Source organism: Lepidochelys olivacea (genome assembly GCF_965140295.1).
Source record: "Lepidochelys olivacea isolate rLepOli2 genome assembly, chromosome: 4".
Classification (NCBI taxonomy): domain Eukaryota; kingdom Metazoa; phylum Chordata; order Testudines; family Cheloniidae; genus Lepidochelys; species Lepidochelys olivacea.
Window position 1 is genome coordinate 126429343 of NC_140414.1, and position 144179 is coordinate 126573521.

The window sequence follows — 144179 nt, forward strand, 5'->3', positions numbered from 1 at the left end:
TGGCAAACAGAGGCTAAGGACACCATCCCTGCCCATCCTAGCTAATAGCCATTGATGGATCTATCCTCCATCAACTTATCTAGTTCTTTTTTGAACCCTGTTATAGTCTTGGCCTTCACAACATCCTCTAGCAGGGAGTTCCACAAGTTGACTGTGCATTATGGAAAAATACTTCCTTTTGTTTGTTTTAAATCTGCTGCCTATTATTTCATTTGGTGACCCCTAGTTCTTATGTTATGAGAAGGAATAAATAACACTTCTTTATTTACTTTCTCCACACCAGTCATGATTTTATAGCCATCTATCATAGCCCTTAGTCGTCCCTTTTCCAAGCTGAAAAGTCCCCGTCTTATTAATCTCTCTTCATATGGCAGCCGTTCCATACCCCTAATAATTTTTGTTCCCCTTTTCTGAACCTTTTCTAATTCCAATATATCTTTTTTGAGATAGGGCACCCACATCTGCACGCAGTATTCATAATGTGGGCATGCCATGGAATTATATTGAGGCAATAAAATATTTTCTGTCTCATTATCTATCCCTTTCTTAATGATGCCCAACATTCTGTTTGCTTTTTTGACTGCCGCTGCACACTGAGTGGATGTTTTCAGAGAACTCTCTTTTTTTGAGACGTAACAGCTAATTTAGATCCCATCGTTTTATATGTATAGTTGGGATTGTTTCCCAATGTGCATTACTTTGCATTTATCAACATTGAATTTCATTTGCCATTTTGTTGCCCTGTCACCCAGGATCCTTTTTTAGCTCTTTGCAGTCTGCTTGGGACTTACCTATCTTGAGTAGTTTTGTATCATCTGCAAATGTTGCCACTTCACTGTCTACCCCTTTTTCCAGATCATTTATGAATATGTTGAATAGGACTGGTCCCAGTACAGACCCCTGAGGGACACCACTATTTACCTCTCTCCATTCTGAAAACTGACCATTTATTCTTACCCCTTGTTTCCAATCTTTTAACCAGTTACCAATCCATGAGAGGAGCTTCCCTCTTATCCCATGACAGCTTACTTTGCTTAAGAGCCTTTGGTGAGGGACCTTGTCAAAGGCTTTCTGAAAATCCAAGTGCACTATATCCACTGGATCCCCCTTGTCCACATGCTTGTTGACCCCCTCAAAGAATTCTAGTAGATTGGGAAGTCATTATTTCTCTTTACAAAAAACATGTTGACTCTTCCCCAACAAATTATGTTAATCTATGTGTCTGACAATTTTGTTCTTAACTATAGTTTCAACCAGTTTGTCTAGTACTTAAGTCAGGCTTACCAACCTGCTATATATCACTCTACATAACATCTTCTGGAGATAACCCTACTTCATCAGCAGCCTGATCTCTGAGGACATATATTGATGAAGACAAAAATCAGTTTTTTGCACAGACTTTGAGGACTGAAGCCATCTGATGTGCCATCAGCAATTTACTTTTCATGGTTTACATGAAAGGTCTAGACCTGACAGATTAACCTTTGAGTTACTGGCAGCTCATTTACACACCCAAGAAAGTGAACAACCATGAAGCAAATCTGGATAAGCTTTTCACCTCCTGTCAATTTTATCCTTTCCATCCAGGCTCCCACAATAACCCTCCTTGTGACTCTAGGGTATGAAATCTGTGTCAGCACTGAAATGGATCTTGTTCTAATAAGTCAAAATGCCAACACCCTACAAAGAACTCTCACACTTGTTACATTGTTGAAACTGACTTAGATGACTGTCATTAATGCCCAGATCAAGATAAATCTGCAGACTCTACAAGACAGACAGTTATACCCTCATCTCTAAGTGTGGGGATTTACATGCCTAAATCCCTGTACATCACGTTAAAGTGTCTAAGAGGCACCAAAGGCAGATATTAGTGAGATTCAACATCAAATAATATTCATTTGAGAATTTACCATGGAAGTGATAAGAACAAGGAGAAACATTCAGAAGGGCTATGACTTGTTTTAGACAAGGGCAGCAGCAACTGCCAGCAAAACTCTGAGATATGACAGAGCAATGGCACCCTTTGTGGTAATCAGCAAAGGTGGAACAAATGACGAATGCATGTGATAATGCAAAACTCCTTGGAGCATGAAGACAGGTGTGAGTCTATGGCTCGTCTCTTTCTCTGTCTCGATAACATTTACCTGCACACACTCATGAATGTAATTGTGAAGATGAGGAAGAGCAGCTGCATTTTTTTGACAAAGAGAAAGAGACACTGTTGCAACAAGGCAGTCAATTCTCATCTAGTTCAACAAAAGTGAATCAGCAGCAAAGAAAACTTGCAGAAACAGCTAAACAAGAGCAAAAACAAAGTCCATGCTATGATCTCAATCTGATTAAGCAACTTTGGGCCAGAGATGGCCATTTACTGAACAATTGTAATGAGGTCTCTAGGCACTACCAGTACAATTGTCAAACAAATAAAAATAATTGATTAACCTAATTTTTTCCAATCTTTTTATAATAATATTCATGGAATAGGCTTATGTCACATGAGGATTATTATTTATTGCTATTGTGGGAGTATCTAGGAGCCCCAGTCATGGACCAGGACCTTGTTGTGCTAGGTGCTGTACAAACGCAGAATAAAAAGTTGGCCCCTTCCCCAAAGAGCTTACAATCCAAGTATAAGATAAGAGACAACGGATGGGTGGATACAGACAGATAAATGGGGGATAGGCTGACCAGATAGCAAGTGTCAAAAATCAGGACAGGAGGTGGGGGGTAATAGTTGTCTATGTGAGAAAAAGACCCCAAAATCTGGACTGTCCCTATAAAATAAGGACATCTGGTCACCCTAATAGGGGAGCACAAAGAAACAATGAAGCAATATTAGACCAGGAACTCTGTTTAGGCCTTGCTGTCACCCTGCAGGTTAACCATAGGGACACTCCAAGTCCCGAGCCCTCTGAGCATCTCCCTGGAGCGCCCAGCATCTGGATCATTGGACACTCAGATTTGCTGCTTCCAAAGAAACCGTGCACCCAGTGTACCAATTCCATCTCAGATCACAGCTCTGTTTTACACACAGCGCTTATACTTGATTTTACTATAAACATATCTAAGTTTACTGAACAAAGCACAGAAATTCAAGTAGTAGTAAGTAGTATTGGAAACAAATGGTTACATATAAAATAAAATCATAACATGCATTCTAGAGCCTAAATTTAATTAACAAGATACTCATGTCTTGTAGAGTATTGCTCACCCAAAATCCAGGCTGGCTGTGACCCCGCTCTCATGAGACAAACATGCTATGCTGTCAGTTTGCCTCCTTGGTGAAGGAATCGGTGTGTTGCTTTACACTCCACGATATACAAGAGCAATTCTTTGCCATTATTCATAAACAGGACACACCCCACCCCGCTGTTTGTTTATTCCTGTAGTCTAGATTTCCTCTTTTGTAGTTTTTTCAATCTCTGTCTGCACCTGACTCAGCATGCCAATAGCCATACACTGAGGCATACAACGCACAGTACACAAATGGCCAGACAGGGAGTTAGGTGCAATGTTCCCTCTAATTTTTGACAGGCCGTGTGAGCAAAAAATTTCTTCTGTGCAAATTGTTGTGCGTGTGGTGTTTTGCTGTGTGTGCGGGGTTTAGGATCTGTGTGCACACATGCACAGCTTAGCCGGAACAATGGTTAGATGTCTGTTACCTGCTGCCTGAAAGGAACATTTTCAAAGTACTGTATGTCACCTGCTCTAGACCTGCCCTAACTCCAAGTCCTTAAGACCATAATTTTTAGTATAGATGCATAACTCTTTAAATCTTATCTGTACACACAGTTTGTAATGATTATGTTGACCAGTGGCTACTGGATTTCGACACAGAACTCACATGCCATCCTTTGGTAAACTATTGTGCAGATATCTGACACAAGGAATCCCTGTAAAACCCTAGGCACTTCCTGTGCCTTCTGCCATTTGGCCTCTAGGGGTCCCTGGGTAACAAAGTGAGCGGCATTCTCTATAAAATCATGGAGGGGTTTGAGCTTCTATGGTTTATAAGAGAGGGAGCTGCTGGCAGGGCGTTTTCCATGAGATGCCAGAGAGTTTGGCGCTGACTGCCCCCCAGTCCAAATGAGTCTTTGTCTGGTGACCCTTCAAGTACTCAGCATAGCACATTTTTAAAAACAGGCATTTGGAGAGGGCTGAGGAGGGTGGGGTGGGTATTTTTGGAGGGCGGGACAGAAGGATGGGGATTTTTGTTTTGTTTACTGTGGAAGGGTTGGTGGGATCTGTTGCTGATCTTGGTTGTTTCAAGACTCTATTCATACTATTTTGTAAGCAGTAATCTTTGTAGCTATGTCAGTCCCAGCATATTCGAGAGACAAGGTGGGTGAGGTAATATCTCAGAGCATTAAAGCTAAATACAAGATCAAACAGTATTTAGCACATATTCTTAGGGACCATTCAAGGTGAAGTGGTCCATTAACACTCATGTAGTCATAGGACCAAATGGAGGGGTAGTGTAGTCACTACGACTACGGGGGGGGGGGTATTTACCTCTGACACTCTGAATACCTTTCCCAGATCTGAAGAAGAGCTCTGTGTTGCTTGAAAGCTTTTCTCTCTCACCAGCACAAGTTGGTCCAATAAAAGCTATTACCTCACCCACCTTTTCTCTTTGTACTATTTCGTCAGGCCCCTAGTGTAAAGGAATGCCAAACTGTATTATATAGCTCAGCCACTAGGTGGCACTGCGTGTAACATTCCTTTTTTAGGTTTCAGAGTAGCAGAGTAGTCTGTATCCGCAAAAAGAACAGGAGTACTTGTGGCACCTTAGAGATTAACAAATTTATTTGAGCATAAGTTTTCGTGAGCTACAGCTCACTTCATCGGATGCGAGCATAAGCTTTCGTGAGCTACAGCTCACGAAAACTTATGCTCAAATAAATTTGTTAGTCCTTTTTCAAATTCACAACAGCCATACCGGGGTAGAGCATTAAAGGATCTTATGGCGAACATATCTGGTGTGCATAAGCTAGCTTTATGACCAGTCCATATCTGGTATAGAAATACATGACACCCAGAGCCTCCTCTTTGTATACTTTCAATCTAAATATATTGGGCAATGTCAAAAAGTACAAAAGACAGGGTGACCCAAGCTATCACCATGAGAGAAAGAAGAAATCTTATCTATTATTTAGATTAAGTTAAAAAAATAGGCAGCTCAACTCAGGAAAATATGTCCAAATTAAATTGCAGCAGCCAGTTATGGAAACATCTTACAAACCTCAAACATTCAGAGACAATGGTGGTCTGGATAGAACATGGGCCTAAATGCTGGCTTGGTCCAGGCAAAGAAGGGGAGCAGACACACTACCCAGTTCATTGTCTGAGAGAATTGTACTGGCCATGGCACTGTACTGTGAGAAACACTTAACTGCATCTATCCAACAGAGCATAGAGATTACCCAGGCCAAGGAGTTAAAGGCTCATTAAGTCATTTTTTCCACAACCTCCACCTTGCACATCAGTGCAGAAGGAGACAGGATCAGGAACATAAATTTTAAGAGAGTAAAGGCTTGGACAGTACTTTGGCACATCAGCTCATATCCCTGTGCAACTCAAACTGAATACTGTGGGCTCAATCCTCCACCCCGTTACGCCAGTTTTAGACCATTTTAACTTCATTAAAAACAATGGTGTAATGGGGTAGAGGGTCAGTTTCTGTGTCTGTTGCTCAATTCAGGGTTCAGTCATCATCTAAAATGTTATATGTGGCTAGACAATCATCCAAATTCTAGGCAATTCCATCAGCAGCTTTACAACATCAGAAGAGGACCAGACTGTGTACTGGGCTGAGAAGGGGCAATTCTGAATAAGAGTGTATGAGACATATTGCAGAAAAACCTCCCAGTGAACACAGCTAAGAAACACAAAGGGAAGATACTTTTATGGTCACTAGAATAAATTGGACACAAAGTTTAGCCTCAAGAGTGCATTTAAAGAAAGGGAGACTAAGATTCCTCTGTATGATTGGACCACAAAGCAAGAATGAGCAATCTTCATGTTGTGAAAGGTAATTCTAGTGTTATGTTAGCATACCCTTAATTAAACAGCCCAGAAAATGCTACTATGGATTAAGATTTTCTTTCTCATTATAATCCTTCCAGTGTTTTTCTAAAATTAGAAAGAAGTTGTTGGTACAATCTTTGGATACAACAGGATAGGCCATACCTTGACGTAAGTTCTACACTATGTTAGATGCTCTAAATAGATCGGCTGAAATGTTCTCTCTGACCAACATGGAAAAAATTACACTCATGCATGGTGGAAAATACTGACAATAGCTATTCATTATTCCTCCAGGATTCATTAACACCTGAATGAAGGATACTTGCAGTACATCTGCTGCAATACCATAAACTGTGATCTTATCAGATCTCATATGAAAAATAGAATTGAACCAAGGCTCACACAAAAAACTCAAGTGCTGCGGGAAGTCGTGCTGACGATTTAGTTGGTGTCACTCTTCTGTCTGTGTCACTTAGTGAACCAATACCCAAACATAGTGCTGGGTGGACTGTGCTACTGGAGAGGATGCAAACAGGAGGTATTGACAATTTCTAGTTATTAAAGATTCTGATCATAAGAACAGGAGTGTAAACCATAGTATTGTGGCCAAATTTCAATGTCGGTAATTGCAGTCTTCCTACATAGAAACTCTCCCTTTAGTTTTAAATGGCTAAAGTACTATCTGCTTTCTGTGAAAAAGGGTTGGATAGCATTCCCATGCATTGGTTGGGTTGCATTCCCATGTGGAAAAACTGGAAAGTGTCCAGCGGAGGGCAACAAAAATGATTAGGGGACTGGGGCACATGACTTATGGGGAGAAGCTGAGGGAACTGGGATTGTTTAGCCTGCAGAAGAGAAGAATGAGGGGGGATTTGATAGCTGCTTTCAATTACCTGAAAGGGGGTTCCAAAGAGGATGGATCTAGACTGTTCTCAGTGGTACCAGATGATAGAACAAGGAGTAGTGGTCTCAAGTTGCAGTGGGGGAGGATTAGGTTGGATATTAGGAAAAACTTTTTCACTAGGAGGGTGATGAAGCACTGGAATGGGTTACCTACGGAGGTGGTGGAATCTCCTTCTGTTGAGGTTTTTAAGGTCAGGCTTGACAAAGCCCTGGCTGGGATGATTTAGTTGGGGATTGGTCCTGCTTTGAGCAGGAGGTTGGACTAGATGACCTTCTGAAGTCCTTTCCAACCCTGATATTCTATGATTCATTGTTCAACAGCTACTTTGCTCTTCCCCAGAGGTGATTGCAATGATGCATATGCACACATGTGCACAATCCTATCACTTATTTTGCCTCAGAGATTTCTCAACAAAAGCCAGTTGCCATAAAATTTAATTTTTTTAAAAAGGGGAAAGATGTCTTCTATGTTAAATGAATTTTAACCATGGTGGGGCTCAAGAACAGCCTTCCTTGGGGCTTGTCCAGACAGGATCTTTTTCTCTGTTCAACATCACTTCCATTCCTGTGGCACCTGGGGTCCTGGTAAGCACAGCCATGGTGATGCCAAAAGCCCTGTGGTGAAATCCTGGCCCTATTGAAGGCAGAATTCCCATTCTGACATTGACATCAATGGAGCCGGATTTCACCCCCAATGTTTCAAAGGCAGTACAGAGAGCCTAAGGAATCTTACAAAAGCCTGAAGCAGGTATGGTATGGACACCTAAGTCACAGAATAAATCACAAACCAGGGGAAGGCAGGTGTGGGGCCCAATCTGGTAGGCGACCTTGGAGCACCTGAGCCCATTCAAAATCCAGCCTGGGATGGAGGTGTCTACCTTATAAACTTTTATCCCAATGGTTAGAGCACACACCTAGCATGTGGGAGACCCAGGGTTAATCCCCCACAACTCTGCTAGAGGAGGAGAAAGGACAGGGATCTCTGACCTCTCAGAAGAGCACTCTAACCACAGAGCTATGGGATATTCTGAGATAGGGCTTATGATGTTATTGACATAATCTGGGACCGTATAGATCATTGTTGCAACCAAGGTCCTGTCGTGGCACCAAATCTTGTATAAATGGGGTCAAATAAGGTGTCTAAGACAAGGTTATGGTTTGCTGGTTATGATTATGCGATCTGTATGCATGTACCATATTTGTGTTTAAAGTTATGAATATTGGCTCTATACTGTCTGTATTTCAAACTTATGCTATGCTTCTGGGTGACACCCCAGACAAGTTGGTGTCAGCTCTGCCTAGCCTGCTTGATGGGCCATTAAGGACCATCAGCTATACAACTGACCCATTGAGAGAAGGCAGACACACCTTGTAACTCAGCAAGGTATGCAGGAACATACCTATGGACAGAACTCTGAGGTTTTTCCATGCCATGTGATGGACAGCTTGTCTTTGAAACAAAGAAAGAAAGACCACATGGCAAGAGAATATAAAAAGCTGCTGGAGCTCCTCCATCTTGTCTTCAGTCCTGCTTCTTACCTCTGGAGGAAGTTTGCTACACTGAAGCTTTGAACCAAGGACTGAAAGACCCATACCAGCTGTGGATGTACTCCAGAGACTTGATTTGAACCTGCAGTTTATTCTATCAGTGCTACAAGCCTGAACCAAGAACTTTGCCATTACTGTATGTAATTGATTCCATTTAACCAATTCCAGCTCTCATCTATATATTTTTCCTTTTATGAATAAACCTTTAGATTTTAGATTCTAAAGGATTGGCAATAGCGTGATTTGTGAGTAAGATCTGATTTGTATATTGACCTGGGTCTGGGGCTTGGTCCTTTGGGATCGAGAGAACCTCTTTTCTTTTACAGGGGTATTGGTTTTCATAACTATTCATCCCCATAACGAGTGGCACTGGTGGTGATACTGGGAAACTGGAGAGTCTAAGGGAATTGCTTGTGTGACTTATGGTTAGCCAGTGGGGTAAAAACAAAGTCTTCTCTGTTTGGTTTGCCTTGGTGTGCAAGAAACCCCAGCCTTGGGCTGTAACTGGGCTGCTTTAAGCAATTTGTCCTGAATTGACACTCTCAGTTGGGTCCCGCCAGAACTAGCATCGTTACAGGGCTCCCTCACTGTACTCTGCTGAAGCTGTTCCACTGTGAATAAATAATGACAGTGACTGAAGCAGGGGGACTGGATCCTGGGTCTCTCACCACCCAGTTGTGTGTCCTAACCATTGACCTACAGAGTGACTTTCACATGCTCTCTCTTTCTCTGGCCCAGTGACTATTTAAGTATTTATCCACAATGAAACAGTCAGCACCACTCACTGAAATTTGGCCCATTATTCCCCCCTACCCCCAATCATGATGGAAGGGCTGCTGGCCGGCCTAACCCTGAGAAGCACTGCAACCCTGCACGCCAGGCCACAACAGCCAGAATGGGGACAGGAGTTGCTGCTATGGGGTGAGTATGGTGCATGCTTAGTCTCCCACCCACCCTCAGACTCCACTCAGTGATAATTTTTTTGGGGAAGAGTATGGGGGAACCTTAGTTTCAGATTTTTCTCCAGGTCCCCAAAAGCCTCTATGTGGCCCTGCCACCACCACTTCCTCCTCCTTCTCCAGCCTTTTTGTGTGAAGCAAAGCAGGTGCCAGCCTTAAGTACCTAAGCTGCCTAGCTCCAGGCTGCTTGTTCCCATTTGTGCATTGCTAGAGGAAATAGGTACCCAACTCCAAGAGAGGGGAGAGGCCTGTCACCCATTCCCATTACCTAGCTTAGATCGTTCCCCACCTAGCATGCTGGCTTTTATGGATGGCATTCTAAGGCACCTATCTCTCCCCATTCATTGTATAGGGAGCCTAAGCACTTTAACTCAGGTTTTGAGAATCACAGTGTTGTTCCTGGGATTGTCTAAGCACTTAGAAGTTGGCGCATTGCCACTCGGAGTGACACACTGCTTAAGTCCCTTCATGGATCCCACCCACATTTTCTCATTTGAGGTCACAGCATGGGTCTCACTGTACTGTACATGTCAGAACCTCTTTGTGCCTACAAGGTTCAGACTGTTGGTAGCTACTGCTTCTGGGAGAAAACACATTAACAAGGAAAATACAATCTAGAATACAGTACATTTTGCCTAATACTGTCAATATGAAGGAAGAGTTAGACACAGAGCTAAGTGGCTGCTGCTTTTTATCAAGCAGCCATGAAATTCTAGAAAAGGTCACCCTGTGCTCAGAACCCAGCTCTTCTCTATTTCTATTTTCAGCCCTATCAATTCATCACTCAGGCACAGGTGGACACCGAGTCCCTACACTCTGGGGAGCTGAAGAAAATTGCCCAGATGAAAGGCCTTATTGAGGGAAGAGCCTTGGTTAACATCCCTTTTTAAAATGAGGATACAGGAATTAAATCATATTTCTCACAACAATAAATTTGATACTCGCATACCAAGCTTATTTGAGAAACACAACAAACCAAACAATCTTCAAACAAAATGGTATATACCCCCACTAGCTAGAAGTCTCCATTAGTACTCCCAAGCAGGTGCTTTCATTAAAATCCTTTCCTTATTGTCAAGCCTGCTGAGAAGCTGAGCTTTTAAATGGAGAGCTAAGTCACATGACTACCTCACCCCCATGGACTCTTACATTTCCTAAACCACATAAAACATAATGACAAACTATACAGTGATTCCTACTGGGGGAAAAGTATTTAAATTGTTCCACCAGTCATTATGGCAGCATTTAAACTTCTACCAAACTGTGTTTAGACATTTCATAGTATCTCCCCTCCCATACTGAATGGTTTGGCCCTCTCTTGAAAGGCCTTTGTTATTTCACCAAAGCCATTTATACGAGCTCTGTTATTCTAAACAGAGAAGTACTGGCCCAATGTTTTACTGTGCTTCATCCCTCTATGCTATAAATCCAAACTCCTGCTTCATTGGGTGGCTTTATAATCCCAGTTTCCAGAAGATACAAGGGGTTTAGCTTCCTCCCAGTGGTTTCCAGCTTTACAGGAGCTGGGGAAAACTGAATGTCTCAACTATTTTTTGTAGATTAAAACCCCCAAGTACACTGAGCCTCCCTCCTTTTCCACTAAAATCCAAAGATAAAAGATTTTTCTCTATTTGTACCACCCAAGAATTCATGTTTATTTAAAGAAGGAGGTTATCCCCCTTGGAAAGGAAAGGAGTATACCAGAAAGCAAGCAGACAACAATTTTGCTGAGCAGCAAAAGGGGGAAAAAAGACATTACATCTTCCAACGGGTAAGTCTCTACCATTCATTTTCATCCTGAGCTTTGTCAGTTGAGGCTACTTGAGCTGGCTTCACCCATTCTAATACAATAGAAACCCTGGGTAGGGTTGTAACCCTATTTTAATGTCAGCTGAATATTAGCACCTCTAACAATGCAGGCTTCTATTAGTACTGTGTTGCTTTGTTAGAATTGGACTCTGATCCTGAATCCTAGCATTCAACTTGAACTCATTGCCTTCTTGGGGCTGGAAGTGCTAAAAGTGAGCCATATGGGTCCATAATAGCTAGCAGGAAGCTTTGTGAGACATACAGCATGTTGCCTTTCCTGCTGAGAAATAACAAGCTGCCTAACAACATACATCAGCAACACTAGTAATCTCAAGTAAATGTAACTATTATTGATAAAGCTAGGTAAACATCTTCAGAGCAACAGCAATGTATTGTCACAGCTGGGTGCTTTGAGTCAGCGTTTCCCTGCAGACTACAGGGCGACTGCATTTCCTTAGAACTGGACCAGAGTATATTTTTCTCTTGGTGTTTTCTGTTTTTACATTCTGACCCAGATTGCAGAGCCAGTTTTTCATTTTGCAAGAGCTGGGGGAAGCTAGGCTATCTTGATTCCGACAAGGAAGAGGAAATGCTGACACAATTTGATGCCAAAAGATTTTAACCCCTGAGCTGATTTTACTGGGAGTTTCTGTTCAGGTGTAACATGCTTGTTAGAGTGAAGCACAGTCTGGAATCTAATCTTCTCAAAAAGTGGAATTTAAATTTAGAGTAATCCCAGTGTAAAAATGATAATCTAGGACCATGATCCTGCAGACCTTTCTGCGTGCCAGGAATCCTACTGAAATCAATGCAATTATTTAGGTGAGTCACTGAATAAAAGGCTGTAGGATCAGGTGCATGCTTAGGGTATGTCTACACAGTAAAGAGAGTTGTCACTTTGGATGGGCTATTACCAGCAGGAGAGTGAGTTTGTGTGTAGGGGGGTGGAGGGTGAGAAAACCTGGATTTGTGCTGGAAATGGCCCAACTTGATGATCACTTTAGATAAGCTATTACCAGCAGGACAGTGGGGTGGGAGGAGGTATTGTTTCATGATCTCTGTGTGTATATAATATCTGCTGCAGTTTCCACGGTATGCATCCGATGAAGTGAGCTGTAGCTCACGAAAGCTCATGCTCAAATAAATTGGTTAGTCTCTAAGGTGCCACAAGTCCTCCTTTTCTTTTTGCGAATACAGACTAACACGGCTGTTACTCTGAAACAGTAAAAGTTGTACACAGGCCAGCCTACCTGAGCTAGCTTGACTCTAGCTAGTGCACATAATGACAGTAGTAAAGACAAGTGCAATGAGGGCTTCAGTACAAGTAGTTTAAGCCTGGCACAGACCTTGGGTATGTACTCTGCTCACTAGCCTGTACTGAAGCCCCCGCTTCTGTTATTATCCGTGTTAGCTGGATTCAGGCTTGTTCAGAGGTTAGTCCATGCACAACTGTTGTTATATAGACATGTCTTTAGCAGTTGTGCAATATGTCACATCTTCAAAGCATTATACGCATATTAGCTAATGAATGTTTACAATCCAGATTACAGTATTTTGGGGGATTACGCATCTGAGGGACTAATCAGACCAAAACTGTGCAAGAATACAAAACCGTCTTAAGCCCATTTCAAAACCTACCGTGTCCAGCATATATATATATATAAAGAACTAGCATGACTGCCACGTTAAAATGACATTTCTCATTTAACTACACAGTGCATTGGGGGCAGACAAAGTTCAGTCTGGAGACTGCAGATACCGTGAGATTGGTGTTTAGAACCGCACACATTTCCCTGCAAATTAGAACATACACAAGGCAGGCAGGAGAAGCCCCCTTAGTCCCAGTTCCGAAGCTCCAGGATTGGCACTTGCGTTAAAGGTTCTCAGCTGTTATATATCCCACGGAGTCCTTAACTCAAAATATCCTTTCTTCTCACGGTTTAAATTGGGCTCTTAAGGCCAAAACCTGCCCTCCTATATATATATCTCACCAATTTCAGTGGGACTGCCTGGGTGTAATTTGGGGTAGAACTTGCTCTTTAAATATTAACACGTTATATAATATTTGAGAGGCACTGCTGAAGAAAACCCTAAAGCCTTCAGCCAAACGCGCAGCTGCATTGAAGCATGCAAACAGGATGCTGAATAGCAATGCCAGAGAAAGACAATGGAAATAAAAGGAAATATCTTGTTTTCATATGAGACGTCTTTCAACTTCCTGGCAGCTTCTTTCAATCATCCTGAAAAGATCCAGGACAGCTAGACAAAAACAGTGGTTTTTTCTCATCTCATTTGCGTCTAATTATTTTCATAGTTATGAGAGAGATCAAAGCACCAACAGAATCTATGCCCCAATGTGAAGGAATCTGAATAGTTTCTGCAAGTCATGCAGCACCAAATTCCTAGGACTTTCAAGCTGGAACATAAGGGAATATGGAATTCCTAATGTGGTATCCACAATGTACCCGAGTTGTGCTTTTTCCTGTTTGTTACAGTGCATTGGTCTCTGGGGTTATTTAATGAGGGCAGGTGTCCACAGTGTAGAGGTATTGAATTGTCTTTGTGTAGTGGTGTTTTAAAAAGGCTACAGAAGGTCAAGGGCCAGGGCCAGTTTGAGATGTGTTCATTCCCTAGGCACAAACCTTTCCATTTCCCCACGTCCCTCCAGATGCGCATCTTGAGTGAAAAGGCACTGGTTAAATTCCATTGAGAATACCACAATGTAGGGTGTCCACCCAAAGGAATCTAAGAACAATTACAGGCATGTACATGAACTATAACGGTACTATCTTCTAGGCTATAAACCACAAGAAAGGCTGAAGAAAATGGTGATTCTGATGCTGGACTGGGACTAAGGTGATTTGGGTTCAATTCCTGGTTCTGTCATAGACTTTCTGTGTGAAATCTGGCAAGTAATTTAATCCCTGCCTTAGTTTCCCTGTCTGTGAAATAGGGATAATAATAGTTGCCTACTTCACAATGGTGTTGTGAGGATAAATTTACGAGATGCTCAGATACTACAGTGATTGGAGCCATAAAAGAAACCTAGAAAGAGAGTGAGAGACTTTTCTGTTACTCACAGAACAGTCACAAATTTGAATTTGGATTAGATTTGCACAGTTACAAAAGAAAACGATACATTTAATCCAAATAAAGGAACCAATTATCTCTTCAGTCCTTTCCTAGAATCCCCAATAATGTGACTTGAAATTAGGGGAGAAACTGCTCCCAAATCTTCAAAGAAAACAAAAATGTGCCAACAAGCTTAAATATTTACAAAATTGAAGGGAAAATGGTTAGTTTAAAATATATTATTTCCTGCTAAAAAGCACAACAGTGCTACAAGTTAATTTAAAATGTAATGCCTTTAGCACAACGTGTGTTATGCAATCTCATATTATATTATTATGCAATATCATACAGTGACATTATTGATGGAAAAGACTATCAGGTGAATGGTAGTCTTGACTGTGCAAGGATTTAAGTCGCTTCCAGTTCCACTGATTTCACTGGGAATGGAGGATATTCAGCATATTGCAAGGTCAGAATATAGATGCCTATTGTTATCATATTATAACAATGTTTATAATGCACACTATCACAGTATATAACAATAAAATAACTCATTTATATGTTGCTGCTGTAGCTAGCTTACAAAGTTCTGAAGAAAATGTTAGCTTCTTAATAACAGATATTAGTAAGTATCATAACAAAGATGGTTTAGTATTTTGGGGTTTTTCCCCCCGTGTTTGTATACCACCTAGCACACTGGGGTATGCAATGGTCCATGTCTAGGGTGTGAACACTACAAATAAATAAATAAATAAATAATGGGTATTAAATGAACTTGAGTCTCTACTTTTACATTTTAAAACCACTGGAGCTAAAAGGAAAATGTGGAAAATATACAAGGTCTGATTTTGAGCCATTTTGTAACTGGAAGAATTTCAAGTAGGCTAATACTTAGGGCAGTCAAGCGATTAAAATAATTAATCATGATTAATTGTGCAATTAATGTGCTGTTAAACAATAATAGAATACTATTTATATAAATATTTTTGGATGTTTTCCACATTTTCAAATATATTGATTTCAATTACAACACAGAATACAAAGTGTACAGTGCTCACTTTATATTTTTTATTATAAATATTTGCACTGTAAAAATAAAAGAAATAGTATTTTTCAATTCACTTAATACAAGTACCGTAGTGCAATCTTTTTATCATGAAAGTTGAACTTCCAAATGTAGAATTATGTACAAAAAATAACTGCATTCAAAAATGTAAAAAATGTAAAACTTTAGCGCCTACAAGTCCATTCAGTCCTACTTCTTGTTCAGCCAATTGCTCAGACATACAAGTTTGTTTACATTTGCAGGAGATAACGCTGCCACTTCTTGTTTACAATGTCACCTGAAAGTGAGAACAGGTGTTCACATGGCACAGTTGTAGCCAGTGTTGTACGATATTTAAGTGCCAGATGAGCTAAAGATTCATATGTCCCTTCATGCTTCAACCATCATTCCAGAGGACGTGATGATGATGGGTTCTGCTCGATAACAATCCAAAGCAGTGCAGACCAACGCATCTTCATTTTCATCATGCCACCAGCAGAAGGTTTATTTTCTTTTTTGGTGGTTCCGGTTCTGTAGTTTCCGCATGGGAGTGTTGCTCTTTTAAGACTTCTGAAAGCATGCTCCACAACTCGTCCCTCTCAGATTTTGGAAGGCACTTCAGATTCTTAAACCTTGGGACGAGTGCTGTAGCTATCTTTAGAAATCTCACATTGGTACTTTATTGGCTTTTTGTCACATCTGCAGTGAAAGTGTTCTTAAAACAACATGTGCTGGGTCATCATCCGAGACTGCTATAATATGAAATATATGGCATCATGCAGGTAAAACACAGGTCAGGAGACATACAATTTTCCCCCAAGGGGTCGAGTCACAAATCTAATTAACGCATTATTTTTTAACAAGCATCATCAGCTTGGAAGCATGTCCTCTGGAATGGTGGTTGAAGCATGAAGAGGCATATGAATGTTTAGCATATCTGGCATGTAAATATCTTGCAATGCCGGCTACAAAAGTGCCATGCCAATGCCTGTTCTCACTTTCAGGTGACATTGTAAATAAGAAGTGGGCCACATTATCTCCCGTAAATGTAAACAAACTTGTTCCTCTTAGCGATTGGCTGAACAAGAAGTAGGACTGAGTGGACTTGGAGGCACTGAAGTTTTACATTGTTTTGTTTTTGACTGCAATTATGCAAAAAAAAAATCTACTTTTGTAAGTTGTACTTTCACCATAAAAAGATTGCGCTACGGTACTTGTATGAGGTGAATTGAAAAATACTATTTCTTTTGTTTGTCATTTTTACAGTGCAAATATTTGTAATAAAAATAATATGAGCACTCTGCACTTTGTATTCTGTGTTATAATTGAAATCAATATATATTAAAATGTAGAAAAACATCCAAAATATTTAATACATTTCAATTGGTATTCTATTGTTTAACAGTGCAACGAAAACTGTGATGAATTGTGATTAATTTTTTTATCACAATTAATTTTTGTGAGTTAATTGCATGAGTTAACTGTAATTAATCAACAGGCCTACTAATACTTTGACCAAAATCAAACAAATTAAACGAAGTCATGTATTCTCTGCCTTAAGGACTACTTATTACTCTGTTTGTGTAGTGCTTAGCACAATGCGTTGGGGCTTCCAGATATAGATGATAATAAATTTCAGCTCTTAAGAGCAAGTGTATCTGACTGAGGCTTTCAGTATATTTCTGACATATTTTCCTGCATGGCAAATTGTTAGTAGTCCAATGCACTGAGCTTGCAATTGTGAACGTTTTAGAAAAGGAGATTCTTGGATGGACGGTATCAGTTAATGGTCAACTATCAGTTAGTTCATATATCCAAGCTGGGCTGTTCAACCAACAGGAAAGTAAAAAGGTCAAACAGGAAGGGATGGATCAGGAGTCAGTTCCAACTAGAGCTGTGGAAGGCTGAGATCTGCCTGCAGTTCACCAGAATGTTAGAATAGAACAAATCAGATTCGGAAAAGGTAGGAGAAATATTATGCTTCATACCTGAGTATCTAACTGTATTTAGGCTGTTTGTGTTGTAATATTTGATTGTTGGACTCTACTATGTCTGAAAAAAATGTGAGCAACTGAGGGGAATGATTTTAGTAGCAGAGTAGCTTACTGCTTGGTTACAGGGATAGATTTAAAAATAAATGTAATGGTAATGGGTTGTAGTAATAAATTTCAGCAGTGACATTTATGGACATTTTTATGTGATGTTTTTGTTGCTTTTGTCAAGAACCAGGATGTTTCTGTTCTTTGCTTTTTGTTTTCTCTTCTCTTCTACAGTTTATTCAGAATAGGCCAAACTTTTTTAAACCTGAGCACCCAAAAGGAAGGATTTTGATCCATATTTAGACACTTTAAAAATCACCTGGTTTTCAGAAGACCTGCAGTGCACAAATGTTCACAAATGTTCACTTTAAGTTAGGTGCCTAAATGAGGATCTGAATCCATAATTTTTAGGTGCCAAAGTTTGAGAATTTTGAACATAGGATACATTTTTCAAAAACACCGAAGTCCCATTTTCAGAAAGGGGTGTAGGCAATTAGGTGCTTTTGAAAATGTTAACTATGCTGCAAACAGTAGTGTTGTCTCTGTTTAATCTGTCAATGAATAAAAGCCCTAATGAGCTTTTATGAAGGACCGCAAGTTTTCCATTTTACCTCCCCTTAACTTGAGCACTGAGTTTCACAAGGTGCTGTTTCTGTGTAATAGGGTAATACACTGAAATTATATGTTACATTTTTACTGTATCTAAGTGCTGAGAGTATAATACGTTGGATGGAATATTATTATTTTGATTTACAATTGCGGTAGCCCCTAGAGGACTCTAGCAGATCAGGACCCCATTGTGCTTGAGTACAAGCACCTAATTAATGTCCGTCTTTGCCATATGAGTCTCTGCTGTGAGAAGTTTGCAGTCTAAAAGACAAGATGAAACAGGTAGTGAAACAAACAAATTCGGAGAGAAGTGGGTGAGAAGGAAGGGTGAAGTAGCAGCTTTCACAACGTAAACCAATTTATGTTGCAGTGTTGCTGTAGCCATGTAGGTCCCAGGATATTAGAGAGACAAGGTGGGTGAGGTAATATCTTTTATTGGACTTCAGGACTGGAACCTGGACCTGAATATTGGACATGAAAAAGAGCTGTGTGTAGCTCAAAAGCTTGCCTCTTTCACCAACAGAAGTTGGTCCAATGAAAGATATCACCTCACTCACCTTGTCTAACCAAAATATAGGGTGTCTTGAAAATGATGCAACTTCTAAGGGAATTTAGCAGGGTTCAAAGGGGGATTGGACACTAATATGGATAACAAAACTAACAGTTAATGCCAACAAAAAGTATTTGAGGGGAGAGACGCTGTGTTTCATGTTTTAAACAAATCTCTCATTATTAGTAATTAGGATGAGGGCAGATTATACCTCATCATCTACTGTGGAGTTTCTTGCACTTTCTTCTGAAGCACCTTTTGCTGGCCACTGTTGGAAACAGGATACAGGACTAGATGGACCGCGGGTCTGATCCAGGAGAGCAGTTCCTATGTAGGACTATGTTACTATATTGTTCACTTAGCAGGACAGATAGCAGGAACCGAATGGCTCAGGGGCTTTAGAATGGGATAATGGGAAGGAAGCATAGCCCTGCTGTGTGTGGGTCAGAATCTGTAGTGTGGATTAGTTTTGCTGTCCCAATCCTGGCACCAGTTAGACCAGTCTAAAGACTTGTAATTTACAAGAGCTGTCCATGAGCCCCAAGAAGCTCCTCTGAGATAGCTGGGGCATAGAGAAACTCCAGCTACAATCCCTTTCCCGCAGACCATGCCCACTGTGTGGGGATGTGGCTGGAAAGAAGTGTGCCTAGGAGCTACAAAGGTGATTCTGCACCATCCAAGCATTCCCCTAGGTGTGAGGAATTCTTCAGGGGCAAGTTATGCCAGCCTTAGGGCTGCTTTGAACCACTGAGTGGCTGAGGAACTGGTTATTGGTGTCAGGTGGCTTGGGTTATGTTCTTGGCTCTGGTACCGATTTCCTGTGTGAGTCGGAGAAACTCACTTCTCTCTGCGTTGGTTTCCTCCTGTGTAAAACTGGGATAATAAATTATAATACTGATCACCACACAGGAATATTGAAGCAAAATTAATGAATGTTTGTAAAGTATGTTGGAATCCTCAAGTGGAAGGTGCTATATAAGTGCTAAGTACAATGGTCATCGATTGCATGTAGCTTTCTAGGCCACCAGTTCAAACCTGGCCCAGATTAGAAATGGCTTCCTGGTGTCCTATTCAAAATAAATGGGAGTCCCTCCCAATGCAGATCCTAGTTCTAGTTCCACATTGGAAGACACGCCACTGCAGTAGGCAATATGTTAGCCTCAGCGAAGGGTCCAGTAATGGCCACCTTTCTGACCTAAAAACATAGTCTTCTCAACTTTCTCACCTCCGAGGTGTACCTTACAAGTCACGTTTGATGCACAGGGCAATAGACAGCATCTTGCATTGCAATGTTCTATGCTGTACCTGATTTGTGGGTACAGTCAGAGGGTTTTAAATTTCTTGCTCCTCCATCCACCACTTTACCTAAGGAGTAAATTCACTAAATCAAAATGGTGGTGATGGAAAACAGTAAGTCTACGCTGTAACTCTTTACTATTTTCTTAAGCATTTTTAAAAAAACGTTGCAGACAGAGTTAGCCTGATATTTTCCATTCCCCTATCTGTTTTGTTCCACTCTGTGGCATTTTAAAGTTGCTTTCCAGATACTTTTAAAAGGAAGTGGCAAGGGGGACAAAAACTGTGGGAAAACAGTATTGTTCCGTTTATCTTCCTTCCAAAAGGAAAAATAATGCCTTCCTTTCCCTGCCTGTCCACGCTGAACAACTCTCAAATCAACATGGTTAAGAGCCATGTTAACAAGCTGTACTTAATGCGTCGGAAAATATCTATGGCCTTCTGAGCCACACATGCCAGAATAGGCTGTTGCTAGTGGCTCTCAGGCAGGCCAGCCTGTTCAGATGAGAGACTGATGTATCTTGCTGAGAAAGCTGATAACAAAACCCAACCTCTAGCTCTACATTAGGATGTGTCAAGCAGTCCAGCTGCTATCTCTGCTCTGTTAGTACTGATACTCATGATAGGCTCTGCAGCTAGGAAATGAGCATTGTTATTCTTATTTATTTATATTATTGTAGTGCTTAGGAGCCCCAGTCAGATCAGAACTCTGGTATGCTAGGCACTGTACAAACAGAACAGCAAGTCCCTGCCCCAAAGAGCATCCCCAGGCCAGGGTGCCACAGCTTTTAAGGAAGGATATCTCCTGTTCTCCCCACATGCACTCACTGAATGAGGAATAGGCTCCTATTCAGAGAGATACAGAAAGCCCATGCAGCTTCCGTGGGCCAGCATGCTGTGATACCTATTGGCTTCCAGATCAAGGTTCACAGAATATGGAATCCTGCTATAGTAACTGTTGGTTTATTTCAAAAAAATCTGTCTAATAACTTCATTTAAAAAAATTCAAATGCATTGACAATCACTGATTATAAAGAAACAAATTCATTCAGCATAGGAATTGCCATGTAGCACCAAACCCATGGTCCATCCAGTACAGCATCTCATGTTTGACAGAGGTCAGAACCAGCTGTTTCAGATGAAGGTGTAAGTAGTACCCCACAGTGAGCAGTTGTATCCCACATGCAAGCTTCATCCTAACCCCTAGCAGTGAGAGATTGATTAAGCCCTGAATTATGAGGTTTAATGTCCCTTCTAAAGTTGTCTTGGCATTAATTACTATAGCTCTGGATATTCTTGTTCTCCCTCATATAAGGCCATTCCCTCTTTGAGTTGTGCTGACTTCAGTATTAAAAAAACAACTCGTAAGCAAAAGATAACTGGCATTAGCACAATAGATAAGGTAATGTACCAAAGTATGGATTGTTTAGTATGGTTTTGCTCCTTGTTGGATTATTTAACTGGGCACCTGAACTTTCAGTGAGAAGAAGAGAAACATGGTGACTAAAACAATGTTTAATAAGTCCTGTGGAAACCCATCAGTTGCTTGGGACCAGCTTGTCAAACGTATTTAGGTGCATACAGATGCACTTAGCTACCTAGCAGGATTTTTAAAAGTACCTAAGAAGGTTAGGTGCCTAATGCCCATTGAAATAATTGAAAATCTGGTCCCTGGTGCTTATATGTAACCCAATGGATTAAAAAAAGGTAAAAATATAAATATTAGAATTGACAGCTACTGTATCTCACCCATAAACATTAAAGATGGGAAGGGATACTACAGAGAGGAGAATCAGGTTGTCAGGTGCTTGAATGAGACATTTGCTCTTGCTCTGTTACCCTCAGAAGAGCAAAGGGAGAAAACTATCATTGGTACAGACATAGCTTCTCCTGTTCTTTCCCGCTTTGATTTGTCCCTTGGCTTGTGCTCTGAGAAATTCTGTGTCTCATTCTCCTTAAAGTGCTGATATCTATCTTAACATTCTGAGAATTCAGACTTTGTTCTGATACCTTTCAGCATTCTTCTCAATGCATTCCTTCAGGCTAGTGCTCAACCCCATTATATGTGTAACTCTTAAAACACGCACGCGAGCGCACACACACGTGCACGAAGGAGATAGCAAAAGTTAATTAGTATCTTTTCCATCACTCATTATCCAAATTCCTGGAATTCTAGTCCTTTGTACAGGCTGCTCCCTTCATGTTATATGCATTTGCTAAATTTTAATGAGAATTTGTTTCCATTTACAGATATAAAGTGATGTATATACAGATATTCTGAGCATTGTTGAATGTGTATGATATATTTTGCTATACATTCAGCTCTGCTTTTAGACCAAGATTACCCCTAACATCTCCAAATGTAAAGGACTTTGGAGGTGCCTTGAATAATAGAATTTGAAATACTAGTTCTGGAGTTTAATTATGGAATAATGGTCCAACAATCACCAATCTGAATTGATGTGCATGGGTTCTATCATTCAGATTTTTATTTATACATCCTACTTCCAAAAGTTAGCTCTGAGCATGTAAACCTTTATTGCCTGTGTGATTCTTCACTCATGTGAGCAGTTGCATTGATTTAAATGGGTCAAAAAGGTAAAATATTATTCATTTATTTATTTATGTTTTGGTAGTACCCAGATGTCCCAGTCATGGACCAGAATCCCATTGTGTAAATGGTTCCAGATGTGCAATTACTTACGGAACTTTTTGTTTTGCACTTCCGGGCTTGGGATAGAGTCCGAGCTCTGGGATCTTCCAACCCTGCAAGGCCCTAAAGCCCAGGCTCCAGCCCAAGCCCAGAAGTCTACACAGCAATAAAACAGCAGAGTCGGCACTAGGCGTAAGCAGACTAAACAATAGCTCAAAGGGGCCCTCAATTTGCTTTTTTATTATGTGTTGTGTAGAAGGGGCCCCCAAATATTCCCATTTAGAGCCTGCAATGGGGTAGCACTGTGGAACAGCCCTGCAGTCCAAGCCCCGTGAGCCCAAGTCAGCTGGCACGGGCCAGCCACGGGTACTCTTAGAGATCATTCCTCCTTGACTCTTGCTTCCAGACTCAGCCCATAATTTCCTGCACCACATACCTCTCCTAGGGTGCTGCAGGGAGCTAATAACTAATTATCCACCTCTGACTTAGCCCTTCTACCCTGAAGATTCCAGCACTGAGGGTGGATCATTAACTGAATCCACAAAAATCAGCCCCCTTTCTTGCGTTCTTTAAGAATGAAGTACCTATACCACCAATCTTGTCCTCTTCAAAATGTTACTGACATTTTTCACTGCATTGCCACTGTGATGTAGATGAATGCTATTCCTGGGAGGCTGTGTGTTAAAGCTAGCAGGGAGTGAACAATCGGCAATGGGCATAAGTAAATTTCATTCTGTCTTTCATAGTTAGTCATACTTATCTCTCTCCCTGCTTATCCAGACATTAATGAATCCAGATTTGCCAAAGCCTTTTCCTGGGGTGTAATAGGCTCAAAGTGCCATGCAGGAAGGAAGCAATCAGAACTAACGTGTAACAGCAGTTACCGTTTTCAAAGCCTTTATAAACCATCAGTTATTAATCCTCACAACATACTAATAAGGTAGATACATTAATATTACTTTCCCCATTTTAAAGTTGGGAAAACTGAGCCAGAGAAGTTAAGTACCGGGGCTTTAGTAAAGGTGTGACATACAAGTGCTGAAAAGAGGCTGCTCTTCAATTTCTAGTCCCTATTACATGTTCTTCATCTGGATTACAGAAAGTTATTTCCTACTGTGCAGCATCCCCCCTGCCATGCGGGATTTGGGAAAGAAACTGCAGGGAGGCGCGAGCCAGAGACTGAAGCCCACACAGCATCAGCAGAATCAGCCTAAGCAGGGGCTGCTGAAGACTTTTAACTGGACTTTTTCTGCCCTCTGTTGATTGGCTGTTTGCTTCAACCTTCTCCTGCCCCCGTCCTCACAGTATCTTCACCTGAGCCTCACTCCACCCTGCTCTCATATCTTCAACCCCTTCCTCTTCTCAACTGCCTGTGTCCCCTTTCATCCCTCTCTCTTCCCTTCTCTTTCATTTTAATCTCTTCTTAATTAACCCCCCCAAAAACCCCTTCCAAACTCCTCCCCCCAAATTCCCCCAAACATGGAACTAACGTGATATTTGCTGCCATCACGTCAGTGGCTCTGCTTGTGTGTTATAACTCTTTCCCCTACCCTCTGTCTCTTTTCTGTTTATGAAATTGTTAGCTCTTTGGAGCAGGGATTATCTGTTATTCTCTGTGAACAATGCCTATCACAAAGGGGCCCTGATCTGGGTTGGTCCCTAGGCGCTGTAGTAATAAACATGATGATTATGATTAGAAAGGGACTACTCTAATAGCTCCCATTACAAAAACTGTACAGTGAATCAGTGGCAGAGCTCGGACTAGAATTCACATGTTCTTGATCCCCGGCCTCTTGCTTAGTCCATGTGACAACACTGCTTCTTTACACCTCCAGATCAGAGTATTGGGGGAGCTTGAGATCTTGTTGGAGAAAAAAATCTGATGATGGAAGGTTTTAAGGAAGAAGCACAGAATTCAACTTACTGTTGAACTGGTGAGCACAGTATAGTTTTTCTTGCTACAAAGAATCCTTAGTTGGTTGACATGTTTTATTTTTTCAGTATTCAATCAAGGAGAATTCAATTTGTATATGATTTCTCTACTGGGCTGAATGTGATGGAAATGTTTTGCTTGCACACACAGTGCTGAAAGTTGTTGAATACATATTAAAAGCAGAGTCCTAATAGTGAGTTTTTATATACTGTGTTGATTCTCTTTAGAATTCGGACGATGCAAATTCTATAGCACTGCTTGGCATTGCAAGTGATGGAGCTCCAGCAGCAGCAGTGGAATGCAATGTTTCTGTTTTTGGGCTCCACACCCTGATGGAGGAAGAAGGATTCTGCAGCTCTGCTCCCTATCTGGAAAGGAAACAACTTAGCTCTTGGGAAGGAAATAAACAGCAGCTGGGGAGGAGTGTGTCTGATTGTATGCATGTGGCAGCTAATACTGCCATTTCCACATCGATTAACATGGAAGAGGAGGTCTCTTTGCAAGGACAAATGGCCATGGGTAAGTCCTTCACTGTTATATCATCTGGTCATTTTTGCTCTTCACTTGTTTGTGCTGCACAAAGCTGAGAACTGTCGGGTGTGTTTTCAGTTGTGCACTTTTTTCCCTCCTAAAGAACTTCTACAACTGTTAAACTGAGCAATACAAACAACTATATCTTTCCTTTCCAAAGGGGCTAAATGACCATATTAATGGTTCCTTTTCAGGTTTTTTTCCAGAATATCTTAAATCAGAGGTAAAATAAGGTTTAGGATTACATTGTATCAATATTCCAGGGCCAAGGGAATAGTAGAATATAAGTACTTTGCGAAAGACTCGCTTTTTGCAAAGATCCATCAGACTTCACAAAGAGGGTTGATTGGTTTGGACTCCTATGAACACCTAGTTGCTTTAGGGTTGGTGTTGGAGATTCAGTAAGTGACATTCTTCTCTCTGACTCAGAATTGAACTAATATCCAACTATAGTCTTAGAAGGCACTGCGCATCTAGGGCCTCTGTCTTTAGAATTACTGATCATTTGTGTTCATTAAATATTCCATGGACCCCACATTTCTTAGGAGGAGGGTTGTTAATCCAAATGTTCTGAACCAAATACCAACTCTGATAATTATATTCTCCTTACTGAAATTCCCCTAGCAGTTTTAGCTGATTGAGTAAACTTTTTCAAATCCTCCCCTAAATTTATGAGTACTGTTTCTGTAGACTATTTCTCCCAATCATCAAGAACTGCTAGTTTTTACAAATTGTATCTCAAATGGCTTAGGGAGAAATTGTATCCTCTGATGCGCAAATGCAACTCCAATTGCAGTCCAGGAGCCAGGTGCAATCTCCAAGGGCAGAATTCAATCTCCAGTTTAGCTAGATAACTAAGCATGTGACTATCTTTAAACATGCAAAGAGTGCCATTGACTTCAGTGGGACTACTCACATGCTTAAAGTTAGGTATGCCTTAGCCTTACTGTTAGGTCCCTGGGCTTGTTTAAGATATCACTTAGATTGGTTTGATATGGGTGTAACTCCAGTAAATCTGAGTGGATTTACTCCTAGGCTACTCTAGTGAAAATGAGATCAGAATCAGAACTTGTATCTATATTTAATTCACACAAATGATTGCTCATGATCCCTGGTACTTGCATAAGGTTACAGAAAAACTTGTTGGTTTTTTCCCCCCTGAAACTGATATATGTGAAAATGGTTATTATCCATTGAAGCACTTAGTGAGTCATAAATAAACTTTTGAAAAAGTTAGTCCCTGGTGCTGTATCAATAGCAATAGTGACAAGTCCACATATCAAAAACAGTTCCTAATTAAGCGGCACTCTAGACTTCTATTCATGCTCAAAGCAGTAGCATGTCATTGTAGTTCTAAAAGTGGCTTGTTTTGGGCTTGTGACTAAGCAGAGAATCAGAGCTGACAGTCTGGATGCGAAATGATTATACTTATGATAATAATACTCATTAAATCCAGTTAGGCCTCTTCCGCAGCTGCCATATTGCCAGATTTAACTCAAGCTGAAAGGTATGTTAAATGTTTTGCATCTATTTTCTCTTCCCTCTTCCATCCAGGTCAGCAATATAGAGAGAAGGATGAAGCCTTTTAGTCCTTTTACATGGAGTCTTTGTTATTCAAAGACTGATAGAGATTAGATTGGAGGTTTTTTTAAAACTGTACATTTGAATTAGTTGACTAGATAAGAAGTAGATATTGAGGGGACAAACTTACTGAGTATTTGCTCAATGTCAAACCATCCCATAAGGATGCAGCCATAGGACCCCACACAAACACCGGCTGGTATGCCTGGAAGAAAGGAGATAAATGTAAATATATTGTTATCCCATCCCTCTGAAACTCATGGAAACCATCTCAATGGACTGAGAGAGGCCAGAAAAGATCTACTCACGGGTATCACCTATATAATCTATAATACTTACAATGGTGACAAGTGTCTTATATCGTCCCCTTCTCATCCTAATGAGGTTTCCTTGTGCTAGATCAGTGGTTTTCAGCCAGAGGCCTAAGGCCCTCTGGGGGGCCACAAGCAGGTTTCAGGGGGTTCGCCAAAATAAACCAGAGGGCAGGGCCAGCATTAGATTATCTGGTGCTCAGGGCAGAAAGCCGAAGCCTGAGCTGCACAGGGCTGAAGCCAAAGCCCGAGCAATGTAGCGTGGGGCCATAGGCAGTGCCCTGCTTGTTACCCCCTAATGCTGGCCCTGACTTTTAATCTATCGGATATGCAGAAAAACAGTTGTTTGGGGCACAGGTGGGCTGTGGAGGTTTTTATAGCGTGTTGGGGGGGCCTCAGAAAGAAAAAGGTTGAGAACCCCTGTGCTAGATAATACTCATGTGGTCAGTGTTACCTTGTGCAGAGTCACAATTCATAAATGAGCCCCTGGGGTGTGCTGGACTGCTGCAGGGGGTTCCCATGGCTACCTAGTTCCCGAGAATCCTGCTGCAGTGGGAGCTGTGGAGGCTTGTGAGGCAAACGTTCTCCTTTTCTCACCTCCACCCAACCTGCCGGGTACGTGAGTTTGTCTAGCTCCAGAGCGTGAGTTAAAACCGGTGGTTGGCACTGAGCGAGTGCTACACTGCTGCTGCCTCTGCAATGGGTCTGGGACCGCACCCCAGCCTACTCTGCAAGGAGGCAAACATTACTGGCTCCCCTCAACATGAGGTGTATTCACGCAATGCCGTGGGACTGGGTTGAAAACACTGAGTGGAAATAGAATCACAGAATATGCTGGTTTACACTGCTGAAGTCCTGCGGGGGAGAAGGAAGGGCTGGAACTCGCAGAGGCATGCATACCGGGAGGCAGGGGCGCCGTCTCTTCACACTGCAGCCTCCACAGTATTGCCAATTGAACAAGTTTGTCACTAGATCTGGTGATTATTATTATTATTTTTTTTTTAGGTCTGCTACAGATTTTTTCAAGCTTCGCTGTGACAAGTCACCGAACTAAACTTTTAATGGCATCTGGTGACATTCTGGTGACTTTTGCTAGATCTAGTGATAGAATCACTTAATTGGTGACACTGGACAGAAGACAGACCTGAGGAGCTGAGATCCATGGGGGGCAGGAATGGGGGTGACTGGGGTAGCACTGAGTATGTCAAGGGGCCTGGGGTTAAGCGGAGGGAGAGCAGGGGAGATATTGGGGGCTAGAGGCAGGACAGGGATGATATTGGGGCTGAGAGCAGAAGGCAGGAAAGGGGAGATATTGGGGCTCAGGGCATGGCGATATTGCGACTGAAGGAAGAAGGATATTGTTGATCAGGGGAGAGTAGGTGGCTCTGTGACTGGTAAGGAGAGGATTAAAAGAATCATGGTCAGCCAGAGAAGGGGGAGTGGAAGGGGCTTGGGCAGGGGCATGTGGGGCAGCTGGAGAGTCCCTGCTCCATTGCTGGGAAGACCACATTGGGCAATTCCTGTCCACCGGCCCTGGAGAGCTCAGTTGCAGGTTGCTCCTCTGGGTTGGGCTCTGTGGTACAACCCTTGCCATTTAGAGTTTCCTGTCCCTGGAGATGTAGATCCCAGCGTGGTGGGCTCAGCTCGGGTGGAAGGTGCCTGATGTGAGTGGAAGGAAAGATGGCAGTTGAGCTGGGTTTGGACTCTGGAGGGAGTGGTTCCCCATCCCTCATGGGGAACCACTAAAACTGGCTCCTCGCTCTGAAAAGAGAGATGGCAGAGGGTTACTGAGCCTCCATCTCTTCTTCCAGAGCAGGCCCAGAAGTGAAAGAGGCAGCGTGAGGAGATTTTTCCAGTGCCTTACAGCATGGCCACTCAGTTTACTGAGCTGCCATCTCTCCTTCTGGAGCGAGGTGACTTAAAAAACCCTTAAATTCCCTTAAGAAGTCTTTGGGACTTTCTTTGTGCATAAACAACCTTTTTCCTTTACTGTTCACTGCAAAGGATCAGAACTTTAAAATATGTTTATGCTGTTTTTACTCAGTCTGATTATGAAAATGCCTCTTACTAGACATTTTATTTGTTATAGACTTTTCTCAGAATAACTGCCTGAAGGCCAGTTCAAGGATACCACCCAGTCCAGCAGAAAGTTTTCCAACAGGTAGGAAGGACCTTTTTCTCTGTTACACATCATTTGAGTATTTGCTTTTTTCCACTAACCTTTGCTCTTCAGCTGAGCTACTAGATAAGTGATATTTCCAGGGTTGCCAACTCTTGCAATTTTATCACAAGTCTCACAATGTTTAATGTTTTTTTTTTAAAAACCTTAGCTCCTGGAGGCATGTGATATGATGAGAATCTCAGCTTTTATTTAAAAAAACAAAATTCAAAGTCTTCTTGGATAAAAGCCTGAAAATGTTTACAGATTGTACCTTCAATGGTCTCAAGCCAGAAGGCACCATAAGAAGAACTTAATATTTATGGTATATCATGATTTTCAAGTCAATCTCGTGATCTTTAGGGCCCTCTCTATGTTTTGTGAACCCTTAGGTTTGGCCATGCTGTATCTGTTAGCAAAGATGTAGGAATACTTTCCGGGTACGGAGGTGCAGCAGGGTTGCAGTCCTAGTATTTATGGGAGTTGAGCCCTAGTACTTATGGTTGTTGAGCAGCTCATGTTCTGCTCAGTGACTTGAAAATGTCATGTTTCTGTTCTGTTTGTTTAGATTTCCCCCGCCTCACCTGTGGGGAAAATAAATAGTCCATTGGATAAAACTTTCAGAGGCAACCACTGTAGTTCAAGCTGATTTTTCCTTGTTTTCAAGCAAATAGAGTAACTACATATATGCATAGGTAAATGACTTGCACGATACCTCAAGATGGTTTGGTGTCCTAAAGGCAGTGCTGTGCTCTGGTGAGTTAGACATTTGGTCCAGAACTTGAACCAACTTGAACATACTGTAAGCAAATGCAACTCCGTGAATTCCAATTGGTCCCAATTGATTAGAGTCTGATCCAAAGCCCATTGAAGTTAATGGAGAGATTCACATATGCTGAGCACTCTAGCTTGATCCAGCAAAATACATAAGTAATTAATTTTAAGGGAATAACCTTAATGAATAACAACTGCTTAAGTCTTTCACTGAATCAGACTGGAGTGCTCAGCGCCTTGCAGAATTGAGCCCTTACTTCTTAAAGATCTGACTCAGAGCCTAGTAACATAAATAGGTAGACTCCAATTGATATTAATGAGTCCTGAAGTGTGTTCTAAATTGGCCAAGGGGGCAGCATGCTCAACCTCTACAGAGAGAAGTGTTTCACATCAGTCAATATTAACTCTTTAGCTGATTAAGGGGGTGATTTATCAGGATTATTGGTTAATTTCTTGGAATAATTTGAAGAAAAAACATAAAAAATCTAGTATTTAAGTACAGAAATTGCTTATTTATTAGGGTCATGTATGTGTATTTGGTTGAAAATTTGATAATGGTTTTTAGGATTTATTGTGGTTGAAGTACTGTTTAATAGCTGCAAAGGAAGTGAATGAGTCAGTGGTACAAATTAATACTTATCTCAGCAATAGTATTCAGAGCATTTACAGTTTATCATGTTCATGACTGACTCTAAGTTTACTGATGCGCAGCTAAATAACAATTTCCTTCATAATGCTTTGCCCTTCCATAACACCCTTCAACCCAGCCTTAAAGAGATTTTACAAGTTGTTACATTAGCTTTAATATTAACTGAGCCTGTCAGAATGTTAATGGTCCTCGGAGAAGTGACTCCTAACAGTGCATAACAGTTTAGGACAATGTGTGAAGATACAGTTTTGGGGAAGGTATTACAATCACTTAGGTAAGGCTTAGCGAGAACACATTTTTCAATAGGTTGCTCTCTTCCCTCTGCACTAGGAATGAAACAGTTCCTCAGCCTGTTGTTAGAGGGCATTGTGTTTTATTGGTGCCCTACTTCTAAAGACATGTAAAATCAAGGTCTTGCTCATTTTGGCCTCAAAGATTCTATGAGTGGGAATAATAAGTAGGACTGGGTTTTTTGGGTTTTTTTTACTTTATATGGATAATTTTGAGATTTTGTTGAAAACTTTTCATCTGAAAACTGAAAATGTCTGTGTTTCAGCCAAAAATTTTTGGTTGTGGATTTTTCAACAAAAAGTCAAAGTCTTCCATGGGGGTGGAGTGGGGGGTCGGAGGAAACATGACCAGTTCTAGTAATAATTTGTATCCTGGCTCAATTCTAACTCAGGCAGGGTAACTACCTACATTCTATTTACCCTAATTTCCTTCTCCCACCCACAGCTTCTGCTGGAAAAAGTTATTTTTCATTTCTTTCAAACTTTTTTGTGATGTTGCCAGCTGCTATTAAATAGCAGCCACATCTCACCACAGATGTCAGCATGTGAGTGGTAGGTGAAGTGATCCCCGTGTATTGTTTCTATAGCATATTGGTTTGTAAAGTGCTTTGGGGCCCATTCAAGTGAAAGTTTATTGTCATTCCTATTAAAATTGCTGCTCCGAGCAACGGGAATAGGTTAAAGTGCACAATATTATTCATTGTATTCTGGTGAGTTTCACTATTTTTTTACAACCTTGTATTTTTGTAGATTCAGAATTAGCAAATGCCCATGGATGTCATGCTAGTGGTGGTATTCTATTCTATATTTCTCTTGATCAGCAGAGTAGCCTTTTCTTGATAAATGAAATGCGGCAGAACTGGCTCTTCCATTCCAAAGAACTTGTGTGACTATAAACCAATATTCTTCTCAGATATCTCCCTGAAGCTAATCATGGTAAAACGAAAGAGTGGACTTCCTGACCCCCAACTGCAGGGAGAACTGAGAGGACGACTCCGTCTTCTGGAGAATGACAGCAGGGAGGTCATGGCAGTTTTTAGTGTAAGTCAGCTCTGGTATATTTACAGAACAGTTTGGGGTGTTATCAATAACAGAGTCTACCAAAACATTTCAGCATCATCGAACTAACCTCTGAAACGTGCAAGGGTCTGTTCTCCCATTTGTATATGTGTGTGTATAAATTGAAGGTGGTCAAATGCAGTCCACAGACACGGTCATTTTTGACTTGGGGGTGACCAAAATTGCTCAGATCAAAATGGGATCTCTACATGTCTCTGGGCCATACTTGCTTACAGGAGATGACATTGGCTTCAATCTGCTCCATTTAATGTAAATTAAAGGACTGATTTTCCTTCACCTCATCTGGCACAGGGGAGCAAAAATGCATGCTCCTGAGTTTGGAAATGTGAAGGTGGGAGCAACATGTGTCTCTTCCCCCCCTTCAAGGGCCCACAGGCTCTCACAAGAGGACCCTCTATATTGGCTTATGCAGGACCAATGAGGAAACTATTCCTATTACACATATGGTTTGCATAGGCAACCTGGCCTGATACCTGTACAGGGCTTAAGTGATGTGTAGGGCTTTGCGCCGACACTAGAAACCCAGATGAATTTTGCCCATTCGTTAAATGGCATGAAGCTGTTACGTATTTAGGAACAGAAGGTATAATAATGGAGACAGTGGCACTCTGGGATAACTTGGTCTTATTTATATCAGAAATTTACTTCCAGTTCTCAAAGGATCAGACAGATCACACTATTACAACATCTGTTTGATGAAGTAAAATGAGAGAGAAAACATGCAGGTTTACCAAATATTCAGATACATACAAATCCAAAATATAGTAAAATGAATGAATATTAATATCGACAATAATGGCCAAATTTTCAAAAGGGCTCAGCTCCTGTTTAGGCACTCAGAGTGGCCAGGTATTAAAAAGAAGTCAGGACTCAGTAACTCCATTTAAGAAAAATGGGCTGTGTTGCATGGTAAGCACTTCTAAAAGTCTGGCTACTTCACTTCATTAATGGACCGGATTAGAGTAATGCACTGGAGACAGCGCCACAATAATAGAAAATACCAGTTAAACCAAGTACGGAGTTTAACATCCCAGTGAAAAGCAAATGGAATTCAAGATATAGAAATGGAAAATTGGTACAGCTCTTGAGTTTCCTCATACACACTTTTAATGCACATAATGGAGGTATAAAAGGATATGCCTAGAACACATCCTACCAGTGAAACTGTCCAACAAAAGTGGGAGAAAAACAGAAAGAGAGAGAGAGAAAAAAAAATTCTAACTATTGTGAGAGGTGCCAGACCAACTCATTTAATAAGATAACGTGTGTAAGTCCCAAATTGCAGGTACTGTACAATTTATACAAATGTAAAAGGGACCTGAAATGCTATCCATATCACAAAACTGTGTGTACTGAAAATATTCAATTAAGAATGTTTGGAAGTAAGATCCTTTGTATCTTTGTCTCTGACCTGGATGCAGAAAACAACTCTATAGGCATGAAGTAGTAGTTTCTTGACTTAATGAAAGCAGAATCTGTCTACAGAAAAAGAAGAAACATGAAAAGGGACAAACTATAAATGATCACAGAATTGATACACACAATCATGTGGACGCCTTTGTATCTTCTGACTCTCAGTGAAAATCAAGACTAGTCTTGTTATGCACTCCTTCCTTTCTTAGCTCAAATACCAACTGATAGAACAAATGAACCCAACTGGAGGAAGTGAAATAAGCCACAGTATTTGGGACATTGAAATGGACAAGAATAGGATCAATTATTTATTAGTGTGATTGTTACTATACGTTACATAAAGTGTATAGCAGATGTCTGTAAAGAAAGGAATAAGACATTATGTTCTAGATTTAGAAAAAAACCAAACAATAAAATTATTACCATAGCAATGGAACGAGAAATACTGGAGAACAAAGCAGAAGGCATTTTAAATAAAACTGCTGAATGCATTGCATGTAAAGCGTAACTAGCTAGTTTTAGCTGTTTGTGTTTTTGTAAAAAAGTGGAAGGAAAAAAATCACATTTTTCCAAGGAGTTTGGAAGAAGTAAGTAAAGAAGTAAAGTAAAGAAGAGAGGCATAAATATGGGATTTATCAGGGTTGACTATTTGTAGTTTTAAATTACATATCAGTGGCATGGGTTCATTTTTTTTTTTTTTATTCTCCCGTAATACGGGTTTGCATTACGGATGAGCTCCTCACCAGTGATAAGCTGCCAAAATCTTAACAGCCGGTCCCTCCTCACCCCCCAAGGGGGTTGTTGCCCACTCCCGCCCCCCGGGACTCCTGCCCCATCCAACCCCCCGCATTCCTTCACATCCCCCCCACCCCTCGGGACCCTTGCCCCATCCACCCACCACCCCGTCCCCTGACTGCCCCCAGAACCAGGCAGGACGGTCTCATGGGCCACCGTAGTGGGTGCCCACCCCTCCCCTAAGAGCCAGAGGGGCCTGCTGGGGGGCAAGGTGGGGAGTCCCGGCGGTGTTTACCTGGTGCGGCTCCCAGGAAGCATCTGGCAGGTCCCCCTGCCTCCTAGGGGCGGGGGAGCATAGCTGGGGGGCAGCAGGCGGAGCGGCTGCTCCTCCCACTGATCACATCCAAAGTGGCGCCTTAGGCACCGACTCTGTGGGTGCTCCGGGGCTGGAGCACCCATGGGGAAAGTTTGGTGGGTGCAGAGCACCCACCAGCAGCTCCCCAGCCCCAGCTCACTGCCGCTCCGCCTCGCCCTTGAATGCGCCACCCAGCTCTGCTTCTCTGCCCCCCGGCTTCCTGCGAATCAGCTGTTCGGTGGGAAGCCTGGGATGGCTGAGAAGCAGGCGGCGGCTTTGCGCTCAGGCCCAGGGAGGCGGAGGTGAACTGGGGCGGGGAGCGGTTCCCCGGCACACCCCCGCCCCCCGTGTTACTGGCTGTGGCACAGGAGGCTCTCCTCGCGGCCCCCCACCCCCGGCCCAGCTCACCTCCGCTCCGCCTCCCTGGGCCTGAGCGCAAAGCCGCTGCCTGCTTCTCAGCCCTCCTTGGCTTCCCGTGCGAACAGCTGATTTGTGGGAAGCCTGGGGTGTGGGGTGGAGAAGCAGAGCGGGGAGGCGCATTCAGGGGAGGAGGTGGAGGCGGAGCAGAGGTGAGCTGGGGCCCGAGGCGGGGCAGGGAGCTGCCGGTGGGTGCACCAAATTTTCCCCTTGGGTGCTCCAGCCCTGGAGCACCTATGGAGTCAGCGCCTAAGACACCACGTTTGGTCGGTTGTTAAATTTAGAAGCCCTTTTAGAATCGGTTGTCCCTCGTGGAACAACCGGTTCTAAAAGGGCTTCTAAATTTAACAACCGGTTCCAATGAACCGGTGCGAACCGGCTCCAGCTCACCACTGCTCCTCACCAAACCTGGATAGGATTGCCCCCAAGTATTGGGATGCTATAGATTTGGGTCCAAACATTTTTACTCAATAGCATCAGTTTCAAAAATGATTGGAATCATCATCATTTCATGTTGGTGGAATGATAACTATTTGATCTTCTGTGGTTGTCTTCTGCATGGTTCATGTTTGCATTATCCATTTTAATATGGATTCCCCGTCTCTCTCACTAACAAGTCAAACACTGAAATCTTCATTACTTAGCACTGAGTTAATAGTATCCATTTCTACATGTTGTTGTCTCTTTCCTGTGCAAGATCTTTTATTACACGTCTGCTATTGTTATTTCTACCGACTTTATAACCTGTTTTCTTGCTAGTCTGTTTTGATGCATGGTTCTTGGGGGCGGGGAAACGACTGTGCACAAATGACTGGATTTTAAGGCACTGCTAGTGTTTAAGAACAGATTTAGGAAAAGGATGGTAAGAAAAGCAAGATTTATAATGCCAAATTTACTTATAAAATGGTGAATTTGTTTTGATATTGAGTAATGCAGGATGCCTAGAGGTTGTGATATTTCAGCCTTTGGAGGCAATTTATTAATAGATTTTGGTCTCAGAAGACTGTAATTCTGTTCTTGTATTAATATTTAATCAGGTGTAGAGACTGGAATACATAGATCTATGTGCAGATGAGGGGGACCATCTGGGAATATGACGCTTCAGTTTTTTAAAGAGACAGCAGCATTTTTTTGTAATCCATTTATGTTATATAAATGAAAAATAACATAAATTGTGTGTAAATTGATGGAATATTTCCCAAGATATTGAAATGAGTAAAATATTACTAATAATACCTAGTTCTCATATTTCAGAGTAGCAGCCGTGTTAGTCTGTATTCGCAAAAAGAAAAGGAGGACTTGTGGCACCTTAGAGACTAACAAATTTATTTGAACATAAGCTTCCGTGAGCTACAGCTCACTTCATGGGATGCATGCAGTGGAAAATACAGTGGGGAGATTTACATACATAGAGAACATGAAACAATGGGTGTTACCATACACACTGTAATGAGAGCGATCACTTAAGGTGAGCTATTACCAGCAGGAGAGTGGGGGGAGGGGGGGAATCTTTTGTAGTGATAATCAAGGTGGGCCATTTCCAGCAGTTGACAAGAATGTCTGAGGAACAGTGGGGTGTGGGAGGGGGGTGGGAATAGACAAGGGGAAATAGTTTTACTTTGTGTAATGACCCATCCACTTCCAGTCTTTATTCAAACCTAAATTAATTGTATCCAGTTTGCAAATTAATTCCAATTCAGCAGTCTCTCGTTGGAGTCTGTTTTTGAAGTTTTTGTTGTTGTTGAAGAACTTCAACTTTTAGGTCTGTAATCTCTTTGGTCACTCGATTACAGACCTAAAAGTTGCAATTCCCTCCCGCCACTCTCTTGCTGGTAATAGCTCACCTTAAGTGATCACTGTCATTACAGTGTGTATGGTAACACCCATTGTTTCATGTTCTCTATGTATATAAATTTCCCCACTGTATTTTCCACTGCATGCATCCCATGAAGTGAGCTGTAGCTCACGAAAGCTTCTGCTCAGATAAATTTGTTAGTCTCTAAGGTGCCACAAGTACTCCTTTTCTTTTAGTTCTCATATAGCACTTTTCACTGGAAGACTTCAAAGCGCTTTTCAAAGGAGGTCAGTACTCTTTTATTAAGGAATAGTGGGTGAAATGTTATCTGGCATAGGTTGTGTTAAACATACCTTTGTGTGGCAGTTTCTTTACAGAATTAATAATCTTTGAATCACAGACATGTAGGACTGGAAGGGTCCTCAATAGGTCATCTAGTCCAGTCCCCTGCACTCAAGGCAGGACTAAGTAATAAGTAGACCATTCCTGACAGGTGTTTGTCTAACCTGTTCATAAAAATCTCCAGTGATGGAGATTCCACAACCTCCCTAGGTAATTTGTTTAAGTGCTTAAGCACCCTGACAGTCAGGCAATTTTTCCTAATGTCCAACCACCACTTTCATAATTAATTATATCATTTAAAAACTTTTTTTTCCCGTAAAACTTACTGCAAATTTGTGACCAGACAAAGCTACTTTGAAGAGTAGACGATTTATTGTGCTCTCCATATTCTGACACATGTTCCATTAAAATCCTGCCTTATTAGAACATTAAGGATGAGCGTGCCACAGTTGGGAAGCAACATAGTAAACTCAACCTTAATTCTCATTCTTGTGCATACACTGTGATAAAAGGTCACTTCCTCTGCTGAGGTTCTAGCCTACAGTTTTAAAACATCTCGTAGTTGAAAGGTAATCGTGCTCTATAATAAGACTGCTGGCTAGAAATTGCTGGAATACTGTATCTCCATTAGCTTATGAGGGGGTCTCCTGCCGGGCTGTGTAGCTCTTACCTTTATAACTGCAGACATGGTTTACATACTGCTCCAACACAGCTTATGAGAAAGAGACCCCAGCCTCGTTCATGCCTTGTCTTATTCATAGTGCACCTTTTATTGTGGGCTTTCACAGTAACTTTTACTCCCCTAAAAGGCACAGATGTAACATTATTAGTTAAGCTTTTAAATGTTCTGTCTCACACACACACACACTCTTTCTCTCTCTCTCTCTCTCATACGCACACAGGATCACATTCCGGTTTCAGTTACACTGGTGTAAATTGTAGTAACTGTTCATTTCTGTCGGCAAAGGGAGCTTAGCTAAATTTTCCGCGAGAAAACAGCAAACGAAAACACTCTTCTGAATTTTACTGTAATGGAATTTTATGGTGGCCAATGTAGCTTTAGAGTATAAATGAGATGAGAAATCTGTCCACAGTATACATTTAGGTGAATGTTTATGACCCAAACAGGTAGCTAAAGGTATTGGGTGAAATCCTGGCCCCAGTGAAGCCAATGGAAGTTTTGCCATTGATGTTAGTGGAGTGTGTATTTTTTCATCTATTCTGTATGTGCAATGTGGATGAATAACTGACACTATGAAGAACCTCAGCTTTTTAATTTTCAGATTTTGTGGATGTGTTTATAGAAACATTTTTCTTGAATTTAATTATTAATATAACTTAATGAATCTATTATTACCTGTAAGAGTATAATGAAATAATGTGTTTGTTTGCTTTGTTAGGAGCTGTCTGCCAGATTGTTGTCTATTCACAGTGACCAAGACCTTATAGTGGTGACATTTAAAACATTTGAAGAAATATGGAAGTTTTTAACCTACTATTCCCTTGGTAAAGCAATTTCATCTGCAGGACTGTTCAATATTTTTGTTGTATTTTTATTGTAGACATAACTTTTTGATTAGCTGGAAACAATTGTTGAAAGGGATTAGCAAGATAAAAGCACTGGTTCTTAATGTATAATTTTGATTGTTTTAAAGCAATACTATCTATCTGCCCCCTCATCTGAGCACCTCAGTCTTTTATATTTTCACAACACCCTTTGAGGTAGGGAAGTACGATTATCCTCATTTTGCAGATGAGGAACAGATAAATGAAATGACTTACCCAAGAGATCTGTGGCAGAACCAGGAATTAAACCCAGGTATCCCATGGCCCAAACTAGAACCCTAAACACTGGACCAAGCCTCCATCTTCCTAATACTGTCTTTCCCAAGGAGAATTAATTATCCTATTAACAGTGGCATCTTAAAGAAAAATTCATTCTTGTCACATAGATAGTATGATTCTAGGGATGATATTCTAGTTCACATGCATGCATAATTATTCAGCTATCTTCCAAAGCAGATATTCTAATATAGGCCTTGCATGTTCTAAACTCTGTAAAATGGTATCATCTCTATGTCCTATTGCACTGAGTGAGAGTTTTAAGATGTAAGGCATACAAGATTCAGAATACAGAAATGATTAGCTATTTGTGTCTGCCAGATTAATCTCTGAGAACACCATGGAGAGTTTTATATAGGAAATTAAGGGCAATTTTTCAAACATGTCCATGTTTTTTCATTGCCTACATTTTTGGGTGCTCAACTTCAGTGATTTAGAACCAAACTTTTAAGAGATGTTGACCACCGCCAAATCCGGCTTAAAGGTGTTAGGCACCGCTGGAATCAGGCTCTAGCTATCTCAAATTTTGACCCTTGAAAATATGGGCCTTAGGCCTGATTCTGAGAGTTGCTGAACACAGGTTGCTTCCATTGACTTTAACTGGAGTTTTGGGAGCTCAGCACCTCTTAGGTGTCTGAAGTTGAGCATCCAATATTGGAGGACAATTTTGACAGTTTGGGACTAAGTAAGTGGTGAGAGAATCCTGCAGGGAAGTATGTCAGAGATGGAAAATCCCATGATGTTTTCCATCTAGAGAACTTCATTTGTAGACATATAATTTTGCTCAGTTTATTCATGATCCTGATGCCAATGTTTTTGCTCTTGAGTCTTGAATTCCACGCAGTTAGGGATGAAAAATGTTAGGAAGAAGTAGGGAACTGATGACAGGACTTGTTGCAGTGGTAGTAAAAGTCTAGTAAGATGAAGAAAGACAAGAGGAGTAGGCACTGCTGGCTAATGGGCTGGCAAGACCTTTGTGAACAGCACGTATCATGAGGCACTGAGCAGCTGATTATGCAAAATACTCTTTGATTAGAACTCTGACATTTCCCCCATCAATATCTGGGCTTCATGGCCTTTTCTTAAATGCATCCCTTACATATTTGCTGCTATTTGCAAATTGCTATTTGTTGGCAGTAGAAATAAATGAAAATCTTAAAATTCACTGCTACTCCTACTGGGCCAGATACTCCGATGAATAAATCAGCATCGATCCATTCATGTCTCTTATGTGTATATCCTTGAGTCTGTCATAGATTCCTCTCGATGTCAATGAGAGTTGTGCATGTGCATTTTGCCAATACTGCAATCCAACAGCAGTTGGACATTGTATTTTAAGCAATAATTTGGATTGTCTGACTGGTAACCACCATTTATTGCCTTTTGGAGAAGTCTCTGTGTTAATTTAATTAAAGAGGCCACCTTAATTTTTTACTAGGTTTTATAAATCACTGCATGGAGAATTTGTTGCTAGATCAGTCTTTCTGGCTCTGTTCCCAAGAAGAGAATGAGGATAAACAAGAAGAAGCTGGAATTGAAGTCGATATAAATGAAGAGTCTCTAAATTTGATGTACAGAGGTCTCTTAATACAGGAAGGTAAGGAAGATTGTATTTGTAAAAGGATAACTATATAGAAACAAGTATAGTCCCCACTGCCCCTTAAAGATTTTGGTTTTGAAAATGTAAGAGTGAAAAGTTGGGGTTTAATCTATTTCCAGTTAAATCAATGGAAGCCTTTCCACTAATTTCACTGGGTTTGAATCAGACACTAACTGCGTCAGAATGTAGACAGAAAGAGAGTTGGAACAAAAACCATAGTATTGTACAAAGTTAGAAGAATCTTGAATCTTTTTAGAAGCATTGGCAGTAAATGGCATAAATAGCTGCAGATCATTTTTTAAAATGTTTTTCTTCTACAAGCCCAGTAAACAAACCTACCTAGGAACGTTAAAAACTTCCAGACTTTAAAAATATGCAGTGACCCAAATTCTGCAACCCTTATTCACACGAGTACTTTCATTGACACCAATGAGTTAGCAAGGACTGCAAAATCACTCCCTGGGGCACTATATCACCAAGTGTGTCTTAAGTCCTTTGATACCTTCTAATGTTACAATTTAAAAGACTTCTACAGTTACTAGTAGTTGTTGACTCTGCTCCACATTTTGCACTATAAATGTCATTTTAGTTTGCATTAAATTCACTCTAATAAAAGTTTAGAATTTAAAAATGTGTTAAAATTGTGATTAAAAATAGTCTTCTGAATTAATATCAATTAAAATGATCATTCTAGATGCTTGTGTTAAAAGCCACATGTGACATTAAAACAATTCAATCTCTGTAAAATATGAAATATATTTTATTTCTTTTTAAGGAACTTTCTTTGTATTATGTCCTGACAACCTCGTAAGAGAGACAACTGCTGCAGACATGGCAGTGAAAGTTTATCAAGAGAACAGAAGAGTTACTGAAGACATCTCTGGTGGATCACTGGGTGAAGACCTGACCACAGTGTCTAAAGCTGCTGCAGAGACTTTGATTCCTTTTCATCAGTAGGCACCTGACTTCAATTTCCTATTTCATATGTATAAGAATGTGTATTTATATACAGACAACTTTAAACTGACAGCATTTTGTAGCTGGCTTTGGAGGGCTCCCTCCTTTATTCAGGAGGTCTACAGATCTCTCACTCATTTCCTTCTTAAGTTCCATACCAAGTCAGATAAATAAGTGCTGATGCCATAGTGCAGTATTAAGGGAGATGGTTTACTATCTTTTGTATTAGATATTAAACCAATGTCCCTTCTTCCTGACTCTGGTGGCTATCCACTTGGATGTTTAAGGATGCAATGGAAATGACCTAGGTTTTGAAAAGCTCTATAGTGGTGTCAAAGATTTTCACTTTCAAAATCCAAAACATGGAAAAAATAGTTTTCACTTACGTCATCTTAGTGGGGAAGGATTGCTGGCCTCTTACATCACTCCAGCTTCTTTGGCAGGTGGCAGTCAAGCTCCTTTTTGCAGTCTCCTTTGGGATCAGCCCAGGGTCACTAATCCCTAAATCCAGGTGAGTGGGATCAGCCTTGGTGCCTAATTTGTGCCAGTGCTGAGCTGCAGCACCTCTAGATTTGGCAATTTATAGCCCTGGCACCTCTGGGCTTGCTGCATCAGTTATGAATGTAAAAAAATTGCTCGAGCCCCGGCACCTCTTTCATTACAAATTAAGCCCTGATCAGCAGAGAACCACTCTAGTGGTGCTGCTGGCCCATAGAAATCTGAGTCTGAAGCAGAGCCCATAAGTTAGTGTCTGTGGTTACTAAGAGATCCCAGGAAATATACCTGAGCCCTAGAAGAAAAGCAGAAATTCTGTGTTTTGTTTTTCCTACTGGCTGAAGGAGCACGCTTAAAATACAGCCGCTTAATCTAGAAAAACAAGTCCAATTAAATCAAAATGGCTTCTGCTGACCCTCCTGAGTGAATGGGTTAGCTGAACCAATCAGCAAAGCAAACCAAATACCATTTCACTTCATTCATATAACCCATCCCAGCTGATACTCACAATATGAAATGTATTAGTAAAAGATACTTGAAACTTTCACAGATAATCGAGCCTATCTTTTCCTTTGACAAAAAAGGGCTTATTATTATTACCATTACTAATTTGCCATGGACTAGGCTGCATTGTGCTAGGCTCTGTACAAACACAGAACAAAACAACAGTCCCTGCCCCTCAAGGCTAGAGAGTTTTACATGAACCACAGCATTTTTACTAGGAGTCCGGTGGCACCTTAAAGACTAACAGATTTATTTGGGCATAAGCTTTCGTGGGTAAAACACCCATGCATCTGAAGAAGTGGTGTTTTACCCACGGAAGCTTATACTCCTTGTTTTTGTGGATACAGACTAACACGGCTACCTCCTGATACTTGACAGCATTTTTACTAAAGCTCTGCAAACTTTAAATCAGGGAAATGCATAAAGTGTTAAATTTCATGTTGAATGTCTTATCACAGCTCTATTATATGACTAAATTAGTCAGTTATTGCTGCTTTGTTAACTTGCCATATTGAATAATTTAATTCTGTGGTCATCAATACCTTTTTGAGGTGGAGCTGGCAAGCAAATATGCATCAAAACAAAATTTCAACCAAGAATTAGGAAAAAATAGTGAAAAATGTTATGATTCCCCCCTGCCCCCTGTTCCCTTTCTTCTTCCAGCTAGCTGTACCTGTAAAGAGTGTTCAACAATTACATGGTTTGCATAATCAAGAAATGGACAGGATATCATTCCATTATATTTCCAGTCTCCTTCAGATTCTATGGTGCTCAGTTACCACACTGATAAATGTCATATATGTATTTAAAGTGGACAAGCAGAAGCACTGAAATCAATAAAAGTTTGAAGAAATAGGAGTTTAGAATATCCCTGCCTCTATTAAAACCTTCTGGAGGTGTTTCAGATACTTATTCCAGTGTCCTTTTTTCCTTCCTCTAGATGGTTTCTTAAAGTATACTCTGATCCTGTTCATTTTGCTAGCAAAATGGAGTCTAAATGCAGCAAGCAAATAGGTAAGAAACTCCATCTAAACTTTTGCATCTAATTTTATAGATATTTAAACGGCATTATATAAATTCCCAGAGCTAGATTTTACAGGGTTTGGTAATGTTTGCACCTTCTCATTTAGCTGTACTAGAATAGCAAAATTGCCATAGCAATTATGGTGCTGTAATATAGGATGGCTGGCATAAATTTCTGCCTACAACTAGATTTAAGCATAGCATATCTACTGAGTGTCTTTCATCCAGAGGTGCTTTACAGGCAATAGCCATGTGTCTAATTAATGTCTAGCAATATGATGTCTAGCATGTGTCTAAACTCTGAAGGTCTATTTTCTTGACTTTTCAATTTTATTTTATTGTTTTGCTCATAAATATTCATTCATACTTCAAGGCACATATATCAAGTAGATATGTAATATATTCCAGTCAAAAGAAATACATTAATAAACTATTCCATAGGTCTGACATTTAAAGTTCGTAAAGAAAAGAAGGAAAATTGGAAATTGAAAGCATTTACATATAATGAACACATGTTCACACACACGGTTCACATATATTTTTGTCTGAAACAGCCACAGCAGCCCATGTACCAGATGATCAGTTATTTTCTGACTATGGTTTATTTTGTTTTCCATTCTTTGACTTATTCCAATCATTATACTTCTAGACTAACATAAAGTCATAGATCTATTTAACAGGTACACCGTGCATGTATTCACATTTATTTACTATAGAACAAATCCTGCTACCCTTAGCTAAAGTATCAGTATCCCCAAAAGACCTGTTTCAGAGTGGTAGCTGTGTTAGTCTGTATCAGCAGAAAGAACGAGGAGGACTTGTGGCACCTTAGAGACTAACCTATTTATTTGAGCATAAGTTTTCGTAGGCTAAAGCCCACTTCATTAGATGCATGTAGTGGAAAATACAGTAGGAAGATACATATATATATATACAGAGAAGATGAAAAAATGGGGTTTGCCATACCAGCTCTAACGAGACCAATCGATTAAGGTGGGCTATTATCAGCAGGAGAAAAAAACTTGTGTGTTGATAATTAGGATGGCCCGTTTCAAACAGTTGACAAGAAGGTGTGAGTAACAGTAGGGGGGAACATTAGCATGGGGAAATAGTTTTTAGTTAGTGTAATGACTCATTCACTCCCAGTCCTTATTCAAGCCTAATTTAATAGTGTCCAGTTTGCAGTTTAATTCCAGTTCTGCCTTTTTTCATTGGAGTCGGTTTTTGAAGTTTTTTTGTTGAATAATTGCGATTTTTAGGTCTGTAATTGAGCGTCCAGGGAGGTTGAAGTGTTCTCCAACTGGTTTTTGAATGTTCTAATTCTTGACGTCTGATTTGTGTCCATTTATGCTTTTGTGTAGAGGCTGTCCGGTTTGGCCAATGTACATGGCAGAGGGACATAGCTGGCACATGTTGGTAGATGTGCAGGTGAACAAGCCTCTGATAGTGTGGCTGATGTGATTAGGCCCTATGATGGTGTCCCCTGAATAGATATGTGGATAGAGTTGGCAATGGTCTTTGCTACAAGGATAGGTTCCTGGGTTAGTGTGTTTGTTATGTGGTGTGTGGTTGCTGGTGAGTATTTGCTCAGTGATTTCAGCTCTTAGTCAGTTCAGTTCTTTGGTGACTTCAGCTTGTAGTAGGGGAGCCTCAGTGCTGGTGCACTATTAGCCCAAAGTGAGCTCAGCAGCCTGTAACTAAACTTCTAATGAAATCAAAATTAGCTCTGATATTCCACAGTGGAGAGAGGAGGAAGTGCAATTAGCATGTAAGGCCCTCACCAAGGGGCCATGCCACCAAGTATTAATACTTGTCCACAGCCTCTCTCCATTCACAGAGTTTTGGAACCCATGACCCTTGCCTAGAGAGTACTACTTAGTTGATGGTGAGTCCCTCCATTATAACAAAAGGCCAAGTACAGTTCCAAGCACAGTTCCCATAATCAGGGTAATAACAAGTTATTCTTCCTGCCCCAATAACAGAGACACTGGGGATCCCACAGCAGCCAAAGTGACCACTTGGGCAGCTATAGCCTCATTCTAGGCGGGGTAGGTGTGCCTATGCAAATGAGATCGGCCCCTGAAGTTCTTTTCCACAACTTGCCACACCTCACCACCAGATGTCAGGGTGGAGCTCATCCTGACACTGCTTACATAGGTAATATCTGAGAATAATAAGAGCACTCACTTGTAATTACTGGATTGATTGGAAGAAAGCAGAAAAGACTTAATTTTAATGTTTGTGTTTGAAATTTGAAATCTTAAAAAAATGTCAGTCAGCTCACGAGCTTTTCAAAAAATGGAGGAAAGAGGGGATTGAATTTTTTAACATCTTTCTAGCTTTTTTTTAAAAAAAAACAATTTTTTGATGTATTAGTTACCACCAGAGCCAATTAGCATCCCTCAGACATGTTTTGGTCAGGGCAGCGTCCAGAAGAACCAATCACTGTTCCAGCCGAAGCAGGAATAAAGGTGATGGGGTGCTTTAACCAAATTTTCCCTAAGAAAACAGCAATCCAAAACACCAAATGCAGCTGTGGTGCATTTAACTCTAAGTAACACACATTTATGATGTTAGATGCATCCCTTTAACAGTGGGCATTGCCGATGTGGGGATATTTAGATTGCAGTCCCATCTCCATTCTTGTTTGGACCATACCAGCTCCTGCTTCCACAGGGTTTACTTATGGGGATTTTCTTTCTATCAAACTCACAAGTGGGTATTGCAAAATCTATTCACCTCTTCTTTTTTTTTTCTAGTCTGTTACAAAAGTAGGTAAATGACCATTATGTTCATCTTTAAAGCAAGTGGAATTTTGAATACATTTTAAATACTGTTTTATATGGGTTGAAGGACTGTGAGATAGATTTGATGCCTTTATACAATACTGTAGTGCTCTAGAAAGCAATTGCTTGCTTCAAAGCATCAAAAAGTAATAAATCTCTCCTCACCATGAGTGCAATTCACAACAATGTCTTTGGCCATAATATTCTCCCTCGTTATGCTGAGTCACCATGATGTTAAATGCTTATGTAGTCATATTTTCAAATTAATGTATCTCCAAAACCTTATTATGCAGCTACGGGATCTTCTGAAGCAGTGATTAGTTATGCAAGTGCTGTGCCTGAAGAGATTAGCTTCCAGAGTGGAGACAAAATTGAAATCATTGGCTACTTCATAGAATGTCTGGAGTGGTTTGTTGGAAGACATATGTTGACGGGACAAATTGGTTTTGTAAAGACCAGCCACGTTAAACCTGACACCTCTGGAACTGAGTAAGTACTATGCATTATATTTTAACCAATGCATTTAAAGGGGCACAGTCAAAAATTTTTTTTAAAGTCTTTTAATATACCTTTTGTTTGTAAAACTCTTACATCTCTTTATGGAGAGAGTTTCCATTGTGTGACATGGAACAAAGAAAACTGTAGCATAAGCTGCTTCTCCTCCATTAGTAACCCAGATCCAAATGTGAGCAGTTCCTGTTGTCCCAGAAGGCACATCGTACCCACTTGATTCAGTCTATTTTTTTCTTGCCTTGGGTCTTTCATTTCAATAGTCTCCATACTCCGTGACCTCCAGTGATCCATATTAGACAGAGGCACCCAAGGCTCAACCAAGGATCACACTGGTACCCTCAGGCCACTGGCAGGTTAACTCCTAACTTTCCTAGGATAGATTGCAAACATTTCTATTCTGAGGTGTATGCAGTCTGTGGGCACTGCAGGCTGTATCATCTTGAACTGAGTGGAGCTCATTGATTCAAACATATGGAGGGTTTGCACATGGAAACAGTATGCTTATAAAACTTGCAGGTGCAATTTTTGAGGCCCATTTGAAAATTTGGCCCTAAAGATTATTGGAAAAGAAATATTGTGATACATGCAATCTTAGCACAGTGAATGACTGTTGTAATAAAATGCTACCATGATACACGAATATTGATAAAACTTCCTTTGATGTGCTTGAAAAAGGATTACCAGCATGCACAATTGGCATTATCAATATACATTTGTATGCACAGTTACCATTATCAATTTTGAACACACCACAATTGATTCTATGATAATGCAAAGATTTTCACCATTTCCTGTAACAAGCACAAAGTATAATAAACCCGTGCGTGGTTTGTTAGCAGGGTTTAAACCTTGGATCTTCAGCTCTGCAGCTGAGACCTATGACACTTGAACTAAAAGAGTTAGTCATTTAGCTGGAAGCAGTAGTAGGCTGATATCCTCTAGTGGGCAAGCTAATAAAGAGGGACAAAGTGCATATTATGTTCGTGTGCTGCATAATCCAAATATACTAATAACGCAAAGGAATAAGATATAAGAAATATGATAGCTGTTATTCAAACTTACTATTCCCTTTTGTAGACAACAAAATCTGGATTTTCTTGATAAGGAAGAGAAATCTTTTTTCGCAAAAGAAAGAAATGTTGTGGAAGAGGATGTGGTGCATTTATTGAAGCAGACATCAAATACAGAAGTTTGCACTGTGTATAGAGTAGGTAAGGATAGGTTCTATTCTTTGAGGGATGGATTCTCTCCTCCAGATGCATGCATAGTTCCCATTACTCCTCAGTTATTTTTGATTTCTTTCTGTATCTCAATGAGACGTTTTCCCCATTTATAGGCATTTTGAATGTTATTGGCAGGTGCATTTATATCACAGAAATTGCATCTGGAAAGTCCTTTTAGATCATCTACACGAATCTCCTGCTGACAAAAGACTGTCACTGCAGGGTATTCACCCAGACTTTTTTGTCCACTTTTGAATGACTCAAACAATGTGGCTCCAACATGCCTCCAAGAAACTTTTTCACAGTTGAATAGATCTTGCAGCTTTAAAATGTTACAGGTTGCTGCATTATAAAAGATGCAATGCATACAGCCAAATACTGTATTGTATTGTTCTCAGTTAAGGTTGAATACTAATGTAAACACACACCTTTATGCTTGAATGAGATTTCAAAGTGTAGAAAAATAGCTATAATATGTCAGTTCAAAGAAATAACATTCTCTTTCTCATAGCAGTGGCATTTTTGATGTAAAGTTATTATCATTATAAAAGCCCTCTCACTTTTCCATACACAGATAGAAACAATAGGGGGCCATTCTCCTCCCACTTTGCTATGAACAAAAATTGTAGGCCATACTGACAAGATGGGGGACTCTATCCTGGGAAGCAGCGACTTTGGAAAAGATTTGGAGGTGGTGGTGGATAATCGGCTGAACATGAGCTCCTGATGTGATGCGGTGGCCAAAAGGGCTAATGCAGTCCTTAGATACATAAACAGGGGAATCTCAAGTAGTAGTAGAGAGGTTATTTTACCTCTGCATTTGTCACTGGTGCAACCACTACTGGAATACTGTGTCCAGTCCTGAAAGGAAATTGGAGACGCTTCAGAGAAAAGCCATGAGAACACATCTTATAGTGTGTTTGGGAAGGGGAGGCTTGTTGCATCTGAGTCCAGTGGTATTATCAGGTGATGGGAGCCTGTGGAGCTGATGGTAGGGGAACCTGGGCCCTCCCTACTCCACTGGACCCTGTGACTGGCAGGTTGGATATACAGCCTGGGGGCGGACGCCACCAAGTCTGTTCCCTGGGTCACTTCGTACCTCAACCTCTGTCCTTCCAAAGTCAAAACAGGGCCTGTTTATGGACTCATAGGGTGCAGGGGAAGGAGAGGTTCTCCCTGACAATGATCCAGAGGCTTTTCTTAAATGGCGGCCTGCCGTTCCTGGTCTCCATGAAGCCTTCAGCAGTGGGGCCTGGTTTGGGTAGTGTGGTACCTCCTGCAGGAGCTAACAGCATAGGACTGTTTGCTTACTCTGTCCACCTTGACTGAGCTCTGCCTCCAATGTGAGCATGCCCAGCAGGTGTGGCTGGATGGGGCCTTCTAGGCCCAAAACTGCTCATTAACACTTGGTTCCACAGGGTGGGGCTTATACATCCCATCACATAGTGATAGATTCAAGGAGCTCAATATATTTAGCATAACAAAGAGACGTTTAAGGTGTGACTTGATTAGTCTATAAGTACCTAAGTGCATAGGTACCGACTCCATGGGTGCTCCAACCCCAGAGCATCCATGGGGAAAAAAATAGCCGGTGCTCAGTGCCCACCAGTCACAGCTGTTTTTCGGTGCTGCCAAACAGCTGTTTGGTGGCTGGGGAGGGGCTTGGGAAAGGGCGGAGAGAGTGAGTGGAGGCCTCAGGGAGGGGGGTGGAGGAAGGCAGGAAGAGTTGGAGCCAGGGTGGGGCCTTGAAGGAGGGGGCAGAGTGAGGGTCAGGCCTTGAGGGAGGGGGAAGAGTGGGGCTGGGAAGAGGCAGAGTGAGGGCGGAGCTTTGAAGGAGGAGGTGGGGCCTCTGGGTGGGTGGAGCACCCCCGGGAAGAAAAAATACTCAGCACCTAGGCCTAGATGGGGAACAAATATTTAATAAAGGGCTCTTCAATCTAGTAAAATAAGGTATAACACGAGGTTGAAGCTAGATAAATTCAGACTGGAAATACGGCATAAATCTTTAATGCTAAGAGTACATAACCACTGGAACAACTTACTAAGGGTGGTGCTGGATTTTCTATCCCGGGCAAATTTAAAATCAAGATTGGATGTTTTTCTAAACGATATGCGTTCGGAATTTTTCTTGGAAAAGTCCTATGGCTTGTGTTAAACACGAGGTCAGACTAGATGATCACAATGGTCCATTCTGGCCTTGGAATCAGTCTCTTAAACTCAATGCCGCAGCTCTCACTGACTTTCGTGGAAATAGGATTAGGCTCCCATTCCCTAAGAACAGCTTCTTATGGTGTTTTTGAAATTGTCCCTTGCTGTGTTTGTCAAACACAACATTTGTCTAAAGAAAAATATCTCTCCTTGACTTTTACTAGGAGTACCATTTACTGAACATGACAGGATTTGCATGACATAAGAATCTGAAAATAATATCCTATTTAATCTGTGGCTCAGGTCCTCAGCTAGTATAAATCAACATAACTTCACTGAAGTCAGTGGAGCTACGTCAATATACACCAGCTGAAGATCTGACACTGTTGTCATCACAGAGTCCATGACCATGGTATAGAATTACTTACACACCCACACAAAATATTATCGCATTTATGCACACACACACACGCAAAATATTATGGCATTTATGCACAAAAGAATCAGAAGGGATGTACAACAAAGCAAATACTGCAAGTACCAGCATAAAGCCATTAATTAACTCCACATGTCATTCTAAATGCCTTCTAAAACAAAAACGTTTCAAACCTGCTTTAACGTGACTTAGCTCCATGAGTCTATATTTTAGACTTTCTGCCATATCCTTCACACTCTTCGCAGCTTTAGCTGGCATTTAGCATGTGAAGGACAGTGAACTCATTCATTATAATGTGAGTAACTGAATTTTATCCGAAACATCAATAGAAGAATATGCAATCAAACAAATTATCCTACAGCAATTGACATAAGCCAGAACTTGTTAAGGAACGAGATACCATTACCAGTTATGGAGGTTGTCTGCAATTGATTGGAAATCCTTTGTGGAAGATTTGATGGTCTGTTCTACATAATATGACCATTCTTAGCTCTTCTTTAGATGTGCTTTGTTAAACACACACACAGCATTTAAATCTGGATTGTGAATATAGCGCTTAGAAAATCTGTGTTATAATGTGTCAACCCAAAAAAACAGTATGTTATACCATTATGCTGCATTCAAGGGGACAGCTTTATATTTTTATACAGTCCCATCATAGAAACCAAAAATATATTCTAATATTACCACTAGATTATATAGATATTGTGTAATGCAACAGCCACCTACTATAATTCCAGGTCAGTTTTACATGTATAGCTGTACATTGCCATATGCTCAGGAAGAGGTACCATTACTCTTAAATATTACGGTTGTTGTGCAGAGAATATGAACGACTGTAATAGTGTAGAAGAAGGGAGTCATAAGCATAGGAGTAGCTCACCAGTGAACTAAGCTTTTTGTTAATGTTTACAAGTTTATATAAATGATCCATTCTTTTTAACGTCCATAACGCACCTGAAATACTGTAGGTAGAAAGGCTTAAATAATCCTGCTGGAGAAAAGACAGAGTATAATTACTGGTACTATTTTCGTTTTCTTTCAGACAGATTAGAAGAATTAGAATTTCAGAACCCTCAAGAACAAGGTAAAATGTATAATATATTTTATATTATTTTTGATCATCTTAGGTCTTTGTTTCTGATCCTATTGTGGGAAAAATTAACAGGATTTCACATTTTAAAATTGTTTCTGTTTGGTATGATTCCCCCCCCCCCCACCTTCTGTGCCTGTTCACAGAAAGGTTGTGTGGATCCCTATTGTTGTTATATGCTCCTTTTCAGATCTCCGTTTTCCCTTGCCATGCATTCCTGCAGTGAATTTCTCTGGCTAGGAAGGCAGAATGTGTTATGTGACACCCATGAAGTGTTCAGAATCTGCTACAAACACTTTCATGCTCTTAGGGTGTGATCATCTAATGAGCATTTTTCCTGATGATGTTTTGTTGTGTCCTTTAATATTATTATTTGTATTCCTGTCACATCTGAGTCCTACATCTTGGATCAGGGTTCAGTTGTGCAAAGCACTGAACACACATAACAATGAGATGGTCTTTCAAGCTTATATTCTAAATATAAAATGGGAATCCTGCTGGATAGTTTTGGGGATGGAGTTCTGTGGGAGTTCACAGAACTTTCTATATGTGCAGCCCCAATGAACAATTGAGTATCAATAAGAGTTTTTTTTCTAATTGACAAAATCTATGGGCAATTCCTCTCCCCTGTGCTAACCCCAACTACTCTGACCAGGGGACTTCCATATCCCGAGTGGCCTACCAAATCCTCCACATAGGTCCCCTCTCTCCCCATCCCCCGAACCATGCTAGTTCCATTGCTGGAGGGTGGAAGGAAGCAGGATTTGGCTTCTTATTTGCGATTGCACCAAACACAGCACAAATCTGACTCATTCTAGACTCATTTTCCATTAATTGAAAAAGGCTCATCACAGAAGCTATAGGCCTGCTACATCTTTAATCTTCCCAGCATACTCCTATGCTCAGAGAAACAAAGAGAGAACACAATATCATTACAGTTGTTAGGATGGCTTTTGATGAATGGGGTTGGTTGGAAAATTTCTATTAATTTTTTTTAGTTGAAAAATTGGGTTTTCAACTAAATGAAAATTTTTGTAGAGTGTTTTCTTTTCTTGAACATTATATATTTTTGTCAGAAAACAAAAGGCCCAAACTGATTTCATTTTATTTTATTTTGAGAGAGAGTGTTTTTGGCAGTTTCCACCTGAAATTTATTTCAATTTGTGGCAGTTTTCAGCAACCAAAACTTGCGGGGAGGGGGGGGAGTTTTTTGGGTTTTTAAAAAAAAGTCAAAATTTTCAATGGGGGAAAACACCCACTTTCCCACTAGCTGTATTTATAACCCTCACACAATTATTCTGTTTCATTGAAGAGTATAAACATTAAACGTCTTCTCAAGGGAAAATGAAAGCTCTGTTTGTTTCAGAGTAACAGCCGTGTTAGTCTGTATTTGCAAAAAGAAAAGGAGTACTTGTGACAACTTAGAGACTAACCAATTTATTTGAGCATAAGCTTTCTAGCTCACGAAAGCTTATGCTCAAATAAATTGGTTAGTCTCTAAGGTGCCACAAGTACTCCAGCTCTATTTGTGTTTCTTTACACCATTGTCTGTCAATTAATTTTGCTTGAATTTCCTGCCCCATAAATCTGTCTATATTCTTGTATTTAGTTGGATCACATAACTTGCTTTTGAATTGCAGAAATGCCACATCCCTCATCTAATACAGACTCCAGTAGAATGAGGGAGATGGTAAAAGAATCCCTTATGAAATGTAAAGATTTCCAGCTCCACTTGAAAGGGACATCTAGTCAAGGAAATGATTTTCCTAGCTCTTCAAATCAGCAGACCTGTGCCTTGGCTGAAGAGCCACGTTTCTGCATACAACAAGATGAAGAAGATCACGGGTCTGGGGTCTTTCAGGCATTATTGTTGTTCTTAAACAGTAAAGAGTATGAGGTGCACTTCAAAAACCTGTACGACTTCTCCTTCCCGTTTCTTAACACCACATTTTATGGCTACACTGGTGAAGAAGAACTGGTTGACTATTTTGGACTGGCAAGGGAGGCAGCAAAGAAAGCAAATCTGCCTTGGGCCCTAACAAGGCTATGCTTTCTCTTGGGTAGACTGTGTGTGAGAAAGCTCAAATTTTCCCAAGCTCGCGTTTATTTTGAAGAAGCCTTAGGAGCTATAAGAGGAGGTTTTAGTGATCTGTATCTTGTAGTTGCTCTTTATACAAATCTAACAGTCATCTACTTGAAACAGAAGAACAAAGGAAAATGTGCTCAGATTTTTGACAAGGTTACTTCCCTGCTTATGGGAATTCCCAACTACATCTGTAGCACTGACATGGAGTCAGACATTCTAAGGTACGCTTTAAAGAGGACAGTACTGAGTCAGAGCAAGCATGCAGAAGCCAGAGCATGCTTCCTCTTGGCAAAACATTACACAAAACTTAAACAGTATGAAGATGCACTACCATTTCTAGAAAGGCTGCAGCTTTTGAATAATGACTTGGATTTACAGAAGAGCTCGCTCTCAGCCGACTGCTATTTTAAACTAGGTGAGTCCTACAATCAAAAATGCTTGCCACACATTGTGCTAAGTTGCATAAAGGTTGCTTCTTCCCAGGGATCCTATACTCTAATGGACTCTTTGAGAAGCATTGATTTAGTCACCAAAAATGCTCCCAAACTCCATAGGCTGAGGAAAGCTGGGCAAATGCTCCCATCCCAAATTGCACCTTATCTCAGACAGGCACTTTCCTCAGCATTTACCAATGAGCAGCAAAAACTATGCAGCACAATTTATCTTAGCTTATCCGAACTCTACAGTCATCACAGACGGTATGGAGAAGCCATTGTTTATATGGAGAAAGTACTGGACTTCAATACTTCTGCCCATGTGGGAGAAACTATTAACCATTTAGTTTCACTTGCTTGGTTATATATTCTTCACAGGCAAAATACTGTCGCTTTGGCCATCCTAAATACCATTGTAGACTCTTCATTGAGTAGTCCTCAGCAGTTAGGTGTTATTTATAATATGACTGCCATTGCTTTGAAGCGAACCAACAACATAAAGCAAGCTGCCGCGAGTTACTACAAGGCTCTGCACGTTTCAGAAGAGGCTGATATGGTACACAACCACGCTGTAGTTCTGGCTAATTTTGGAACTCTCTGCCTGCATTTAGCAGCCAATTGTTTGGCAGAGCACTACTATGTCAAAGCAGTCAAGCTATTCTCTGGACTTCCAAGCTTGGATGGTGGTCACAATTTTACTCAAGTCCTCCTCCAACTGGGACGCTATTATGCTAATGGAACTCATAAGAAAAGAGGACAATTTTATTATGAATGGGCATTATTGGTGGCAATGGAAACAAATCATTTGGAAAGTAAGTACATTTGTTTTTCAAATAAATTTTACTGTACCCTGGGAATTTGGGAATGTTTGCTATCTATATACATTTCAGCTCCTCCTTAAGCAATATTTTTTATTTTTAGTTGATGTGACAGTTATATGAGTGACTCAAAACCCAGAAATCTTGTGTTTACACTGAAAGCATGCATGTGAGAGAGGAGAGGGAGGATGGTCCAGTTGTTAGGCACTAGGCTGACTCAGAAGATATGATTTCAGTTCCCTGCCCTGTCACAGACTTCCTGTGTGACCTTGGAGAAGTCACTTAGCCTCTCTGTGTCTCAGTTTGCCATCTGTGAAATGGGGAGAAAATAGTGGGAAATAGTATTTCCCTATATGGCATATTGAAAACTGTGTTAAAATGCTAAGATATCACTTTAAATCTTAGGAGTTTTCCTAGTCTTGCTTGCAGGCTAGGGGTCTCTGTAGGAAAGCATGCAATCTGTGTCTTTCAGCTATCAGTCTGCAGAGAGCAGCCTCGAGCAAGGTTGGGTGAGTTGTGCCTGACTACCTTATGGAACAGTCTGCTTTCTCTCTCTCTCTCTCTCTCTCTCTCTCTCTGTTTTTTTAGTTCTTGCTTGTTAAAGTTTTGGAAATTAAGAAATAAAGCAATGTTATGTTGCAACCCTCCAGACAAAGTACTATGTGTTTTTATCTAACTTCTCTGTAGGCCATGATCATAATACCCTCCCTCGCAGGGCTGTTGTGAGGATAAAGACGTTAAAGATTGTGTAGAGCTCAGATGCTATGGTAATGAGGATTGTATAAGTACCTTCAATTGATAGGTTGCAAAGTTAGGCATTCAGAAGTTAGGAAATGCCAGAATTAAGGCCTCACAGGTTACTTCAATTCAGGTCCCTTTGTGCATATGCATTATGAGAGGGATAGCTCAGTGGTTTGAGCATTGGCCTGCTAAACCCAGGGTTGTGAGTTCAATCCTTGAGGGGGCCATTTAGGGATCTGGGGCAAAAATTGGGGATTGGTCCTGCTTTGAGCAGGGGGTTGGACTAGATGACCTCCTGAGGTCCCTTCCAACCCTGATATTCTATGATTCTATGAGACCATCTTTAATGATATGATCACATGCTATTTGGCAACGAGAAGTAACTGAGGCAGAGTCCTTGCTCTTTGAATAGTTTTTAGGGCTCTCGGAAATGGTGTAGAAAATGAAAATCTTGACAGAAAGAAACTAGTTCAATAATAAGAGTAAATGAAAAATGCCTGTGTGCCCTGCAGTATCTGGAGTGGAAATGAACTGTGTCGTAAACATGGAGCACATCCATTTTAATTTTAAATTTTTCACTTACTTGATCTACCCAGCTACACTGTTGGTCTTTCTGAATGACACTTCATTGATCGGCAGGCAGAAGATGCAGAAAGAACAATGCTTTTAGCACCTTTTATTCCAGACACTAAGCATGAGTCATCTCTAGTCTTCACTAGTTAAGGCAGAGGGGGATGTGGAGGGTACATCTGCCATGGTACAGGGCTATGTCTGAAAAAGATATTATGTATGACAATGTTCCAGCAATTCCGGGTTACAACAACCCGAGTGAGTTCACTTAAGCCTTGTTTCATTTTTGTTTAAACTAAAGATTCATGTTGAGTGTTCATTTCTATTTCCTAATCTGGTTTCCCAGGTCAGCTCCAAGCTGTTCAGTTGCTGTGTCAATTCTACACTACAGTTGTTCCAGATGAAGCTCAGTGTGTCATTTACAATGAATATCAACTATCCTTGGCTCGGAAAATGTCAGACAAAGTTTTGGAGGGGCAAATTTTGGAAACCATCAGTCAGCTGTATCTCTCTTTAGGCACAGAAAGGTGAGGTCCATTTAAACGACTGATTTTTTGTTTTGTTTTGTACTCATGAGAAGATTTAGCTCTGGAGGCTGAAGTCAGCAGGCTGGGTATTGGCAATGGCAGGACAATCTTCTCCCACACTGTTCTGCCTATATACCTTAGCCTGGAATTGCAGAGTCTGCCTTCGCAGACGAGAGTTTAATTGGTGCGGCTTTTCCAATGACCTCCAGGCCAGATTTTCCAATGCTCAGCACTCATCGTTGGGGCCATCCTCAGCAGCCCCCCACAAGCTGAACTCTTCTGAAAATTTGCCGCATTGGTGTCACTGCTGTGACAATGACCGATGTTAACAAAAGTCACCATCACAGTTAATATGTGGAAACCTTTTCCACTAGAAACTGAACTGAGACTCTCTTGAATGGCTGCATATCCCCACGGTTATCTATCCTTCTGTTATAATACTCTTCCTGTCTGTGGTTTTACATGTATACTGCGGACACCTGCAAAGTTCCGTATTGCCAGTCAGAAGTGATTCAAATATTTTTTGGATGCAGCTATGCTTGGTGCTTCTTTGTTCAGAGTACATCACCCTGAGTGTTGACCACAGGACATCAGGATCAAACTTCTCACTTTATTGTCTGCATTAGTGATTCTGGTGCTCCAGTTACCTGAAACTTGAAATCAGATGCCACTGATAGAGTGGGTTATTACACTTCCTGGGTTTGTATCAGGCTTGCATCCCCAGTGAAATGAGTGTAATGTCACAAGCCTAATTGTGAGAGGACATCTAGAAAAACTATTTTATTTAGGGGCAAATCCTGTCCCCTTCTCTGTGGCTGTTGATGGCCTTTGAGCAGCAGAACCAGCATAGTTCCACTGCGCAAGTGTGGGAGGCTGGATCCAAGTGAGTCATGCAGCCCTGGCAAAGGATAGTCCTCTTACACATATATCCCCTAGGTAGTAGCACAGAGGAGCCAGGAGAGAGGTGAGTGTGGGCAAGCCAGGGGCTGAGCTAAGGATCTGCCTATGTGAGGAGCCTTCCATTCCCTCACTGGGGGAGAAGCCATGTAAGTGCTCCACATCAGTCACTGGGAAAAAATAACCACTGCAGAGTGTCTACATGGCTGCGCTGTGGCCTGTGGAGACTAATTCCTTTCCCTACCTCCCTCTTTATCTCCACAGCACCTGGCCAGCTGTATTTGGTCCTGAGTTATATGTGAAGGGTCCACATAATAAAACCACAGCAAAACATAGTGCAATTAGCTGTCTGTACCAAGGAAAGCCTCAATTCCTAGAAGGCATGGCTGGTCAGAACTGACATGAATAGATAAAATATGTGGACACTTGTATAGTGCCAGGTTTTGGCCACTGCCATCTAGCTTTCATTTCCAGGAGCTTCACATTCTTCTCCTGGGGGCAATCTGTGCCAAAAAATTAAAAATTCTGTGCACAATATTTTAAAATTCTGCAAATTTTATTTATTAAAATAACACTACATAATCACACCAGTTTCAATTATTGTGGTAATTTATTTCAAAATATCAGCAAGTATGTCTGTAACAATATGGACATAAACAACAAATTTCCCCAGGAATAGAGAGTTAAAGAAACCCCTATGACATCCCAGTTCCTGTTTCTCTGCTGTTCCTCCCCCCCCCCACCCCGAGCCCAGGGATCCAGAGGGAGAAACAGCCTGATGCTCAGTCCCAGGCTTGCATGGAGTTTCCTAAGTACTGCCCTGTCCTTTCCTCAGGGCATGCTAGGGACTGCAGCTGCTAGGAATCCTCTAACTCAGTGGTTTTCAAACTTTTTTTCTGGTGACCCAGTTGAAGAAAATTGTTGATGCCTGTGACAAAACGGAGCTGGAGATGAGGGGTTTGGAGTGTGGGAGGGGCTCAGGGATGGGACAGAGGGTTGGGATGCAGGGGTGAGGGCTGTGGGGTGTGGCCGGGAATGAGGGGTTCATGGTGTGGGAGGGGGTTCTGGGCTGGGGCAGGGGGGTGGGGGGTGGGAGGGGGTCAGGGCTCTGGGCTGGGGATGAGGGGTTTGGGGTACAGGAGGGGCTCCGGGTTTGGGGGGGCTCAGGGCTGGGGCAGGGGATTGCGATACAGGTTTACCTCGGGCGGCTCCTAGTCAACGGCGCAGCAGGGGTGCTAAGGCAGGCTTCCTGCCTGTCCTGGCACCGTGGACCACACTGTGTCTGGAAGTGGCCAGCAGCAGGTCTGGCTCCTAGGCGGAGGTGTGCAAGCAGCTCCGTGTGGCTCTCGCCCACAGGCACCGCCCCCCGCTCCCATTGGCCGTTTCCCAGCCAATGGGAGTGTGGAGCCAGTGCTCGGGGTGGGGGCAGCATGTGGAGCCCTGTGGCCCCCCCGCCTAGGAGCTGGACCTGCTGCTGGCCGCTTCTGGGGTGCAGTGCGGTGTCAGAACAGGTGAGAACTAGCTTGCCTTAGCCAGGCAGCACCACCGACGGGACTTTCAACGGCCCAGTTGGTAGTCCTGACCAGAGCTGCTGCAACCCAGTGCCTTCCATTCCGCAACCCAGTACTGGGTCGCGACCCACAGTTTGAAAACCACTGATCTAGCTCCCTCTCCTTCCCCCCAGCCGAGTCCAGTGGCCCCTCATGGTGGCTAACAGCATTGCAGCCCATTTCTGTGGGAGGAAGGAAATTCTGTGCACACAATGTTAATTTCTGCAAAATTCTGCATTGTGTAGTGGCGCTGAATTCCCCCAGGAGTAATATTCATTTGGCTTAACTAAAGAAAAAACAAAGGAGCTGACTGCAAGAGTCTATCTACAGCTATAATAATTAAAAGTGTTTTACCCAGGGGCTCGGAGGAAGAGGTAGGCTGTGCACATGTCACTTGCTGAGCAATTGTTCAGTGATTTTGAGATCTGTGCTGGATGCATTGTCTGGATGTTTCTTCCCCTCCATTTTGATTCCTCTGATTAGGATTATTTCATCTCAGATTAAGTGGAGGTCATTTATTTGAGACTCTAGAATGCTTTAAACCAAGCTTGGTCAAGAAGGTTTTTCATAGGATTGGAGCCCTATGCAGTTTATGGCATGTCTTTATACTCCTTGAAAAGACATTTGATTAGCAGGGTATGTATTGTTAAAGCATTGCTAATATTTGGGATCCTCTTTGCGGTTTGAATAGTTTGTGTTAAGGATTCATTGTAATACCATGTAGTTCTTAATGTATTATTTGATATGCTTATGCTGTGTGTTCAGGGGAAAGGATATATTGGGAATGAATGTGGTCAGGATGACTGGATGACTGCTTCTGTAATTTGAGCATATTCTCATGTGACTTCCTGAGAAAGATCACTTACACATCTAGTGAAAAGTGTTACGTTGATATTTATGAGCACAAATGATCAGAATCTAGGTTATACTTCTCATCAGAAAGACATCTCTTTCAAGAGCAGTGTCCTAGCACTGACTCCAAGGGAAGAGTGCCGTCTACTGAGTTAGTAACATCAGCTTAAGAAGCACCTGGGTTTTCTTCAGAGGTCTTTCACACAGGTACTGATCAGGCCTAACCTTGCTTAGATTACAGCTCAAGGTGATATAGTGAGAACAGGTTTATTTTTTGTGACTTAATGCGCCATCTGGAAAGAAAATAACTTGTTTATGCACCATAATGCTCTATGACAAGGATTGTAGAAACTAACCATCATGACAGCAGATTCAGGGCCTGGGAGAGGTTATTTCAATCTGTCTCTGATACTGCTCATGAGAAAGGACATATCTGGAAGAAACTATCCTAAAATATTACTTTATTACACTGGGAATTTAACAAAGCAAAGAGATGAAGGAATCAAACAAAACCAAACTGGAAGAGGTGAAAAATGTGAGAAGCTGGTTATTTACCAGAAACATCTGGGAAATATTATCCAATTATACCATAAAAAGAAGACATTTTGAAATCTGACAGAAAATAGTTAACCTACTTTTTATTACACAAGGAAGATATGCATCACAAAGTTATACATATGCACTCAGTTATTAGGATTTACTTTCTTTCTACTTTTTCCTAGGGCTTACAGATCAGCTCTGGAATATACCAAAAGAAGCCTTGGAATATTTATAGATCTTCAGAAGAAAGAGAAAGAGGCATATGCTTGGCTTCAGGCAGGAAAGATCTATTACATTCTGAGGCAGAATGAGCTAGTGGATCTTTATATTCAGGTATGCTGAATTTTATCTAGGCTTTAAAATAACTGTACCTCTGTGAAAATATGATGAATGAGATACAGATGGGATTATTATGGGTGATGTAGCAAAAGAGAAACTGTCTGTAATATAATGAGTCAAAAGAGCTCTTGTTTTGAATTGATTATGTGGGCTGCTTTGTTAAAGGTCTATCACAGAGGTGGACAAACTATGGCCCGCGGGCCACATCGGCCCACGGGACCCTCCTGCCCGGCCCCTGAGCTCCTGGCCCGGGAGGCTAGCCCCCGGCCCCTCCCCGGCTGTTCCCCTTCCCCTGCAGCCTCAGCTCACTCTGCCGCTGGTGCAACGCTCTGGGCAGCAGGGCTGCGAGCTCCTGGGGCAGTGCAGCTGCACAGCCCAGCCTGACCCGGTGCTCTGTGCTGCGCGGTGGTGTGGCTGGCTCCAGCCGGGGGCGGGGCTGTAGCAACACCAGCCACCAGTGCTCCAGGCAGCGCGGTAAGGGGGCAGGGAGCGGAGGGGTTGGATAGAGGGCAGGGGAGTTCGGGGTAGTAGGTGTGGATAGGGTGCAGGGCAGTCAGAGGGTGGGGAACAGGGGGGTTGAATGGAGGCAGGGGTCCCTGGGGATCAGTCAGGAAGGAGGCGGGGGTTGGATGGGGCGGCAGGGGGCAGTCGGGGTAGGGGTTCTGGGGGCAGTCAGGGGACAGGGAGAAGGGGTGGTTGGAGGGGGCAGGGGTCAGTCAAGAATGAGATGGGGGGTTGGATGAGGCGGTGGGGGGCAGTCAGGGGTGGGGGTTGCAGGGAGGGTCAGGGGACAGGGAGCGGAGGGGGGTGGATGGGGCAGGGGTCCCGGGGGGCCATCAGGGAACAGGGGTGGTTGGATGGGCCAAGAGTCCGGGGGGGGGGGGCTGGGACATGCCCCCCTCCCCTAACTGGCCCTCCATACAATTTCTGAAACCCGTTGCGGCCCTCAGGCCAAAAAATTTGCCCGCCCCGGTCTATCAGCATGTCTATGCAAAATTCTGTTTTAGATTTGCTGTTTGGCTATGAAACATCATTTGGGGAATGACTTCTCTGCTCATAAGAACATAAGAATAATCACGCTGGGTCACACCATAGTCCATCTAGCCCAGTATCCTGTCTTCAGACACTGGACAATGCCTAGGGTGACCAGAAGTCCCGATTTTATAGGGACAGTCCCGATTTTGGGGGTCTTTTCTTATATAGGCTCCTATTATCCCCCATCCCCATCCCGATTTTTCACACTTGCGGTCTGGTCACCCTAACAATGCCAGATGCTTCAGAGGGAATGGACAGAACAGGGCAATTATTGAGTGATCCATCCCTGTCATCTAGTCCCAGCATCTGACAGTCAGAGGATTAGGAACACCCAAAGCATGGGATGCGTCCCTGACCATCTTGACTAATAACCTTTGATGAACCTATCCTCCATAAACTTATCTAATTCTGTTGTGAATCCAGTTATAGGTGTGTCCTTCACAACATCCCCTGGCAACGAGTTCCACGGGTTGATTGAGCATTATGTGAAGAAGTACTTCCTTTTAAATCTTTTAAATCTGCTGCTTATTCATTTCATTGGGTTCTTACATAATGTGAAGGGATTAAAAAACGTTTCCTTATTCACTTTCTCCACATCATTCATGATTTTATAGACCTCTATCATATCCAGCCTTCGTCATCTCTTTTCTAATCTGAACAGTCCCAGTGTTTTTAATCTCTTCTCATATGGAAGCTCTTCTATGGTCATTTTTGCAGCCCTTCTCTTATCTATTTAGATTATAAAATGTTTGGAGGCTGGGATTGTCTTTTACTATGGGTATGTAATAGGCCCTAACTACCATAATAAAACAGAAATTAAATAAAAGGGTTATAAAACCTTATTAAGAGAGTTTGCAGAAAGTGAACAACAAGGCGCATGAGCCTATTGGGAATGAATTAATTTTAAAATATGACTGAGATTTCTTTGAAACCCTAATTTGACTATGGACACGCTATGTGCAGAAAGTGAGACTGTGTTTATTGAATACTATTCTCTGTGAGTCATTCAGTCACCTCTCTGGAATGCCCCAAAGAGCTTTACAATCTGTTACCAAGAATACTGACACTTTTTAGAAAAGATACATTACAGTGTTATTAATTTTCGCTAAACGAATCCACACACTTTATACTGTATTTCATCTGAGCAGAGTATTGAAGTGAAAGTCTCATACTGCTTAGACTTACTGTACAGTTTTGTGATCATAATTAAAATGAAGCTACTCTTGTCAAACAAATTAATGAAGTGCAGTTGGTGTTGCATTCTCTTTTTAGTGTATGTGCTCTTTTTTTGCCTGTCCACACAATTTAATCATTGGCAAGAATCATTGCATTGCAATGGCCACTGAATGAATTAGCAAGGTTCTGCTGTACTATTGCGATATATATGGCTATAATATTGATAAAGTAGGAATACTTAATTTTCTTTATTCACATGCTTTTTCCCACTATGTCTTGTAAATTATATCCTTCGGGATCAATAACTGAGTATCCTGTACATGGCAGCATTCCTTCATTTTATTGAGTGTGTCCTGACATTGCACTGTGTCTGAAATGGCATAAGTTCATTTCCCAGCAGCAAGACAGAGGGACAAATTCTTTGTTCACTTTAAGGGAACCTCACTCAGCTACATAATTAGAGCATTTGGCCACAGACTTAAACCTGAGCTATAAACCCTCACTCTGTGAAATATCCAATTTTCAATTCCTGTTTCTATCTAGATTAGCTGTTAAAGTGTATATGGTGTAGCTATTGAGTATGTATGCTACAGTACTAAAGAATACTGTATATTGGACTGAACAGCCTTACAGTGAAAAGAGAGAGATAAGATGACGTAAGAAGACATTGCTGTCTCTAAGGTTTCTAATGTTGTACAGCAGGTACCAAAACCCATATACAATGCATTTCATTATGGGGTTTTAGTTCTGAATGAATAAAAATTACTTCGTAACAGAATGTGCATTTTTCTTCCTAGGTTGCTCAAGATGCTGCTCTTTGTAATGGGGATCCAAACTTAGGAATGGAATTGTTTGAAGCTGCAGGAGACATATTTTTCAATGGTACCTGGGAGAAGGAAAAAGCAGTGTCATTCTACAGGGTTAGTGATTGTTACTTATTATTTGTATTGTGGTGCTCATAGCAGCCCCAGTCATGGACGCCATTGTGCTCGGTGCAAACAGACTGTTCCTGCCCCAAAGAGCTTTACAATCTGTTCTATATTACTACTCTGAATTCTCTCAAATCCCTGGTTTCACTGAAGTAAATTGCAAAGCAACCTTTGACTTTGATAGGGCCAAATCCCATTTTTATATGCATAAAGCAAAGTACAGAATTTGCTAAATGTGAGACGAATATGGGCCATAGCAGTTATGAGTACACATGTTTTCTGGGCTTCAGCAATAACCAAACTGATCTTTTTATGCATGTGCTTATTTCAGGACAGGGCTCTTCCACTTGCCATTAAGACTGGAAACAAAAAGGCAGAACTCCGATTATGCAACAAACTAGTGCAATTGCTGGTAAATCTGCAGGATTCTGAGGACAGTCTGGAATATGCACAAGTATCCCTCACACTTAGTGTGAAGTTAGGTAAAGCTAATATTCACAGACTACTGACTGTCAGACTTCTATTATCATTGACAGAATTCTAGAGAAGAGTTGTCACTTCCTCCTTTGCATTTCGTGATGCTTTTTGCCAAGGTTCTGTGTGCTAGGAAGCCAATACCATTTTCCCTTCTGTTTTTGGATCCCCTCTAGCTGGAACAGGTGACAGTTCTTGAGTTCTATTAGTTTTTTGTTACATTTCTTAACTTAGCTGAGTCCGGTAATGTTCTGCCTAACATTTTCTTAATTAGTTCATAGAACTGTAAGTAGTGATCTGAGATTACATGTTTCAGGGGGCAATTTCCAGATGAGTCCATCTGAAATCTAGCAATTGTTAGCATTATCCCTCTCCAGGTCTCACTTACTGTACATGAGAAATGTGAGGAATGGAGACTTGATCTGACATGCTGCACCTTCCATGCTGACCAGAGAATATGGAGCAGTCTGTTAACATGAGACACAAGATATAGTTCTTAGTGTGTACCTGAATCTGCCAGATTCTTGTGTTTATGGGTAATTTCTCCTTGAGAATTTTCAAGTCCCTTGTTCCCCATTGTCTGAGTGCCTCACAATCTTTAATGTATTTATACTCAAAAGATACCTATGAGGTAGGGAAGTGCTATTACCCTATTTTACAAGTGGGGAAATGAGGCACAAAGAGATTAAATGACTTGCCCAAGGAAGCACAGGGAGTTTGTGGTAGAGCAGAGGTAGACCCTAGGTCTGCCAAATCCCAGGCTAATGCCACAACCACTGGATCATCCTTCCTCTCCTCCTTTCACATAAGACGGAGTGATTAATACTAATTAATTAGAAGTAGCCTTAAAGAGCTATCTGGGGCACTGTCTGTGACTTTGACTCCTTCCTTTCTTCAGTGATGAATAGAGCTGATAAAAAAATCAATAAAGAATTTGTGGATATTTTTCAAAATTTGTTACTTTCCCCCCAAATGTTGGTAATGTCAGACTTACTGAAACTTGTTAATATTTTTCTACTGTTAAACGTCGCTGATCAACTCTAGAGCTGGTTGAAAGAACAGAAAATTTTGACAAAATCTTTGATCAGAATTTTTGGGGGAAAGGGGGGGAATTGGTAAAAATTTTTGATGGAAAATGTTGTTGAAATTAAGGCTATGTCAGTCACATCAAGTGATAAGAATGTAGTCAAGACCTGAGATCCTACTAACAGAGATTATCTCCTTTGATATGGGGTAAAGTACCACCAACCATAAAATATTAGATTATCCAACCAGTACTAAGAAAATCATTGTTTGATGCTAGAGTCCTCACAAAGGCATATGACACACCTACTCTCACACCCAAATATTTAAGCATAAACTTAAAAACTAATCAATATATATCTTCCATAGGCTGGAAAAGAGGAAAGAGAGCAATTGCTATCATTTTTATTTTCAAATATTTTAAAGGCAATCATACTGCAGTGTTGTGGGGGGGAGAGATATCTAACTACTTAAATTCAGCAACTCTTACTTAGAAATCAGAACTGCAGTATTTGGCCTTGGGTTTAGTCAGGCAAAGTGATTTTATATTGAATAAAGTTTAATTACCAGAACTAAATAAAAGGAAAGGTAGAACAGAAATAATACTTAAAGCAAAACACCTCACATATCTCAATGTGAGAGAATGTATCTTCTCCTCATTGTCTCTTAAATCGTATCCTCATTCACATGTTATTTCATTAGGAAATCAGCTAAATGAACGAATAGCATATCACAGACTGGCTACTATCCATCATCGCCTGGGTCAGTGCGAACTTGCTGAACACTTTTACTTAAAAGCGTTGTCCCTTTGCTCCTCTCCTCTGGAATTTGATGAGGAATCAATGTATTATGTGAAAGTGTATCTAATCCTAGGAGACATTATATTCTATGACCTAAAGGTGAGAAATATTTTTATTGATTGATTTGATTGCTGTAGCACCTAGGAGCTGTAGTTGTGGACAAGGATCCCATTATGTTAGGTCCTATACAAACAGAGAACAAAAACAAAGTCCCTGCCCCAAAGATCTTACAAACTACATTTGAGAGAAAAGGCAACAAATGGATAGAGACAGACAGAGATGGGAGAATACAGGGACACAATGAGATAATATTGGTCAGCACGATAGACTGTGGTCTCGGCATGCCAGCAACTTATCTATTCTCAAGTTTTTTGTAGGCATCCTGGAAAAAGAGAGTTTTGAGGAAGGACTGAAGGAAGACAGTGAATTAGTTTTGTGGATGTTTACAGGGAGCATTTCCCAAGTGTGAGGGGCAGCATGAAATAAGGAATAGAATGAGATACTAAAATAACAACTGTGGAAAATATATTTGCATCAGCTTATGTGTCAGCCCAGACATTTCACCTGGATAATCCTGCTACCCATGTATTTTGGGTGGAATAGCTCAGAGCTGTGGGGATTAGAGAGCTCAGTGCATTTTTAATGGAATATAGAGCTTTCTAGTACTTGGTACAAGTTCATCCCAAGTTCCTCAAGGACAGATTTCTAGCATACTGTTTATGAACTCTCATACCTATTGGTGCTCTTAGTGGAGAGACCAGGGACCAAATAAGCATGGAACCTGAACTGCCATCTCCTCCCCAGAGGTGGTCCCTCTTGTTCTGGTCTGAAGCAGAGTCATGGTGCAGTATGGAGAAGGTGGTTCCACTGTCTGCTCTGTGGATAAACAAAGTTTGCAGTCTTCACAGCCGTCAATCCAGCACTTTTCACAAATAGTACAGTCACAGTCACAGTCACAAATAGTACAGTCACAGTCACAAATAGTACAGTCACAGTCACAAACCAGATTGTTTTTAAAAAAAAATTCTACATACATTAGACAGAGAAAAAAAGTAATACTGATATATTGAAATTGAATGATATTGTGTAGAATAACCTATAGATAGGGAAGGTAAAATATCTGCGAAAGCATTAGAAAAAAGGATGGACCATACAGCAATATCTCAATAAAGATATGGAGAGAGGAGAATGGTTAATAGCTATCTAAGGGATAGAGTGGGAGCTCAGGGCCTAACCTGCTTAGATGTTTTAAAAACCTCACTAGGCACCTATCTGCATCTTTAGGGGGTCTAAGTACCTTACAAAATCTGTCCGTAAGTGTCTAATCCTTAATTTTGCCTGAGTAGAGCATTTAGAATTGGGACCCAAATTATCTCTTGCTTTGATATCTAATAAACCAGGTTTGTATACTTCTTAATATAACATATATTCCTTTTTATTTCAGGATCCTTTTGATGCAGCAGGATATTATCATTTGGCACTTGCAGCTGCCATGGACTTGGGCAACAAAAAGGCTCAGCTGAAGATTTACACGAGGCTCGCAATAATCTACCACAATTTCCTTATGGATCGGGAGATGTCTCTTTTCTTCTATCAGAGAGCAAGAACCTTTGCAACAGAGCTTAACGTTCGGAGAATAAACCTGGCACCTGATCAGTATTATAAGAATGCAACATGGGTACCTGTGAAAAATGCCATGTGACAACCTACCAGGCAGCTAGAGAAATATCATTTTGGTTTTGTCAGACAACACCTAATGTTCCTTGATATTCTGTATTGTACATAATGTATATGGGACTTCAGTGCCACAGGCTAATGGCCCTGTCTAGACAACAGTGGGCAAAATTTCACTTTTGTTGACTCATGTGCAACCACATTTTCTTCAATGGAATTGGACATGGACATGTCAGGGCAGAATTTAGCCTAACTGAACTAACTAAAAAACCCACCCACAAACTTTTTTGTATTAGAAGACATTTTCTGTATTAAGTGCTTAAGTTCCTGGTTTTGAAAACTCATACAGGTCTTGGAATGTGATAAATATAAGTATGCAATGAAGTGTGGTAATAAAGCATTGTAGAGTGATAACATTCACTAGATAATCATGACCGCTTTTGTATTTAATGGGATCAACACCATTAAAATAGAGCCTAGGTGCTTTTGAAAATCTTATTGGGCACCTAGCTGCATCTTTATACACTTAATACCTTTAAAAATCTGGCTCTTAAGCACTTGAGCTCCTAAATCCCATTGACTTTCAATGAGACTTGGGTTCCGAAGTGCCTAAGTCCCATTTGAAAATGGAATTTAGGTTCTTAAGCCACTGGGGTGCTTTTGAAAATTTCACCCCAGATAAGATAGGTTTGATTCACTATTCATTTATGTTTCTAGGAACCTGAAAAATCTTCTGCTCAGAAGATATGATGCTGCTACATCCTTTAATATAGTCTGGGAACTGTGAATATCTGAACAGAGCAGTCAGCCTTGAAATCTTCCTAGATTATGAGAAGTTGAAGGTCTTGCCATAGGTCATTAGAAAGGTAATTTCCCCCAGATTTATAATAAGTTTCCAGATTCAAGTATTAACCTAGTGATGCAACAATCCGGGAGTTAATGCACCTCACTTCACAGCTGGGTATCGCAACCTGCAAACTTGAAGAACTTCAGCCCAAGTGTCTAATTATGATCTCTCCAGAATCGGGAAGATTGCAGGAGGCATTGCTTCTCCGCTCATTACTTTGCCTCTTGTCAATTTCTCACAGCCACAGCACAAGTCAGTTTTCTGTTCCAAGTTGTCATTCAGAATAAATATAATTATAGCAATTGGAAGTAGAGAGAGTCTATCATCACACTCATATTCCAGGAAGAGAAAATATACTTCTTCATCTGAAATTCAATTTTGCTGTAAAGGCCCATCTTCTTCTTTGCATCACTGCTTCCTGCTGCTGCCCTGGCACTGCAGACTCATACTCACATAGCATTTCAGTCCCCTACATTAATTCATTCTTATGAAGCGAGAATGTGCTTATGCGGTGCACAGCACACTCTGGATATCTTGTGCATTACCCTGAAGCCAATTGAAAAGCACACAAAATGTGATCAGTCATCGGCAGGTTTTTCGAAAGGCAGCACCTGAGTTCTGTAACAGCTTTGGTGGTACAGGCATGCTGTGTTTGTTTTTGTGCAGTGGCGGGTTAAAAATGAGTCAGAAGCATCTGATTTCAAAGAAAGATTCATGTTTAGGGTAGACATGAGTGAATGGCATTTAGGCATCAAAGCTACTTCTCACCCTGCTTGATATCAAATCATCTTCGTCAAGAATGGCAACAGTGAATATTTCCTAGGATGCCCAAGTGTGAATGTCAGAATTTAGGGTGAGAAAGTGGTGTGGTCTGAAGGATAAGAGTAGCATGTTTTATTGCTTTTAACAAGATGACAGCAGTGTTGAGGGATCTTGCTTGTGGAACTTGACTGCAATTAAAATTATTTAATTTGAATCATCTGCCTTACTATGGAACAGAATATAACTTCCTAAGCTTGTTAAGTGCTCAGTCTTGCAACCCTTAATCATGAGGTGCCTCACTGGAGCCAATGGGATGCCTCAACATGAGTAAATGGGCCTCAAATCTGTAAATTTCCTCTTAAAAAAAGTTTTCTATTGTATATTGTAGAGCCAGCTATTGTCACATAAATGGCCAATTGTAGGTAGCTAAGAGAGGAGTCTTTCTTCCATTTCAATGAAGCAAACGGGCAGAGCAGCATGGATTTCAGCACATCTAAGAATCTAGATGTCTTACATTATAATCCACATGATACCAGGAGAGGTCTCTGCAAGGAGTTTTTGAGGATCTAAGAATATGAAGATCTGGTGGTCCTAAAACCCAGCACAAGTTGTATAGAAAGGCAGGAGCCACTATTCTATTTTAGAAGGATACAGATAGAAGGAATATAGGCATCTCTTCACCTATTGCTTTTGCATCCGCTGCTGAAGCTCAAAGCGGACCACACAGTTTTCCGTGGATGTATTTCCCTGCCTAAATACAACCTGAGATCTCCTTGGGCTCCCTGGCAGAGATACAACTGAGCACATTTTTGAGAACCCTCTCACCCACCAGAGCTTGTCATTTGGGATTTGTCATTTAAAATATAGTGTAACAGGGTGGCCTGCCCCTTTAAGGGCCGGTCAACCCAGTTCAATTAGCCTCACCCTGCTACACCTGTGCAGGAGGTAGGACTTAAAGGCGGAAAATGTAGTGGTTGCGGGCATGCTGGGGATGACAATGGATAGGCTGCTCTGATGTGAGACAAGAAGCTGGACTCAAGCTAGGAACCAGCTGAGGGTTATGACCTGCCAGAGGCCCTGTAGGAGGGTAGCTCTGACCCAGATGGATGATTGGAACCCGGAGCTGGTGGTTAGTGAAACAGACTGTTGCCATTGGGAGCCTGCCGGTAAGGAAGGAGTCTGAAGGGTGAGCCCAGCAGGGCTGAAGACTCTCTCTTGTTTTAATGTTGATTTCGGACACAGACCAAGGCACTCTGTTTCTCTGGAAGGGATTGAATATCAAATCACCTCTATGGGAGGAGTAGGCAGAACCAGTTTGGGGGAAACTGATGAGGTGGAAGTACCACAAGGCTGGATCTCGCTGCAAAGGGACTGCTCTGGGCTGGTGAGTCTTGTTCACATAGGTTATAGCCATGTCAGGTATGGCTTTAGTAAAGGGTCACATCAGTAGTATTTGTGTTTTTTTTATTTTAACAAACAGAAACCTTTAGCATTTTCTGTTCATTATCAAATACTTAAGTAAAGAAGCTGTACGTTAAAAATGACACCTGACAGCAGTCCTTGTGCTTCAGAGAAGGAGCTAAATTCTAAGTGGAGATGGGAAATTATTTTCCTTCTTGTATAACAGCAGAATGTTCAATTGATCATCTGCTTTGTTTTTTCCCCTTCCTTACTGTAAGTGCATCAGCTATCAAAGCCCAGGGTGGGCTAATGACTAGTTATGGAATGTCCGTTCCTTTTTTTACTAGTACATGTAGAATGTTGATGCAGACTTTACAGATGTTTGGCCTCAGCTTTTCTTTATTTACACCAATTCTCATAGATTCTAAGGTCAGAAGAGATCATTATGATCGTCTAGTCTGACCTCCTGTGTAGCACAGGCCAGAGGAGTTCCTTGAATGCATTTCTGTTTGAACTGGAGCATATGTTTTAGAAAAACATCCAAATGTGAATTAAAAATTGCCAGTGATTGCCACCAGGACCCTTTTAAAAAAAACGGTGTCTTCTATTCAGTCTGAAATAGTCTAGTTTCAACTTCCAGCCATTGGATTCCATTATACATTTGTCTGCTACGCTGAAGAGGCCACTATTAAGTTTTTGTTCCCCATGTAGGTACTTACAAACTGTGATCAAGTCACCCCTTAACTGTTTGTTTTGTACCGGTGTAAACTTTATTCTCTTCAATGAAGTTATTCCTGATTTACCAGCGAATACATTCTTCTAATAAGTTCAGTCTTAGTAACTTTTTTCTCTGACTTTAGGAATGTACTATAGAATATATGGCATCACTACTTTTCATCCACAAGATGGCAGTTTCTAGCTTTAAAAAAAACAGACCTCCCAAAGGAAAGTTTGGATTCAAGATAGAAACAAAAATTGTTATAATTAAAAAATCTGCTGACATCAGGTTGAAGTCAACAGATATGATTGCTGAGGAATTTATTCAGTTAATAAATATACACCACTCATTTGAAATTAACTAAGTTTGAATAAAATATAAGGGCCCAATGAAGTACTAAAATGCATTCTGTGTGCTTGATTCTGTTCTCAGTTACACCATATAAATCGGGAGTAACTCCATTGAAGACATTACAGTTACACCAGTGGGATTGGGTTCAGAATCAAGCCAAATTTCTCCATTCAAAGGGAAAGCCAGCGGTATTGTATTTGCCTGGTTTGTTTTACAGTTACACAAATGGCCACGTGCACTGGGTTATTTTTGTCTTGCAGCACACAGATAAAACTACAGATTAGTATGGTTGTAGAATTTTAGGGCTAAATTCAGCAACCTTCACTAGAGCAAGACTCCCATCAAAGTTAATGGGAGGCTTGCTCAAATAAGGACCACAGAATATGCACCTTAGAAATTATGGGCCAAATACTATAGCTCAGTAATGCCCCTCTGGCAGGGCAAAGGGGCCATAGATCTGCCCCAAATGGGCATGGTACAAAAAATGGGCAAAGAGGGTTGTGTGACAAATGGGGCATCAATGTCAGCATCGTTGGCAGAGCAGAGGGGATACAACAAGAAGTGGATGAGTAGAAAGTGGCAGAGGTATGCAGGACTTGGAATTTAATGCTGAGGAGAAGGGGGAGTCAGCGGAGAGATTTGAAGAGTGAAGTGAGGTATTAGAATGACAGGCAAGAAAGAGGATCTTACCAGCTGCATATGTGTGGAGTAAAGCGGGGAGGGGGGACAGAAAAGGGAGTGATCAAGATGGAAGATGGTGAAGGCTGGGATGAGAGTTTTAGCAGTATGGACAGAGAGAAAGGAGATATGTGTATTTCATTTACTGTAAAGCAATGTGTGTGTATTTACAGTGCTATAGAAATTAGAATAAAAATCTGAGCCGTGATATACACTTTAACATTAATGAGGTGGCCTTAACCTTGTCTGGCATTTGTGATTTTATGTCCAACACTTAGTGTTAGTTTGATAGATTTTTTTTTTAAATTATATACATGTGTGCACTACACAGTGTGTATTTATAGAGGGACCTGTATATGCAGGGCTCCCATATATTAAAGGATGCTATATAACCTACTATGAAATCATACCCCAAATTAACTGTCAGCCTTTTAATCCAAGCTGTGTCTTCCAAAGTTTGTGATGCTAAATAGAGGACTTTTTGGGTTACCTGTCAAAACAAGGGTTTGTAATGGCCGCAAGAGAGGCATGAATCTACTGCTATAGCCTAACTCAGGTTTTTAATCAATTCACAAGCTTACACGACCACCAACTGCTTTTGAAAGCTTGATAATTGATAGAGGCAATTGAATTACAGGAATCTGCTAGCAGAGATTTTGGAACAAACACACCAGCCAAATTAAAAATGGCCCTACATCAAATGTCACCCTGAAAGCATTGACTGCGCACTCTATAAACACAGACCAGCCATCAACTAGGTAACATCATTTAATTGTCAGTCAGACACACTTAAGCAGTATCAGAGCACCGCACAAGACAGAGGAAATCCAAAAATGAGAAAGGCAAATACTGAAACTGAATAGATAACTTCAATGTGAATTTTAAAAAATGGCCAACTTTTGACACAGATGTCAACTGACAGCTCAACATTTTGTAAAGGAATCTGCCATAATGCTTGGTTATGTGAGTCAACAACTATTATAGACCTGGCAACGAGTCAATACATTTAAAGTACCTAATATATGGATAAAACTTGGGCTTTACTCCTTTTCTGCAAATGTCTCAAAGATGTTGGTGAGACTGAAAGTGTCTGCTTACTTATGTCAATTTATATTGATTGTCTGGTTATGTTATCTGTGCTGACATGGCATTTCATTCTTGATCCAGTATCTCTCAAAGGTCTTCACTGTTTTCACTATGCTCTTAGTGATAATCAAGGTGTCATAAATATAAAGGGAAGGGTAAACCCCTTTGAAATCCCTCCTGGCCAGGGGAAAGCTCCTCTCACCTGTAAAGGGTTAAGAAGCTAAAGGTAACCTCGCTGGCACCTGACCAAAATGACCAATGAGGAGACAAGATACTTTCAAAAGCTGGGAGGAGGGAGAGAAACAAAGGGTCTGTGTGTCTGTCTATATTCTGTCTTGGCCGGGGATAGACCAGGAATGGAGTCTTAGAACTTTTAGTAAGTAATCTAGCTAGGTATGTGTTAGATTATGATTTCTTTAAATGGCTGAGAAAAGGATTGTGCTGAATAGAATAACTATTTCTGTCTGTGTATCTTTTTTGTAACTTAAGGTTTTGCCTAGAGGGGTTCTCTATGTTTTTGAATCTAATTACCCTGTAAGATATCTACCATCCTGATTTTAGAGGGGGGATTTCTTCATTTCTGTTTACTTCTATTTTTATTAAAAGTCTTCTTGTAAGAAACTGAATGCTTTTTCATTGTTCTCAGATCCAAGCGTTTGGGTCTGTAGTCACCTAGGCAAATTGGTAAGGCTTTTTACCAAACCTTGTCCAGGAAGTGGGGTGCAAGGTTTTGGGAAGTATTTTGGGGGGAAGGACGCATCCAAACAGCTCTTCCCCAGTAACCAGTATTAGTTTGGTGGTGGTAGCGGCCAGTCCAAGGACAACGGGTGGAATATTGTGTACCTTGGGGAAGTTTTGACCTAAGCTGGTAAAGATAAGCTTAGGAGGTTTTTTCATGCAGGTCCCCACATCTGTACCCTAGAGTTCAGAGTGGGGGAGGAACCTTGACAATGTGGTAGACATGTGGGGTAAATGACATGTCTGGTTTCCACCTTAGGGCTCTGAACCTCCGACGAGACTGCTCGGGTGTTATCCCCATTCTGACTCTCGCCTTGGATTTAAACAGTTCATACTTGTTCATGTGTTCTTTAGGCATTTCAGCTGCCACCTCAGCTAAGGGTCCACTGAGCTGCGGCCTCAGCTCTACCATGTATTGGTCAGTAGAGATGTTGTACCCAAGGCAGGCCCTTTCGAAGTTTTCTAAGAAGGACTCAGTATCATCACCTGCCTTGTAGGTGGGGAACTTTCTGGGATGGGAAGTGGTACCTGGAGAAGGATTGCTAGGGTTTGTTGGTATATTCTGCTGGGCCTTTATCCTCTCCACCTCCTCCACATGCTTCCTCTCTTTTTCCTTCTCCTCCTCCACATGCTTCCTCTCTTCTTCCTTCTCCTCCTTCTTCAGCCGCATGAGTTCTATCTGTCTTTCATGTTCCCTTTGTTTTTCCTCAGCCTGAAATTTGGCTAATTCCAGCTGTAGTCGAGCTGCAGATTTGGTCATTCTAACCTCTCTGTTTTTAACTAACTTTACACCCGAGGTTTAGAAATAAACAAACAAAAGTTGGCTGTAAAATTTTGCTGTGCTGGAATAGAATACCTATTCTCTGATAGTGATTGTCAGCCTACAGAAAAAGACAATTCTCTTGTCTCTGCTCTGGGCCCAAATTAAAGCAAAAAACCTCCAACTACTTGGAAACCGGCTTACCCAGCCCAAAGAAAAAGCAAATGGGTAGAACACACACCCCCTATTTACTTTTAGGAAGAAAAGAAAAAAAAACTCTGGGTTGGAAGACTGTGAATTTCCCTGCAGGAGTTAAGTACCCTGCCTCCAGGCAAAGAAAACCTGCAATTCACAAAGATAATCCCCCTTTGTCTCTGCTTGGCCACAAAGCAGAGAAAAAACAAGCTGCTTTCAGTTTCAGCTGCTTTCTGGACTTCCTTTCCAAAGGGAGAAAAAAAATTTCCTTTTTAAAATCTGTATTTCTAGTTCAAAAAATCTCAACTGGATCTCAAAATGATTTCAGGTTAATCCCACCACTATGCCACCATGTCAAGGTTCCTCCCCCACTCTGAACTCTAGGGTACAGATGTGGGGACCTGCATGAAAAAACCTCCTAAGCTTATCTTTACCAGCTTAGGTCAAAACTTCCCCAAGGTACAAAATATTCCATCCGTTGTCCTTGGACTGGCCGCTACCACCACCAAACTAATACTGGTTACTGGGGAAGAGCTGTTTGGACACGTCCTTCCCCCCAAAATACTTCCCAAAACCTTGCACCCCACTTCCTGGACAAGGTTTGGTAAAAAGCCTCACCAATTTGCCTAGGTGACTACAGACCCAAACGCTTGGATCTGAGAACAATGAAAAAGCATTCAGTTTCTTACAAGAAGACTTTTAATAAAAATAGAAGTAAATAGAAATAAAGAAATCCCCCCTGTAAAATCAGGATGGTAGATATCTTACAGGGTAATTAGATTCAGAAACATAGAGAACCCCTCTAGGCAAAACCTTAAGTTACAAAAAAGATACACAGACAGAAATAGTTATTCTATTCAGCACAATCCTTTTCTCAGCCATTTAAAGAAATCATAATCTAACACATACCTAGCTAGATTACTTACTAAAAGTTCTAAGACTCCATTCCTGGTCTATCCCCGGCAAAAGCAGCATATAGACAGACAGAGACCCTTTGTTTCTCTCCCTCCTCCCAGCTTTTGAAAGTATCTTGTCTCCTCATTGGTCATTTTGGTCAGGTGCCAGCGAGGTTACCTTTAGCTTCTTAACCCTTTACAGGTGAGAGGAGCTCTCCCCTGGCCAGGAGGGATTTCAAAGAGGTTTACCCTTCCCTTTATATTTATGACACAAGGGATGAGAGAATATTTAATTCTCTAGCAGGTCCATCTGATATCTATCAACTCTGATCAGTAAATGGTCAGTCTAAGTTTTCTTTTTTAGCGTTTTGACATGTTAAATAGTTTGTCCACTTGCTTGAAAAAGCAGATTGAACAGCATTACCTTGATTTATATTCTCATAAAGTTTATATCCATTTTACATGGAGACTTGTGTCCCAGGAAACCCGGGATGTTTTTTAGCAACTGGTTTCTGATGCAACAGATATACAGACTCACTGAAATGGATGCTTCACAAACAGTTGAGCATTTTCAATAAAACAGAAAAATCCCCTTACTCTGATTTAGCAAAGGATTTTACTGTTTTATGGAAAATGCTCAACAGTTAATGAAAGATCCACTTCAGTGAGTCTGATAACTGAAGTATTTCTGTTTATATTAAAAAGTCAAGGAATCTTTTTACATGTTGGACAAAATGTAAGTGGTACTTAGTAGCCACGCCACCTTGGCTCTCAATTTGTTACATGTCAAAGTTTTTAATCGTATGGGTAAAACTTGTCTGTGTGGGAGACAGAAATGTCTCTGGGGCTGGTCCAATGAATTCCCCCAGGACCTATGGACCATCACAAACCTCGCCACCTTCCACACCAAGTGCAAGGTGCATTTTCTTTGACCTTGCCTTCTCTAACACAAATATGTAGCAGCTTGTGCATTTATAAATATAAACCCTACCAAAATAAGACACAGTGTACTCGCTTCTCACCAATGGAGAGGATGATGGAATAAACAACATGTGATGGCGGTTAGTCATGTTACTTAATGCACTACTGGAAGATGCTCAGATACTTTGGTGATCACCATAGCATAAGAACCTAAAGAAGAAAGCTAAGTAGGCTCAAGGCTGCTTGGAATTTGGATAGGACACTTCCAAGGGAAACTTCAATGGTGTTGGTGATTCAGTAGTTATCATTCTTCCTTCTTCTTCCATACTGAGCCAATACCTGATTTTTGTGGACACACTGTTTCTGGAGGCATCCAAGGTCCTGATCACTACTAATAATGAAAAATACTTTTTGCAAGAGTAAGACAGGACATGAGGATAATCTTCTAACTTCCAATGGAGTATCTACATTCTGCTTACCTACAATTTCCCTGTAGAATTCTACATCAATGTAACAATGCACTGGTACAGCAATGTATAGTTTGTTGTGGTGCTCCTCATGTAGGAAGGCAGGCTATATTAGATTAGTGCAACAAAATTCTGAGCAAATAGAGTTTACACAGTCTGATTATTTCTTGAAGTCATTCTAAAGAGACACTGCTGCTCCTTAAGAATCTATCCAATTAGTGTAATATTATCTTAAAACAGAGGTAGAACCAGGACCAGCCAGTGTCCACTGCAATCTTGCCAATAGATTCTTCTCCGAGGTTAGGATCTATCATCCCACTCCTTTCTGAAATTGATGTCAGTGCTACTCCAGGAACTAATGATTAGAGCGAGCTATAGCAGAGAAAATCAATACAGTCTCCTCTACTTCATTTAGACAACGAAAGCCTCAAAGAACCCATCTCAAACCAGATTTTCTGAAGGAAATAATGTGAACTAAAGATGGGTACACCAGTGCCATTGTCGTTAAGGTTGTGTCAAGTTATCTGTTTAAAATCCTTTCTAAGTCCTCTAAAGTTGATGCACACAGTTGGATTTCTGTTGACATTTGGTGTGCCTCAGGACAATACAGGGTAGGGCTCATGACACAAATTTGGAGTTTGTTGAGAGCTAGGTGTTCTGGAGATATAAGTCCTGAAAAAAATAGCCATTTTTTAAACAGTTTCTATGTGGTCCCCCTGCTCGCCCCCCATCCGAGAGCTAAAGATCAAACTATGGATGTGTTGTGGGTCAGCATAGTCTCAGTCTGTTGTTTTATCCAAGGTAGTGCATGGCACCTACTCAATCTTTGGGGGACCCAAATTGAGAACAGTATTTAAGAAAATGTACATTTTTACACTGCATATGCTACACTACAGAAAAACAGCTAGAGCGTTTACATTCCTGCCATTTTAGATGCTTTAAGCTTAACTCTTGTAAGTTCTCTAAAATATGAATGGTTAATTGGATTGCTTTGGAATGTGGTATTCCTCATAAGAGTGTGGGGTAGCATTAGTGATCCAAAAATCAGGGTCATTTGACCAGGGGTTCTCAAGTTACAGGACTCTCTCAGAAATTCAGTTTCCTTCTGCTGCCTTGTACTATTAAACTGAGAAGTACTAATGACTGGATGAATCACAGATCTTTTGATGGCTGTGAACTCAGCCTTTATTTAACACATCTATGGATAAGTTAATCACAACCCCCAGTAGGGTCGCCAACTTTGTGATTGCAGAAAATCGAACACCCTTGCACTGCCCCGCCCCTTCCCTGAGGCCACACCCCCCACTCACTCCATCCCCCCTCCTCCGTCGCTCACTCTCCCCCACCCTCACTCACTTGCTCATTTTTACTGGACTGGGGCAGGAGGTTGGGGTCGGGACGGGGTGAGGGCTCCAGCTGGGGGTGTGGGCTCCAGGATGGGGCCAGAAATGAGGGGTTCTGGGTGCAGGAGGGGGCTCTGGGTTGGGGGGTGTGGGTGTGGGTGAGGACTCCGGCTGGAGGTGCAGGCTCTGGTGTGGGGCTGGGGATGAGGGGTTTGGAGTGCAGGAGGAGGCTCCGGGCTGGGGCCAAGGCGTTCAAAGTATGGGGAGGGTGTGAGGTGTGGGCTCTGGGAGGGCATTAAGGTATGGGAGGACACTTGGCTGGGACAGGTGGTTGGAGTGCAGGAGGGGGTTCAGGCTGTGGGCAGTGCCTACCTCAAGCGGCTCCTGGAAGCTGGCCAGGAGCTCCGTGCACTGTCCTCGCCAGCAGGCACTACCCCTGCAGCTCCCATTGGCCTTGGTTCCTGGCCAATGGGAGCTGCAGAGCCAGTGCTGGGGGCAGGGGTAGCACATGGAGCCTCCCTGGCTGCCCCTCTGCCTAGGGGCCTCAGGAACATCCTGGTTGCTTCCAGGAGCTGCATGGATCCAGGGCAGGGAGCTTGCCAGCCCTGCAGCGCTGCCAACCTGACTTTTAATGGCCAGGTCAGCAGTGCTGATTGGAGCCTCCAGGATCCCTTTTTGACCAGGTGTTCAGATTGAAAGCTGGATGCCCGGAAACTCTAACCACCAACCTAAGAAAAAAGGATTTTTGACTGTCTGAGTGACTGGAAATTGTTGCCATTTGTGAGTCATGGATGACAATTTCATTTTGGGAGGAATGTAATCAAATTCTTTGGGGGAAAAAGTTACACATGTGAATTCTTCTTGGGAGGGAAGGGGTGTTAGGGGGTGGAGAGTGGGAGAATAGGGGGAGATTGGTTTATGGTTATAGTGATGGGAGGAGGTTATGGGGAGGCAGATAATTGTGATGGATGGTAGGGGAGGTGAGAGAGGTTAGGGACTCAAGAGAGGGAGACATGGCACCCCCAGATCTGACAGCGTGCTCTAACCCCCCTGGAACTCTAACTCCCAGCTACCAGTGCACCCCAATGCTCCTACACCTCAGTGACCCCACAGCTTTGGCTTTGCCGCTGCAGTCAACCCCTGTGCATGCCATAGCTTGGCAGGGGCATCACAAACCCCTGCACCTCAAGCCCCAGCTTTGCCTGTGTACCTGAACCTTCCTGCAAGCTAGCCACCCTGCAATTCCATCTCTGCCAGTGCATCCCAACCCCCCGCCCCCCATGCCCAGAGCTCTTCTAGTGAACTGTAATTCCCCTGCACCCCCAGCTCTGGAAGTGCATCCCAATCCCCTTGTTTCATGGACCAGGGCAAGGGCAGTCATGCCTTATGCTTGGAACCAAGAGTGAGGAACTAGAGGTCAGGAGTCGAGGATCAAAGCCACAGTCAGGAACCAGGAATCAGAAACTGAGCCGGGGAGCAGGGCAGGCAACAAGCAGGCATAGGAGTGATTGTAGCTGCGGGCATAAGCATTGAGCAGCTGCTGGCCAGGTGCTACTGCTGGGCTTGTAACTTGTGATCTGACCAAGAGCTGCTGAATATATGATATCATCTCATGTATAGTCTTGTAATTGCTTAACTCTTGGTTGGCAAGCCTCTGAAAAGTGGCTCCTTCATTAGTTAAACCATGATTAAGAAAAATGGGATGAACTTAAAGGATATTTTGGATGAATATCAGATCTATTAGACTGTCAAATAATTTTCAAAGTGGCAGAAACACAACTGCTTGAGTCACTTAAAACTTTAATGGCCAATGCACTGAATAATATTGAGAACTCTTGACGTCTCATATCAATAATAAAAGCAGATTTCTTCTGTGCATCATTGCCCAAAGAAATCTGTCAGTAACCTTTCACCAGGGTGATTGTGTTTAGATATTTTGGGCAATGCAAACTATCTTAACATGTCATCATTCTGGGCATGGGATAAGCATCAGGAGCTGTGATAGCATTAAGTTTTCTATAATTGACATAAAACTGTAAAATGTTAACTTTCTTAGGAACCTGCATTGCAGGAGGGGCCCAAGAACTGTCAGACTCTTTAATTATTCCTATATCCAGCATACTCTATATTTCTTCCTCCTGCACTTTGCCAGTGGTCGGGGTGCCCTATTAAGTGCAGGTTGGGGTTGCACAGTCTTAATTCTGTGGACCATTTTATGAGTCATCCCTGACATGCTAGAAAATACCCCCTTGTAGCTTTGCAGCACAGTCACCATCTCTGCCCTCTCGGTCTGCGGTAGCCCTCTGCATATCTCAGTGCTTTCAGGTGGTGAGTAATTCTGGCTTTCAGCCCCAGATCAATGAGGTGTGCAGTCTCAGACGCCCCTTCATCACAACAAATCATATTCACAATAGCTTCTCTGTTGTGATAGGCTTTAAGCCTACTCACAGGCACCTGTCTGTGGGGCAATTTTGCTGTTGGATGTTTTTACACTGTACATGATTTCATTTTCTCTCTACACAACCTCTTATGGTCCCTCCTATTCATTCTGCACTTTTGTTTAGCATTAGCACCAAATCCCCCACCTCAAAAGAGCACTCAAAGCCTTTTTATCATGTCATGCCCTTTGAGTGGCCTGGCTATCAATGAGGTTAGTCTGAATCACTTCTGTTATGTCTTTCAACTCCTGTCTGAACCTTTGCACATATTCAGTCACTGGTTCCCCTTCTGATTCAGTGCCTTCCTCTGAAGAATCCCACACCTGTCTCCTATCAAATGGGTCAAACCTTGTGGTATGGAGGATGGGAGCTGGGGACTGGTTGGGCAGGGAAGCTCTCACTGTGAGCTAAAGGGGGGGAAGGGAAGCTGCAACTGGTTAGGCAAGAAGACTCGGACTGGAGCCGAAGGGATACTGGTATTGCGCTCTGGTGAGAGAAATGTGGGGTAGGAGAATAGGAACCAGTTTACTAGGGATGTGGGAGAGACATTGAAATTGAATGAGATACTGGAACTAGAAACTAGTGTGGGAATAAACTACATTGTGGGAGAGAGGTGACAGATCTGAGAAGGGCTGTGGGGGAGAACTGGAATTGGCCAGGCAGGGAGATTGGGACTGGGTGTATGTGGATGGGGAGACTGGTAATGTTGTGGTGGGGGAAATTGGGACTTGGACAGAAAGCAGGGAATGGGAGACTAGGACTGGCTTGGCAAGCAGACCAACACTGGGAAGAGAAGCCTCAGGAATGAAGATTGGGACTGGGTAGGGAAGGAGAATAGGACTGAGATAAGGAACCAGGAGTGGGAAGAGACAACATGGTGACAAGGACAGGTTGGAGGGGATGGAGCAAAAGGCAATGAGACTGTTCCCACTAAAGCACTCTCCACCCGTGCCTGGAATGGAACCCAGTGATTCTGAGTCTTACCATTCCTGTTCTGTCAATGTATATGTGTGAAACCCACTCTCAAATTGTCTATCCCATCCCCAGCTAATGCAGGTTCACACAGAGGATGACAACCTACTATGGCAGAGGGTTGTATAGTGGATCTAAAGGTTCTGACTAGAGCTGAGTGGAAATTTTCTGACAAAGTTTTTCTGTCAGAAAATGCTGATTTGTGAAAAGCGAAACATTTCATGGAAATGTTGCCTTTGATGAAAATTTGTTTTGAAATAAAAATTGAAAAAAGCATTTCAATAAAGATCAAAACATTTCATTTTTGATCTTGTCAGAATTTAACATTTCAATTTGCCATTTCAAAATGATTTTTAATTTAATGTTTTTCATTTTATATTATAAAATAAAGTAAAAATAGTTGAAATAGAAATAAAATGTTTAAATTTTGTTGAAGCAAGATATTCTGATTGACCCGAAACACAATTTTTTTCATATGTTAGCTTTGCGGGGCATTTCAAATTTAGGGTTTTTTTATTCTGTTCTGGAATGAAAGAAACTTAAAAATCTTGAAACTCCCCCAAAACCAAAATATCTAGTTTCTTTGGAACTCTGGTTCTAACCCTGCTGTTGAAATATGTGAATGTCAATATGATGCCACCTGATGGAATTTCTGTTTTTTTCAATTAGTTTTTTGTATGTAATTTCTGAGGTTCTTTAAAAAGCAATGTTGAAAGAACATTTAATAAGGATGCAAAATCAAGTGCTCAAAAGTTAGGAAAGGCCAGAGTTAAGGTTGCCTGTGCAATCTTAATTGCCACCTGGTGCATATGCATTATGATACATGCTTTAATTACTATTTTATTCACACAACCCCGCCTCATTCAGTGCATAGGATAGATGGTGTTCACTTTATGAGCAGCTGTTCAATATTTTATTTTACTCCTTGTTGTTCAATGTGAGGCCCCAGAACTTATTTACTGCAAACTATTCAAACCCTGCTCTGAAGACACAATTATTAATTTCCTCATGATGTTTTCTATGACACTCATCACTGTAGCATCTGACTGCTTCACAGATTTTAATTAATGTGTCTTCACAACACCCCTGTGAGACAAGGGTGGTGTTATTATTTCCATTTTACTGATGGGGGAACTGTGGCACAGAAAGATTAAGAGCAAAAGTATCCAGTAAGTTTGCGTGCTATATATGAGACACCTAGGACCGGATTTTTTCAGAACACTTAGCATTATATAGCACTTTATATGTTCAAAGCACAGCTCCCAGTGACTTTAGTTGCAGCTGTGAATACTCAGCAGTTGACCCCAAGTTCTCAAGTCAGGCATCCAGAAAAAAAAGGAACAGACAATATGTGAACTCCTGAGTAAAGTTTGGTTTAAGTGACTTACATAGCATCCCACAGGAAGCTTGTAACAGAGATAGGGATAGACTCCAATTCCCCAGGGCAGCTTTCAACTGCCTTAACCATGAGAGGTTTCAGAGTAACAGCTGTGTTAGTCTGTATTCGCAAAAAGAAAAGGAGTACTTGTGGCACCTTAGAGACTAACCAATTTATTTGAGCATAAGCTTCTGTGAGCTACAGCTCACTTCATCAGTGAAGTGAGCTGTAGCTCACGAAAGCTTATGCTCAAATAAATTGGTTAGTCTCTAAGGTGCCACAAGTACTCCTTTTCTTTTAACCATGAGACATCCTATCTCTTCCTGCAATCTTCTGATTCATTCACAACTCGCCTTCCAACTTCTACAACAGGATCAGCAGGAGTCCAACAGACAACAGACTCCTTCCCATACAACCCTGATCCATCCCCAGCATAGGCCCATCCTGTGCACTGAACAAGCCAGGGGTGCAGTGGGAAAAACGGTAGGTGAGCATATAATTTAAAGACACAGGGAGCTGCAGTAAGGGTGCACAGGCAGCCTTAATTCTGGCATTACCTAACTTTTGAGTGCTTGAATTTGCAACCTTTATAATAATCTTTTAATGTAGTTTTTTGTTTATATCGCCTCATCAGTGTAGTAATTAGGAAATAAGGATTGTGCCCAACTGGAGATTTCCTTATGTTTTATCCATGCTAATTTTAAAATCTCTCACAGTGTAGTTTCCATTGTTTCTTTTGGGAGATTGCATTATTTGATGGTTTTTTTTCTAATATTCAAACTAAGGTTCCTTTTTAAATTTTACCCCATTGCTTTTAATTTTACTTTCTTGCACTACACTAAATAATTCCTTTATGACCTTGGTGTTTATACTTCAATAATATTTTTGTACACTATTATTATGCTGTCTAGTGCTTAATTATTTCTTATTTATGGTATATGCACTTAATTCTTTTAATCTGTCCTCATAAATCCATCCCTGAAGCCTGCAACTCCTATTTGTTGCTCCTGTCTGAACTCTCTCCAAGTTTGTCAGTATCTCTGTGAGTAATCTAGTGCGTGGTCTTGAACATGATACGCTGGATGTCGTCTATAATGTGGTGAATGTAAATATTAATTCTGAACACCTCAAAATTTGGTAACATTTACACTTGGATCCAGCTTTGGGATCTCCAAGTTCACGTCTGGGGGTTTGTTTCCTCCTGTTCTGAGAGATGAAATTTGGATTCAGATAAAGTGCCTGAATCTCAGCTGATGTAAACCAACTGATGTCCACTGAAATAGGGTGTTGACTTCAATAGAGCCACACTGATTTACACTGGCTGAGGATCTGGCTCAGGGTGTTTGGAGCTGAGATTTGGTGGGAGGTCCATCTGTAATTGTGATGTTCCCTTGACGCCTGTACTTTACTTATGTGATTTAGGACTATATGGTGGGCCACTGCATAAAGGCCCAAACTGAAGCCGCAAAAAGCTCTTTTAATGGAGATCTGTGGATTGGCGAGGGATAGAATCCTCCTCCCACCCCAGGAGCAGAGCATTGGTGCAGTTACCCTCCTTCCCCCAGGTGAGAGTTTTGACTAATGTATCTGAATAAATATGGACAAACTGGCCATGCACTATTTTGGATAGATCCGCTGTCGAGCACTGCTATGTAGGACACAGAGATTTTGGAGTCCTCCTTCATATCCTCTCTTTTTTCGTCCTCTCCGTGACCTCTCCCCCCACGTCCCATTCAGTGGAATTGCAGTGGCCCTTCTGCATTTGGGGCATTCCACGGGGCGTGTACTGTGATAGACCCAGGCCGTTTGGGTACAGCAGAATAGCCTTATTGGGGATCCAGGAAGTGCTAAAGGATCCCCCCCAGCCTAAGGGGGGGGTCCACAGGGCAGAATAGCAGAAGGCAGATATACTGGCCACTGGATTAACAGTTTTCTGTTCCCTGACTGACCAGAGCAGGGGCTGCTCCAGGCTAATGAGAACACCTGACTCCAATTAACCTGCAAAGACTCAGGTGAGGCCATTAAGCTAATGTGACCACCTGACTCTAATTAAAGCCCCCCCCCCCCTCTAATTATATAAAAGGGCTCACTCCAGTCTGGCAGAGAGGAGCCAGAGGAGAGGAAGTGTGGCTGAAGGACTGGTTAATGAAGACACCCTCAAGTCATTGGTAAGGAAACCCTAAGGTAAGGGTGAAGAAGGGAGAAGCAGGAGAGCTGTGGGGAATTGGCCCAGGGAAATGTAGCAACTCTGGCAGTAAAAGGTTGGCTGCCAACAGCTGCTACCGTTAGGGTCCCTGGGCTGGAACCCGGAGTACAGGGTGGGCCTGGGTTCCCCCCAACCCACCACTACAGAAACACCTCCTGGGAGGGGAAAACAGGCACCTGTTAGGACAGGAGGCTAAACTGTTTTGGCATGAGGCTGTAGTAGCAACAGAGACTGTGGGAATTCTCTCACCAACCTCCATTGCTGGCTTATGATGAAAAGGGCTTAGTAGACTACCCCTGGCCTAGAGAGAGAAGGGCTATGTGGAGGGTTGCAGTGAGCCTCTGAAGCTAGCATAAACCTCCTGGAAGCGTGGGACCCCCGGGGAAAAGTACACAGTACATTGCAGAATTTGGTGTAGAAGAGATGTTAGATCTATTTGGGGTGGTAGAGGAGGAGTATTGATTCCAGAAACCAGTTGATCTCTTGTCCATTATATATTGAGCAATTGAGGGCAGAGTTCATGAAACTCCTTAGCTCATGAAAACCTGTAACCTTCCCTTGGCTTATTCTTATTTCTGTAAATAATTAGTCTTGTCCTCTTCCACAGTTGGTGAGCCAAGATACTGTCTGCTTTGTTTCCCTTTTCATAAAACTTTTGCTTGGCTGGTTTTTCTACAGTGTTTTGTTTCCCAGAATTTCTACTTGATCTCCTCCTTACTTCATTTGTCATCTTATGTGGGAACTCTTAACAGTTCTTAGCTGATGAGTCAATAGAATGTCAACTAGGGTAATTTTATTCCTGTGTTTAATTCTGAATATTAAAAAAACAAAACAAAAACCCAGAAATGGCAATTGTGCACCTGCTAGTGTTTCTGAATGAGGCTACAAGGGAAACATAAAAGCATTTTATTTTTCAAAAGTAGATAGCTACAGATATTTTCAAAAAAATCCCTGTAGCCTTATACAATTGATGCTCTGACATATGTCTTTAGCTGAAGACTAAATGTAATGTGCGAGGTTCAGATAAAGATATATGCTGTCAGTACCAGCCAGCTAGCCTAAGATATGAACATTTTTTTATTTTTGCTATAGCTATTTCTCTCTCCTTTGTTTTGTGAACACAGAACTCACCTCTGCTGTCTGGCTGTTTATCACCCATTATTCTAATAAACCTATCCCACATGGGAGAGACTGAGTAGTATTTTTTCAATAGTGTTGTTCAAAGTCTAGGGAAATCTGCTGGCCCTGACTTTCTTCTCATTTTAAGCATACCAGCATAACTCCATTGATTTTAGTGGATTTACTCTTGAGAGGAAACTCATGTCCACTAAATTTTCATTTGGATTTTTTTAGGGGAAGATTATTTTTTAAAAGTGGTGCTCTAGATCAGTGACAAGTTGTTGAGCTAGACGCAGGAATCACGAGGTGAAATTCTATGGCCTTTGTCATACGGTAGGTCAGACCAGATGAATGGTCCTGTCTGACCTCAGAATTTATGAATCTGTGAATCTGAAAAGGACAGGGTGGCTGTATGCTATGCATGGTGTCCTTGATTCTCTTCTCCTTTTCAGAGGGTTTATAAGTTTCTAGAATTTTTGAAATTGTTTTGAATGTACTTCAGAGTTTGGTGACTGAGTCTCCTCTTAATTTCAGTGGTGTAAAACAGGAGTAAGTCCATTGAACTTAATGCAGCTTTACTTATGTAAGTAGAGAAAGAGGAGGATAAAACTGTTAATTGCACAATTTGTATAGCAAATGATTGAAAGCAAATCTAAGTGAATAGGAGAACATTAAATTAGTGAAATTCCCAGGTAGAGTCTTTGATCATAAAATTACACACAAAAAGTAGATGGGCATCCCAATGTTGGTAGAGTTAAGATTTGAGGGAGTTTATCTATTTCCATTATGTCAGTGTTTCTTTGAACTTTTGCCTTAACTCAGAGTTTTCTGCCTTTCTGTTCTGACAACTACAGTGTTCTTGTAAGGATTTTAACTGTAGTCTCCACCATAGACTTTCAGTTTTAATTCCGGTTTAATGAAGCGGTTTTGCCTGGGAATTTCTTAGGTTTTTAAAAAGTTGAAGTATGGGTCACTCAGAGGATTCTATAGGGAGCCTGAATCATTGCATCCCTGTTCTCCTCTCCACGCCATCTCTGAATTACAGTTCTTTGTGAGGTTCCATGGATCATGCTTATTGCTCCTTTTTCTTCCTTCTCTCCTTTTATTTCCCTATGAAATGCATCAGCTCTACAGGGTGATAGCTCCGAGGAAATGCTGTTTGATTCCATAATGACTCATCTTGCACGTCTGCTTACCCACTCCACACATGCTTCCTACACAGGTGAAAGTAAGCTGGTACAGTACGGCGTACTAGTAAGAAAGTGCCGACTGTACCAGTAGGGCCGCTGATGGGGGGGCAAAAGGGGCAGCTGCCCCTGGGCTCTGGCAGTGATTTAAAGGGCCTGAGGCTCCTGGCTGCCGCTACTGCACCAGAAGGTAGAGCCCTGGGCCCTTTAAATTGCCACCGGGGCCCCGGGCAGGGAGCGCTGAAAGGCTGGCTGGGGGATTTTGTCCCCAGGCCGCCCCTTCCACCTGAGGCCCCACCCCTTTTGAGGGCCCTGAGTCGCTCCCCCAGGACCCTGGGTGACCCGCGTACCAGTAAATCATTTAAGTTACTTTTCCCCCCTGGCTTCCTATAAACTCATTCACTCACCTCATGTCTGCTTGCTCGCTCACTCACTCACCAGCTGACTTAGCTCAGGAGCTCTGCAAGTATTCTATCAGGCAGCTCCTTGCTGTAGCTGTTCCTGAGGCCCTGTTGAGCTCCCAAAATCTGGGAGACCTCCCTCCTTTTGGGGAGCAAACTAACCTCACTCCTGCACTCAACCTAGGCTGCAGGATCAGCTGGAGGAGGCTGAAGGGAAACAGCAGGGATCCAGCCATGACCTTCTGATGTAGCACTGCCTTTTAAGCCTGACATGCTCCCAGGTACAGAGTGATCATCTTACTGGCCTTAGAATGACATAAACTCTGCAGGAGCACATGGACTTTCAACTAACTGAGAGTTCCCTTGGTCCAATGAAGATGTAAGGAACCAACACATCAGGAGAACTTCTCCTGAGTTTCTAATGTCCACAGAAAGAGTGCTGTTGTACTGAGAGCATTGCAGGGCTGGAAAGGTTCACTTGCTACAAACGGGTTTATTTATAGGACAGGATTGTAAGAGCAAGCAGAACTTGAGCTTAATTGTGGAGCAGCTACTACTTGTTCATATTTATAATAATACAAAATATATAAGTAGGTTCCAGTATATATCTACTCTTACATTTATTCAAAATATCCTCAAAGCTACAGTTTGAGCCCACAAACCCTTAGTGATGCAACTAGTTCTTACTTGCATGAGTAATCCCATTGAGTTCAAGCAGGGACTGCTCAGGAGAGCACAGGTTTGCAGAATCAGATGCCAAATGAAGACCCCCCCCCCCCCGGTTTCAATTTAATGTAATTTAAAAGTAAAAGGTCCACTTTGCTCCTATTGGAGTCAATTACAAAACACACACTGATTTTGAAGGGAGCAGGATTGGACTCAAATTTAATAAGGCATGCAGCCATTTTTACAAGAGTACTTAAATTAAAACAAAAGAATTGAAAAAACAGACAGCAAGAAGAAGTTAGAGGGGTTCATTTCAAATCATTTGACTGCGGAGAACCTCTGAAATTAACCTGATTTTTTTCCCCCTTCATTTCAAATGCTTAATCCAGTGTTTTGACTTGGGAAGTTGGCTCTGTCTGTGTTGAATGGAGTCAAGTGCTACTTTTCATATGGTTGAGGCATTACAAATATATTCAAACCCAAAATCCATACATCCAACTCGGATGAATGAAAATCTAAATAAACTAACTTCTATTTGTGAAATAAGTGTCAATGATTGTGAAATAATTTATTTAGTTTGCATAAGTGAACTCGTTAAAAGAAAACAACCCATCAGATTTGTTTTACATCTGCTTAGAAATTATACCTTTTACAAAGAACTTGGGGAGTTATAATGGAAGAATATAGGTCTATTATCAATGATCCTAATCCAAAGTCCATTGACAAAAGTAGAAAGGCTCTTAACTGAATAAAAATCTTATTGTATCTGTAGATCTTTCACTATAGTGTTCTTTGAAATTTGCAGCATTAAAAAGCAAGCCCTTGTGAACTATATCAGACATGATGGCATGGAAGACGGAAATCTTCTCCTTATCTACTTAAGGCACAGCACAAGTCACAGTATCTACGCTGATCCTGAAAGACTCTAGTTAAAGGAGGATAGTTTCGTTTTTAGGCTGAGACAGGTTTTGTTGTCTGTCTCCGAGACTGACAATTCTGATATGGCCACCTGTCCATGAGGAAGTGGATTTGAGAGAGCAGTGGCCAGTAAACAGCTGTCACATGATATGTAATAACTTTGGTCACTAACATCCTGGTCTGGAATGGAACCAGTAATTTAGAAGGGAAAGGCAACAACAATATCATATTACTGATCTGCTGAGCAATCCAGGGCTAAAATAATTTTTTATGAGTGAAACTATTTTAGGCACACCATCTCATTTTTGATTTCATAATGAATAGTAAATTGATTCTTTGTACTAGAAAAAAATTCAACCACTGCTGAACTTTCAAACCTGTTACAATATGCACAATGTACATACAATTGACCCAGCAGTGTGTCAAAGATAATACAATTTTTTTCCATCTATATTTTGGCATATATTCTTGCTGGTCTAGATTTCTTTGCTGCGTGTTAACATTAATGAGAGTTATGGGTGCAAACTCTTATTGCATGTATTTGCATGGAACAATGAGAACAGGCACACAACAAAATCCTCTGCTACACCATTAATCTGGGATGATGAAAGTGAGCAAAATTAAAATGGATAGATCTGCTTTTGTATTGTTATGGCATTTGCCTCACCAGGTGATGCTGTTACAAATAGTCTTTCAAGTTTTTTTTTAATTTTGTTTTAAATCAATGCAAGCAAAAGCTCAGTCTTGGAAAGACATAAGTTGTTGTTTGTTAGTATGGGATTTTTTTTGTTTGTTATGCAAGATTCTGTGTAGATGCAGCTTCTGGAGCAAGGAAGCAGCAGGAGAGTTTGCTCTTTACCTTTGTCTCTGGTTATAATCTTGGGGCAGTTGCCTGAGATCCAGGCATTGGCTGAGATCCCATAAAGAAGGGGATTGACCCACATGCTGTGTGGTCACCTTTGTTCAAGGACTTGTGTATAAATAAAACAAGTTGCTCTGAGACTGTGATTTCTTCTGCATTGAGAAGCCAAGCCGCAAGGCCCCGTGTATTTGCTACCACTTAGCAGAGTGACAACACTGATGTCAGAAGGTGATACTGGGGTTGGAAGAAGGGGCAACAGTATTCTGCCACAGTCTATTTTCTTACATTGGAAAAAATACTGTGATGGTGGGGGTTGGGTGAAACCTTGTTGAAGCTGTTGGGATAACAACCAGCCTTCATTCAGGATAAATGTGAAAACCAATTAACTCCTTTTATGGAATGGATAGCTGAAACAACAGGAGCCAAAAGTACAGGCCTTATGAAAGGCTGGAGTAGGAGTTTAATCTTGCAGTGTGAGGGGTTTTCCCTGGGATCTGAATGCAAGTGCATGGAGCTTGGTATTGTTTGATGGAGTTGTGTATGTGTGTGAGGCGGGGGTGGGGAGATGGAGCAGACACACCTCAGAAGCATGTAAAGAAGGCAGCTAGGAAGTCCCAGACACAGCTAGAGAAGCACTTATGGTTTGATGCTGACAAGAAGCTGAGAGTGAGAGAGAGCTTTGGGCTGAGTGCTGCCTGGAAAGAGGTTTGGAACTGCATGCAAAGAAATGGTCTCCTCCTGTTTAATTCCAAAGATGTTTTGGGAACCAGGACTTTATTTACATTCTTGGTAAATAAATAAGACTTTTCTGGTGGTCTTGGGGTGTGAAGTGGTGTGGGAAGGGCCTGCTCCTTGGAGCTGGGGGAGTGAAGAATTGCTGTCCAGTATGCTCAATGGACTGTAAGACATGGCTAGTTCGTGGAATCACAAAGTGGTGACCTGGCTGCACCATTTTGTAATTGACCCAGGAGCAGTGGAGGGTGTCCAGGTAAGCAGGCCTGTGCAGTATACAATAGCATTAGGAGGACTGCCAGAAGCAAAATAATTTGGAATTGGATTTACTCAAGTTTGGAATGAGTTATCCGGCTATCAGGTACACACAGATACCACCCATTTCAAAGTGGATTAATTAACATGGAATGAGATGCCAAATAAATAAAGAAAAAACAAAACAAAAAAGAGATTTTGTGTAGACACACAAGGCAGTTTATCTCAAAAATACTTGAGTTAATCCAAAAGAATGTTAGTATTTTTATTTTTCTAATAGGCAAAGTTAATGCTATTGTACTTATTTAGCTGGTTTCGAGTTCCACCACCAAATGTGGAATCTAAATTAAGGTATCCAATGTGAAACCCTCCCTAGAAAGTAAGCCATTTTAACCTCTTATTTTATCAGTTTCATGCCAAGGAAAATATTTCCAAAACTAAAAATGTACAGGATTTATTTTTGTATGTGTCAAAAAAAAAAAATCCCACTGCTATTCAGGAAAACATAAACACACCAGAGAGAACTAATCCGGAGTGAGGTAATGGCAAAGTTAAGCATCAAGACTTTGCAAGGGCTGAGCCCTGCTAACTTCTTTACAGGGTGAAAATGTTACCCTTATAGGCTGGCAGTCTGACTGGTCTCTCCGACTATTACTAGATGTAAGTTGATGAGAGAAGGATTTACTGAACCTTTCAAAAAGTTGCCACATACTTATTTGTTTTGACATAAAATGTGCCTGTCATAAGACTTGATCTTTTCTTCAGATCCACGCAGATGCACTGTGTCCTTATATAACCCCACTGATTTTAATGGGACTCCATGCAAGTGTAAGGGTCTACCTCTGGCCATCAGATTACAGGGTCCAGGCCATAGTTTGTGGACAAACATAGCTGCAGTTCTATAGGAATGAATTGTGTGCCCTGATCTTGTAAACATTTACATACGTGCTTATTTTTTACTACCGTAAGTAATCCCATATGAAATCAATGGGATTACTCACAGTAGTAAAGATGAGCACATGCATAAGTGTTTGCAGCATCAGGGACAAATTCAGCAAGTTGACCAAAGTAGAGCTGAGGAAACAATGAGGACAAATAATTTACAACCATTTTTGGAATTTATTTTTGAATTTCAGAATTTCCTATCTAGCTAAAACTGGCTGAGGCAGGGGTGGAATGGGGAAGAGGAATTGAGAAATGTAATTCCTTTTATATTTTTTTATTTTTCACTGAAAAATTGAATGTTTCCATCCAGTCCTAACTGGAAGACTCAACAATTTCCATGCACAAATACCTCAGGCAAAAGCCTGTGTAAATGGAGATAGTCACGTGAATATTTTGTTTCTGGGTTTCAAAAAACTGAGTTTCCAAGGAAAATTTTATCTCAATCCAGTGAAGAAGTCCTGTAGTTTCTGGGGCACTGAAATCACGGAAGGATACTGATGCTGTTTGCTTTTATTGAAGGGAAATCTTGGTTTGTTTTACAGTTTGTACAGAAGGCCAAAAGATCTGCACCACAGAGCTGTGGAACAGCTTGTGCGGAGAAGAGTTTATGTAAATCAATTCCTTGCCTCTCTTACAACCAGCCTGTGGAAATCATTATCATTATTACTATTATTTATCTATAGTGCCGATAATTAGGCACTGTATAGATCCCAATCCTGCAAAGAGAATTGCACAGAGCTTCTGTGTGAGCTCCCCCATGAAGCCCCATTGATTTCAATGGGGCTCTGTATGGTTAAGGGGGTCTAACCATGTTGTTACCTTTGCAGGATCAGGTCCATAAAATACATTAGTTCCCTTTCCTGAAAAGGTTACAGTCTAATGCCAAATGTGCCACAACTAGTGAGAGCCGGAAGTTATGGAGGATGATTGGATGAGGATTACAAAAATAAGGTCAGTCCTTACACATAACTCTCAGACTCTTCAGTGGGAGTTCTGGGTCTGTAGTAAGTATACAATATGCAAAACAGTGTTGCATGGCAGATAAGAGAGCCACAGTGTGAACGGGAGAAGGGAATACTGTACATGGAATTAATGGCTGGGAAGAACCAGTGTTTCGTTTTGCTCTTTCTCCACTCAGAAATTAGTGCACTTTCCCAAGAGCTGTGCATTAGGACCTATTTTCAGAAGAGTGCCTCAGATGTGGTACAAGAAAGATGCACATTCCACACACACCACATCCTCCACTGAGAAGACATTAAAAAACATTTGCTAAAAATGATTATCATTGTCCTAGTTTGTGGGATAGTCATAACAAAGGGCAAGGCCATCCAGTTCTGGAGCTATTTAAGGGTAACTTTTGGATCACTCATCTTTTTATGCTGCTTGGCTGTCTCAAACTCCCTTGTCTCCTTTGAAACTCACAGCCATTACATCCTCAAAGTTGAGCATGAGACAGGAAGCACTAGAATTTATGTATATGCACGTATTGCTTGTGTCTAAAGGAAAAGAAAATATATTTAGATACAGATTTAGTTTGACTTAATAAAGCGTGAGCTATACCCCTGAGCATGTATGTCAGTTTACCTACTTCCAAAAAAAAAAAGCCAATGCTATTATAAATTCATAATACATTGCTAACGAACCTGAGGGTCATTTAGTACATTTTTAGGTAATCTCGGCTTTCTTGTGGAAGTCTTAATGTTGTTGTTAGGCTGAGGGATGTGAATCTAATATTAAAGCAAAGGGCATACTGAAATTTAGCAGCAAAAGAATATCATTTGAATGAACATGGAGGTTCATTTAAAAAAGAAGTGACACACAAAGTATTGTAGTGATTTAAATGTCTACAGCATGACAGATAATTCCCCTGGCAAAACCAAAATGAAAGCCCACAGTTACTATCACAGCAGAAGTCCTCATCATGCTCCACTGTAACTTGGTAATTATTGTAATTATTATCATGGAATACGTTTAGTTGCTCTCTTTATCTGCCAGACTTTGGGGATCTTTCACTGCAAGGGCCTGTTCCAATCCCTGTGGTTAAAGTCAATGGAAAGATTCTCATTGACTTTTGTGAGGGCTGGATTTGGCTACAGATACAAAAATCCTTCACATGCATACACAGAATCAAGCATCTTTGACACACTGTATCTCATCCTGAAGATATAACTAATAACTCAGGCACTTCTGTAAATGACAAGGTCTTCAAAAACAAGTTGTAACAGGTATTGGGAAACGTGAATGGACAGCAATAGCCAAAGTTCAGCATTGCCTTCTCTCCTCGGTGGCAGAAGTCTGCCTGCAGCATCTTAATTCAGCTACCCAAGGTTTTTATGTCACAGACATAGAGTGAGAAGAGGGATGACAAGTGATGGGATGGAATATGCACTATTTTTTTCTTGAACTAGAAGGGAAATAAGTGGAGAAAACTGGGGCGGGGGGAGGGGAAACAAACACCCCAAATCAACTTTTACTTCTTGGCGTTCTCTGCAACAAAGAAAAATTCTGGTCTCCCTGTTGCAATCATTCCCTTCACTCTTAAAATAATTAAATTGAAACAGTTACATGTTTGTTTCTATTTTTATACATCTTTCTTCTACTTCATAACCCTGTCTGTGTCCTTACTCCAGCACAATGTACTGGAAGGGAAATAGATGACACAGCAGAAGTTCCTTCCAACCCAAATGATTCTATGTAATCAAGTTTTCAGCAAACCCACTATCTAAGCATTGCTATGCAGGGTGTGTCTCCTTCTTAAATGAAGATATATTTTTTACTTTATCAGAAAAGACTGTTTTAATGCAAATGAAATGACTAAAGTTTCCTAAAATGTCTAGTTGTTTCTTCTGATGACTGAAAATCAAAACTGGATGGAGTAGCTTGTTATGGCTCCCACAGAATATGGTTATGTGTTATGGTCACAGTGTGAAATACATTTCTGTTTCAGTTTCTGACTTTCAAGTCTTGCATTCAGCTGTTTTAAGTGTATCCAATCTTTTAGAAAATTATTCTTACTAATCTCTCTTGTTGAAGGTTTTGTAGAAAATGACTGTGTGTACATTTGAAAGTCATCCCTGTCTTTCCTTATAAAGATGGAGGCACTTGTTTACCAGGAACCATTCACAAGCCTATCTTATTACATCTGATCTAGCACATTTCATGCATGGAAGAAAAGCCAAGTTAAAGATCTAGAAAGAAGATATAGTATCTTATTTTAAAAACTTTTCCTTACCTTGCCTTTTTGGTATGAATTTTAGTGCTTGTGAATGGTGCTGCATTGACAGCTCTGGAGAGTCATCTTTTTGGGGCCTGTTCCTGTTTTTTTTGTTTGTTTGTTTTGTTTTTGGAGGTAATGGGCATTTCACCATTGGTTACAATGATAGCAGGATCAAGCCCTGTAAGGCTCAATCTGCCAAGATGCTGAGCACCTCTGTAGATGTTCTGAGATCCTCAAATCCCTTTGATATCAATGGAAGATGTGGGTGCTGAGCCTCTTGCGGAATGGGACCCTTAATCCACAGAAAAGATACAGTATCAGCAATGGCAGTGTAAGCTTCTTCCTAGTGCCCAACTTGTCTCAAGCATCACCTTAACAGGCCAGCTGTAAGGGTAGCCTCCATGCCCGTTTGATCTTTGGCATTTCTTCTGAGATTGCCGAATGGTGCTTCATAAAGATGAATCTAAATCAAAATCCTGACTCTAAATATTCCTGAATGTGAAGTTGTTTGAAATTTGGATGCAAATATTGTAAATAGCTCTTAACTTTTATTTGGCAGAACCATAACTTACAAACCGCTCCAAACATTGGGATGTTCAAAATTGCAAGGTGGATTCTGAGTCTTGGACTCATTTCTAGTATTAACTTCATTGGTGGTTTCTGGGCTGTGGACATCTGTCCACCAGAATCTGGACTGAGCTCACCAAACAGCCATCAGATGACAATAAGCTTTGATATGTGCCAGTGTGGGTTGGATTCTGAGTGGTAAACGGCAAGCTCTGTTGCCTATTGTCAATTGCCTGGGTCATCCAGTCTCCCAAGATGTTCTTTCTGTAAAACAGATATATTAGAAAAGGGTTAAGCACTTGATCAGACTCCCAATGAAATCCATGGAAAGACTCCCAATGCCTTCAACAAGACTTAGATTAAGCACTGGTTAAACTGTCAATTGAAAGCTTGTTTTTGTCACCAACAGAAGTTGGCCCAATACATATTACTTGTCTCTCAACTGAAATGAGACACAATCAATGCTAATTTGATCCTTGCCTCCTTTTCAAAGCATTCAGTTGTGGATTTATGAACCAATTAAGGTTAAATAATGTCTAGCATGTACGTTCATTATTTTTTAAAAGAACTTTGCGAGACATTTACTTTAGGGTATTTATTTTAAAAGCTTATAGATGAGCTACCATTGTTAACATCCTCAATCACAGAAAGCCTTCTAGGATAATTAAAGCCAAGTACCAAAGGGAAGCCACAAAATATAAACAAGCCATGGGTCTGAGGTAATGGCATTAGAATGAAGTCATAGAGGGAATGAGAAAACATCAAGTACGTTGTGGTTGTGAACAGCTAAGCAGAAAATATATAGCATAGTACAGTGGCTCTCAACCTTTCCAGACTACTGTACCCCTTTCAGGAGTCTTATTTGTCTTGCGTATCCTCAAGTTTCACCTCACTTAAAATCTACTTGCTTATAAAAATACAAAAGTATCCCAGCACACTATTACTGAAACATTTCTCATTTTACCATGTAATTATAAAATAAATCAATTGGAATATAAATATTGTACTAACGTTTCAGTGTACAATATATAAAGCAGTATAAACAAGTCATTGCATGAAATTTTAGTTTGTACAGACTTGGTTAGTGCTTTTTATGTAGCCTGTTGTAAAACTGGGCAAATATCTAGATGAGTTGATGAACCCCCTGGAAGACCTCTGTGTACTCCCAGGAGTATTCATACCCTTGGCTGAGAACCACTTGCATAGTATATAAGAATTTTCAGGCCTAAGGGTTACTAACCTCCTGAATTCTGTTCTGCAGCAAATCAAGATTGGGGGGAGGGGATAGCTCAGTGGTTTAAGCATTGGCCTGCTAAACCCAGTGTTGTGAGCTCAATCCTTGAGGGGGCTGCTTAGGGATGTGCGGCAAAAATTGGAAATTGGTCCTGCTTTGAGCAGGGGGTTGACCGCCTGAGGTCCCTTCCAACCCTGATATTCTATGATTCTATGAAGGTCCACAGCAGCAAAGCTAGTTAAAGAGGCTTTGTTTTGACTGTGGCCATTGTAAACAGCTGAAGCTTTGTTTTCTGTGTGCATAAATTTTAGAGAGAATTTCTACAGATTTTAATGCAATGCAGCATTGATATGGCCTCTGGTATTTAAATAAAATAGGCCATATCCTCAGCTTCTGTAATTTGGTATAGCTCCATTGAATTCAGTGGAGCTTTCCAATATACCCCAGCTGAGGATCTGGATCAGTTAGGTAAAATGGAGGGAGTTTGCCTGGGGACCGTCCGAGAAGAGCTAAGGTGAGTGCTGCATTAGAGGGGGCTGTGTTGTGAGCTGTTGAGGTGAATATCCGAGTGTCTGTCTGCTGTGACCATTTGTTTGACTGGAGATAGTTGCAGGGACAGTTTGACCGTGTGGCTGGCTGTTTGAAAAGTGTGAGTTGGGAGTGCTTTGTTCCAGGTGGGTCTTGAGTGTCTGATTGGAGGGAAGGCTTTGAGCCGGGCCAACTGCTTCAAGCCAGCAGCCTTATAAAAAAGCAGCCAGTTGTGAATTGAGTGAGCAGGCAAGCAGAGGGAGTTTGCTTGGGAGTTGCCTTGGGGGAGTTCCCACAGAGGGTTTTTTTGCCTTTCAGGCTTCTGTGAGCAGTAAATACAACATCTGAAGAGGCTCTTAGAAGGAAGACATTATGGATAGTGAGCGATCAGCTGACCTGCACAGGATGTGCCATGTTTGTCTTTCTCTCAGAGGATAGAAGCGACTTTGTCTGTATGAAGTGCTAGCTGGTCTTCATATTGGAAAAGAAGGTTAAAGGACTAGCTACCCAAGTATCAACCCTGTGTTACATCAGAGAAAATGAAGACTTTCTGGACAGAAGTCAGCGTTTGGTACTGCAGGCAAAGCATGCTGAAGAATCAGGGCAGTGCAGAACAGAGAAGAACACTGGATGTATGTGACCTCCAGAAGAAGAAATAGGAGAACCCATGTGCCCCCAATGCAGATAGAGGTAAGAAACTGTTTTCAAGCTCTCTGCACAGGTACTATGATGGAGAATGGTTTGGAAGAGTTATCTGATAGAAGGGATCAGAAGGAGACCCCATTGACCGGAAGGCATGGGATGCATTGTCCTAGGGATGGGGAGCTAGAAGTCAGGATGTGATAGAATATCTTCTGAGACTGATCAAGCCCTTGGACTGCTAGCCATTCCTACGTGGCCCTGGGAAGAAGGATAAAGGAGTTTGAGGCACATGTCGTGTTCTCATCCATCCTCCCTGTTGAAGAAAAAGCCCCAGGTAGGGACCATCAAATTGTGGAGGTAAATGCATGGTTATGCAGGAGGTGTTGGAGAGAGGGTTTTGGATTCTTTGAACATGGGATGTTGTTCCAGAAAGAAGGATTGCTAGGAAGAGATGGGATCCACCTAACGAAGAGAGGGAAGAGCATCTTCACAGACAAGCTTGCTAAACCAGTGAGGAGGGCTTTAAACTAGGTTCACCGGGGGATGGTGACCTAAGCCCAGAGGTAAGTGGGGAAGTGGGATACCAGGAGGAAACACAAGGAGGAGGGTGCAACAGGGGAGGCCTCCTGATTCATATTAAGAAAGCAGGGCAATTAGCTAGTTATCTTAAGTGCCTGTACACGAACGCAAGAAGCGTGGGAAACAAGCAGGAAGAATTGGAAGTCCTGGCATAGTCAAGGAACTATGATGTGATTGGAATAACAGACTTGGTGGGGTAACTCACATGACTGGAGCACTGTCATGGATGGGTATAAACTGTTCAGAAAGGACTGTCATGGGAGAAGAGGTGGAGGAGTTGCACTGTAGGTAAGAGAGCAGTATGATTGCTCAGAGCTCCAGTATGAAACTGGAGAAAAGCCTGTTGAATCTTTCGGTTAAGTTTAGAGGTGAGAGCAACAAGGGTGATGATGTGGTGGGCTTCTGCTATAGACCACCAGACCAGGAGGATGAGGTAGATGAGGCTTTCTTCAGACATCTAACAGAAGTTTTCAGATCACAGGCCCTGGTTCTCATTGGGAACTTAAATCACCCTGACATCTGCTGGGAGACCAATACAGCAGTGCACAGACAATCCAGGAAGTTTTTGGAGAGTGTTGGGGACAACTTCCTGGTGCAAGTGCTGGAGGAACCAAATAGGGGCCATGCTCCTCTTGACCTGCTGCTCACAAACAGGGAAGAATTGGTAGGGGAAGTAGAAGTGGAGGGCAACCTGGACATCGGTGATCATGAGATAGTAAAGTTCAGGATCCTGACAAAAGGAAGAAAGGAGAGCAGCAGAATACGGACCCTGGACTTCAGAAAAGCGGACTTTGACTCCCTTAGGTCACTGATGGGCAGGATCCCCTGGGAGGCTAATATGAGGGGGGAAAGGAGTCCAGGAGAGCTGGTTGTATTTTAAAGAAGCCTTATTGAGGGTGCAGGAACAAACCATCCCGATGTGAAGAAAGAATAGCAAATATGGTAGGTGACCAGCTTGGCTTAACAGTGAAATCTTCAGTGAGCTTAAATGCAAAAAGGAAGCTTACAAGAAGTGGAAACTTGGAGAGATGACTAGGGAGGAGTATAAAAATATTACTCAAGCATGCAGGGATGTAATCAGGAAGGCCAAAGCACAATTGGAGTTACAGCTAGCAAGGGATGTGAAGGGTAATAAGAAGGGTTTCTACAGGTATGTTGGTAACAAGAAGGTGGTCAAGGAAAGTGTGGGACCCTTACTGAATGGGGGAGGCAACAGTGACAGATGATGTGGATAAAGCTGAAGTACTCAATACTTTTTTTGCCTCCGTCTTTACGGACAGCTCCCAGACTGCTGCACTGGGCAGCACAGTCTGGGGAGGAGGTGAGCAGCCTTCAGTGGTGAAAGAACAGGTTAAGGACTATTTAGAAAAGCTGGACATGCACAAGTCCATGGGTCTGGATCTAATGCATCCACGGGTGCTGCGGGAGTTGGATGATGTGATTGCAGAGCCATTGGCCATTATCTTTGAAAATTTGTGGTGATCGGGGGAGGTTCCAGATGATTGCGAAAAAGCACAGATAGTGCCCATCTTTAAAAAAGGGAAGAAGAAGAAGAATCTGGGGAACTACAGACCAGTCAGCCTCACTTCAGTCCCTAGCAAAATCATGGAGCAGGTCCTCTAGGAATCCATTTTGAAGCACTTGGAGGGGAAGGTGATCAGGAACAATCAACATGAATTCACCAAGGGCAAATCATGCCTGCACAACCTGATTGCCCTTCTATGATGAGATAACTGGCTCTGTGGATATGGGGAAAGCAGTGGACGTGATATACCTTGACTTTAGCAAAGCTTTTGATATGGTCTTCCACAGTATTTCCAGCAAGTTAAAAACTCAGGGACTCATTCACCTGCACACCTACTAATGTTGTATATGCCAGCAATGCCCCTCTGCCATGTACTTTGGCCAAACCAGACAGTTTCTATGTAAAAGAATAAATAGACACAAATCGGACATCAGGAATGGTAATATACGAAAGTAAGTAGGAGAACACTTCAATCTTCCTGGACATTCTATAACAGATTTAAAAGTAGTCATACTTGAACAAAAACACTTCAGAAACAGAGTTCAAAAAGAAACTGCAGAACTAAAATTCATTTGCAAATTTAACACCATTAATTTGAACTTGAATAGGGACTGGGAGTGGCTGGCTCACTACAAAAGCAACTTTCCCTCTCCTGAAATTGACACCTCCTCATCAATTATTGGGAGTGGACTACATCCACCCTGATCAAATTGGCCCTGTCAACACTGATTCTCCACTTGTGAGGTAACTCCCTTCCCTTCAGAGTCAGTATAATAATGTCTGCATCTGTAATTTTCACTCCATACATCTGAAGAAGTGGGTTTTTTACCCGTGAAAGCTTATGCCCAAATAAATCTGTTAGTCTTTAAGGTGCCACCAGACTCCTTGTATCTGTTTAGAGTGAGGATGGCAAACAGAGAGGCCATTGATAGCAAATTTGGTTTTACGAATAATTTCAGTACACCAACTGTTCAACTGACACAAGAAAATGTGATTAAACAACTGGAAAATTATGATCTTCACAAGTACTATTGTTTGCGTTTCATCATGCTACACACATCTGCCATAAAAAGGCTTATGAAATCATTTACAGTCTTTTATCTTCAGAAACATTCCTCATGAACTGATATCCTACAAAACATGCCAGGATAAACAAATAAAACACAACGGCAAACAACTAGTTTGTACAATGAGCATTGTACAATGGTACAATGAGCTACACCTGTTGTTTTAACCTCAAGGTTAAGAGTTCTACCAATATGCCTCTGCTAATTATTTCCAGGGAGAGGTCTATAAAAATTCAGATGGCTGGGGTGAGAAGTCTCATAATAACTCTTGTTTGTGGTTCTACTTTCCTAGTCAGACTTACTTTGAGTTACAAATAAATATTTGTATATAAATATAGTTCCATATATTTGTTCCCCACATCCAGTTTCCTTGCAGCTCTCAAGTTGTTCTACTTTTCTCTGTCCGTACTCTGCTCAGGTGATTCTATGTTTTTTACCTTGAACTCCACCCTCTCATAGACTCTCTAAGGTCAGAAGGGACCATCATGATCATCTAGTCTGACCTCCTGCACATTGCAGGCCACAGAATCTCATCCATCCACACCCGTAATAGACCCATAACCTCTTTGCCACACTTGGCTCCTTCATTCCCCACTTGAACTGCTCTGTCCATCCCATCAATCTCCTACCTTGGTTCTCCCCTTCCATCTGTGTCCTCTGTTCCACCATCATTTTAGCATCTCTGAAGTTTTAGGGACCATGAAGACTTTCTATTCCATGAATTTCTCTCTTTATCTCAGTGCTACTATAAATAGCATTAACTCGTCTTTTCTGACCCCTGTGCCTACAGCCCTCATGCAGTGTTGCCACCTCTTGTGATTTTTACCAAAAGTCTTGCAATATTTGGTGTGTTTTATTAAAATTCCACCTCCTGTAATCACATAATCTCAGCTTTTATTTTATAATGTAAGTTTCTAGCCTTCGTGGCTGATAGTGGAAAACTTGAAAACACAAAACCAAAAGGTTCAAAGAAAAAGAACCAAATGCTAATTATTTTAAAAAATCTCATGCTTTTAAAATAAATCTCATGGCTTTTGAACAGTTTAGGTTGGCAAGACTCCCAATGGCGCCTCCCTCCACCAATTCTCCAACTGTTAAGTTAATTAGTTGTATTTTACGAGATTAAACAGTAGGGTCATATAGTGGCTTTAAGTGTACCCTAAATAAAGCATAAAATTGATGTTAAATTCTCATTTTTCCCCTTGATAAGCGAGATTGAAGACATAAGCATATATGATTGTTAATTTAAGCAGAATAAATGCTCCTTCATTCAAACTATTTATCATCATTGCACCAATTAATTCTTGGACCAACATAGACAGACAAGCATGAGCAAAATACCAGGAAACAAAGGCTATCTCTGGTTATCATTTCTGGTTCCTTTGTTCTTCATCTCTTCAGAAATCCAGTTAGGCAGCATCTCTCACAGACGTTGGGACTGACAAGTTCAGTTGGCTCTTCTGGCCCACTAATGTTCATTTGTCTTTTAATAACAATGCTAGGCCATTATAAATGATTGCAAAGATCTTTAATTCATCAAAAGTGCCAGGAATATTAGCTTAACTCCAGTCTTCCAGTTTAAGCCTGGTATAGATACCCAGCCAGGTGTTTAAATCCATGGCCATGAGAGAATGCTGTAAAATCACTAGGCAAAGGAGTCTGGGTTCTTTGTCAGTAGGAAAAATAGTCCAAGAAAATGGGAAGAAAATCAAGAGAAAGAATGAAAAAGATAGAAGACAGATGTTAGTTAGTTCTGTGGAGCTTTGGGATAATGTCCAGTTGTTTACATAGTTAAAGGTACACTACAAACTGTTTTGTTATAGTGAGTTGATAAACAGTACCCTTCATGGTCACATTAGAGACAGACTTGGTCCACAAATGGACCTTGTAAAATTTAAAAAAACCCTCCACGTACAAGAGATTTCCCAGAAGTATTTTTTCCTTCCTTGCTTAACGTAAATTTAACATAGCTGGTACGCCTCTCATTGCAGCACTGCCTGCCTCTTGGCCAGGGACCTTGCCAAATCTGTCAAGGAGATAATTGCTACCATATGGAGGGAACTCTTTTTCTTCCCTTCGGTAGAGATTTTCCTTCTTTTTATCCCATATGCCAACATTTTCTCACTGATTATTGTCCATCTTCGTCTCCTCATCCCTGGACTTCATACCCTCTGGACTTCTCTCATTTCTGCCACCATTCTCTCTCTCTTTCTCTCATCTAGCTCCTTTCCCTCTGTCTCCAGCATGCTACTGTATCCCCTATCCTACAATAGCCTTCCTTGACTCCTCCTTCCTCTCCAACTTCAATCCATCTCCTTCATCTTGGAGGTCTCTAAGTGCCTCTCCTAACACCCTCTGGGGTCTTCTGCAATCTGGCTTCCACCCCCTTTACTCCACTGAGACAGTATGTGTGCACCAATTTCATTAATGACCTGCTCCTGGCCTCTTCTCTAGACTTAATTTCATTAATCTGTTCATTGCCTTTGACATGGTCTATCACTCCTTTATTATAAACAGTCTGTCTTTGGACTTCTGCATTTTTGGGCTAGGTTGATTCTTCTCCTTCCTCCCTAAACATCCTTTTTTTTGCCTTGCTCTATTGCTTCTTTTTCTCCTTCCTTCTAACATTTTCTATCACTCCGGGATCTGTCTTTTGTCCCATTCTCTACTCCCTCTGTATTCTATCCCTCATCCAATTTCGCTGCTTTGTCAATCCCCAAACAACTTCTCTCTGCCGACCTCCCACCTCCAGTGCCACACCTGTGATTGTTACAGAGAGACCTCTTGTGCAATGTCTGGTGATCTTCTAACTGAATATCCTCTTGGTGTCAGGATACATGTATCTGCAGCAAGAAGTCAGTCAAGATGAGGGAATGGGGGGAATAGGTTCTAGGCGGGAGCTCAGCAATGAGGCAAAAAGAGGCAGTGCGGCATTAGGGATTATACTGTTTTCCGTGCTCCAGTAATGTTTTTTTGATGGGAGAAAGTAACTTTCTGTGATTTCTTTTCCATTGTTACATGACACTTAGCTCCAAGGAGATATATCACATGCTCCTATCTAGAAGTTGGGACAGGTAGTGGTGTGGCTCTCCCGACAGCCTTCACCCACACCTAAACCGATAGCACTGAGTGCCTTGTTGCCATTTATATTTTCCTTTGGGGTGGAGACATGAGCTCACAGAGAGACAGCAGAGCCACATGCAGAAATACTTTATACTGCAAATTGCCACATACATTAGGGCAATCTGCTGTGGGAATATACTGTGTAGAGTGGCTTAGCTCTAGACCAGGGTTTCTCAAACTTCATTGAACCGCGACCCCCTTCTGACAACCAAAATTACTACATGACTCTGGGAAGGGGGACTGAAGCCCAAGCCCCACCACCCTGGGCAGGGTGGCCAAAGTCCAAGCCCTGCCACCCTGGGGGGCACCAAAGCTTGAGGGCTTTAGCCCTGGGAAGTGGGGCTCAGACTTTGGCTTCAGCCTCAAGCCCCAGCAAGTCTAACACCAGCCCTCGTGACCCCATTAAAATGGGGTTGTGACCCACTTTGGGGGCCCGACCCATAGTTTGAGAATTGCTGCTCTAGACACTTAAGATTCATGTGCCCCTCTCTTTATTAGCAAGTGCACAGATGTGCAGCCACTGACTATCAGAAAGTGGTAGGGAAGTACTATTCACCCACCTTTTCCCATGTGCCACCCCGCTGGTTACCATTTGTGAGTGTGATTAATGCAACGGAAAGGAAACATATAATTACTGTGATAGGGTTGTGACATACTATACCTTGGAGTGTCTTGTAATCCCCACATTCCTCATCTGTATATAACTGTGATTTACCTTACAAGGCATGCTTTATATGTATCGGGGAAGGTTATGATCTGCTGACAGTCATTTCTCTATCCATATATATAATTAATGCATATGAAGTTATGTCTATTGTATGTTTTAGTGACAATCCTACAACACTATAAGTTGGGGAATCAGCCAGATATTAGCTCCCCAGAGGCAACAGCAAGGAAAGTAACCAACAGCTGGGCGGGGTGTCAAAGAATCCATCAACAACCATTGTCCAGCAAGGGAGTTACAATTCAATGACTCACCTGCATGAGGCCACACTAAGGGAATTGTTCAACCTTGCCTGGAGACTCAGCATTGCCCACAGACATGCCTGGACTTGTGGTCCTCAAGAACACAGGACTGAGGACTGGAAGCGTTCGCAGAACGTCTCCTCTGAGATGTCTAGGACATCAAGAATTGTGGCCTGAACCCAGGGAAACAGCAAGGTATAAAGCATGTCTGTGCTACCCCAGTTAACTACAGGGCCAAACCACAGCCCACTGGTCTCAGCGCCCCCTGGATACAGTGGTAATCTGCTCAAAAATGTCCCAGAAAGTCTTGGGGTCGTCATCATCAGCCCCATCTTGGCAAGCCTGATGGGGGTGCGGTTAGGTGATCCTGCTGGAGTACCGGGTCATAATATTGTGGCCACCTGCTGGACCAGCTGCTGCTGCTGGGCACCAATATGCAGATTAACTGCTGCTGCTGTGGGGTCATCTGTTGCAGCAGTTGCTGCTGTTGATGGTAGGTGTTCTGCTTGACCATCCATTTTAGCAGCTGTTGCAGCTCCATTCAAGGTGGGTTGTGGTTTTTTTTTTTTGGTTCGTTTGGTTTTTTTACTTCCCTTCGGTGGGCCTTCATTCGCCACCACTTGTGATAGGGTCTTCTGTGGCTGGGTGGCCTAGGGGCTAGATCACTGGTCTTTCAGTCTGCAAAGCCAGAGCGGGTGGTGGGGGATCCAGACCCTCCTTCTTTATTGGGTCCCAAGCCAGGGCCCTGTGTAGATCTCCCCTTAAACAGGGGAGATGATGTCTCTCTCCTGGCAGGGAGTCAAGACCCACTCCCCTGGGCTACATCCTACAAGTCTCTTCAGTTTGGGGTGTGGCCCCATTAATCCAGTTGCCCCTATTGCCTCCCTTTGGCAGGGGAGCCCTTACTTGCCTCAAGCGTCTGGCTGGTCGCTGACCCATCCCTTCAGTTAGACAGACAGAGAGCGCTTGTCTCCTCGCCAGTCAGCCTCCTACTGAGACAGACTCCCGTCTTTTCTTCCCCCTCCAAGCTTGGCGTTTGCTGGAAGTATAGCAGGGTGGGGCTAGCTGAACCCAAAGGTTTTCTTTAACTCCCACTGTGCCAGATGGCAGTTTCTCTGCTCCCTCACACTTATATAGCACTTTTCATCCATATATTTCAAGGAATTTACCAACGTGGTTGTAATGATCTGCATTTGACAGATTCATAGATTCCAAGGCCTGAAAGGGCCATTGTGATCCTCTAGTTTCATCTCCTGCATAATACAGGCTATGGAACTTCCCCAAAATAATTCTTAGAGCATATCTTTTAGGGAGACGCAGCAAGACAATGGCAGAACTTGGACCTGCTTGATTTCTAGACCTGTGCCTTTTCCAATGGGCCAAACTGTCTTCCCCCTTATTGTGCCTATAGGCATATGCTTTTGTGGTGAGGAGTTGTGAATGGAGTAGAAAACAATGAAAGATGTGACTTTTCTCTACATATGTCTGACTCTGTGCTCATGCTGTGAGCACAGCCTATGTTTTTCTAGCTCTTGGCCAGATTCTTCTGTCACACCAGTTTCAATGAGTTCAGAAAAGTCACTTCTGATTTGTATGAGTGTATACTACAGGAGAATTAGCTCCTTGATTTTAGAACATGCTTTCACGAGCTTTTAAAGGACACATGAGTTTAATGCATTCTAGAGATTCGGTATTTCTTTCAAAACTGTCTTTTTGGTGTCATAGGTTTGGACAGAATACAAGAAGGGAAAACTGATCCCTACCTGCCTTCCATCACTGTCACAGAAGAGATTTGCAATAAGAATATGCCTTTGTTGTGCAGCGATAAAGGCCTCAGGCACAGCTTCCCCCTTTGATGAAGGCAGCTGAGAAAATTCTCACTGTTTGGGCTGACCTGTTTGTGAAAGTTCTCTTTCTCCCCCTTTTCTCCCTTGCAATGTCTAGTCTGAAAACAAACTGACAGCTGTATTCTTGGACCAGTTTGTGGGAGTTGCAGTGTCAGAAGTGCAAACAGACTGTAGCTACTTAGTTCAGGAAATGAAATGCAGATAATCTGATAAATAAACAGTGTTTATTACTCTGTTTTATGTGTGCTTTGGATTTCTTTTCAAAATACTCCTACAAGGAACTGCGAATGCATATTAAACATGTGCTATTAATTTAAAGTCCTGAATGGCAAGGTCAAATTGGTCATTAACTTAAATAATTTGATCCCCAGAAAAGTGAGAATCCTTGAACTTGAACCATATTAAGTAAACAGTATCAGTGCATTACTTTTATATAAAGAAAAGGAGTACTTGTGGCACCTTAGAGACTAACCAATTTATTAGAGCATAAGCTTTCGTGAGCTACAGCTCACTTCATCAGATGCATATCGTGGAAACTGCAGCAGACTTTATATATACACAGAGAATATGAGCTGTAGCTCATGAAAGCTTATGCTCTAATAAATTGGTTAGTCTCTAAGGTGCCACAAGTACTCCTTTTCTTTTTGCGAATACAGACTAACACGGCTGTTACTCTGAAACCTACTTTTATATAGAAATTCATCCCAAAGAAGAGCAAAGCACTTTGCAATATGAATGCAGACAGGGCTAGATGCGAGTAAAAGGGATAAAATACTACAGAGTTTAGGACAGAGGGTGGAGAAGAAGGTTGTATCTAACTTAAATGGAGAGGGAATTATTTAAGTAGGGTGAAAAGTAATTACCCAAACTGGAATTTGGAGAGGACAGTGGGATTTAGTTACCCAGTTTGGACAGGACAGTGGGGTTGCGTCCTTACCATTGAAATAATTTGTTAAGAGTCTGGTTTGACATTTCATCCAAATGACAGCTCTCTAGCAGCACGGAATTCCCTAGATCAGCACCAAGATGTGGCGTCGGTTCCTTCCTAAGTCAGGGCCAGTTTGTGACCCATTTAGTTAAGGTTCCCCCTTACTAGTCTTTAGTGGCTACCAGGACTGCTAGTAGCAGCACAGAATGGAAAATGGCATTAATGGATCCAGCATTAACATTTGTGCAGCTGGGCAAGGAATGGCCCAGCAAGGATAGGGATAGGGTGAAGCCTTGACTCCATCCCCACAGGGGGATGAGCATGCACAGCAGGGTAATTAATCTAGGCCAGATATAGGGCCTGCATGGATTCCTTCTCCTCTGGAGCAAGAGCAGAACCATGACCAGAGTGTGATTCTGTGAGTCACAATCTGGCTCCTGGTGTGCTCCTAGGGCAGGGCCATTACAGGCTACCCCATTCTCAGAGCTTGCAGAAAAGCTGCCATCTAACCCTCAGGAGAGAAGGCAGCCACCCACTGAATCATCAGCACTCTTTCCTGTACTGCCCTGGGTTTGTCTTGAGGAGCCTCCCATCCAACTACTGACCCAGCATGACTCTTGCTGAGTGATTCAGAATCCATGTAATTGTTTTTCCCATTGTGCAGAATTCTTTTCACTGAACAATCTGATTCATTGTCTGAAGGAATTTTAGCTGCATATATTTGGTATTTGTATGTAGTGTAGTTGTAGCCATGTGGGTCCCAGGATGTTAGAGTGACAAGGTGGGTTAGGTAATACCTTTTATTGGGCCAACTTCTGTTGGTGAGAGAGACAAGCTTTTAAGCCACATAGAGCTCTTCTTCAGCTCTGGCCACTCTACCTTGAATGGTCCCTTACTATATGTGCTAACTACTTATGCTAAACAATCTGTTCCAAATTGCATTTTGCTATGATACTAGGAGTACCTTTTCCAGACCTGAAGAAGAGCTTTGTGTGGCTCGAAAGCTTGTGTCTCTCTCACCAACAGAAGTTGGTCCAAAAAAGATATTACCTCACCCACTCTCTCTCTCTTATATTCAATATTTGTATTTGAAGTGAATTTAAGGGCTAGGGAAAGGTATTGGATTGACAGCACTGGACAGGGAAGTTCTTTATTTATCCACAGATGAAGTACAGCATGCACAGTGTCAGTTCCATTTCTTTTCACCCCACCATGTGTGTCAACCTTGTTTTGGAGAGAGAACCTATGGGAGTAAGAGGGTAGCTCAGTCTCTCTAACCACTTAGGCTATGTCTACACTAGAAAGCTTACAGTGGCACAGCTGTACCAATGCTGCGCTGTCCCCACCGCCAACCTAGTATAGTCCACACCGGCGCGTTTGTTGGTGTAACTTATGTCACTCATGGGGTGGGTTTTTTTCCCACACCCCTGAGTGACATAAATTATACCAGCATAAGTGGTAGTGTAGACATAATTAGTCTCTGGTCTCTCTGGTGAGACTGCTAAGGAAGGGTAATAAGAGATTGATCTTGCATGGTGATGAATTCCTACTAGGAGTTGAGAGCGCTCAGTACCACTCTGGACACAATCAAGATGGAGTCCTAGTGGGGGCAATGTTTTTGTTATGTGTACACCTGTCCCAAAGAAATTGTAAAACTAATTCCTCTTACTTTGGCCACTGAACAGCCATCAGATAAAAATACTTTTAGACCCTCCCAGCCTGAATTAACAACATGCAAGCCACTAACCTAGATGTGAAGGGCTATGTAAAACTCCACACACTTGCTAGATTTCAAGTTCCCCAAGGACAGACCTAAGTCATCCTATATATTTGTAGGCCCCTAGTATAATGGAGGCCTTAGCCTACTTGGGACTTCTATGTGCTACTACAATAGAAATAATAATAATAATGATGATGTTGTGAAAGGTTCTGTCACCCATCAGAAATACCATAGTCTACTCAGTCGCTCACAGCCCATTATTTACAACTAGAAATCTTTTCCTTGACCTCTCACTTGCAGCTAAGGTTGTGCCAAAATAACGAAAATACTTCCATGAAATATCACAGACAGACAGACACAATTGCACGCACACAGGTAGTTTCTTTCTGGAGTTTGTTTAAATCCCAACACTTTTCTTTTTTGTGATTTCTCTTCCCCCCTCCAAAAAAAAAAAAAAAGGTTTTGCATGAAAACACAGATGTTTTCAACATTTTGTTTCAGTTAAAAAAAATCTTTGTCAGATCATTTCAGTTTTTGAAAATGTCCAGGATTTGCTCAAAAGCAAAATTTCACAGTTTTTTTTTTCCCCCATGAAACTGGACTAGTTCAGGAAAATCCAAAAGGAGTATGATAACAGAACATTTCAAAGTCTTTGAATTTTAAGTTGAGCTACACCGAACATTCTCAGTCAAAGCTTGTTTAGTTTTTCAGTATCAAACACTATGAAAATATTTTCTATAAAGTAACAAGAAAATGAATATTTTGATTTACAGTAACAACTAAGGCCACAATCCTGCAAAGACTTACTCATATACTTACCTTCACCCAATGGGACTACTCACAGAATGTAAAGTTGGATGGCCCAGATCCTCAAAAGTATTTAGGTGCCCAACTTCCACAGAAATCAGTGAGAGATAGGCGCCTAAATATCTTTGAGGATCTGGGCTGATGTGTGCATGATTCAGCAGGATAAGGGCCTAAAATGGTGATGGCAACTGGTAGCCTAGGGGCTGTATCTGGCCTGCCGGATCATTTTATTTGTCCTGCCACTGCCCAGCTTGATGCAAATGATCCAGCAGTGCCAGGGCCAGGAAGGGGGTGGGGGGCCATGGTGGGGGCAAGGTCCCTGCATGCAAGGCCCCGCATGCCTGTGTCATGTGATGCTGTGGCGAGAGTCAATGGGCCAGGGAGGAGAGCTGGGCCCAGCTCCATGGGATAGGAACTGCCACTGAGGGGTGGATGGGAAGGGCGTGCTCGCTTTCAGACCCGCCCCCCCCCAGCCCTTCCACCCCTCTAGGGGCAGGACCTGACCCCCCCACATCACACAACCTAGCCCGCCAAAGGGTTTTAGTGGATTTTGTGGACCTCTAGTACCTTAAAGTTGCCCATCCCTGGCCTAAAATAACATCGATCTGCTCAAGTTAAAAGATTCCAGTTTCCAGGAGAGTAATGCACTTTTTGAAATGTTTGGCCTTTAAAATCTTTAAAAGTTATAGTTTAGTTGCTGCTTTGGGTTAGCATAAATATTCATGTTCATACATTTCTGAGAATCAAGTTATTTATTTGAATAAAGAAGCGCTTTATCTTTCATGCAAATAACCCTCCAGACAAAAGCATATATAAAGTAAGCTGACCATCTGTTCCAATCTTCTAAACTAGATCTGCATATCAAAGGTTGGAGAATAGTATGGAGTTCCATATAATAATTTCTCGTGGAAAGTTTTGCCAACAGGGGGAGGCTATTGACCCTGAAGATGTGGGGGGAAGCTAAGAGAGCAAGATATGGCATAATCTAGGGTGAAATAAGTTGGGAATGGGTGATAGGATCTTCTCCTTCCAAAGATACAAATTTGCGGCTTCAAAAAAATTGCACTTTTACTGGGACTATGGGAGACTCATAGTTGAAAAGTAGAATGTTTGGGCTGATCTGCAAAAGCATCAGTGTGTCTTCCATTCCCAGGGCAGAAGCTGTGAGCCAGGGCTGTTTGCACTAAACACGGAGAATTCAAACCCAGCAGGAGAGACAGATGGGAACCATTGTAGCAGCACTTGGTTTATTTGTTTAAAAAGGTATTCTGGAAGTGAGCATGAACTTACAAGCACTGAATCTGGGCATTCCTCTCCTCTCCCTTTTCTAACAGTCCTGCTCAGATAGAGTGGGGCAGCACTGTGTGTCTCCACCCGGTCCTCCGCTAACTCCCCCAATCCTATCCGCCCTATGGCTCCTCCAATCTCTCTGAGTTTCTTTCTTTGCTGAACCCTCTCTTTTTCTCCTCTTGCCAGTGTGTTGCATAATGAACATAGGAGTCCGCAGGGGCCACTCTAGCTACAGGTAAACAGACATCTGCCCAGGGCAGCAGATTCTGTCTAAGGCACCAGGGGTGGTTGGGCCAAACCTGAGTGATGGTGTGACCCGTGTGCCAGGTTACAATGCCATCCCTCAAATTGGGTCCACGTGCGCCACTCCTCGTCATGACCGAGGGATGGCTGGCCCAGACCTGAGTGAGTAGCATTGTGACCTGGCGCTTGCCCCCGCATATCTACCATAACCATCGAACCGTCAGGAGGCTCGATGCACTCCCATCCACAGTTGAGAACCTCTGTTCTATGAGTTAGGAGAGGGGAAGACTGTCTTGAGCAGCCTCTGCGAGTCTTGGGGAAGAAGGGAAGCACCGATTCAGCTCCTGCACACAGGGATTCCTGCAGGGAAGGAGGAAGTACTGTGGTGTCTGGGCTCTGCAGCATTCACCCTTTCTGCCTGGCAGGGCAGCATATTGAAGGATGATTAGGGAAAGGATTAGGGCTTTTCTGAGATGTCCCACTTTCCTCTCTGCGTCACCCAGGCTTTCCCTCAATGTCATGCTCTCCTACGAGGTCTATTTAGAGATCTGTGGCTGAAGAAACCATCTCATGCCCCATTCTCAGACTGGAAACAACATGCAGTGCCAACTCGAAGATCTGCTTGCATTCAGGGAACGAATCCCACTCTTGTGGCCCAGGGTGTGACACCACGACTGATCTCTCGACTCTCCTCTGCTACAGCAGCTCATGCACTCCTGGACAAGAGCGCTACTGGCCCTTTACCATGCACAGATGATCAGTGCTGCCAGGGAGCTAAAAAAGACATTTTTATAGAGCAGAAGCATTGGTGGGAAATTCTAACACACTAAGCAAATTCAGGAATCCATCACTTGTCCACTGGACCAGGCTCAACAGGCTACTCTCTGGTTCATCCAGAGTTGCCTCAGCTACGTGCTGCACTGGCTTTAGATTCTTCTCCATGTTGTGACTGTAGGGCAGCGGTGCAGAAAATAGCTCATGTGGTGGAAGAGTGCCCAACTGAATATCTGGAGGGCACTTTGCAATACCTAGCCTCCCTTGATACAGAGACCATGCTCTAGCTACAGAATCGGGACATTGAGCTCTGATGTCTGCATACGAAAAGAAGGAATTTCTCCTGCCCAGAGCTTGCTTGAGATTTCAACTTGTGTGCCTGAGAGAGTTAACAAGGAGGGAAAATATACTGGCTCCACAGGATGGAGAAGGAAATAAAGTTAACAAAGATCAAAGACTATAAAAGTGACACAGGATATGTCTACACTTCAAAATATAAATAAATAAAACCATCTGTGGCAGAGTCTCAGAGCCGAAGTCAACTCACTCGGTCTCGTGGGGCTCATACTATGGGGCAAAAATAGCCTTGTAGACTTTCCTGCTCAGGCTGGAGCCTGGGCTCTGACACCCTCCCTCCTCGCCTGGTTTCGGAGACCAGGCTCCAGCCCTCGCAGGAACATCTACACTGCTATTTTTAGCTCCATAGCAAAAGCCCCACGAGCCCATCAGATAACGGGCTCTGAGACCATAGGTTCTGGAACTAGGGATGCTGCTGCACCCCCTGGCTTGAAGTGGTTTCCACCATATACAGGGTTTACAGTTTGGTTCAATGGCTCTCAGCACCCCCACTATACAAATTGTTCCAGCATCTGTCTGAAACTCACAGCCGCAGGTTTGTTTTTGCAGGGTAGACGTACCCACAGAGAGAGAGAGGTGCAGTCTGAACAGATGACTGGAAACTAGAAATTCCTGATTACTAATGCTGGCTGTGACAGTGTCCTCTCGTGCTCTTGGTCAAATCATTCATGACCTAAAGTCAATGGGTGCAATCTGGACCTCAATCCATGCCGTAATTGTCCTCTCTGTAAAATGGGAATATAATATTACATCCCTACCTCACAGCACTATTAGGATTAATTAATGTGTGCAAAGTACTATGTAAGTATTACCTCCTACTGAAATATTTTATAAGAATGAGAATGTAAAAAATAAGCTTTAAAGTCATTTTCAGCGAGTGGTGATTTGGAGGATTGCAGGCAAAGGGCCAGATCCTCAGCGGGTGCACATAGGCATGATGATTTCAGTGGATCTATGCAGATTTACATCAGTTGGGACTCTTACTCAGAGCTGGGAGTCAGGAATTCCTCAGCTGTAATCTAGCTGTGCCACTGAGCCTTTGTGGGGGTCGGGCAAATCGCCTAATCTCTCCCTGCCTCAATTTACTCATCTTCTAAAAAGAGGATCATAATACTTATTGCCCTGGTACTAGTGTTGTGGGAATTCACGGGAGAGTGGGGTCCTGATCTCGGTTGGTCGCTAGGCCTCACCACAATTAATAATATTTGTGAGGTGGTTTGAACATATATAATTTGCTATATTTAAAGGGTATTTAATTAAGGGCAAAGGTGAGAGGGAAAGAGGAAGAAAATGAGCGTGGATGATGCCATAGCCCACTTCCCTCTCCGATTTCCAGGCATGCCACGACTGACTTGTTCACAGCTATTTTGGACCATCTGCTTGTGAGTTAATCCCTCATTTTCACACAGTGTAGCTCTGGCCTTCTGCCCACGGGCTCGCTGCTGCTTTTCATCCTCGCTCTGTTTAACCAACAGTTACTGTGGTGAGGCAAACATGAAAACCCGAGCCTCTGCCCCCACGTAAACTCAGTCACTTCCCTTTGCACGGAGCCCAGCCAGCTTGCTGAGCCCGGACACGGTGCAGCCCAGTGCGTGTCCGCAGGGAAGGGAGGCGGCTTCCCCACGCCGGAGGTGGGGCCTGACCGCCGGCTGAAGCGGCGGGCTCTGCAGCTGGTCCTGCCAGTGCTGCCGCTGACAGGGACCCCGGAGAGGCAGCTGCCGCCGCCGCCGCCGCCGCCTCCCGCATCTAACTGCCCGGCGTCACTCGCTTCTGTCTCCGCCGCGCTCCCGATAGCTCCTGCAGCGGCTCTGGGGAGCCGGAGGCCGGGGGTGGAGGCTTCGTGAGGATTAAAGGAGCGCGCAGAAGCCCAGCCCGGCAAGCGCGTCCCGAAGAGCCGCTGCGCTGTTGCACGTTGACTCCACGCGGATGGACTGACCCAGCCTTGACTTCGGGGCTTCGTGGTTTAACCTCTTCCCAGCCTCTCTTTTCTTTCTGCCTGCCGCTCCCTCCTGTATTGTGGAGAGCCCCATAACTTTAACAGGGGTGTGCCAGTCACAGGCTGGGGGGCTGTTTAAGGAAGATTAACTCTTTCCTTTTCTTGTGTGTGTGCAAAGCCTGACTTCCCCTTTTCTGTTATTCCCTCACTGCATTTTAATTGCACATTTTGCCTGTTTTTGCCCCCGCCCCCCCGCACGCCCTTCTTATTCCCCTGGGTTTGCACATTTTCCTCTCCCCAATTAAAAAGGTGTCACAGGTGATGATGGTTTTTCTGTTGCGAGTTTTGCTCCTGCTGGCGCTAAGTTCTAGCCGGACCTTTGCAGAGCCCTTTGTGGCCAATGGCAAATGTCCAGCTCGTTGCAATGTCTCCAAGTGCCCGAGCCCCAGCTGCCCAAGCGGCTATGTCCCCGATCGTTGCAACTGCTGCCTTATCTGTGCTGCGGGAGAAGGTGATTCCTGTGGCCGCAAGGAAGACCCGCCATGCGGGGACAGCCTGGATTGCAAGCACCCCGTGGGCAAGCGCTTCGGCAAAGGGGTATGCCAGTGCAAGCTCAGCTACCAGGTGTGCGGCAGCGATGGCAGGACCTATGACAATGTGTGTCAGCTGAAGGCGGTGAGCCGTAAGGCTTTGCAACAGGGGTTGCCAGCTGTCATCCAGATCCAGAAAGGCGCCTGTGAATCGGGTAAGACCATGCAGGGCACCGCCACCCCCATCATTACCACTGGTAACATTGAGCTGCTGCACTTTCAGCAGGACCATCTTAGGTGCTCGGGACTGCTTAACGTGTTCCACCCAGGAGATAGGATGCAATGGGTGGGGGAAGGGAGGCGTTTTGTGGGTGAACATGAACCCCTTAGCTGTTGTGCACATCACACATCAGTTTCCAAGTTAATGAAACATTTAAATTTCAAGTGATCTTGGAGGATGGGATGGCTCAGGGGCCTGGAATGAGATACAGAGCTGTTGTCAGTTAGACTCCTTACTCAATTTGGCAACCAAAGAAGATCTAAGCTGTTTGTGAAATAAGCCAGGGTGTTCAGGCCTTGTCCATATCAGATCAATCACATTCACTAATGGGCACTGTGGTCTTGTGGTTAGAGCCCTGGATTCAGGAGTACTGTGTTCTAATCCTGGCTCTGCTATTGATCTGCTGTATGACCTTGGGTAACTCACTCTCTGTGTTTCAGTTTACACCAGTTTAAAATGGAATAATGAAACTTACATTCCTTTGTAAAGGTACTTTGAGATCTTTGAATGAAAAGTGATATAAAGGAATGAGCATAACATTTTATTAGCAGTAAGAAAGCAGCAATAGAAAAGCCACAACTGCATGGTCAGCATTATCCTTTCAGCCTTAAAAGTGGTCCTTCCAAGTCAAAATCAGGGCACTGAAATCTTACAGTCTGGGGCATTTCACAATGCCTACATTTACACAGTGAAATGTTTTGACCTGCCATACATCGATTAAAAAAGCACATGTGTTGTATAAGGCAGAGCAAGAAGAGACATAACAATAACCAGCCCAGCAGGTGCAAGCTAAAGTATCACTTATATTTTGTTTTACTGTAACAATGTACTGTAGTCCATCATCCATACAGTACTCCCCACATATCAGAGTGCTTTTGTGTATTTTGAAATGGCAAAGATACCAGGATGCTATTGTCTGTTCAACTTGTACACTAAATCATTTGAATGTTTTAGAGTGCAATTTGGTATTACTGTTTTTGTCTGACCTAGGATATTGTACTATTCCCAGCTCACGTCCAACTGGATTTACTAACTTCAAAAGACTTTGGTGATCAGTTGTTGATTTTTAGGTATTAAAATGAACGACTTTTCTGAAAGTGTCGATTTGACTTATTTTTGCAAAAGTTCACAAATTTTCTAGTAAATTATTTAATGGCTGATTTTTACATTGTTTCCATCAACATCCCCGAAAACAACAGTGGATAGGTGTTCTGGCATTTTAAGTGACACATCAATGCTTCAGTAAAGTCAGATGAAATATATTAGCAAGGGTTGTAAAAACCATAAGAACTATGGGCAAACAATTCATTGGAAGGGATGTAGGTAGGGAAAGGGGACTTGCCTATTGTTAGACTCTTATAGCACTTTTCATCTGTGGCTCTCAAACTGCTTGAGAAAGGAGCTAAATATTGTTATCCCCATTTTATAGATGGGGAAACTGCGACAGAGAGGTGGAGTGATTTGTCCTAGGTTATCTAGCAGACCCCAGTCCACTGTACTTTCTACTGAGCCACTTTGCCTCCCTAAAATTTTGAAGTTGTAACGTTCTCTTATCTAGACATCTCAACATATAAAACCATTAACTCTGACACTTTCAATACTTAGTTTGAACTCATTCATTCAGAACATTTAGAATGTTTAACCATAAAAATTAGTATTTGATATTGTACCTAGGGACTTAAGGAATGTTTTGTTTTTAGTTTCAGAGTAGCAGCCTTGTTAGTCTGTATTTGCAAAAAGAAAAGGAGTACTTGTGGCACCTTAGAGACTAACAAATCTATTTGAGCATAAGCTTTCGTGAGCTACAGCTAACTTCATCGGATGTACTCAGTGGAAAATACAGTGGGGAGATTTATATACATAGAGAACATGAAACAATGGGTGTTACCATACACACTGTAAGGAGAGTGATCACTTAAGGTGAGCTATTAACAGCAGGAGAGCGGGGCGGGGTGCGGTTTGGGAGGAAAGCCTTTTGTAGTGATAATCAAGGTGGGCCATTTCCAGCAGTTGACAAGAACCTCTGAGAAACAGTGGAGGATGGGGGGGGGGAATAAACATGGGGAAATAGTTTACTTTGTGTAATGACCCATCCACTCCCAGTCTCTATTCAAGCCTAAATTAATTGTATCCAGATTGCATATTAATTCCAATTCAGCAGTCTCTCGTTGGAGTCTGTTATTGAAGGTTTTTTGTTGAAGAATTGGAACTTTTAGGTCTGTAATCGAGTGACCACAGAGATTGAAGTGTTCTCCAGCTGGTTTTTGAATGTTAAAATTCTTGACGTCTGATTTGTGTCCATTTATTCTTTTACATAGAGACTGTCCAGTTTGACCAATGTACATGGCAGAGGGGCATTGCTGGCACATGATGTCATATATCACATTGGTAGATGTGCAGGTGAACGAGCCTCTGATAGTGTGGCTGATGTGATTAGGCCCTATGGTGGTGTCCCCTGAATAGATATGTGGACGCAGTTGGCAACGGGCTTTGTTGCAAGGATAGGTTTCTGGGTTAGTGGTTCTGTTGTGTGGTGTGTGGTTGCTGGTGAGTATTTGCTTCAGGTTGCGGGGCTGTCTGTAAGCAAGGACTGGCCTGTCCACCAAGATCTCTGAGACTGATGCGTCGTCCTTCAGGATAGGTTATAGATCCTTGATGGTGCGTTGGAAAGGTTTTAGTTGGGGGCTGAAGGTGATGGCTAGTGGCATTCTGTTATTTTCTTTGTTGGGCCTTTCCTGTAGTAGGTGACTTCTGGGTACTGTCCTGGCTCTGTCAATCTGTTTCTTCACATCAGCAGGTGGGTATTGTAGTTTGTAAGAATGCTTGAAAGAGATCTTGTAGGTGTTTGTCTCTGTCTGAGGGGTTGGAGCAAATGTGGTTGTATCGTAGAGCTTGGCTGTAGACAATGATCGTGTGATGTGGTCTGGATGAAAGCTGGAGGCATGGAGGTAGGCATAGTGGTCAGTAGGCTTCCGGTATAGGGTGGTGTTTATGTGACCATCGCTTATTAGCACCGTAGTGTCCAGGAAGTGGATCTCTTGTGTGGACTGGTCCAGGCTGAGGTTGATGGTGGGATGGAAATTGTTGAAATCATGGTGGAATTTCTCAAGGGCTTCTTTTGCATGGGTCCAGATGATGAAGATGTCATCAATGTAGCGCAAGTGGTGTAGGGGCATTAGGGGACGAGAGCTGAGAAAGCGTTGTTCTAAGTCAGTCATAAAAATGTTGGCATACTGTGGGGCCATGAGGGTACTCATAGCAGTGCCGCTGATTTGAAGGTATACATTGTCCCCAAATGTGAAATAGTTATAGGTGAGGACAAAGTCACAAAGTTCAGCCACCAGGTTTGCCGTGACATTATTGGGGATATCGATCCATTGTCTATAGCCAAGCTCTATGATACAACCACATTTGCTCCAACCCCTCAGACAGACACAAACACCTACAAGAGCTCTATCAAGCATTCTTACAAACTACAATACCCACCTGCTGAAGTGAAGAAACAGATTGACAGAGCCAGAAGAGTACCCAGAAGTCACCTACTACAGGAAAGGCCCAACAAAGAAAATAACAGAACGCCACTAGCCATCACCTTCAGCCCCCAACTAAAACCTCTCCAATGCATCATCAAGGATCTATAACCTATCCTGAAGGACGACCCATCAGTCTCCGAGATCTTGGGGGACAGGCCAGTCCTTGCTTACAGACAGCCCCGCAACCTGAAGCAAATACTCACCAGCAACCACACACCACACAACAGAACCACTAACCCAGGAACCTATCCTTACAACAAAGCCCGTTGCCAACTGTGTCCACATATCTATTCAGGGGACACCACCATAGGGCCTAATCACAACAGCCACACTATCAGAGGCTTGTTCATCTGCACATCTGCCAATGTGATATATGCCATCATGTGCCAGCAATGCCCCTCTGCCATGTACATTGGTCAAACTGGACAGTCTCTATGTAAAAGAATAAATGGACACAAATCAAACATCAAGAATTATAACATTCAAAAACCAGTTGGAGAACACTTCAATCTCTGTGGTCATTCGAATACAGACCTAAAAGTTCCAATTCTTCAACAAAAAAACTTCAAAAACAGACTCCAACAAGAGACTGCTGAATTGGAATTAATTTGCAAACTGGATAAAATTAACTTAGGCTTGAATAGAGACTGGGAGTGGATGGGTCATTACACAGAGTAAACTATTTCCCCATGTTTATTCCCCCCCCCCCCCCCCGGCCCCGCACTGTTTCTCAGATGTTCTTGTCAACTGCTGGAAATGGCCCACCTTGATTATCACTGCAAAAGGTCGTCCCGTCCCGTCTCCCCCGCCCCGCCCCCCCCGGCTCTCCTGCTGTTAATAGCTCACCTTAAGTGATCACTCTCATTGCAGTGTGTATGGTAAAACCCATTGTTTCATGTTCTCTATGTATATAAATCTCCCCACTGTATTTTCCACTGAATGCATCCGATGAAGTGAGCTGTAGCTCAAGAAAGCTTATGCTCAAATAAATTGGTTAGTCTCTAAGGTGCGACAAGTACTCCTTTTCTTTTTGTTTCTAGTGCATGTGGCATTTCTTCCTGGCATCCTCCTGTGTTCACTGTAATAACTTAGGAATTTGGAGCAGTGGGGTAGAGGTTACATTTTTTTTCCAAGTAACTGTTTTTGTGTTCCTGTTATTTGGCAATTTGTTTCTGACCTGGGAAAACGTCAACTCCAATGTAACATCTGGTTTAGAGTGAAGTTCTGATTTTTTTTTTTTTTAAATTCTACAGCTGTGCTGACTGAAGCTCAAAGTGACCAAGTGTTTCGCCCAAGGTCAGACAGAATCAATGGATGAGCCAGGCGTAGAACTCAGTTATGGTTCTTTTAAAAACAGTAACGTGCTATGGCTGTCATAAAATATTTTAAAAGACAGTAACTGTTCAAAGTTAGTCGTGTGTCTACATTTTCTCTGTTTGTGCAGGGAATCTGGCTGCAGATTGCTCAGAATTTGGAGACACTGACATACTTATAAAGTTGATCCAATTTCACTCCACCAGTTGTATATAAAATAATATCCAGACTAAGGATAGCTTTACCAAGTGGTTTAGGTTATACCTTACAGAGTATACTATGAGGAGTAACCTTGGAACTTCTGCTGCTTTGCTTGTCAGCAGTTTGACATATGTATGCAAAGTTAGGTAGTCACTATAGTTAGCTAAGATAGGGAGATGCAACACTGGCTGTACTTTCTAATGACATACATCTGTGATAAGTGTGGTTGGATAAAAATAGGGCTGGTGGAAGACAGAGGGAGGAAGAATACATGTCAAAAACAAAGGCACAGAATGACTGAGGGGGTGAAGAGTGCTCATTTTTCTGATCACCTCTGCTCCTTCAGAACATTCTTTGTTTGAGAAAGGAGCACGAAGGACCGCACAGACTCCTATACCTGGGCATGCCGAATCCAAAGAACTGAGTATCATAGATCATTTGTATATACAAACACAGCTATAAGCACCAGATCATGCTGTCACTATTGTTACTGTATAATGGCTTGAGCCTCCAACATGAACAGCCTTACTCAGGTGAGTAGCCCAAGTGACCGTGGGACTACTTGCAGAACTTGAGCTCAGGCCATAATGAGCAAGTAATTTGTTACTGATTTAATACAGTGCAAATTCATTTCTTTTCTTAGCAAATCAGCATTTTGCTACAGCTCTTAGTTTTTAAATGAATGTCTTCTATTGTGTTTTCTATCCCAAATGTAAAAAGACAAGCCATCCAAAAATTAAAGAGGCTAGGACTTTTCAGCTTGAAAAAGTGAAGACTAAGGGGGGATATGATAGAGGTATATAAAATTGTGAGTGGTGTGGAGAAAGTGAATAAGGAAAAGTTATTTACTTGTTTCCATAATATAAGAACTAAGGGCCATGAAATGAAATTAATGAGCAGCAGGTTTAAAACAAATAAAAGTAAATTCTTCTTCACACAGTGCACAGTCAACCTGTGGAACTCCTTGCCTGAGGAGGTTGTGAAGGCTAGGACTATAACAGGATTTAAAAGAGAACTAGATAAATTCATGGAGGTTAATTCATTAATGTCTGTTAGCCAAGATGGGTAAGGAATGGTGTCCCTAGCCTCTATTTGTCAGAGGGTGGAGATGGATGTTAGGAGAGAGAGATCACTTGATCATTACCTGTCAGGTTCACTCCCTCTGGGGCACCTGGCATTGGCCACTGTTGGCAGACAGGATACTGGGCTGACCCAGTGTGGCCATTCTTATGTTCTTATGTTTTCCTCATTGTTTTAATAGCAGCTTAAACCTGCCTGGAAAACAAATGCTTTGCAATCAAAGATGCAAACCCTTACCTTCCATTAAAGTAAACATAATTAAGTTGTAATTATATTACTTATGCTCCCAATAAAGTCAATCAAAGTATTCAAATGACTAAAGAATTGAAAGATCAGGCTCAAATTTTGCAGGTGTATCACATATGTTTTGTATTTCTCTTGCTGATTTCTTAACTATTAAAGATATTTGCATGCAACAGGTTCTTTAGAGCTCCTTAGAATTCATGTGCTGTTAATAAAGTATCCCCTGCATGAAATCATAATTCTCTGCAACATCAGAGGTGGTTTCTGTGTGAACAACCCTGATATATATGTAAATTTATATATAAATAGATTTCTATGATCTGGAGAACAGTAGAAAGGAACAGGTGAAGTCTTGGAAATCTTCTCGTCATATAAATACATTTAGCAATAAAAATCCAGGTACGAAAATCAGAAAAAATAACTAATACACTGTGCAAGTGGAATTACTATTCCTAAATCTGTTATATTTCAGAATAGTGTATGTGCTCAGTATACTGCATATCCATGCACACACATATTTATCGTATATATTTAATTATAATATGTAATATTTCAAAAGTTACTTATGGGGGTAAGTAGCTCTTCAGGGGCTTGATCTAAAGACTATTGAAGTTGATGGAAAGAGTCCCTTTGACTTCAATCAGCTATGGATCAGGCTTTATGGCATTAATCCTGCAAAGATTTATGCACAGAGGAACTTTATGCCATGAACAGTCCTGCTGAAGTCAAAGACTACACATGGCATGAAGTTAACTGTGTGATTCAGTCTGCAGGATCAGACCCTAAAAGATGAGTTGACCACAATGTTTAAATTCTTGAAAAGAGAATCAGAAAATATGTGACTACAAATCTATCCAGCACAGCTCTGCCTGCGACATTGAGGTTTACCAACTGTTTGTACATGTGAGTAATCTTGAGGCTACAACTTGGTATATAATTACTTTAAATTTTTGAGGAATAAGGCTAAGTGAGAGAAATACTGGAGTCTTTTATTTGTATTGCTGTCATAAGAGCCCCCAAGCAGCCTATGACTGTATATTTTAGTTAGGGCAGCCCATTGCAAGGTGTCAACTGGAAACACAAACTCTAAGTCTAGGCCACTTTTTTTTTTTTTTTTGGACTGGTTTTGTTTAGTCTGGGACTGTTTTAAAACATTTGCTTTGAGCTCTTGTGGGTGAGAAGGGAAAATATTATTTAGTGACCAAAAGGACATTTAGAATTTGATATTTTCTTGTTCTAGTACAGAACATCTAAGAGGAAAGGGACATTTTGATGATTTCATATTGCTTTTATTGCTTGCGAAAAAAGATCAGGCAGAAAGGCAAAGTGAAGCTCTCTCCTTCTGAATCTAGCTAGGCAGCAAACTGTCCTCAACTGGAAGGTATCTTTCAATCCATCTCCATCCTGCCTTTGTTACCTCAGCTAAAGACTGAGAAATCCCATTTCAGTGTTTGTTATAAGAACATAAGAATGGCCATATTGGGTCAGACTAATGGTTCACATAGCCCAGTAGTCTTTTGACACTGGCTGGTGCCAGATGTTTCAGAGGGAATGAACAGAACAGGGAAACTACTGAGTGATTGATCCCCTGTTTTCCAATCCCAGCTTTTGGCAGTCAGAGGTTTAGGGACACCCAGAACATGGGGTTGTGTCCCTGACATCTCAGCTAATAGCCATTGCTGGACCTATCCTCCATGAACGTATTTAACTCTTTTTTGAACCTACTTATACTCCTGGCCTTCACAACATGCTCTGGCAAGGAGTTCCACAGGTTGGCTGTGTGTTGTGTGTAGAAGTACTTCCTTGTGTTTCTTTTAAACCTGCTCCCTATTTATTTCATTGGGTGACTCCTGGTTCTTGTGTTATGTGAAGCGGTAAATTACACTTCCTTATTCACTTTTCTCCACACCACTCATCATTTTAAAGACTTCTATTGTATCGCCCCTTAGTCGTCTCTTTTCTAAGATGAACAATCCAAGTGTTTTTAATCTCTCTTCATATGGATGCTGTTCCATACCCCAAATCATCTTTGTTGCCCTCCTCTGTACTTTTTCCAATTCTTTTCTAATATATCTTTTTTGAGATGGGTCGACCAGAACTGCATGCAGTATTCCAGAAGTGGGTGTACCATGGCTTTATTTAGTGGCATTATGATAGTTGCTGTTCATCATGCCGTTTTCATCTGTGCATGTTAGACATCCATTATAATAATATGTTGCCTGAAACATGACATAGTCTTATATTGACCAAGACTTTATGGTCAATGCACAGCTATGCAACTTAATCTTAATTCATCAGAAAAGCTGCTGGGGATCCTATGGTTCCAGCAGATGTTTCTGTTTTTTAAGCAGACACATAATCTTTTTATTTCTTTTTCATTTCTTTCCATGAGCAAATCCAAGCACAACAGGGACAATGCTTTCCTCCAGTGATCACTTCTGTCAGTTTGCAGTCCTCCATAAGCCTTAATAATACAGCTAAACACACAAATCTCTTCAATTTTAGACTTTAAATAAATTCTGAACCTGAATTTAAGAAAAAATGTGAAGACCACTGTGACGGGTTGGATCACAGAAACCCCCTGGGAGCTGCCACCTGATGTGCCAAGGCTACTTCTGCTCCTGCTCTCCTGCCCAGTCAGCTTAGGACTTCAGTGTCTTGCCTGGTTTGAGCCAGACCCACTAGCTTGCTGCAAACCCAGACCCAGGTCTGAACCATGTCCCCTAACAGCTGTAGGCTTAACTGAAAGCAGTTTACAGAAGTCTGCCTCTCTTTAACACTCAGATGCTCAACTCCTAATGGGTTCTACACCCTAAATAAATCCATTTTACTCTGGAAAAAGCATATACAGGGTAAACTCATAAATTGTTCGCCTTCTATAACACTGATAGAGAGAGATGCACATCTGTCGTCCCCCCCCCCGTATTAATACATATTCTGGATTAATTAATAAGTAAAAAGTGATTTTATTAAATAGAAAAAGTAGGATTTAAATGGTTCTAAGTGGTAACAGACAGAACAAAGTGAATCACCAAGCAAAATAAAATAAAACAGGCAAGTCTAAGTCTAGTACAGTAATAAAAACTGAATACAGGTAAAATCTCACCCTTACAGATGTTTCAATAAGTTTCTTTCACACACCGAACACCTTTCTAGTCTGGGCACAATCCTTTCCCCTGGTACAGCCTTTGTTCCAGCTCAGGTGGTAGCTAGGGGATTTTGCATGATGGCTGCCCTCTTTGTTCTGTTCCACTCCCTTATATGGCTTTGACACAAGGTGGAAATCCTTTGTCTCTCTGGGTCCCCCACTCCGCCCCAAAATGGAAAAGCACCAAGTTTAAGATGGATTTCAGTACCAGGTGACATGGTCACATTTCCTGTGAGACTCCAAGCCTTCATTCCTCGCAGCCTGACCTACAGCAGCCATCCACAGTCAATTGTCCTGGCTGATGGGCACCATCAAGGTTCCCAACCACCATTAGTGGCCCACATTTTGCATAATTACAATAGGCCCTCAGAGTTATATTTCATATTTCTAGTTTCAGATACAAGAATCATACATTTATACAAATAGGATGACCACACTCAGTAGATTATAAGCTTTGTAATGATATCTTACAAGAGACCTTTTGAATGAAACATATTCCGGTTACATTATATTCACACTCATTAGCATATTTTTATAAAATCATATAGAGTGCGTCACAACCACAAATTCTTACTAAGCACAAAATGGCCTATTTTAATATAATGTATTACCTCCAGAAAGGTAATGAGCCTCATTTTGCTCTCACTCTTACTAATAGGCTAGATCCTCTGCTAGTATAAATTTCCATTGACTTCTCAGGGGGTATGACCATTTACTTTAAAATGAACTAAGTCTATTTATTCTGTATCCTGTACCCTCTTTTTACTCTAGATTTCCCCTTCCTCCATTTTAGATTTAATGGCTATGTCTACACTGCAATTAAACCCCCGCGGCTGGCCCGCGTCAGCCGACTTGGCTCATGGGGCTGGTGCTACGGAACTGTAAAACTGTGGTGTAGACATTTCAGCATGGGGCTGGAGCCTGGGTTCTGGGACTCTTCCCTCTTGTGGGGTCGCAGAGCTTGGGCTCCCGTCTGAGCCCCAATGTCTACACTGCAATTTTATAGCCCCACAGCCTGAGCCCCGTGAGCCCAAGTCAGCTGACACAGGCCATCCGTGGGTGTTTAATTACAGCGTAGAAATACCCAATATCTCACTCCCCATTTCCACTTATTTCTGCCACACAAACACTCTCTCTCTCTCTCCCCCACTTTATTTTATTGAAGGAAGAGACAAAAGTATAAACTCACCATCAGTTGTTTGTATCTAATATTAATAAGTTACATTTTGGAATCTGTCATTCCAGCTGGTCCAGATCAAGCTCTCTCAGTACGTGATCCTGCGTACATGCACTATGTTCCCGGCATCCAAGGCCTGGACGCAGTCTTCTGCTGCTAATTAGTATGAAACACTTCTACAAAGTTATAAATTTTGCTTCTCCAGCCAGTCACAAGGGAGTCACTAGAGTCAGGCTCTGAATCATCCTGGAGTATACTGTCTGCAGTGCTTCTAATATCTGCTGGCCAGGGAAAGAGGGGAAAAGTTGTTTCCAGGCTAGGTGGTGCTCATTGGTACAGGACTGGCCCACCTAATTTTGTCAGTCCCCTCTCTGTTTGTGTGACTTTCCCTTATTACCCCCAGCTTTGTCTTCTTCCCTTCCTCTCCTACCATATGTTCCTTCCTCCTCTTCAGTTTTTCTTTCCCTCCTCCCCTAGATCAGTGGTGTACAAACTTTTCCAGTCGTGCCCCCACTTACCATGCACGGAATTTGTCGGAATTTGTCATACCTCTCCCCCCCCATTATTTTTAATCTGAAACTGTTGAGTTTTTTGCAAGTTGGCAGAAGGAATGAAAAAATAATTTTTATTACTAAATTTATAAGACCAGCTAAAAGTTATTAGGAAGTAGTAAACACAGAGGATTACAAACTGCAAATGTAGATTTAAAAAAAAAAATTCAAATGAAAACAAATTAACCACTTGTATGGCAATGTGAATAGTGGTATTTGTTAATAGCACTTTTCACAGCAGACTTACTAGCACCCCATCGCCACCCTTACCTCTGCGCTGCTGCTGGCAGCACCACGGCCTTCAGAGCTGGGTGTCTCTGAAGGCCGCGCCGCCACCAGAAGCAGCACAGAAGCAAGGGTGGCGATGTGGTGCTAGTAAGTCTGCTGTGAAAAGTGAAATTAATAAAGTGTCTTCATGCCCCCAAAGAGATTAGGCCCTATGATGGTGTCCCCTGAATAGATATGTGGACACAGTTGGCAACAGGCTTTGTTGCAAGGATAGGTTTCTGGGTTAGTGGTTCTGTTGTGTGGTTGCTGGTGAATATTTGCTTCAGGTTGGGGGGCTGTCTGTAGGCAAGGACTGGCCTGTCTCCCAAGATCTGTGAGAGTGATGGATCGTCCTTCAGGATAGGTCGTAGATCCTTGATGATGCACTGGAGAGGTTTTAGTTGGGTGCTGAAGGTGATGGCTAGTGGCGTTCTGTTATTTTTTTTGTTGGGCCTGTCCTGTAGTAGGTAACTTCTGCGTACTCTTCCGGCTCTGTCAATCTGTTTCTTCACTTCAGCAGGTGGGTATTGTAGTTTGTAAGAATGCTTGATAGAGATCTTGTAGGTGTTTGTCTCTGTCTGAGGGGTTGGCGCAAATGCGGTTGTATCATAGAGCTTGGCTGTAGACAATGGATCGTGTGATGTGGTCTAGATGAAAGCTGGAGGCATGGAGGTCGGCAAAGTGGTCAGTAGGTTTCCGGTATAGGGTGGTGTTTATGTGACCATCGCTTATTAGCACCGTAGTGTCCAGGAAGTGGATCTCTTGTGTGGACTGGTCCAGGCTGAGGTTGATGGTGGGATGGAAATTGTTGAAATCATGGTGGAATTTCTCAAGGGCTTCTTTTCCATGGGTCCAGATGATGAAGATGTCATCAATGTAGCGCAAGTAGTGTAGGGGCATTAGGGGATGAGAGCTGAGGAAGCGTTGTTCTAAGTCAGCCATAAAAATGTTGGCATACTATGGGGCCATGCGGGTACCATCAACTGCTGGAAATTGCCCACCTTGATTATCACTACAAAAGGTTTTTTCCCCCCGGCTCTCCTGCTGGTAATAGCTCACCTTACCTGATCACTCTCGTTACATTGTGTATGGTAACATCCATTGTTTCATGTTCTCTGTGTATATAAATCTCCCCACTGTATTTTCCACTGAATGCATCCGATGAAGTGAGCTGTAGCTCACGAAAGCTTATGCTCAAATAAATTTGTTAGTCTCTAAGGTGCCACAAGTACTCCTTTTCTTTTTGCGGATACAGACTAACACGGCTGCTACTCTGAAACCTCCCCAGTTTGAGCATCACTGCCGTAGATCACACCTGGAAAGCTGCTGCCATCCATAATGCTTCCTTAGTGGTCCAATAGGAGCAGCCATGTGTAACTGATCCATTGTTTGCGAGATTCACTCTGCTGCTGTGGCTGCTTCTGGTGGCTAGGGAAATGCTGCACACAGGATCCTAGGCACAGACACAAAGGGTGAATTGGTGCAGTTCTATTGTTTTAAATGGAGCCATGTTGATTTTCATCAGTAGAGATATGGCCTACAGGGACACATTTATCATTAGATTACTATAGTTTTGTGGCAGTTTACACCAGCTGAGGATCTGGCCATCAGCCTTTCAAAGAACCTATAGGAAGATGTGATAATAGTATTATGTCATGTCAGGGCATGTATTCATAGATTCATAGATACTGAGGTCAGAAGATGACCATTATGATCATCTAGTCTGACCTCCTGCACAACGCAGGCCACAGAATTTCACCCACCCACTCCTGCGAAAAACCTATTACCTATGTCTGAGCTACTGAAGTCCTCAAATCGTGGTTTAAAAACTTCAAGGAGCAGAGAATCCTCCAGCAAGTGACCCGTGCCCCATGCTACAGAGGAAGGCAAAAAACCTCCAGGGCCTCTTCCAATCTGCCCTGGAGGAAAATTCCTTCCCAACCCCAAATATTGAACTTGCATGTAAGTATTTAAACTCTTATAAGTAGATTTCATTAGAACAAAATGAAATGTACTACAGAGTCAAGCAAATTGCCTGTGATTTGAAAGTCAAATGAATCCCATGTAGCAGTACATAAAATAAACAGCAGTATACACTGCTTATAGCTGACTGACCTATGTGATCCCTGTTTGCAGTATCCCCTTCAAACAAGGTACTGGAGCAAGTCTATACGGTCAGTTAGAGAGATTATTCAGAGTGCATGAGAATGAACATAAAAATAAAAGGTTGCATCTAACTCTGCCAAGTCATTCCATCTATTTACACAATCATATAAATTTAGCTTGCTGAATTAAGTGTGGTTTCCACTAAAAAGCAAATCCTGCTCCAACAAAAGAAAAACCACAGCTGATTGTTACTACTATGGGAGTTCTATGGAGAAATGCCCAATTGTCTTTCAGTTGGTTTAATCTGTGAGAGGTTTCTTTCCTTGGAACACTTCACTGGTATTCGTGTTACAATTGTATCCACTCCATACAAAACTCACGTTGCACTAAAAATCCAAGTCATTTTACCCAAGCCATCAGGAGTGAGCTGAGTTGTAACCTAATGAGGAGTATGTAACCTAATGAGGGCTCCTGGTTCTTGTGTCACAAGACAAAAAGAACAGAAGCTCCTGATCTACCAGCTCTCTACCATTAATTATTTTATCATGTTATCTCTTCTTTGTCTCCTTTCTAAGGTAAACAGTCCCAGCCCACTTAGTCTCTCTTCAAATTAAAGCTTTTCCATGTCCCTCATCTTTTCCGTCACTCTTTTCTGAACTCCCTTTAATTCTGCCCTAGACTTTTTGAGGAGGGGTGACCAGCCCTGCACACAGACATTCAGGCGCGAATGCCACCAATTTATATAATGGCACTATAACAGCTTCCATTTTATTTTCCATCCCCTTCCCTATACATCCTAACATCCTGTTTGTTTTCTTGGCTGCAGGCTGCACAGTGAGTCAAGGCCTTCATTGAGCTGGCAATAGGAGCTCCCTTTCCTGAGTTGTTACAGTTAATTTAAAACCCTGTGAGGTGTATGAATGGTTTCATTTTTTCCTCCACTGGTGCATTATTTTGCATTTGTCAACAATGAACTTCATTAGCCATTGTGTTGCCCATTCACCTACCTTGTTTAGATCCCCATGATGCCTCCTAGTCTTCTCTTTGGACTTCAGTAAATAACTTGGTGTCATCTGCAAATTTTGCTACTTCACTAATCAGCTGCCTTTCCAGTTCATTAACACAAATATTAAACAGCACTAGACCTGATAACTGAGGCACCCCATTGTTCACATTTTGCCAGGATGAAAACTGACCCTTGAGTCCTCTCTTTGTTTCCGGTCTCTGAGACGTTTTTGGTCTACGACAATACTTCGACTCTCACCCCATGACTACTTAGCTTCTTTAGTTCCTTCTAATGAGAGACCTTGTCAAAGGCCTTTTGGAAGTCTAAATAAATTATGTCAACTGGTTCTCCTTTATCCACTAGTTTATTGACACGTTCAAAGACTTCTAATAGATTAGTGAGACATGATGTCCTTTTGCAAAATCCTTACTGGTTAGACCATATCATACCGTGATCTTCCAGTTGTCTTATTATTCTGTTTCTAAAGATTATTTCAATCAATTTATCAGGCACAGATATAAGGCTAACTGGGCTGTAATTCTCTGGATCACCTCTAGAGCTCACCATTAAACTTTGGTGCCCACGATAATCTTTGAACTAAGAACCAGATAGAATATCAAAATATAGGAAAATGTTTTAAATTATTACTGATTCCTTCTCCTATCCCTCTTCCCCCAGCCCCGTGTCTCTCCTTCTTCTTCCTCCTCTGTGTCAGCCTCTCTCTCTATTTTTCCTTTGTTTCTGACTCCCTTCCCCCCAACCTCTTAGTCTCCCTACTCTTATTCTTACTCTCCTTCTGGGTCTGTCTCTCTCTCCTTCTTTAAAAGTTAGGTAAGCAGCTGCAGAAAGAAAACAATGCAGATTATGCAGAGAAGTGCTTTATCTGTGCCTCTTGCTTGTTACATTGGCTAGGCTAAGAAAAGTCTAATACATTTCAGTAGTCTCTTCCATTCATATAGCATTTTTTTCCCTGAAACACTACATAAACTGAACATATTATGGAGCCAATTCAACCTTGAGCAATTCAACCTTGAGCCTGAGCTGAGCTCAGTGCAGGGACTGAGGAGGAGGCATAAAAGATCAGACCTAAACAGAATGGGCCTTACTTCTGTTCTAACAGTGAGCGAATAGGCTGTGTTCCATTCTCATTCAATCCACATCCTGCAAGAGTCCCTTAGGTACCAGCTGTGATGGAGTAAGTTTTATGATGTGTACTGAGCCCACTAGTTCCTTCCCATAAGACATGGAACTGCAGCCATTGCACCAGATCTGAACTAACCTAGAGATGAAAAGAGCTGTGTCTCATTACAAATCCTCTGAGCAATCCGGTACTCTCAGAGTTTATTTTAAATCACTACGCTGTGTACATATGACAACAATTGGGGTAGCTGAAGATGTAAAAGAAAGCTGAGTTTGATTTTCTGACAGTGTTACAAACAAGATTAACTCTTTATCGGTTTAAGTACAAAGTTTACATTTACCCTGAAATGACTATACTGTGTTCCAGTGGGGAATGCCTTATTGTATTGATTTCTATTACCTGTTTAGACTCCACCATGGTTTTGCTGGGTGGGAAACTAGTCACAATTTTGGTTACAGGTGTAACGTGTGATCTCCTCCTGCTGTTCTGTGAAGAAAATCAGCTCAAACTTTATTCCTATTCTTGTGCATATTCCTGCTGACTTAGATCCTGAACCTCCAATGAGATTCATTCGCGTGGAATGCCATTGAAGTCATTGGTACTCCCCGCCAGCATAAGGCTCTGCATAAACACTTCCCTTTGCAGGACTGGAGTCTTAGTCATTATGGGAGTGTACAATTCAAGTTGTTTACAAACAGCTTCTACTATGCTAGGAAATTTGAGAAATGTACTATTTGCCATTGCAAAACATTTGCAACAGAGTTTATTATAAAAGTGCTGAGAAACAATTGTCCATGTCTTTTAAGCTTCCTGTAATTTCTTTGGGGCAAGACTATCTTCTACTATTATGTTTGTACAGTGCTTAGCACAATGGAGCCCCTTTCTCCCTAGACACTCATAATAAACATGATTAATTAAAATGTAGCAGTACAGATGTTTCCAAACTTCAGTGTCAGTAATAATACTGAAAGCCTGGTGGCTGTGGTGTTTATCTCAGAGCTATTCTTCCTTTTATAGAATTTCATATTTTATTCATGTTTCTTTTCATAATACTGTCAAACTTATTACTGAATTATAATAACAGATCATAAGGATTTTGGTAGATCTGCTTTCATTTGATATTTTCACAGTGAGTTCACACATAAGCTTTTGGGGCAAGGACTGTCATTTGCGGTACTTTATAGTGCCTAGCATAGTGGGGTCCTGACTTGGTTAAGATCTCTAGGTGCTAATGCAGTAGAAATTTTAAATAACAATTATGACTAGTTGTGAAAAAAAAAAACAGCCAGACAAGGCCATCACTACATCTTGTGAGTTCCAGTTAATCTAGGAAGTTCTTAGCCAAATGGCCTTGCCCTTTTCTCAGGACAAAACAAAACACAAGCAATTTTTAAAAGTCTCTTAATGGCTTATATGCCTTTCCCCTGTCTGGCTGGAAAATGTCCCCTTGTGAACTATAGACAAATTTATCTGATGTGATTGGTACAAAGGGTATTTTCTTATTAACATACCCATTTTTTCTGCTAGTATAGGTCACCAACAGCCCAACAGCCCAAGATACAAGTTTAACTTCATTGCAGATGTGGTGGAAAAGATTGCACCTGCAGTTGTTCACATTGAACTTTTCCTGAGGTAACTTTTTTTGACTGTGTGTGTGTGTGTGTGTGTGTTCTAACTGCATTGTTTAGAAGCATGCCAACACATGATTGTGCTGCCAGTAGCGGACTAGTGCTCTAGCAGAAGCCTGTAACTGGTAAAGTTTTCTTAGAAACCAGCAATCTCCCATGGCCAGACAAAGATAAACAAAACCAAAGTCTTGCAGGCGTGTTTTTTCAAATGATATCTCAACCACCCTGGAGCAGGATCTGTCCAGTGTTAATTCAGCTACGCTTGCATGTAGGAAGGAATCCTGGTTTTAAGTGGTAGTGCAAATGGATAATAAATGATACTACTAATAGTACCTCTTAACATCTTCACAGTACTGTACAAACATTAACTATCCTCACAACCTTTGGATTATATGGAATAAAATGAAGCTATCATATTTGTTTTTGAGATTCATTCAATCTTGATTTGGACAGAACGTAAAATATGAACCATTCCAGTGAAAAAAAACGTACACAAAAAGCTAAGCTGGAAAAAGGCTGCTTACAGTGAGAGCCTAAAGAACATCACTGTATTTACTTTATCCAAGAGAAGGTTAAGAGGCAAGCTGATCAGGCACTATAAGTACCTAAGTGGGGGAAAAAATATCTGATAGGAGAGGACTCTTGAATCTATTTGACAAAGGCATGATAAGAGCCAATGGATGGAAGCTGAAGCTTGATAAATTCAGATGAGAAGCAAGGTGCATTTTTAACAGGTAAGGTAATGAACCATTGGAACAGTTTACCTAGGGGTCTGGGGGTTTCTCCATCACTTGAAGACTTAAATTAAGTTTGGATGTCTTTCCACAAGATCTGCTGCAGCTCCAAGAGAAGTTACAGGCTTGATGCAGGAATCATTTGGTGAACTTCTATGATCTGTGGTATGCAGGAGGTCCGACTAAATTATGCTGCCTGTAACATCTATGAATCTATTAATAGTTTACAGTGTTCGGTCATTTGCAAAAACTCTAAAACCCAAGACCTGTTTGCTCTCTCTGTGTATATATTATAAATCCTTTCTCCTTTCCAGAAAAGAAAACATTTGCCCCCGAGTCCTTGTAAAAACTCAAATCTGATTAACTCCTCATCCCTCAGTGATGTGCGATGTACTAGGCACTGATTGAGCCCAGAGCTGGCTGCACTTCAGTGTTGCTGTATGTACCATGGGCTTCAAATAATTTCACAGCCTGGACTGCATCTTACCAGGGAGACAGATTCCTAGACCAGCTCCCCTCCCATTTGCTATCACTGGAACCATCTCCATTCCTATTTGCATAAAACACCTGAAGCAATGGCAACAATTGCTTACCAGGAAGAGTCATACTTAGAAAAATCTTTAATGTATCTGTAACTGTCTTCAGTGCAGTAAGTGTTTCTTCAGTTTTCTAAATCACACCATTTGCTTGTTCTCTTAATTTTGTCTCCCTTTTCTATCTCTTCTTTCCCCTTCTCAACCCCTGCCTTCCCCTGAACAGGCTTTTGTGCCCCCTGCTCCAGTCTCCTATCCATGAGTACCTGCTGCCATTTCCTCCTCTTTTTTGCACAAGCTGCCTTGCTGCCTGGGCCTTTCCCCCTTGTTCCCTGGTTCCCCACTCCTACCAGAGGCGCCAGTCCCACTCTTAGCTCCCTCTGGTGGTGGAAGCTCTTGTTTCCTGCCTTCATTTTCCTCTCACGTAGCAGCAGTGATGAGTGGAGTCAGACGGGCTGATCCTTTCCCTGTATTCCAGCTACCTTTACTGGCATCCAGGCGCCTTCTTTGCAATGAAAACTCAGATACCTGTAAAAGTAGCTGAAAACAAAGGCGCAAAAGGACCATGTGACCTTCCAGCTCTTTGCAAACTGCTAGGAAAGTGCTCCACAATCCCACATTTGAGAATCCCTGGCATGACATTCATTCGAGCTGGTCTAACAATGGATCCACGTTTTTGTGCAAATTTTTTTTTTGTCAACGTTTTAAAATTCAGTATTTTTTTTACCAGATCTAACATCAATGATAAAGTGCTTTGGGATTCTTCAGAGTGACAGATGATCTATATGTATGAGCTGCTACAAACTGTAATAAGCCTTGTTAAATAATAATATTATTATTCCCCACAAGCTGTTTAATGTATGAGATATTGTTGTTTGTTTCTGGTACAGACATCCTCTCTTTGGCCGAAATGTCCCCTTGTCCAGTGGATCTGGGTTTATAATGTCAGACTCGGGTTTAATTGTAACCAATGCCCACGTGGTGTCAAGCAGCAATGCTATATCAGGGCGACAACAGTTAAAAGTGCAGCTGCAGACTGGAGATACCTATGAAGCAACAATCAAAGACATTGACAAGAAGTCTGATATAGCAACAATAAAGATTCATCCTAAAGTAAGTAATCTAAGAGGTTAAACGAATCAGACTGGTAGCCTCAGCTCAGTTGTGTTTTAGGCACAGCCTTGTTTGTTGGAACATATTCTTAAGAATCTCTTTCGAAACATGTGTGGAATTGTTCATTATTAATGTAATGCAAATTTCACAGTGCAAATGAACCTAATATATTTTTAAGAGCAAGTCATCGTGTTCACATTTCTTTGCTCCAATCAGGAATTAACAGCGAGAGAGACTGCAAAATAAGCAAACAGCTTTCCAAGGAATTGTTTATTAGCAGATCTTGTTAATATGATACAGGGCAGATAAAAAAGGGAAAAAGAGAAGGTTCCCATTTCAATGACTAAATATATAGTCAAATCAAAGGCCCAGAACCAGTGATTTCAATGCAGTGCTCTGAGTTATATCACTGAAGATCTGGCTCAAAATGTGGAATATTACTATTCGTGGAGCATCACAGTGATCGTTAACGAAAGTATGGTTCTTCCAGTATTTAGACCAGAAATGGTTCTATCATTGGGCAGAAATTGACCAAATTGTCTCATGGAAACTTATTTTGATTGTTGCCTGGGAATACTATATATCTCATTCACTAGTATTTGCTAGTCAATGTGAAGCCTAATATAAATTGTAGATGAAATGTAAGGAATGGACTGCAGCTGTAGGTCTGGAAAATTTCACGTCTTGTTCATAAATTATTTCACTGTTTCTGGTATGGAAGCACTGGTTAAAAGAAAGATGCAGATTCTGCATATTGGAAAACATAACTGAAGACATGAGTGTGACTGTGTTTGAAGAAAAAAGTCCTTTTGATGTTGGGAGAGTATGGGGATATCTGAAGTGAACATCCTCTCTCTCAAAAATCATCTGCTTTATTGGGACAGTTTAATACTTGTAATTAAAGGCTCCATCCTGCATGAGGGTGGGGTGCACAAGAGGGGAACATTGGTCAAAGGGGAAGAGCCAGCCTGCTGAGAGCAGACTATATGATGTGGTTGTACAGAGGGGAACCTGCCATAGTACACAAGAGTCCCCCAGCAGTTACTCATTGCTTACATGTAGCCAGGCTCTCCCACCTTTACTCACACTAGGTGATACCGTACTCCGCAAATAATTCCGTTGATTTCAGTGGTGCTACGTAGGCAGTAAGATACTGCACAATGTAAGTAAGGATGGCAGAATCTGGCTTGTGGTGGGTTGCACATCATGACAAGGGTCATCCCATGGAAAATGCATGAGTTTGTCCCAGAATCCTGTTGGGGCTGATTCTGCCATCTACAATGATTGCAAGGCAGCTCCATGAGGACTGAGCCCTTTTCTTCTGAAGACAGTAGCAGGAAGCAGCGACCTGCAGCGCATTGAGCTGGCCTGAGCTGTGATATCCTGACTTCCGATGGCAGAATTGCTCTTCCGCTGGACATAGGTGGCAGCATATCCTTCTGGTCTGTAGCTAGGGTTTGGGCCTTACATTTCATTTTGAGTAACCAGCCATAAACTGACAGTAATTCTGTTTTCTTCCTGTTTTTATTTTAAAAGAAAAAACTACCCGTATTATTACTGGGCCACTCGGCCGATCTGCGTCCTGGGGAGTTCGTTGTGGCTATTGGGAGCCCTTTTGCCTTGCAGAACACTGTGACAACAGGGATTGTCAGCACTGCTCAGCGAGATGGAAAGGAGCTAGGCCTGAGGGACTCGGATATGGATTACATTCAGACAGATGCCATTATCAACGTAAGTATTGGGTAGGTGAGGAGTTCAGAAAGTCACCAGATTTATAGTCCTGGAACCTTGAAATTCCACTGGTGCTGCAGGGAATAACTGCCCTGTTAGATGAATTCCACTGAATAAAAGGGACTTCCTATAAAATAAATTATGCCCTCTTCATGCATGACAGATAGATTATTCTGTGTCTGTGGGTTAGACTCTGACCTGAGGAAGAGAAGGTGCATAAGATGCCCCACCCTAGCAATAGTCCTGGGAGGTATTATGAATGAGAAGCACCCCTTGAGGTTGCAATCCCCCCCCACATTTCTGCCTTATTCCAGGGAGCATATGTGCAATGACATACAGCTGGTATAGATCAGCAGTGAATTATCATGCTCCTGTCTGCACTGGCTTGGCTACTACTGTGCCAAAGCTCCATTTTTTCTCTACCCAGGGAAAGAATAAACGGGTGAGTAGATCTACTTATCTGTGTGTGCCCAGTTTTAAGGTTCAGGGATCCCACAGGGACTTAAGGAGAAGTTCTTACTCTTGTTCTGCCATATAGTCCAAATGAGAATCTAATCCTAAATCACTGTAACAGCCTGAGACTCCAATCAGGATTGAGGCCCCATTGTGTTACGTGCTGACCAGACATATGAGGGGCTACAAGGGATGATGGAAAAAGACTAAATTATGCCCTGAGATACTTGCATGCAACTTCTAGTGAATTTAAGGGGAGATGACAGCTGAAGTCTGCCAAAACTTTAAAACAAAAATATTCTCAGAAATATGTATTCACTACATTCAGACAATGTACTCAGCAGAGTAAATTAATAGTATTTAGCCATTTACATGTGCAAAGCCCTTTGTAAATATTCATTATTTCTCACAACACCCTTTTGAGGTGGTTGTATCAAAGAATCTGGTTTATACACTGGGAAGAGGTTCAGGGTGAAATTTAGCAGCCTAAGTCCCATTAACTTCTAAATCTCTGAGGCACTTTAAAGATTTTATTTGAAGGGGCAAACAGCAAGTTGGTGGCAGAGCCAGGATTAGAACAGGATTTTCTTGACTTCATCTCTGCCCCCAAAAGCTTCTGATCCAGTTCCGACACAGGCAGCTTCTGATCCAGTTCAACACATAATACAAGGGCAAAGGTGATATTATAGTAGGCAGGGCTTAAATTCTCATAGAATATTTCCCAGAGCCCCCCACTGCCACCCCCCCAAGCATGCTATGAAAACTCCACGGGGTCTGAAAATATTTACTGGAGCTCTGCTCTGGACAGCTGTGGCTGAATTTAAGCCCGAGAGTAGGGAAGGAAAGAAAAGACAGGAAAAAGCGACATTTTGAGTTGTTCTTCCAACAGACAACATGGGGTATGAAGATGATCTCTGGCCTGGGGAAGCAGTAAGCTTAGTTAACTAACTCATTCCTCCTGAGCCTAGGCAGAGTCTGATAGTTGCTCTATTCAAAAGCATTCCTGTTGCTCAGCCAAGACACTTCAGCAAGAATGCGTAGCTGCCTTGTGAGAGGAGAGACCAAAGAGGGAATGGGCAATACTGTAATAAACTGAACTATATTGTATATGTACATATGGGTTTTTTACCATCAAATTATTCTGGCATAGGACAGCAAGTGAAAGGTTCTCTGGTTCTCTGTTATTGTGAAAGCTTTTGCATGATTCAGGGTATTGTATCTGAAAAAGCTGCTTTCATGGCTCAGTTTTCCACAGTCAGAAATAATTCAGATCTGTTACAAATGATTACTTGAAAAAGATATACCATGAAATTAATAAAAATCAAAGTAGATTTATGTTTTATTTTTCTGAGAATAAACAGTGCTTTGCCCAGTGCAATCAACAGGTAAACTCTTAGATGGCTCGTATTGCTATTATTCATCCATTGCTTGTTTATTTTGACTGGTAGGTTGCTGCTCTTGGCTCTTTGATAAACTGGCCCAAAAACTTGGCCCAACTCAAAAACAAATTTGTGCAACCAACAAGTAGATAGGCAAGTGACCTCTACACCTCCCATTTCCTGCAGCTCTCTGCTTTTGGGGATTTTTCCTTGAAAGTCTTCAGATGCTGGGAAAACTCAAAACTGCTTAGTTAAACAGTTGCCACATTTCCCCCCAGAGCTAGCTGCATATCTATGATTAGTAAAGCAACCCCTGTGTCTCCTTACCTACCTCACAAGGAGATGCAGTGAGGTTTAATTAATGTTGGCCACGTTCTTTTTGCTCCTTGGGGAAAGTAGCTGACAGTATCACAACCCAATCTGCTGATTGACAGGTCTAGGTTTTATTAAAAAAATATTGGTTTATTAAATTGTACTGAGATGTAATTTGCTAAACATGGATTAAATGTTTTCCAACTCTTTTGTAACAATACCTGGGAGAATAAAAATATGGTTTTACACTTTAGAGACTTTCTTTAACATTTCCCCTAATATTAACCCCAGTTTAGAACCTGATCCTGCAAAGAAGCAAATATAATCCTAAGGATTCATCACTTGGATTCCTTTGCAGAATCAGGCCCTTTGATTCTCAGTTCTTTATGGTAGGGATTGTGTCCTTCAGTGCAGTGCCTAGCTCACTCTCAGGTGCTAATAAATAACACAATCTGAAGTGCGATTTTCCTTTCCTGACGTAAAATAACAATTTAACATATTCTGCCATTATATTTACAGTATGGAAACTCAGGAGGACCTCTGGTTAATTTGGTAAGAACGGATTGATTTTTTTTTCCTTTACAGAACTGGCGTACTTATCTCTTATGTTCTCAGTGAAGATGGAATGTCCAATATATTATACACATACACAAATCTTACATCATTAAAGTGACAGGTCTTCAAGAAAAAATCACTAATGGCTAAATTGTCAGATAATGGCATATAAGTTATGCCTGTGAAAAACATCTATATATGTCCAGTGTGGCTGTAAACTCTCCCTTTGCTAATGCAAATCTGGAAATTGCACGCCTAACTGTATGTGCAGAAAGACATGTATCTGACGTGCGTACAAATGCCCATTTTTTGCTTGGAAAATGGGCAAGTGCACATTTTTGGCCCATAGAACTTACACGTGAAGGTCTGAAAATGTGTCCCTAGAAGACAAGTAAAGAAAAACAATTTGATTCAAAGTGAAGAATAATTTTATCATTATTTATTGTATCACCACTACCATCTTTTGGGTACCTTTCTCAAAACCCATGAAAACAATGATAATAGGAAAGAATAGCTTCCCCAGTAAATCATTGCTCTACTTCTCCAGATTGTGAGTAACTGACCTCAGTTTACTTTTTTTAAAAGTAAAGGCCTTAGGCAGTGGGATTAACCTTGTAGTCCTTTACAGACAATTTCATTGGCTGTCTTCTTTCCACAGGATGGTGAAGTGATTGGAATAAACACTTTAAAGGTTACTGCTGGAATTTCCTTTGCTATTCCTTCTGATCGCATTTCTCAGTTCCTCACAGAGTCACATGACAAACAAAATAAAGGTAAATTCTTCAAGCAACGCTGGCTAGAAAAAATACCATTCTAAATGATACTGCGAACTCGTATTTCAGTAGTTTGGTCTGTGTTAACCAAAAAAGAAATACAGTGACTGACTGCAATGTGCAGCATATCTATTGTATTTTTGTGGCTCCATTTCTATAATACCTCACAATATCTAATGCATTTATCCTCACTAGTCCCCTGTGGGGTAGATATTATCCCCTTTTTATGTATGGTGAACTGAGCAAAGAGAAAATAAGCAACTTGCAAAAGGTCATTCAGGCCACATGTGGTAGAGCAGAGAACTGAACCTGCATCTCCTGGGTCCCACGCAAGTGCCTACTCATTGCATCATTCTTCCTTTCTGTTAGGCTACTCTACTGTACTCTGTATTATAGAATAGCACCATGCCAGCAGTAATGTTGAACGACAATAAAATTAGTTCATAGAGAACCTTTCATCTTGAAGGGATAAATTATATCCCTATGGAAACACATAATAACGTTATAATAACTAAAAGAATTAAACATTATTTTACATTTTCCTTAATTAGTACCCAGTTCTAAGAGGCAACTAACAAGCCTCACAACAGTAGGAAGAGAAATTTTGACTAAGAAACGCTGCTATATTCCCATTAAAAGTGCCATAACATCTATAATAGCCACATAGGGTTGACAGGACAAAAGTGAGGCTCAGATCGCTATATAAATAACTTACAAAACACATTTAATTAATAGGGAGGTGCTCTGGAATGCATTTATTTTAAGAGACCTTCCTGTTTTTATAAATACGTTATTCAAAAATACTGTCTGGATTTTAGTTGTAAATTATCTGTTCGAGAAATGCGTAATTCGCACAGATTCAGCTGGCAGTGTGACAGAATGGATCGCTACAGCTCTGGGACACTCTCAGGTATGGACTTGGGAGGTGGGGGCTGTCAGTGAAAGGCCACCAGGATGCAAGTCTTGGTTTCTGTTGGTGTTTAAACTGAGAAGGACAAATGCCACCTACCTGCCCCAATGGGTGGGGGAACTTGATGCGGACGGCAGTGAAGGGGAACGGGCCCAGCAGCGAGGGAGGGAGACACTCACTCACTTACGGACAGTAGGTAGCTCCTCCTCCTGAGCATCTCTGACACCCGTTGGCCAGCTGGTGGGGAGGGCTGCTGATTGGCTAGCATTCACCAGCATTCAACCTGGAGTGGGGGTATGTGGAGCCTCTTTTTTTGCTCCTGGAACCAGTTAAATGCCTGGTACAGGAGAGTATGGGTGATGGGCAGGTCACACCTCTCCCTTGTGTCAAAGTTTAATAAAAGTTGGGGCCTCCTGCTTAATTCCATGCATGTGCCTGTCCTCATTTTGCTGCTGGGTCCACATGAAATCAGAGGAAGGCTGCACACAGCTGAGGGAAGGAGTGTTGGCTTACAGCCTGAGAGAGGTTGTGGCGTCATTGTATGTAGAGATTTGGGATTTGAAGACAGCTTCTTGGAAGAAAAAGTGGTATTTCGTTATTCCTAAACCTAGAGACCCAAAGAATAGACAGTATCTCATATATAAGACTCAGAGGGAAAGTCATCAGAAAGGGTGAGAGTTGTAGATGAACCAGCTTAACTTGAGGTACACTTGGGAACAGCTTGTAACTTGACTTTAATCAAGGAGGATTTCCCTCCTCTTCTGTGTCTTTTGCAAGGGACAGGGACAACCCCCACCCCCGCAGATTATCCTAAGGAGGCAGGGAGCAGGCAGGGTGGGGAATAAGATCCAAACACCCAGGACATACTGGGTAGCTTTGGGAGGGATAATGCCGCTACACTTTATTCATAAATGACTTCTATTTGCA

General features: G+C 41.9%; 2 protein-coding genes across 3 annotated transcripts in view; both read left to right on the plus strand.

The window, feature by feature from the left end:
• Window positions 1–17222: 17222 nt before the first annotated feature.
• On the plus strand, window positions 17223–68390 carry SH3TC1 (SH3 domain and tetratricopeptide repeats 1). Of its 2 annotated transcripts, XM_084625859.1 has the most exons (19): window positions 17223–17329; window positions 24349–24447; window positions 24674–24965; window positions 28959–29030; window positions 31654–31781; window positions 38278–38383; window positions 40158–40316; window positions 41095–41272; window positions 43216–43289; window positions 46378–46573; window positions 47675–47808; window positions 51450–51491; window positions 53138–54829; window positions 56493–56673; window positions 60695–60845; window positions 63860–63982; window positions 64323–64473; window positions 66191–66387; window positions 67733–68390. In XM_084625859.1, exons 3-19 carry the CDS (start codon window positions 24779–24781, stop codon window positions 67988–67990), a joined length of 4029 nt encoding a protein of 1342 aa, XP_084481985.1. In that variant the 5' UTR covers window positions 17223–17329; window positions 24349–24447; window positions 24674–24778; the 3' UTR covers window positions 67991–68390. The 2 variants fall into 2 exon arrangements, with proteins under 2 accessions (XP_084481985.1, XP_084481986.1); XM_084625860.1 differs by lacking the exon at window positions 24349–24447.
• A 47734-nt stretch (window positions 68391–116124) lies between these two features.
• HTRA3 (HtrA serine peptidase 3) overlaps window positions 116125–144179 on the plus strand; it is a 40411-nt gene continuing 12356 nt past the window's right edge. The window contains exons 1-6 of the mRNA XM_084626441.1: window positions 116125–117299; window positions 134664–134763; window positions 136917–137139; window positions 138676–138870; window positions 141534–141566; window positions 142228–142342. Of these exons, the coding sequence (XP_084482567.1) occupies window positions 116876–117299; window positions 134664–134763; window positions 136917–137139; window positions 138676–138870; window positions 141534–141566; window positions 142228–142342 (1090 nt within the window). The 5' untranslated portion in view covers window positions 116125–116875. The remainder of the gene's footprint in view (window positions 117300–134663; window positions 134764–136916; window positions 137140–138675; window positions 138871–141533; window positions 141567–142227; window positions 142343–144179) is intronic.

Coding starts and splice junctions, on each gene's coding strand:
- SH3TC1 (XM_084625859.1), top strand. CDS start 24,779: ATGGAGGAAGAAGGATTCTGCAGCTCTGCTCCCTATCTGGAAAGGAAA. Junction 29,031..31,653: donor AGCAGAAAGTTTTCCAACAG/GTAGGAAGGACC, acceptor TATTCTTCTCAG/ATATCTCCCTGAAGCTAATC. Junction 66,388..67,732: donor TTATATTCTATGACCTAAAG/GTGAGAAATATT, acceptor TTTTTATTTCAG/GATCCTTTTGATGCAGCAGG.